We start from the raw sequence: 144,179 nt of genomic DNA, 5'->3' as shown, positions 1-144,179 counted from the left end.
CCCTAGTCACACATTTAAAGCTATAGAGGAGCTAGTCCATTTCCTGGTGCCAAGCCATGCTTGGGCACCAGACTTCTCTTGGCATGCTGTATCCTGCCTCACCCACAGCACCAAATTAAGGGGGTCCTGACTTTAATCTCTACTGAGAAGTTAACTCTCCTCCGTGTTTTTAGAGCAGTTATTTTGTACCTCACCTATAGCACTCATTTTTATATGTGCTGTTGTAAATTTCTTAAGGACAGGGATTGTGTCTTGGTGATTTTTGTATTTCCACATCAACCCCAACAGCTAGCCCAGTGTCTTGAATAAATTAGGTGCTTAATGTGTGTTGAACTAAATTGAGTAAAGGAGTACTACTAGAATAAGCATTTTTCATGCTTTGGGTAAACTGATTGTTTTGTTGACTCTGCCAATATTTATGATTATCACCTCATGCACACTAAATTATTTTTAAAAGTTTCTTTAGATACTACCCCATGGACATTTAGCTCTAGAAAATGTGATTGCTTCCAATGAAATGACTGTCCCAAACTCTCTGCTCCTGGATATACTTTGCCAAACTGAAATTTGAATTTTCTGAATAAATTATTCATGTCTGAAAGAGATGGTGTGCTGCATCTGCCTTTCCCACCTCTTCTTTTTTTTAAACTAGGGTGACATACATGCATATGTATGTTTACCATTTTAACCATTTGTAAGTGCACAATTCAGTGGCATTAAATACATTCACAATGTTGGACAACCGTCACCACCATGCTTTTGAAGAACCTGTTCATCATCACAAACACAAACTCTACCCATTGAGTCCTCCCCATTCCTCCGTTCACCTCAGCCCCTGGAGCTACTCTTTTCTATGAATGCATCTGCTTTTGAACTCCTAATTTTCTGAGATTCTCTCACCATGTATAGGAAAGGCATCTGTTTGAGAAGGGGTGTACAAGGCAAACGTAGTCGTAGCAAAATTACATCTTGCATTCTTAGATTTGTTTAAGATGGAGTTTAGAAAAAGAGCAAAAGAAGCTAAGATAAGGACAAATATATAGAAAGGTAGTAATAGAAACTGATTAGAACGATCTCCAAGGTGCTTGTTTTCCTCAAGTCTTAACAGATAATAAAAAGATGTCATCAGCCCCATGTTATGAATTTGATTATTTCATATCTTTGACTTCTGCATCAGCAGATGTATACTATTTGTTAATATAAATAAATAATAGAGAATTCTATTCTACATCCTAATAAAAAATTAGGATATAGGCCATTATTTTAAAAATTGTTTATAAAATCTGAGTATTTTGAAAGCACAAAAACTTTAATCTGAAGTATAGTTGACACAATATTAGTTTCAGGTGTACAATGCTGATTTACAATCCTATACATTGTGTTATGCTCTCCAGAAGGGTAGCTACCGTCTACTGTCATCATGTGCTAGTATCACACCAGTGATTACATTGTCTATGCTGTATCTTTTATCCTGGTGACTTATTCATCCCATAACTAGAAGCCTGTGCCTTCAACTCATCTTCCCTATTTTGCCCATTCTCCCACGCCCTTCCCTCTGGTAATTACCAATTTGTCTTCTATATTTATGGGATGGGTCTGTTTCTGCTTTTTGTTTGTTTTTTTCATTTGTTTTTTAGATTCCACATATAAGTAAAATCATATGTCTTTTGCTGTCTGACTTCTGTTAGCATAATATACTCTAGGTCCATTCATGTTGTCACAAATGGCAAGATATCAATCTTTTTTTAAGGTTGTGTAATATTCCATGGTATACATACCACATCTTCTTTCTCCATTCATCTATCAATGGACACTTGGTTTGCTTCCAAATCTTGGCTATTGTAAATAATCCTGCAATAAACAAAGGGCTTCATATATCTTTTTGAATTAGTGTGTCCTTTTTCTTTGGGTAAATACAAAGTAGTGGACTTACTGGCTTATGTATATTTCTAATTTAAAAAAAAAATTTTTAAGATTTTTACTTATTAGAGAGCGCACATGAGAGCACAGAAGGAGAGTGAGAGGGAGAAGCAGACTACCCACTAAGCGGAGAGCCCTATGCAGGACATGATCCCAGAACCCTGAGAGCATGACCTGAGCTGAAGGCAGACACTTAACCCACTGAGCCATCCAGGTGCCCTTGCAGTATTTCAATTTTTAAATTTCTGAGGAATCTTCACACCTTTTTCCACAATTGTTGAACCAATTTACATTTCCACCAACAATGCATAAGGGTTCCTTTTTCTCCATATTCTTATTAACAGCTGTTGCTTCTTGTCCTTTTGATATTAGCCATTCTGACAGGTATAAAGTGATATCTCATTGTTTTGATTTGCATTTCCTTGATCATTAGTGATGTTGAGCAGCTTTTCATGTGTCTGTTGGCCACCTGTATGTCTTCTTTGTAATGTTTTTTCAGTTCCTCTGCCCATTTTTTTTTAAGAAACACTGGATCCTTTTTTTAAATTTTAAATTCTGGCATAGTTAACATACAGTGTTATATTAGTTTCATGTGTACAATATAGGGATTCAACACTTCCATACATCACCCAGTGCTCATCACGTGTGCTCTACTTAATCCTCATCACCTATTTCACCCATCCACCACCCACCTCCCCTCTGGTAACCATCTGTTCTCTATAGTTAAGTGTCTGTTTTTTGGTTGGTGTCTTTTCTTTGTTCATTTGTCTTTTCTTAAATTCCACATATGAGTGAAATTACATGGTATTTGTCTTTCTCTGACTGACTTATTTTGCTTAGCATTATACTCTCTAGCTCCATGTCATTGCAGATGGCAAGACTTCTTTCTTTTTTATAGCTGAATAATATTCCATTTAAAATATATACCACTTCTTTATTCATTCATCTATTGATGAACACTTGGGCTGCTTCCATAATTTGGGTATTATAAATAATGCTGCTATAAACACAGTGGTGCATGTATCCCTTTGAATTAGTGTTTTTTGTGTTTTGGGGGTAAAAACCCAATTGTGTAATTATTGGATCTTAGGGTAGTTCTATTTTTAACTTTTTGAGGAAGTTCCATACCGTTTTCCACAATGGCTACTCCAGTTTTTGTTCCCAGTAACAGTGCTAAAAGAGTTCCTTTTTCTCCACATCCTTGCCAATACTTGTTTCTTGGGTCTTTTAATTTTGCTGTTCTGACAGGTGTGAGGTGATATCTCATTGTCATTTGGATTTGCATCTCCCTGATGAGAAGTGATGCTGAACATCTCATGTGTCTGTCGGCCAACTGGATGTCCTCTTCGGAGAAATATCTGTTCATGCCTTCTGCCCATTTTTAATCAGATTATGGGTTTTTTGTTTTTTTTTTTTGGCATTGAGTTGTATAATGTCATTATATATTTTGGATATTAACCTCTTACTGGATATGCCATTTGCAAATGTCTTCCTCCATTCAGCAGGTTGCTTTTTGTTTTGTTGGTTTCTTTCTTTGTGCAGAACTTTTTAGTTTGATGTAGCCTGAATAGTTTATTTGGCTTTTGTTTCCCTTGCCTGAGGCGACATATGTAGAAAAATGTTATTAAAGCCAAAGACTGAGAGATTACTGTCTTTATTTTCTTCTAGGAATTGTATGGTTTCAGGTCTCACATTTAGGTCTTTTGTCCATTCTGTTTGTTTTTGTGTATGGTGTAAGAAAGTAGTCCATTTTCATTCTTTTGCATGTGGCTGTCTAGTTTACCCAACACCTTTCATTGAAGACTGTTTTTTTCCCCATTGTGTATATACTCTTGTCTCTTTTGTTGTAGATTAATTGACCATATGGTGTGGATTTCTTTCTGGGCTCTCTATTCTGTTCCATTGACCTATGTGTTTTTGTGCCAGCACCATACTGTTTTGATTACTAAAGCTTTGTAGTATATCTTGAAATCTGAGATTAGCACAGAAACATTTTTAAATGTCTCAGCTCTTTAACAATTTCAAGGATTATTTTCTTCCACCCTTTTAACTCTTTAGGGTGGCTCTTTTTTTTTTTTTAAGACTTTATTTATTTGAGAGAGAGGGCACAAAAATGGGGGGAGGGGTAGAGGAAGAGGGAGAAGCAGACTCCCTGCTGAGCAGGGCTCTATCACTAGACCTCAGGATCATGACCTAAGCCAAAGGCAGACACTTAACCGAACCAGCCACCCAGGTGCCCCTTTGGGAGGGTCTTATCAGGAATATCATTTTAGAGTTTCCAAAGTACTTCAACCCGGGGAAGTTTTCCCAGAAGAGGGATGACCCTGAGAGTGCCAAGTATCACCTGATATTTCAGACATTATATATCTTTTTAAAATTTTTTTCAATTTCTGAGAATTTTAACTTGTCTTGTTCAGTTTGAAACTCAGATCATGGAGGGGAAAAAAAAGAAACAAACAAACAAAAAGATTCACAGTGAATTCACTGATGGAGTCAGCACCTCACATGGTCTCCATTTACCCTCTAGAACTTCTATCCCTTCCTCCCAGCCAGTGCTGTTTACCAGCCAATCGTGCTTTGGGGATTAATAGGAGAACATGAGGAAACAAAGGAGTCCATATTGTTGGACAGAGAGCAGAGTAGTTTCTTTCCCAAACAAGATTTCTGATCATGAAACAAGATTTCCACAGCTCTGGTGGGAGTTCCTCCCAGATAAGTACTGGGTCAGATCTTATTTCACAGTAGGAATGCAAACAGCCATTTGTGAAAGTTTTTCTTTCTGTTTTCAGAGAATTTAGTTCTCTAGTTGGATTAAGATCTTTGGTTACATCAAATCTCCAGTTGGCAGAAGACCAAGCCTAATTTTTCAAGGAGAACATTGTCATGGAAAATATTTTTAAAAGTGGATGTACTTTTTGCCTAAAGCAGCTGTTAGTAGGTAAGCAGCGGAGTGTCATGGGGCGGGAGGAAAACAATCTTGCTCAAATACACTTTTTATTCTCTGGAGAAGGGATAAAACATTCTTCGGTGTGTCAAACGGTTGTTTTGGACTGCAAGCCAAAGGTCCTGGAAACCTCAGTGGATTAAATATCTCAACAAAAGGAAACATTTAAAACTGTAAAGTATGTGAGACAACAAAATCATACTGCACTAACAGTAAGAGCTGAATTTCCAGTAGTGATAGGTCACCCGCAGCCCTGGACCCCTAGAAAGTGACAGCGCAGATCTGTAGATCTGTGAAACTTGTGGCCCATGGACAGGTGGGTTATCAAGCAGTGTGAGGGACAGGCGTTGGGAACCTCCAGCAAGGAGAGTGTTGAGTAGGCAAGTCACTGCCAGGACTCTGGTGCAGCAGCACCTGCATTTGAACACCCTTTTGTGTCTCTCCAGCTGTAAGGGTCCTGAGCAAGGCGCTCAGACATGAAGGGGCATAGCAGCAGTACCACCCACAGGGGTGCTGTGAGATGAAATGAGGTAAAATATGGAACGATCAGCGAACAGTTATATAAGCCCTGAAGGATGCACGCTGCCCCCTTCCACACACCAAGCAATACTACCCCCCCACCCGCCACTCCCCAGGCTTTTTTTGATTGTCCGATCTGAAGCCTTCTGCTCCAGGCTGTTTTTATTTGGCACGACTCTCTTGCTCTCTAGAAACAAAACTTAACTCAAATTAACCTAAGCAGAAAATGATTTATTGGGGTGCCTGGGTGGCTCAGTTGGTTGAGTGTCTGCTTTTAGCTCAGGTCATACCAGGGTCCTGGGATCCCACTCCACATCAGGCTCCCTGCTCAGAAGGGAGCCTGCTTCTCCCTCTCCCTCTGCCTGCTGCTCCCCGGCTTGTGCTCTCCCTCTTTGTCAAATAAATAAATCTGTCCTATAGACTGTCTTGCTCCACAAAATGGGGAACATGGCTGTCAGCGAGCCCAGATCCACATTATTCCAGCAGTCCCCACATGCATGCAATAGTCTTTTGTACTAACTTCACAGGAAAGTCTTGGAAAGGATGGTGGTGGGTTTGGTTGGGACACATACCCTTGCCCATCCTAAACTCTCTTTCCAAGACACAAGCCAAGGTCTGTTTAAAAAAAAAAAAAAAAAAGGGAAAAAAGCATAACAGAGGAAACAGTAGCAACCAAAATCTAATCAAGGATTTATCTGAGATGAGATGAAGGAACTCCACTCATCTCAGTGCCCATCTGTGAAGAGCAGCTCACAATTGTTGTCAGATTTCTCACTTGTTCCTTCCTGATTGGAGGCCCAGGTCTCAATGACACCCCAGCTCTGCAGCAGCAGGCTGTGTCCTCCAGTGCCTAAAGCCTTAAAGGCTAATTTCTTGGCCCCTCTTCTGTGAGGTATTGGGCTGGAGAGAGGCAGAAGATACACATATTGGCCTGCCCCCTTGTGTTTATGGTCAGAATTTATTTCCCTCTCAGGATCTCTGATCCTCCTTCTGTAAATTTCCAGGAGTCGAGGCAAAAAGTCATTACTACTATCTTGGTCTGAGTGATTGTGCCCTCTGCTGGCATGTAGAAACCCATGTGGAGATCAGTGGACAAGGCAGAAGGCAAATGGGAAACCGCGAACACAGCAGGTTTGAGTGTGTTGAATGCCGGGTGCTTGGAGGCCAGAGTGCCCATCCTTCTTGCTTATCCCTAGTGCTAGCATGAAAGGTTGGCCTCATTCTGGAAAGGAGAATGTGAGGTCCTAAGTCCTTTGTGGGTTTTCAATATGGTGGATGAACTCAGATGAAGTATTCGGAAAGATAAAGGTTGTAAAAAAATGAAATATTCCAGATTTGTCCAATCTAATAATTCTTAATCTAACAGGCCAAGCATGAAAACTTGGCCTTGTGAGGCTTGTAAGCATGAAAGAGCCTTGTGAAATGGCTAACAGATGAGGACAGGAATGCCCTGGAGTCAACATCAGCCCTCCTTTGGGAGGACTTGAGTCCATGGTGAAGCACTGTGGGAACAGAGATGATATTTCTGATAAGAGCCAACCATAGAGGTTAAGAGGGAACCAGAAAACAGTCCTTTATGGGTTAGTGCTTTCAAAGCACTAACATTTAGAAGTGATTTTGAAAGAATGGCCTACATCCTAAGAATTCTTTATTATAATGGAAAATAAAAAGGCATTTTAAAAACTTGGTTATAAATTTGTTCAATATTCTTGACTTCTGTGTTAGCAATTTCTAAGATTGTAAAAATTCCAGGGAGGTACTCTTTATCCTTAGAAATAAATATTTTGTTCAGTTCCATGAACTCAGTTGTTTTATGCCAGCCTGAACCCACAGCCCTGATTAGTTGGAGTCTTTGCCCTGACTCTTCTGGTTATAGGAAAAAAAAATTACACTTGCCTTAGTTTGCTTTGGATTGCCATGACGAAGTTCCATAGACTGGTGTCTTCAACAACAGAAATGTATTGTCAGGTGGTTCTAGTGGCCAGAAGTCCAAAATCAATGTGTCAGCGGGGTTGGTCCCTCCTGAGAGATGTGAAGGGAGATCTGTTTCTCAGCTCTTCCCTAGTGTCCGGTGTTTGCTGGCAATCTTTGGTGTTCCTTGGCTTGTAGAACATCACTCTAATCTTCACCTTCATCTTCACACAGCATTCTCCTTTCGTGTGCCCGAATTTCTCCCTTTTATAAGGACACCAGCCATATTGGATTATGGGTCCACCCTGCCACCTCATCATAACTAATTACATCTGCAAAGAACTTATTTCCAAATAAGGTCAACATTATGAGATAACGGGAATTTTGGTGGGGAGCCAATACATCATGTAATAATATACCTAGGAAGAACTAGGATAAGGGTAAAAATGAGATAGAGATTATATGTAAGAACTCCAAAACCATGGTAGTAACATTTCTAGTGGCAGAAAGAGTTTTCCGTGATCTTAATCCTTTATGAGTTTTTTGTTTGCTTTTTAAGGAATTAAAAGTATTTCAAAGCATCTGGCATTTTCGGCTTTTGAAAACTTTAAGCTTCAATTAGCGTTTAAACGCTTTGAGATACTCAATTTATTAAATTTATAGCCCTTGGTGTATTTTTTTATGTAAGTAGTCTGAGAATATTTAGATTAATATTTAAGATGAGAAACTGAATATTAGAAAAATAGTAGTGAACGTCCCTCTTTAGGAAAGATTCATGTTCATGAATCTGTTGGTGGGAAGCTGCAGCAGAGAATCTGATATGGAGTCTCCTGAAACTCACAGATGCCTCTGCCCATTTCCCAGCCTCTCAGAAAAGACAAGAGCCACGCTGCGGAGTGCTGTGTCCTAGGCTGAGCATGGCAGGAGCTGGGTCTGGGAGGTGGATTGTGTGAAGGACTTTGAATGCTTAGCTAAGGCCGATTTTCAAATATCTTTTAATTGCACAATCTTTGTATGAAAATAATATCTTACATGGAAAATTAGTCTGTAAAAGGGATTGCAGCCAATATTCTCCATTGTCATCAGAGCAGGTTTTCATTGAGTGTTGTCTTTGTGTCACTCGCCTCAGCATCACCTGGAGATACTTGAACTGGTAGATTCATGGGCCTGGGGTAGACTCCCTGATTCTGTGGTTTAGCTTTGGGGCCCAGGAATCTGCATTTGAACACATTCCAAGGATTTCTTATATACACACTAAAGTTTGAGAGTTGCTTCTTTCTTCAGTTTAATAGATGTTCTGGCAAAAATTTGGCTTAATCTGTGTTAAACTAAGAATCTGGGTTCAAATCCTACTTGGTCTACTTCATAGTTCCTTGATCTCGACACAGAACCGATGTGTACCTCAGTTTTGCTACATCAAATGTTGTTGCGAGGGTCCAGCTAAACTATACACGTTAAGCCCTCAGTACAGAGCTCAACAATGCCGAGTGTTCACTGGGTATTTATCATGGCTAATTCCACCCTCATCCTTATCACTACCACGCCTGTTCTTACAATGACTTCCACTGCGTTGAGTTGGGTGGGATAGCTCCGGGGAATTCATCCCCAGCACTAAGTAAACAAACTCCTGCTTCTAGTCCCCCTGGCAGTTTCCACACTGGCCTTGGGAGACAAATTGCAAACCACCCCCTGCAGCTTGGATGCCGGCCCTCAGAGATGGGGCTTGCATTCTAACCATGGATTTTTTTCTCCCACCATCCTCTTTCCCAGTGGGTGGGTCTTGGTTGTTTCAGTTGTTCCAGTCCAGTGGTCCTCACCCATTAAAGTCCATGCGAATCATCTCGGAATCTCGCTGAAGTGCAGACTCTGGGTTGGTAGGGTCTGGGGTGGGTGGAGAGGACACATTTCCAAAATGCTCTCAGAAGACCACAGTGCTGCCCATACAGGCAGGATACCCAAGAGATTAGAGGCTCAAGATAATGATGTATCTCTGTGGTTCTCTGTGGATCCACCAAGGTAGGTGCTGCTCCCGCCACAGAGCCCCGTATCTCCGTCACCCGAGAGAACTTACGGCCTGCCGTCTGCTTCAGGGGCTCCAGATAGAGATTCCCACAGTGGGTGGTACTTTCCCAATCCCCAGGACATCTTACACTTCCGTTATCTGCATGTCGTATATGTCATTTGTAGATGAATAGGAACTTGACTTTATTTATATAGTTATTATTATGGTTGTTATTTTACAAAGTAGAGGAGCTGGAGACATGTATGAACTTACCATTGGCTTCTCCCTGCGTGTGGCATGAGCTTAAAGAACACCCTCCATCTTTATAGTTAGAGAGGGCTACTGGCTGACTCAAAATTGAGAAGAAGAATAAGAAGAAAATTCCTCTAAAGAGATTATGAAATCGGTATTGGCTTCTTTTGTTCAAAAAAGGAACTTGTGATATGGGTCATTTAAAATAAAAATAAATAAACCTCCTGACAGCGCCCACTTCCTCCTTTTGTCTTGGCTGTAAATCTGGTTTCTAGAGAGTGAAGTATCAAACTTTGCCACACAGGGGAAGCAGAGCATCACTCTTTCCACACCGAGGAGGAGAAAAAGCCCCGTTTCGAGTTTGGGTCTGAATTTCAAAATCCTGAAGTCAGAACTGAAAACAACAGAAATTGTCTCACTAGTCATAACCCTCTTTGGCTGGTTGAACTTCCCAGGTATAACTTTCTAACTTAAGAGTTTACTTAAGAATCGTGTTTGAGGTAAACTCTGTTTTTAGGGGGAGCAGCTGGTGTATCTTTGTGACTGTGTCTGGCCCCACCTGTCTTGTGATGGGGCAGTTCCGAGGGGGCAGATGGTGCAGCAGGAGTGGGGCACTGATTAATTTCAGGAGATCAAGATGCCCACGGCTTCTAGCAAAATTCATCAGGCTATCTCAGTTGGGTGGGGGCGTAGACAAGATGCCTTTGGGAACACAAAAGGGATTTGGAAGACTGCTGTGTCTAAGGAACAAAAGCAGAAGGTAATCTTAAAGAATCACTTTAAACAGAAAAGGCACTTCACCTGGAAGAATCATTTTGGGAACATTTGGGTCACTCAACCTGCTGTCGACAGTGCCAGCTGTTTCAGAAGGGCATAGGGTTTATTTTTATTTTTTTTACTGGGTATTATGACTCAGGCCTTTGAAGGTAGACAGTTTTGGACGTACTTCTATTTTGTCTCTAGGCAAACTGACCAAATCTCATGGCTCTGTGTTCTCAGGTGGAAAATCAGGCAGAAGAACGATGCTTTGAGGCTCCATAAAACATGGACGCGAGCTTTGTGTTCTGTCATTCAGCTGTGGCCTTGGGTCATGCAAAAAAGACTACATGTTTCAGGAAAGCAGGAATTATCACTGTATCCCCTTCCTCTCCTTCCAGGCTGGAAGGTGGAACACAAAGGAAGGTTTATTTTGTTTTGTTTTAAAGATTTTTGATTTATTTATCTGACGGAGAGACACCGCGCGAGAGAGGGAATACAAGCTGGGGGAGTGGGAAAAGGGGAAGCAGGCTTCTGCCAAGCAGGGAGCCCAATGCAGGGCTCGAACCCAGGACTCGGATCAAACCTGAGCCAAAGGCAGACACTTAATGACTAAGCCACCCAAGCACCCCTCAAAGGAAGGCTTTTAAGGCAGATGCTGGAAGCTGAATGGCGTGATATGCCTGTTCCCTCAGGACTGAGTCGGCCGCTCAGCTGAGCTGCCCACAGGGCCAGGCAGGTGCGGCCAGGCAGGTGCTCTGCTGGGATCCCCTCGTCACGCGGGTGAAAATGTGGCTACAGTTCACCAGAGCCATCACAGAGACAAGGGTCCGAGGTGACCTGCAGCCAGCTGGAGTGTGGGGTTGCCTGCCAGTAAATCCAGTGAATTCCTCAACTCTGTGACATTTCATTTCTGCGCTGCAGACCCATAAACGCAGCTGCCTATCTGAGACACTCCCTGAAGGTGTTTCTTCCCGTTAACCCTGTGGCTGCCTGAAAGCTCCCTGCTCCAGCTCCATAGCCCGTCTGGATTCGTCCCTTTCCCCTCATTCTCTCCTGTAAGTGACTGGCAACTTTTCTTTCTATGTTCCACATGCACCTTGCACCTGTTCACCTCTCCATCTTTCTTATGACCGCCAAGTCTGGTAACAACCGAGTGCAGATCAAGGAAGATGTCCTCTCCGGCTGCCTCCTCCCCAATCCATCTTCCACCCAAAACTCTGAGGGGTTCTTGGAAATGTAAATCATAGCCTATGGACCTACTTAAAATGCTTTAATTTCAGCCCATTGCCCTTGTAATGCAAATGTCTTATAGTGGCCTCTGGTCAAAGCTCTAGGCCCTGTGCTGGTTTGCCTGGGGCTGTCTTAGTTTGAGGGAAGTCCTGTGCCCCAGGATACCTCTTATCTCTATAGACCTGGATGGTGGGTCACCCAAACTCTGATGACCTCATTTCCTCCCTTCTCCAGGCGCCTCCCACTTCACTTCACCAAGTACTCTCTGGCTTCGAGCCACACTGACCTCCTCATCGCCCCTTCAGTAGGCTGAGAGTTTCTTGGCCTCAGGCTTCTGTCTCCGCGCCTCCTTGTGTGACTCTTCTCTCCCAGCTGTCACATGCTGTCTTTGTCATCTCCGGGGTCCTTCACAGAACCCCTTCCCCATATGCTGATCTTACTCTCTACGTGCCTGCTTTAAGCAATACCCCCTTGGCGGGGACACTTCTTGAGATTTGAGCCTTTTTGTTCTTTATTCACTTCGCATAGTGCCCAAGACATAATCCTTGCTCAGTAAATATTTGCTGAAAGAATTTTTACAAACATGAGCACCTCAGGTATCTTTCCGTTAGGCCTAATTAAACCTCCTTCTAGTTCGTTTCACTCTGCATTCTCATCCTGGTCTTCTCAGCTTAGTTCAGGGACTGGAGAACTGAAATGAGTTGAAGCATAGAGAACAGGCCCATTCAGGAGCCCTGCCCACAGAGATCTGATTTGTAGGTGGGCAGCTGAGCTAACCATTTAGTGTTTCAGGCGGCCCTCCCCATGCCAACCATCCCCCAACCCCGCATGCCCAGCCTGCCCTTGGAGTCTTCCAACTCTCTCCATTCAACATTCAATTTAACAAATACCTCCTGGTTCTTGGGGCTACAAAGGGGAGAGACATATCCTTTTACTTCAATTATGTCTAGTATTTCTTTTCTTTTCTTTTTTTAACCTAAGAACCAGATTAAATAGCACCGTTTATGAAACCTTCCTTAAGTCCCCTCACAGAATTACTTGCTCTGTATTCTGTGCTACCAATAATATATTTCCCTATTTTAAGACAGGAACCAGGAATTTTGTCTGATCACTTGTCAACCTCTTCCAAGAGACTATATTGTCGCCGAAGGCCAGGATCCACTATATCCAAAACGTATGTTCCTACGTTTAACAAATGTTGGGTGCTCAACAAACATGTAGGATGGATAGATAAATGGGTGAACATTGCACTCACGGTCAAGCTTAGAGAGAAAAACACATAACCCAACAGCCACAGTACTATGGAGTATGTGTTATACAGAGAAGCAATTACTTGTGCTGGGCTTGGTAAAGGTTTTGGGGAATCCACAAAGAGAAGGTAACAGCTGAGTGAGTTTGGAGATGAAAGGGTTTGAGAACCAGGTGGGAAAGAGGACAGGATAAGCCAGAAGTGGGCACAGTGTGAGAGGAAGTTCCGTCAATGACAGGCCTGAGCAACAGGCAAATACACCTGTGGGGAAAGAGAGCTTTGGGAGCAGGGCCTGTGGAAGGAACTGGGGAAAGCTGGGCAGGGTCGCTAGAAGTCATGGGAGGCAGCCAGAGATGAAGGACAGTGGCTTAATGAAATCTGTGTTCCACAGAGATAACTGGATCTCTGTGGATAGAGGATTGAGGATAAGGAGCCTGAAGGCAGGGAAGCCAGTTAAAAAGCCTTTAGTAGAAGACAACAAATGAACGCTGAAATTCGGGCGGGGCAGTGAACAGGAAGATGAGGGGTGTGGCAGGCAGAATCATGACCCTCCAAAATGTCTGTGTCCAGAATCCCAGAACTTGTGAGTTACCTCCCATGCCAAAGGGGAACTGAGGTTGCAGATGGAATTAAGTTTGCTCACCAGCTGGTTTTGAGATGGGAGTTTCTCCTGGGCTATCGGGGAGGGGCACCCAATGCAATCCCAAGCATCCTTAAAAACAGAAAGTGGACCGCAGAAGAGAGAGACCCAGAGAAATGGCAGCAGGAGAAGGATTCAGCCAAATGTTCCTGCTGGCTTTGGAGATGGAGGAAAGGGGCCAGGAACCCAGGAGCGCAGGCGGCCTCCAGAAGCCTGACAAACCAAAGAAGCAGGTGCTCCCCTGAAGACTTCAGAAAGGAGCGCAGCCCTAATGTCACTCGAATTTTAGCCCAGTGAGGCTTGTCAGACTTCTGCACTCTGCAACCTGTGAGATAACACATATGGGTCGTTTAAATTATCAAGTTTGTGATAATTTGTTAGATCAGCAATATGTTAATGCATATAAGGAGTTTATGTGGGAGACACACAAAGGCAGGATTGAAGAGGAAACTAGTTTGTCGTTGTTCTCTAGCTACTCTTTCATCTTTGGTTGTGGGAATCCGTGAGTTCTTCTGTTAGAGCAGGGCTTAGCAGAAAGATGCAAATGGCGGGAAGAGATGTAGACGGCGCCTGCAGATGCCCAAGGAGACAGAGGCATGTGAATGGCTGCAAGACGGCCGGGCTGGCGCAGGTAACTGTGTAAGGAAGGTAGGAGGAAGAGCAGTGTGTGGGGCGGGAACAGGTTCCAGTTTGGACCGTGCAGTCAAGACTCCAGGGGCCATCCGACTAGAGCCAGCCATGCGGTAACTAGTTGCAGACATGGGTTAAGAGCTCAGGGCGGTCAAGGCTGTAGCCACACGACAGTGTTACAGGAGGCCCCTGCCACCATGTCATGGAGTCAGGGTGCTCCTGGAGGCACTTAACATGGGAGGAAGAGGGCGCAATCTTTGGGGCAAGCCAAATAGACTGATAACATAGGAAACTCTACTATTATTTAGCACAAGTTCAAAATAATTGACAGACTAAAGGAGAATGTATTTTCAACAGGAATAGCTTATATATGGGTCGTATTAATTTTTCTCTGGACCGTCACATGCTTACGGTGGCTGGTGTGTCTGTGACCTGCACATGCTGGGGAGTCCTTTGGGGGGCTGTACACTTTTTCACTTACTCAACAGATTTCACTTATCTTTCTACTGCCTAGTCTGCAAATTCTTTGCAGAGCAAAGTTTGGTAACCATCGATATGATAGGGTAAAAATTTTGACTTTAAAACACTAGGACGTTTTATTTAATTTCTTTAAAATACTTAAATACTGCAAATGCTGATGGTAGGAAAGAGAACCCCCTATGTAAGTAAATACTTTAAAAAACGGATAATTTATGAGTCTGTTCAGTGTTTTGGAACAAGATTTACATATAAAGTGGTTTTCTAAATTGCCCTAAAATATTTTTGAGCTTTTAGCATTTCCTTTGCTTACAGTTTTAGATTGCTTTGTAAGCTCTTACTCCACAGAAAGTACAAAGGTACATGTTAGGCCTGTTAACCAGAGTTCTTTCAAATTCTGATTTAGGGGAGTCTCAAAAACCAATGAAGTTTTCTGCCTGCTGCGCTTAGAAGAAACCAAGTTGCACTTTTATCTGTATTGGTACCTCACCAGACAATACAACAGTCTTTGTCACTCTTGACCACTCTCTCCCTCTTTTGGGAGCACTGAGAACATCTGTTTTTCTATTTAACCTTCATGTGCTCTAGCCTGCTTTCCCTTTAGCTAAGATTATGTATTTCTCAAGGAAATGAGATGTAAAGAAGAAAACTCCAAATATTCTGAGGGTCTCCAAGCACCTTATTGCCCACATACGGCAGTTAGTAAATGTTTGTTTGAGATATGAGAACAGGACAAATTTTCCACTAGCATTTTTAAAAATTTTTCAACCTTTCCATACACTGTGTTCCTAATTTGGGGGATCTTTTTCCTATTTTGTAGAAAACAGGAAGCCAAATCTTTGGAGTCTCAAAACCACTCAAAAACTAAGAAGTAGGTTGAAATGTCTTAAAGCTGAACACTAGAAAACACACACACACACACACACACACACACACACACAATAAAACCCATACAAAAAACACTGCATAATTATTCAGTATAAATTGTAATTAGCTAAACATGCCTTAAAAAGGTCATTTTCAGAAAAAAGCAAGGTCTATCTGCAAAAGACTCATGCCACAATCAGTGAAGGGCCAAGTAAACTGTGAAAGCATATTGAGAGAGGCATGTACTTGTTATAAAGGTGATGCCTCCACCCAGTACCAAGAATACCATATGGAGGGGCGCCTGGGGGGCTCAGTCATTAAAAGCGTCTGCCTTCTGCTCAGGTCATGATCCCAGGGTCCTGGAATCAAGCTCCGCATGGGGCTCCCTGCTCAGTAGGGTATCTGCCTCTAATTCTGCCCCTCCACCCACTTGTGCTTGCTCTCTCTCTCTCAAATAAATGAATAAAATCTTCAGAAAAAGAATAAAAGCACCCCAGATGGAGTGTGGAGTACCTGCCATGACCCACTTGCTTTGTGGTGCCTGATATTTGCTCTTGTTTTCGTCATTCCCCCGTTTAAGTCTGGGTCTTCCAAGTCTGGCTTATACATATGGTCTGGGCTGTGTTTATGGGTCCACCTTCTTACAGCTTTCCCCCTGGGCCACCTCAGAGTCCGCAGCCATGTCTTCTCTGCAGGCACCACACTTAGCCTTTGATTTCTGGGCTCTGTCCTGGGTCTCTCTCACCCACCTCCCACCCCCAGCCCAGCCTCCGCTTCTCCTTTGCCTGCCTCTCATTTCTTGTATGTGCCATTTTCTCTTTTTGGAATGAGTCCCCATTGCTCTTCAGTTTGGATGGCTAACCACTAACCCTTTCTTCCTTTTCTTCCTCCTCCTCTCCTTCTTCCCTCCTCTCTTCCCCTGCTTTCTTGCTTTCTTCTTCTTCTTCTTCTTCTTCTTCTTCTCCTTCTTTTTCTTCTCCTTCTTTTTCTTCTCCTCCTCCTCCTCCTTCCCAGCTTATGTGATGTCACATGTTTTCCGATGGCTTCCCTAAATAACACCTCTTCCCTTAGGGTTTAACTGTAATTTCCTTTGTGCTCAAATAGCACCCTGTTTTGGAAGACTTATCACAATACACTATTTATTCCTATGCTAATCTTATTTCACTAATCTTGATGACACAAACTATCATCCGTATTAGCTGCTCAATAAACATTTTTTGAAAAAAGAAATGAAAGAAATATTTGAGGCTTGCCATATGGTCTTGATGAGCTAGAAAGCTATAAAACATGTTTTGACTAAAGAAAGATCTTTCTTATTTGGTATGTTCTGTATGATTTCATAGACTTGTCAGGACTAATACCTAACATTTGTTATTTCTTTGTCACTGAAGTTAATTTACCTCAGAAGCTTCCATTTTCTTTCAAGGCGAAATTCTTCATCTTGCCACTTTCAGATAACTCAATCTATTTCCCATTTAAAGGTCTCTCTGGGGTAAATTATCAGTTAAATCCACAGGTTCTCTCTTACCTCTCTCCCCTACCCCTTTATGTGTGGCCCCAGGGTTGAGGGAGGAATCCCTGGCTTCCGGGTTAGTCTAGCTCCTGAAGGGAAAGTAAATCCTTGCCAATTCTCTCCATGTAGGCAACTACGGTGGGGGTGGGGGGTGCCTCTCCAGGGAGCTTGCTGGTCTCTCTCTGGACTCGGCCCTCTCTCAACATACAGTGTGTATTGATTTTCTAAGGCTCAGCCTTGTCCTCTCTTTGGAGACTGACTGGAACTCTCAACTCTGTAGCTTCTGCTTCAGGGATCTTGGGCTTCTATTTAAATATGCTTTTGGTGAGTTTTCTAGTTCTCAGTTCTTAGCCATCTTCCCTGCTGACCTAGGCTGTGGGTGTCATTTAAAGCATCCCTTCATCCCAGGAGAGCCTGGTTCTCTCTACCTCCCCTCCCCACCCTTCCCCTTTCAACTTAGATCCCTTCAAAAAGACTCCTTCGAAGTGATTAGAGAATGACCTGTTAGGAGGAGCCGAAGCCTTGGGAGTCTCTGGCCTTGGGTGAGCATATGAGTCCCCATACTTCAACTTTAGGCTTTCTGTGGGGCAGGCTCTTAAGCTCCTGATGTGAGCTCAGCCTGTCCCTCACTTAAATTTCAGAATTTATCCTTCAGGGCTTGGTTTCTCCGTGTCACTTCCAACGTATCTGGGTTCGAACAAAAGGCTTACACGGCTCCAAAAGGGTCTGGGAGAGGGTCTCGTCTCCTGGACAGAGAGTAAAAATTCTCCCCATGTACTGTACAATCTTCTGTTTGAGACTGATTTGTTGTCAAGACCAAAGAGGAATCCCTTCCTCTCTCCTTCTCTGCTCCCAAGAGCAGAATATGTGAAGCTTGGATCCTAAAGTTTTGGTGAGGATATTTATGTTGGAAGCATCTGGTACGCAGAGCTGTTCAGTTATGTTATTTTATTTCATCATAGTGACAGAAATGACAGGTATTAACAGTTGAGTAGTAACATTTTCTTTTTAAAACTGAAAAGCTATCTCCATCCCACTGAAAATAAGTCATATAGACTGACCCTATTCTTCTATGCTTTTTAAAAGAGTTTCAATTTTCATTGATAATATCTTTAGATGAGAATATTGCTAAAAAAAAGAAAAAAAAAAACAAACTGACCCTTACTCAATTTCTTCTGTTATATACTTATGGATTTATGTCATTTTAAGCTTTTCTATTCCTAAACTAATGATTACTTCTTCAAGCCTTTAAAGATCAGACCCGGGCAATTCTTAAAATATGATACACATAAAACAGAGTTCTTTTTAAAAAAATCACATTCAAATCACATTCACTCAGCAATTAACTCTGGAGAAAAAAAGAGAATATGCAAATATAATTCACCACTTAGGAAGATAAGAATGGCTCTTAATTGAAGATCAACAGATTTTAATGCTTATTTATTCAATAAGCAAATAGCATAATTGGGAAATAAGTATCAGTTATACAGAATGGACTAAGAGACCTACTCATATGGACTGAGACAACATTCCATGTTTGGGGACAATATTTATGTAGCATATTTTCTGTGAGCACACATGCTAAGATTAGATTTTCTAATATCTAAGTTTCTTGTTGGAGTAAATTAGCTATATAAAGCTAGCCTTAACTCCATGAAAGAACACCAAATATCCTTTTTATTTCATCCTGATTCACTGAAGCAACAGATGAAATTGCCAAAACATCTTATGTGACAAGAAGATCAGCCTGATCCTGATATAATGTGCTAAACCACAAATGGTCTCCTCAGAGAGATAAAAATGTTTCTAGCCTCACAGTGAATAAGGAAAGGGTTAAGGTATAAGCAGGGAGAGATAGGGGCCTCTGACTAAGCTCTGAGACTATTTCTGGAAGGCTGAAGCATTAGCCAGAGTGAACCAGAGATGATAGTCTAGACCAGACCACCTGGTGGGGGATGTTGGGGAGTATTTTTCTTTGACAGCTACAATGTAATCACAGAAAATGATCAAACCTCAAAGAAATAAGTCATGAGGGTGTTATCAATCATTCTTGCTCAAACCAAAAATGATACAAGAATCTCAAGGCCACAAGCTCCGTGGTCAAGTTTTCAATGAAAGACCTGCCCTAAAAACCAGCAGTGGCAATCCATTTGGGACCCCTCTCACTCTAGCTTTCTGCTCCCACCTTCAGTTAAACTATTACTCCATTTCTTTTTTTTTTTTTATATTTTTATTTATTTATTTGATAGAGAAATTACAAGCAGGCAGAGCAGTAGGCAGAGAGAGGGGGAAGCAGGCTCCCTGCTGAGCAGAGAGCCCGCCTAGGGGCTCGATCCCAGGACTCTGGGATCATGACCCGAGCTGAAAGCAGAGGCTTAATGCACTAAGCCACCCAAGCGCCCCAAACTTTTACTCCATTTCACACTTTTGTGTCTGGGAGATTCATTCCTCCACTCCGTGAGACTAGATTCCTGTGGTCCTGCAACAACAGGATTATTGCTGGGAGAAGGTGAGATAAGGCAAGTTAAATCATTTGGCACAGTCCTGGGAACAGAGAAAAACTGAATATGGAACTCTTTGAAATGAGTGGCTGGAAAAGGATGGGAACCTCTCCAAGGCAAGGTGCAAGCAAGCTCACCAGGTGCCCCCACACCTGGTTGGGTGAGATTTTTAGTAACAACACAAACCACCTGAAAATGAAAAAGTTGCCATGGCTGAATTTCAGCAACCAGTGCTAACCGGTGGATTTCAAGTAATTTAGTCAGGCAGGAGAATGTACCTTAATAATTCTTTGCAACTGGTTTAAAATTTTCTGGAAAGAAAGCAAGTATCTATCTGCAACACATATGAAAATTGGTGAAAACAAAGAAAGAAAGAAACAAAGAAACAAATAAATGAAACAATTCCATTCCCAATAGTTGGAAAAATATCAAATATGTATGGATGAATTTAACAAAGAACTTAAATGATATTTATGAAAAAACAACAAAGCTTTACTAATAATGGACATGAAGGAAGAAATTCGAATGAATAAAAAAGACATACTGCTTTCTTTAGTGTGAAAACTTAGTGCTACAGAAATGTAATTGGAATCTGTCTTGTCAATATACTTAATGCAGATTGGATTACATTTTAAATTTGGTTAAAATATAAATGATTTTAAGGTGAGTCTGAAAGAAAAGACCAAGTAATTCTAAAGAAAGAAGAAAATGGGGCAGGAAATCATTTTCCTTTCATTTAAAAACATTTTATAAAATACAAAATGATAAAGCAATGGGATAGATCTATGAATTCAAACAGATATAGAGTCAAACATAAATAAAATTTAGAAAAAATAAACTGGCTTTTCAGATTAGTGAAAAATTTAGTAATTAATGTTGGAAGACTGGCAGCATATTTAGAAAAAAGATTTGTTTGAGAGCTTCAGTTTCTAATGTAAACTAAAAATTAAAAAATCTCTAAGTATGCTAAATGTTTAAATTTTAAAAATAAACAAATAGTACAAGAGGATATATAAGTATTTTTAAGTGAATGAATATAAACAAAGAGATAAATTTAAAAACTCTTTTACATGAAAATGTACTTAAGTAAAATTGGTCCTTGAGAGACAATTTAGAAAAAAATATTTGTAACATGTAGGAGAGATAAAAAGGTAATATCCCAAATAAACTGCAAGAACTTCTAGCAAATATTATCAAGGAAAAGAGAAAAGATATAAATAAATAATATTTCAAATATTATCATATCAAATATATTGATGAATATAGCTATAGATGAAATAGAGACTTAATATTGTAGGTAAATTTTGTCAAAACTTCAAAGAACAAATAATCCATTTCTTAAACAACATACTTTATAGCAAAAAGGAGAGGGAACAGCCAACTTAATTATGAGGTTAATATAAGCTTAATACCAAAACCAGAAAATGAAACATAAGAAAAAATTGATATAAACCAATTTCATTTACAAATACGAACGTGGGGTGCCTGGGTGGCTCAGTGGGTTAAGCCTCTGCCTTTGGCTCAGGTCATGATTTCAGGGTCCTGGGATCAAGCCCCACTTTGGGCTCTTTGCTCAGCAGAGAGCAAGCTCTTTGCTTCCCCCTCTCTCTCTGCCTGCCTCTCTGCCTGCTTGTGATCTCTGTCTGTCAGATAAATAAATAAAATCTTTAAAAAAACAAAAACAAAACAAAACAAAAAAACAAATACGGATGCAAAACCTTAAACTCCACAACAGTGAGTTGAAATCACTAGTGATTATATATATTATCAGTCTAAACTTTGTAATTTATAAGTCTACAAATACAACTACAATAATATCAAAAGTGCACACAGGGAAACAAAGAAAGTAATGGGACTCCCTTCAGATGGGAAGAAGGTGATTGTCTCAGAGTGGAGGGTAACAAGGGCTGGCACTTTTTTTTTTTTTTTAAGATTTTATTTATTTATTTGACAGGCAGAGATTACAAGTAGGCAGAGAGGCAGGCAGAGAGAGAGGAGGAAGCAGGCTCCCTGCTGAGCAGAGAGCCTGATGTGGGGCTCTATCCCAGGACTCTGAGATCATGACCTGAGCTGAAGGCAGAGGCTTTAACCCACTGAGCCACCCAGGCCCCATGGGCTGGCACTTTAAAGGAAGTTTTTGTTTGTTTATTTTTTTAAAAGATCTTACTTATTTACTTGACAGAGAGATCGCAAGTAGGCAGAGAGGCAGGCAGAGAGAGAGAGGGAAGCAGGATCCCCGCTGAGCAGAGAGCCCGATGCAGGCCTCAATCCCAGGACCCTGAGATCATGACCTGAGCTGAAGGCAGAGGCTTTAATCCACTGAACGACCCAGGCACCCGGCATGGCACTTGATGCGTAATTTATTACAGCTTAAAAAAAAATGACTGAAATAAATATGGAAAATTCTTGAGACTTAATAAAGCTAGAGGTAGGTTTAAATGTGTTTTATATTAGTCTTTATACTTTATTTGAAATATTTCATAATAAAAAGAATATGAAGAGTCCTTCAAAAGAAAAATGTTTCCAGTTGACAAATGTTCAAATAATAGGTAAATAAGCTCAGAAAAGAAGAAATGCAAATGATGAATAAGCATATTAAATAACCCAGTCTTATCTGTAAAACATGTTACCATGTTACTATCATTGTGGATAAGATTTTGAGAAAGGGGTACCCGGGTGGCTCAAATCGTGATCCTGTGGTCCTGTCTGGCTCCCTGCTCCTTGGTGAGCCTGCTTCTCTCTTGCTCTCTGTCCCTCCCCCCATTGTGCTCTCTCTTTCTCAAACAAATAAATAAAATCCTTGAAAAACAAAAAGGCTGTGAGAATGCTGATGTTAATATAATTTGATATTTCAGGTCTATGAAGAGTGATTTTATTTAAAAGACTTAATATTTTGTATCTCTTGTCCTGCTATACCACACATAGGAATTTATCTTAAAGTGACACAGAGATAGTGTATACACAGAATAAAGTAGAAGATTCTTCTCAAAACACATTGTAAAAGACTGAAAAATTCTGAGAATAGCACAGTAATGAAATGGATTATTATTCAGTCATTAAAAATAATGTTACAGAAGAATATTTATTGGCATGGAATCTTGTCAAAAAATAAGGAAGTTAAAAAGATTATGTACATTATGTTCCAAATTCCGTTATACACACAGAAGAATATATGACCTTACACATGCATACACACACAGCACATGCACAACACACGCAAACACACATATACTCTGCATACACACACACACGTACACACATGTACACACAAAGGGCAAAACAAAACAATGACTAGAAATTTCTACGACAAAATATGAACAGTGATTTTCTCTGGGGAGTGGGATTATTATTATTCCCATTTTCTTAGTTGTACCTGCCTGTGCTATCCAAATTTTTCACAAAAAATCTCATTTTTGTTTTTTGATAAAATAAAAAATCTTCAGGTTTAACAAGAAGAGGAATATGTCCTACCTTTTATTATCAAGTTTATCACCAAATCCCTAGATAGTCGAATTATCATTTCACATTATCTGTGTTTCTTACACGAAAGCCCATTATTTCTCCTGTACCCTAACCTTTCCTTGTCTTTTATTAGAGGTATAATATAATTAGTTGCTTGTCTTATTAAGGCTAGTTTAGTGATTGAGGCATTTCTTGAGACAAGGCAGATGTTTCTGATTAATTTACTCAGGTTGATTAGATTAAAACTCTGAAATGGAAATATTCATCCATGTTGAAATTAGCTTTGCCTGAGTTTATCGTGCTAAATGGCTGTACAGTTTGGATTATACCAATACAGAATAATAATGATGTAAGTAGATTTACCTGCATTGACTTCTGCTGTTTGGTTGTTTCTTTACTATTTCTTAAAAAGTTAAAATTGTCATCTTTTGACATAAAATATGATACCATGGTAGAAACTAATGCTCTTTATGTTTATTTTCCTTTCTTTCATTTTAAGTTTAACTGAATAAACATCTACTAATTTCCTCCTCTGGACAAGCCCTCTGTTAGTACTAGGGAGGGACACGGAATTAAGATCTAACTGCTACCTGCTAGTGTTCTGTGCTTTCATGGAGCATTTGGATAGATGCACATACATTGGGGGAGCAGAGTACCATTTTGGGCGAAAAAATAGTTTGAAAAAAGAATGCAGAAAATTATAGTATCCATTTTTAGGAACTATGAAGTAGCATGGCATAACAGGACCATAGGGTCTGTTTGGTGGAAATAAGTTGGAGATAAGACACTGAGTATTGAATTATGGGATTTAGAATTCACTTTGTATGCAATGGGCATCAACCAAATATTTTAACCAAGATGATTTTCTAGGAAGAAGTGTGACTATTAGAACAGGGAAGGGAAAGACAAGAGACCCAGAGACTGGTTGGGAGGCCAGTGTGCTTGTACCAATAAGGCTTACTGCAGGTCTAGAGCAAAGACAGTGTCAATGTGAAGGTGAAGCAGATGTGCTTGAAATGTGCTTGAATTAGCAAAATCTGGGTACAAACTGGACCTCCTATAAAGTAGAAGGGGAATCTGAAGATAACTTCCATTGACCAGGCATGAGAAACTCAAAAGACAATGATGGCATTACCATTATGGAGGTGCCAGGAATAGGAATAATAATAACAATGATGATAATAGTAATAATAACACTAAGGAGAGCCAGAGAAGCTGGTGAGTTTGTTTTATGTATTTAGAGGATGGTACTGTGGAGTGAACCATGTGAAAATAGCCAGCAAAAATGTAAGCCTGGAACTCTCCAGAGAAATCAAGACCTAAATTTAAAGGAACATTGGAGGAAGAAGAGACAAACTGGAAGAGAAAGAAAAAAGACTGAATAAGAGTAGTCCCAGAAGTCAACAAAAGAAGCTCAAGAAGAAGGAGAAAATCACTCAAAGGATGAATGAGTTTGATCCATCTAATAAGTGTTTATTAAGACTACAATTTAAAATTTAAAAAAATTCTAAAAATTTTGAAAAAAGACTAAATCTACCAGACATTCTTCTAAGGGCAGTAACAGATTCCCTGACATCATGGCACTGACCACCTAGTACTTTCATTTATTTTGTAAGTCAGAAGAAAAACACAAACTTTAGGTCAAAGACAATATTTACTATATATTTATCTTTATACCAATGCAGTTGTAAAACATAATTTTTAAATATGTTTTTATGGAGGAAGGGGCCACAAAGCCCAATATGCCCAAGGCCAATGAAAGCCATGATACAAAGCCCTGGAGACAGAGCCGCGAGGCTGCTTAGGAGGGAAGGTCAAGGACGATCTCCTAAGGAGCTGAGTTGAGTCTGAGGAGACAGGAAGCTAAGGGACAATGTGTAGAAGAAGTCCAGTGTGAAACCTAACGAGCTTGTCCGAGAGAGGGCCTTCTACCTGGTGGTTTGCAAGTCTCTGGCATCCTTCAATAACAGATAACGGGAGTATGTTCAGAACTAGACTGCAGTGGATTTGAAGGGAATGGGAGGAAAGACTAGAAAAGTCTTTCTTAAAACTACAGTGCTGGGAAAAGGATGATAGGATCCTCAGTGGGGGAGGAAGGCAGATTGAATCAGTCTTTCATTCCTTTAAATTAACTTCTTCTGTGCACCTTGATTCCACATCATTACATGCTGTTCACATTGTCAGGGGAGAAATTTTGGAACTTAATAAATAATTGAATCCTGTCCAAATGGTACTACAATGTTCATTGGGCTCTATAGAGCCAAAGCTAATGCCTGCTAATGTTCAGGAGACAGTAAATGAATATGGTCTAATGCATTGAATTTGAAAACTGTTCCCTACTCTTCTGGACTTTTCCAGTCCTTAGAATGATAAATTAATATAACCCAATGTGATGGTTATTATCTCAAAAGTGACATTTATCTAAATATTTTCCCTCTTCTTCTCTTTCCTCTGATATTATTTAAATATAATGAAGGAGATTATTTAGACATCTAGCTCCTGACTCATTGTTACTGTAGTCAGCTTCACTAATCCTCAAGAACTTTTCACTTACTGAGAACTCTGTGACTCACCCGAACATACATGGCAATCAGAGGTAAATTGAATTGTGAGTCTGTCTCCTAGCACTTTGCCCTGCGTTTGTTCCAGTTGTATTGTTTAAAAACGTTGCTTAGACCAATAGTTTTGTGAACTAATACGGTAACTTACTTAGCTCAGATGTTATTGTTCTTGCCTGTGGAATACCCACGCCTCATCTTTCAAGAGAAGACTCCAAGATTGCGTATCTTGTGAAGGGTTTTCTCACTGCTTCTCAGCCCTTTGTTCAGGCTGGACTTAACTCTTTCCTTTTACATTTTGCCCTGATCTGAACATACTTAAGTCAGGATGATTGAAGTGTTTAAATTCTGAAGTGAGACCTGCATGGATTACCCCACTTCCTTTTGTCTCTTCCTTATTTATAAAATGAGTATTATTAACCTAGTGTCATCATTTTTGGATCATTCAAGAATAAAATGACATATTATAGGCAAAGCTCTTAGAACATATTAGATGTCAATAAATGTCTATTGTTTTTAACAAATGTCATATTTCTTCCTAGACTGTAAGCCACTAACTTCCTGTACTTGTTTGTTGCATTATATGCAGCCCTGGGCACGACTTACAGAAAACAAAACACATAACAAAAGCGTGATTCCCAAGGAGACTTGTCCACATCCCTTGTCTACCTACTCTACCTCCATCAATTCCATCTGCATACTTCATCCTGAAGTATCTGTAACTTTCTCCAGTCTCTTTAACAGACCATCACGTGAATAATTGTCATGACCTCCTGACCGATCTTTATCTTCTGACAAATGGCTATGCATGAAGCCAGAGTGATTATTTTTAGCAATCAAAATCAGAACATATTAGTCTAGGCTTAAAACCATTTTGTGGCTTCCATTATCTTTAGGGTAAAGGTGGTAAACTTTCCATGGTCTACCTGTTTTGACCCTATACATGTCAGACTCAGCCTGGCCCCCTCTCTTCCTCACTCTGCATTCTTATAGCAACATTGGCCTTTGTCCCCAATGCTCCTCCCTACCCATGGTCCTGGCATGCAGTGGAGAGAAGGCAGCTTTCCTCTGCGCTGTCTCACATCCATATGTGAAGGGCTGAGTCTGTACTATGCTTTGTATGCAATAGACACTCAATGAATGTTAGTTGGATAAAAGTGGTTGACAGCTGCATTTGTGCCATCACTGGTGTGGACTGATGACAAAGGACCAGATGAGTGACAAATGGGTCCCCAGAGGCTGATGTAGTCAAAAGACAAGGAGGAAGAGATAGACCACACTGCTGTCCAAACCCAACCTCAGTACTCTTGATGTCCCAGAAACTTAGACACAATCCCAAGAGAAGGGTAGAAGTGAGATCAGAATACTTAAAATAACTACAATTCAGTTTTTGTCACACCAGCAGATTCGGAGGTCAAAATAATAATTAGGTTGAATTATATCAAAATAAAATGTGTCTTTCTTGCATGCTTGAACAGCAGTCTGAGACTATTCTTGGGGCAACAGCCTGCAGCTATAGTTCAGGTGAGATCAAACTAGTAAAGAGAGGAATGAGTCATTCTCTCCTACCCTCTTGCTGGGGTCATGGAAGAGGATGGGTGACCTGCCTCCTGCTTTTTTATATTATCCTTCTGTCTGCCATGGCAAAGATAAAGGGCAAAACTACACATTTTGTTCTTGAAGCCACCATGGTGCCCCTGTTCCCAGCCATGGTTTTCCTAAAATAGTGTAGTATTTTAAGAGTCACCATACCTTTAATCACAATGGAAATATTCCCTTGCAGAACCAAGAGCTGGAGTTCATTCCAGTTTTGTTCACCTGCATAATCAAGCAAAGCTGGTTATGACACCTGAAAGTGCCCTAAAATAATGCTGGACATCTGACCAACCAGCCAGATGGAATGGATGGTACTAGAAGAAGAAATACAGCTTTGGTATTACTCAGATCTAATCCTGGTATGTTCTTTTACTTTTTTTACTTGATAGCTGTGTTGGCAGGAGTATGCCATTTAACCTGAGTCTCAATGTTTATACACATACACATACATTGTGTATAATTAATTTACTAATAGCTGTTTGGTAAGATTGTTGTAAAGATTAAGATTGATATTCACAGAACACTTAATGTAGTTTTGGGTGCATTGATGCTTCTCAATGATAATCTCCTATCAGTGGCTGCTCAAAAGCTCTTCAAATTAGAGTTTGAAGTTAGGGAGGAAAATGCCAACAAAATTCTCGTGTTATGTACTATGAAAAATAACAGAAAGAACTTATGAAAGAAATATTAGGTTATCTTCTGGAAAAACTGAAAGATGCTGAAGCCACTTAAAGTCTCAAATGTTCATATGTCTGTGCACAGTGTATTGGGGAGAGTCAGTTAAACTTGTAGTTTTTTTAAATTTATTTTTATTTTTTTATTTTTTTCATGGAAATGATTTATTGTTTGGACAATTAGTACTGTCAATTATTTATTTTATTTTATTTTTTAAAATTTATTTTCAGCGTAACAGTATTCATTGTTTTTGCACAACACCCAGTGTTCCATGCAATCCGTGCCCTCTCTAATACCAACCACCTGGTTCCCCCAACCTCCCACCCCCCGCCCCTTCAAAACCAAAACAAACATCAGGTCAGTTTAATGAATTCACGTTGGGTATGTTTTAGGTCAATTTTACACTCTGAAAATCCAAAGATGAATATCATATGATTTCTGACCTCAAGTAGTTTACAATCCAGAAATTAAGTATCTCCAACTATGGATGGCATGAAATTGATGACCAAAATAGGACTACTAACGGGTAAATTTTGCTCAAAAGAGATAGCTCCAATAGAAAGATGATCATGTTTCTCCAAAGATATACATAATTTACAAAATACCATAAGCTTAAGGAATGGTAGAAAACATTCAGGTGAGGACAAAAGGGAGAGAAGCAGACAACAATATTGTGATATGTAGGACAGACTTCCTGGCAGGTAGAAGATATAGGGGATAGATCTTGTTTGAAAATATAGATCATCTCAAAGGCAAAAAGTAGCAGTGAGAAGGGGATTCAACTCTGGAAACATTCTGTGGAAAGTAGAATATCTGACATTCTTTATTGACAATTTAATCTTGTAGCGGGTAGAGGAAGTAGCAAGGAAAATTGTTATTTTATATTTGATTCTAAGTAACAAGAAAGAGCTTACTGTTGGAGTAAAAGTTATATGAACCTTGGGAGAAATCAAGTCATCTTGGAATTTATAACAGCAAAGAAAGGAAACAGTGGGCATAGTCAGATGTGCATTCTAGACTTTAGGAAAACAGATTTTTCGGAAGTTCATAAAAAGACTGGCATGATTCCATGGCTAGAGACTGAAAGGAAATGTAAGAGCAAAAAGAGGTAGGAAAAACATTATTTAAAGGAATGTGGACATTAAAGTATGAATATTAAAGAGTTGAGAGAGAAAGGGACAGACGTAGAGACAGAGATGGACAGAGGAAGGCAAATAGAGGAATAGAGGAGAGACAGACAGACATGACACAAAAATGAAGAGATACGGGAGATTCAACAGAAGACTGACAAGGAGAATGATGTGTGGGTGAATGGGCTAGAGAAGTAGACAATGAGCACCAGGCCATCACAAGATTCTGGGAGAGTCATTCCTGCTTTCCAGCTTCCTGTGGTATGGAATCTTCTCTCGGCCAAAAATCCTGGGAAGCCCAGAGCAAGTAACACATATCCTCACAAATGACCCTCAGTTCTTAGCCTCTCATGTTATACCCAGAGGCCTCTTTCCCTAAGAAGGAAGACTTCTCTGCTAGGGAGTATAATATAGCGATGTCCAACTTGTGTCTGACTTGACTGGTTTCTCTTAAAGAGCACAGACAATAACAGGTCCCAAGTCCTTCTTAGGCATAGACTCAACAGAAAACATCATCTAAGAGGAATGTAAAGTTCTGAAAAGAAACTATACAATCATAAATGTTTCCAGTTGTGAAAAAAAGGTATAAGAAGCCAAAGAAATTCACATTCAGTTGCACAGGAAACTCTCAGATGACCTTAGATTTAAATTACATATACAAAAGTAGGGAGAAAAATCACATAACCAAAAGTGAAAAGAAAAAAATGAAACCCAAAATGTGGCATAAAAATGGACTTATAAAATAGACCGAAGTAGGCAATCCAGAATGAGTTGAAACCTTAGGAAAATGCTAAGAAAGATAAGAAATCCAAAATTTTAAATCAATTATCTTGATTTAGATAAGCAAACAAAATTCTAGAACATGGATTAATTTATTTCTTCAGTTGCTCCACAAGTGATATGCAGGACATGACTGAGGTATTAAAACAAATGGCAGTTTCTATTTCCATGACCTATGTTCTAATTTAGAGGTTGCAAAGAGTCCCTTATCCCAATATCCTTATCCCAAATAGGGATAGTGCACGGCAATGATAGGTATTGGGCAATGTGTAGATGCTGTGAAATGCTCTGGAAACACAGACTGGGAAGAATGTCATTGGGAAAGATTGCGAGTTAGGCTTCAGTATGGGTAGAATTATAACAAGAGGACAACAGAGCCTGAGAGGAGATTAATAAACTGATTTGTATTGTTGTATTACTGAAGGGTAGGCTAGGCTGTGGTAATAAAGTTACTGGGACATGTAAATAACTCATGACCATTTTTGAAAAGAATATGAAGTCTAGGAGACAGCATTCATGCCAGATTAACTATAGACATGCAAGACATTCAATATTTTAATATTGAAAGTTACTTATGAATAATAGCTGATACGTACCAGATATTTAGTAGGTCCCAAGTTGATACCACTGGGATGCCTGTCTCAGACATGAGGAAGATGAGGCTGGGGCTATTTAAGCCCCGTGGCCAGCATCTCGTAGCTGGTGAGACCTGGAATTTGAACCTGCCCTGTCTGACTCAAGAGCTTAAGTCCTTAAAAACGATTTCTTCATTTATCATATTTCTATGGGTAAGGTGGCTGAAAATAAAGTCAGGTTGGAACAGTAGTAAACGAACAACTTAAAATACTGACTGGTTATTCAGTGTTAACCTGTATTTGGTCCTGTGTCATTCAGTAGATAAGTCATTGGTATTTGGTCTTGCGTCCTTCAATAGATAAGTGAATAATTTAAGCAAAAGCGTAGACAACAGAAAAAGATCTATGGTGTTTTTTTTTTAAGGTGGCATATACACTTAATGTGTCAGTACACTACGTAGTTTTACAGTAATATTTTATAGCATTTATTGCCTTTTTTTTCTAACAGATAAGGAAACTAAGGCTCAAACACCACAGTTGACCAAAGTCACTCCACTATTAACAACAAAACCTGGCTTAGAACCTAGATTCTGTCTGACTTCGAAGCCTGTGTATTCCACACAGTAGAGAGACCACATCTGCAGTCCTGTGTTCCGTTCTGGCCGTCAAGGTTTGAGAGCATCATTAGTGAAGAATTGTGTTTAGAAGGAGAACAAGAAGTGTCCGTACATTGTCAACCTAAAATTCCATCAGGATCTTTCAGGTTCTCTGCTGAGACACATGCCTCTAAGCCGCAGAGCTACGTAGGCATAGCTTGGGATTATTATGAAACGTTCTGAAGGAACTGAATACTCAGAATATACAGTTTTACTTATTTGAATGTCTGTGCATCCCCCCCTTGCCTGTGCCATTCCCACAGTAGTGTAGACCCAGGGACAGAGTTCTAAAAGAAGGTAAGGTCCCACGGATAGTGACGCTTCTACACATTGCTCTATTCTATTACTTGCAGAGCTGAACCCTGGATTGTCATAACTAACGAGGAACTTCTTATCTTCTCTGAGAAAGGAAGGGAGAATTCTGAACAATGACAAGAAAAAGATGAACCTGATAATGACAAAGCATTAAGCATTCCCATCTTACCTCTCAACATTTTTATCTGCCAATTTGTTTACTGAATATTGAAATATCTCTTTGTGGTTTCTACAATAATAATGACTACCCCTGAGCTAGTCAAATTTAGAAATTCAAATTCTGAATTAGCTTCTACTAGCTGTTCTTTGCCTCTGCTAGTAATATTTCCTGATATTTTGTCTAAACTTAATGGCAGAAGTCTATTTTGATGAGTCTGAAGAAGCAAATTTTAGCTAATTTTGACTGTAACTTCAGTATAAAATAGCACTTGCTTTTCCCATTACTTTTTTGTGTGATTATGCACCAGTTGGTAAAACATCATTTGCTACAACTGTAATCACAGAAAATGTTTTGGAAGAAAATTCTACCTATCTGCCAATAGATTTGATATGTCATACCATTCAGGAATTCTGCTATTGTATTTAAGCTATGATGATGACGGCAATGATGATAATGACTTTGGGTAACACTATCTGAAGGGCAGGTTACCCTTGGTGAACCTCGAGACAGCCATAGAGCCCTGCACGGAGCCTGGCACATAGTAGGTGCATACTGAGTAATGAATGAATAACAGTGAATTGACTGCATGAAAAATGATGCCTCTTGCAGAAACCCATGTGAGGTGAGGTCTGGGATAGAGATGGAGGGAGTGAATCTCTAGTGAGAAAAGAGAGGAAGAGTCCAGGGCAAGATTCTAAGCCACAAGGGACACTCTTAGTTACTGAAACTAAGGTGGCAGTGATGATGGATGAAATTAATTATAGTTGTGAATATATGTATCCTGTGGGTGATAATAAGAGCTAACATTTATTAAAGGACTAATTGGTGTCAGGCATTCTGTTCTATGATTTACATTTAAAATTTGACTTGCTTTTTAAATTAATTGTGAACTAGAGGCTTTTTAGAGGTAATTTACTCCAAATCCAATATTGTTCACTGAAGTTAGCTATGATACAGTACTTTTCAGAGAACTTTTTTTTTTTTAAATTTACTAATCAAAAGACCAACTGAATGACTGAACAGTCGACTGACTGAATAAACAGCTAATTGTTTATGAACCTTTTTTTGCTATCGTGTGCCTTTTTACACAGGGCCCTCATTATACCTTTTCCACAGACCCAGTGGAACAGTGGGTAGTGAATTCTGTCCCTGAGCCCAGACCACAGGAAGAGGTGGTGTAGATACAGGAAATATTTGGGAGTTGGTATGTCTCTTAATGTGGAAATTACATTCATCACCCACATCCTTCAGGTACCAGTTCAAGCTACAGTTACTAAGAGAAAAAAATTACAGGCATTGGTCCAAAAACAGAACTCAACAAAGGAGAGGCACTCAAATATTTCCATCCTTTTCTAACTCCTCATAAATCTGTCTCCACTTTGGCCTTGACCTCATCATTGACAGTCTCTGGAATCTGGTGAACAAAGCTTGGAATCTTGCTCCTTAATTCTGTAGGCCTTTCATCTTTATCGGTTTGATAAAGCTTTGAGCACATTAGCAAGAAACGTTGGTAATCTAATTATTTAGGACATATTAGAAGGCATGAGTACCACTCATCTGTCCTTTAAATGTAGAACTTTCTAGAGGAATCTAGTTAAACTATAAGGAAGTAGAATTGGCAAAGTCGGAGCTGACACTCTAAACAGAATACTACTTAATAAGAATTAATTTATCACACAGATGAGGACTTTTAAAAAAATTTAAGATTTTATTTCTTTATTTGATGGAAAAAGAGAGAGAGAGAGCACAAGTAGGGGAAGAAGGAGAGGGAGAAGCAGACTCCCTGCTAAATGACCTGAGCTGAAGACAGATGCTTAACTGACTGAGCCACCCAGGGGCCCCAGAGAGGACATTTTTATAGGGAGGCAGTCTATTGTCCTAAGACTAAAATCTATAATCTGGATGTTTTTAATCCACTAGGTAAAAAAGTAATAAACATTTTAGATGAAGGGAAAAGAGTATTATGTCAAAATAAATTAATCTATAGTAATTTGTGGGTTATAAAAATGAAAATTATAAAACCAAAATTTAGAAAGCAATCAAAATCAAAACCAACAAATTACTAAAGTGATACATTCTAGTACAAAACTAGAACTTCCTCTTTACATCTTTACTCCCAGTTCTCCATCTAAGTTTAAGAGGAGCTGCCCCTGGAATCTGACAGAGAACCTAGCAGCTCTTGCATTGGACAGGGGTACCTAAGGTGCCTCTAGCTCCATCAGGACCACTAAGACAACTTCTAAGTGAGTGAGATCAACCTTGCCCAAAGTCTGGCCCCTAGCACTATAGGCTGAAAAATTTAGTACTGTCAATATTTCAGCAGCAAACTGACTCAGAGGTGCTAATTCGTATTAATAAAACTCGCCAGAATATAACGCATGATTTTGCAAAGAGGGATGTTATTATGAAGGGAAATGGATGTTTGTTCTGATCTGATGAGTATAGGAGAAGGCAAACTGCAAGTCCTGTTTTTGGTGGTTACCTGGTTCCAAGGTGTAATGGCCTCTGGTTTCCACAGCCTACTATGCTCCTAGAGATGATCAATTTAGGATATCCATGCTGACCAGAGAGAGCATCTTCTCCCCATGGAGTGCTTGAATGGAATTTTTGGGTTAGTTTATATCCAACTAGTTTCCTTCCATCTGTATGATCACTGCAGAAAAGGTGCAGTGTGATTAATTAAGTTCCTTTCTTCATAATTACATCTCAGTTCTGCCTCCCAGAAGTTAAACCCAGGATCCACTGAGGTCTGTGATGTTCCTGAACTTGTCAGAAATGCACTTGCAAACACAAGCCATTAATGACATTTGTTATGTGTGGAATTTTACAGTTTCAAGGTCAATGGCCAACCTAGTTCCCGAGTTCTTTGGGCTTCTCACATGTACAGACACTGAGAGGAAAACCGAACAGGAACCCAGTGTCCCTTCCTGTCATTAACTTAAGAAAAAAAAAAAAAAGATTTTATTTCTTTATTTGACAGAGAGAGATTGAGAGAGAGTACAAGCAGGGTGAGCAGCAGACAGAAGGAAAGGGAGAAGCAGACTCCTCACTGTGCAGGGAACCTGATGCGGGGCTCTATCCCAGGACCCTGGGATCATGACTGGAGCCGAAAACAGACACTTAACTGACTGGGCCATCAAGGTGCCCCCTTGTCATTAACTTTTTATTACTTTTCCCTCAATGGTGCATTTACTTATATAGGTAAATTTGTTACCTGAAGAGATGTGGACATGCAGCTGGTCAAGGAATAAATCAGGAGACTTCCATGTCGGCATTCTCTGAGGTGGGAACCTGAAACTTTTCTGACTTGCCTTATTCCAATGAAGGATGTGATGTGCACATTCAATTGGTAGTAACAAAAAATGGCCTCACTGTATTTCTAATTCTCTGTTCCATCGAATGGACATTTTACTCCACCACACTTTCTCACTTTTGCAATTGTCTGTGTACTTATCTCTTCTAATTATCTTTTCTATATACTGTTGTGACTGAAATCATGACTTAATTCCCTTAAGTCGCCAAAAATCAAATAGAAAAGTCTCTCAAAACATAGCTGTCAGCTAAGTTTTATTCTGTGTGAGGATAAAAGCTATTCTATTTTAATAATTTTCATTTGTTTCTGCCACAAAGATTCATTTGCAAGCGTTCCTTTTTAAATTTAAAAGATACTTTCAATGATGCCATTTAATATTTCTCTTCTGACTGATTCTGTTATCTGCTGACACAAAGATCCTGTCGCCTAGGGAACCTGAAGCCAGCCCCGACAATAGAAAGTGTCTGAGCTTTCTTCGTTACTCTGCCTCTGACTTATTTTATGAAAACTGGTAATTCGCTTCACCACTCTCTGCCTCCGCATCCGAAAAATAAGTTGGATAACTATTGTCAACAAACATAGCATGCTCTTTATCTGCTGTCCATCAGAGTGCTCTCCCCTCAGTGGGGGAGGCAAAAATCAAAAGACAGAGAAGGACTCAGCAGTTGATAATATCCTTGATGTAAATACATCGTCTGTAAGTCGTGTCTTGAGAACAATGGTGTAAATGCCGAAGGCGTTTACAATGCTGTTAAAATAGGGATTGACGTTATTGTTTTATTGTTTTTCAGGCAGGTGTTGGAGAAGGTTTTTTCCTTCCCAGTTTTCTTTTAGTCCCTACAGCTGGGCTTCCACTCCACCGGTGTGGGATCCCAAGACTGCCTGCCTTCCCAAAGCAATGTAGATCACTTGAGAGTGATTTCAGTGTGTGAACTCAACAGAAACCGGGGCAGTTCCATGGTTAACCCAGGCTGTCAGTTCAGGTATCATCTTGGCTTGCAATTAGCCAATCCTATGACCTGAAACAAATTCAATAGTCTTTTTGAGCCCTAGTTTCTTCATCCACAAAATGAAGGTTATTAACAGTATCAACCTCATGGAGTTGATGTAAATAAGAATCAAATGAGAATATGTGTGGTATTTAGCATAAGGCAGGCATGAAATAACTGGTAAGTATAAATGTGCAGAGATCAAAACCCTTTCCCATTTATTTCTACTACTGCCTTTTTTTTTTAAAGATTTTATTTATTTATTCATAAGAGATGGAGACAGAGAGGCAGAGGCAGAGGGAGAAGCAGACTCCCCAAGGAGCAGAGAGCCCAATACGGGACTTGATCCCAGGACCCCGGGATCATGACTGGAGCCAAAAGCAGACACTTAACCATCTGAGCCACGCAGTCACCCTCTACTACTGCCTTAAATGACAAACCCCTGCAGGGCTATTGGCCCTGGACTATGGATGGGCTGTTACCATGTGATATATCCCGTAAATTTCCCAGAGGCATGAGGTTGGAGGTTGGCAGTGAAGCAAACATCTTCATTGGCATCTCTTGAAAAAACCTCTCCTGGACTTCGTCCCCACCATCACTCCCTCCTATTTTCCCACATGCACAGCATCAGGGTTTTTGGTTTGAAAATGATTAAAAATTATTCTCTCTTCAATGCCTTTCTCTGCTTCACCTCCCCTGCCCTGTTTCTCTTGACCTGCTGAGAGTCTAGATCAACAGCATAAAATTAAATTTCATTTGTCATGTTAAGTCATCATTTGTGGTGATACATTTATATAGAAAAAAAAGCAAGAAGAAAAAATCTTTTACTGACTTTCTAAAAGTTGAAGATTGCAGATTAAACAGCTAGTTCACCATGTCCTTTCTCTTTTAACTGGAAATTAAACTGATGTAGATTCTTTTTGGCACGTAATAACAGTAATCTTCTGGGATAAGATGGGGCAAGGGAATCATTTTCAAAAGGCATTTCGAAAATAGGGAAGAATGCCATGTTTGATTCTTTCTGTATGACTCTTTATTGTGGCCTAAGTTCAGATGAGGATTCCGAGAGAACCAGGAAACTGGGCACGAAGACCATAAAAAGGATCTAGCATGGCAGCAATGTGGTCTTCTAGACTTGGAGCTAGAGACTTGAGGGTCCTGTCCATATGAATCCTTATAGGCTCCTCTGTGTTAATTAGAAATGATTTTTGTCTCTCTGGTGCACTGCCCCCATGTAAAAACTAGATCTTTGTCATAGAAAAATCACCACTTTATTCCATTAAGCTCCTACCTCTGGAAATAAATGAAGACTAACCAACTGAGAAACAAGAAAATTTATGTATTCAGAGCTTGTTATGACCGGGGAGTCAACGACTATCTTGTTTGTTTCACGGTGATCCAAAGGCAGGTAGAGGAGAGGGAAAGCCTTATAGAGGAACAAAAAAGAAGGCTTCACATATGCCCCATTTGGAGGATATTGGCTAGAGATGCGGTATACTGTATGATTGGTTTGCCATACATAATTTGGCTTTTTCTGGTTGATCCTAAGTTAAAAGTGGAGATAACAATTAAGGAAGCTATCAGTTGTTAATCAAGTCTTGACCATTTGGGGTCAATTGTTATAGGGGCTATTGTTTGGCTTCCTGGATTGTTACTAGAGAGAATGGTCAGATGTCCTATTTGTCTGAAATAAGGATAGCCAAATGGCTTCCTGGCTTGCTAGTGTAGTTGATATGCTGGCTTCCTAAACTTGTTGCTAAAGATTTGGGGTTAGAGCTCTATTTTTTATATATGGTCTGGCCATTGTTCATTTGTATATTCAGTCTCTCATAATTGTAGGTTGATGTTGCATCTTTGGGGAACAAGCCAGAAAAAAGTTATCCCTTGGGTTTTCTGTGTTCTGAACCCATTTGGAGTTCCGTGGATGACAGATGCCCATTAAACGTCCTTTCAGCATATGGTGTGGGGAGGCAGAGCTAGAAGTATAGGCCAAGATCCAGAGCTCAAGAAGAGCATCAAATTTATACTTATAGGTTCTGCTCATGGGCAGAGTAATAAGCAAAAAATTGAGAATGTGTGTCTGCAGCCACAGAAAACACAGTTATAACTGGTATTTCCAAATATCTAGAAGGCTCATGAGAAAGAGGCATCCAGTATACCGCACTGAGGCAAGGTAGCAGAAATAATGTGGAAGTAAATTTAGTGCAAATAGAGGGAAGGTCTTTCCAAATGTTAGAGCTCCCTGACAATGCCATGAAATGCTTTCTGAAAAAAGAGGAATTTTTCCATTGGCAGGCTCTGACAGAGATGGTCATCTACAAAGATTGCTGTCGAAAAGGTCATGCAGAGGACAAAGGGGGGCTGACCTTGATCCTGGGATGATTACATGAATCTAAAAGTTAAGGCAAGTATTACTATTCTCAATAAGTAATGAATAGAATTGAGGGAAGAGTGGCAATTAGGTTGGGATGTGGAATAAATGATTAATAAGTTCCTGAATCATAAATGGCAAGAGAGAAAATTGGGAAAATATACCTAATAAGAAACACGGTAAAAAGAGGAGGGAGGCAGGAAGGAGTGTAATAGAAAGAGATGACAGAGAGAGGAAGAATAAATGAATATGAATAAAGTGTGTGAAAGAGAAAAAGACACACCTGGAATTCAACATAAGAAAGGTCAATCAATAGCTGCATGGAGCAAAAACCATCAGGTGCTTGTCCCTGTGAGCCCCAGGTGCTTGGTTACCTCTCACATGTACAGGGCGGTGGAAATCTGAGTAGGAGGTTATGCATCCCTGATTCCTGAGTCCGGCATTCCTGTTGCATTTATGCGTATTTCCAGGGAGATGCAATTCAAGAACTCTAGAGACAATCATCATGGGGAATTTATAAGCCACAGAATTAAGTTTTGCATTGAATTACTGCCATTCTTCCAACCAACTGTCATCAAGAATTTTATTTATTCTGCTTTTACATTCCCTAATTACTCATTATTCTCTGTGATTAGTTAAAAGAAGAAATGCACATTGTAGGCATCCTATTTCGGGATGCAATCTGAACAGTGTAGAACAGTGTTGCCTGAGCAAGACGGAAGGCAAGAGGAGTCCTATTATTAACTGTGTGTTGGGTCAGGCACTGTGCCAGACATTTTATAAACAGACTTTGCTTCATTTAATCCTCTCAAAACCTCCTAGAAGAATATTACCATTCCAGTTGTTTAACTGAAGAAAATAAGTGTCAGCATGACCTAGTAACTCACAAAGATAACTGAGCTAGTAATGGGCAGTGCCAACATTTAAAGTCAGATTTATATGACTCTCAATCCATAAACAACAAACCACGAACAAATAAACAATATGTATTCACATACACCTTAATTAATAATTGAAAAAAGTTAAAGTATAATAAGTTAATGAAATCCAGAATATAAATTCCAGTTTTATATTTCATTGATAAGGAGATGAGAATTATTTTTTACTCAAAACTTTGTTGTATGCTCTGATACCTTAACAAATGGTAAACCTTCATAAAACATTTAACGATTTTTTGTAGCAATGTGTAGAAGGTTATTGAGAATCTCATATGGCAGGATATTCCATTGAGACACTATCTGTGTTTTCTAAATCACAAGTTAGTCATGAAAGAATGAAAGGAATCCCTCTCCCTGACAATACCCTCTCTCCAGGTGGAAAAGATGACCTGTTTGCTTATTGCCGAGGAGAATTGACATCTTTTGGTATGTGTCAGGGTGAAAAGAGGTTTCTAGGCAGAGTTGACTCTCTGAAAAAGTCGAAAATGACAACTTCTTTTGTAGAAAACAGGTCCAGGAAGAAATTAAGCTAGACTGTCTCAGAATGTTCCTCAAAACCTGATGAGGGAAATGATCCTACCACTATATGCCAGTTATTAGAGCTGGTCACCAAACATTTCCAGTTCCGCAAGCAGTCATATAGTAGGGCGACCCTTCCTGGCCCTGTGGAGTTGGGTGTGGTCATGTAACTTGTCTGACCAAGGAAATATGATGGAAGTACAAGTTTTACATGCCAGGGTGGGATCTGCATTACTGTCTTCCTTCCTTGATTCTGACATACATTTCAAGATGGTGGCTTGTGAAGTAACTTACATCCTAGAGAAGTCTGTGCAGAGCAGAGCTCTCATCTGGCCTGCAAACGACATAAGGGAAGAGTTAGAAATAAATATCGCTTGCTTTAAGCTACTGGGATTTGGAGGCTGATTACTACCCCAGCATCATCTAACAAACCATGGTTGATACACTATAGGAAGTTGGATACCCTAGTTAAGGACATGGACAGCCAAACTTGTCAGTGTGCATGTGTATGGTTTGGAGTGTGTTTATATCACTAAGACATGTCAGTCAAACAACAATCTACTGATGATGAATGCTTGTTTGATGAGGCTGGGGGGAACAAGAAGATTCTTAAGCAGGGAATATGCAGTCAAATAGAGTAGGAGAAAGAGGACACAAAATATCAATGGCAGTTAAGTAAACTAAAAATCAGTAACAGAATCCTGCCATTTGTTTGCCAAGTAAGTTGTGAAGTTCATAGGCAGTCATGACATTTTATAGATGTGAGAACCAATCAGGTTTCGATATAAAAAGAAACTATCCAAAGACCTAGTTGACATCCTGATTCCTAATCTGTTTTCTCCCTCTCTCCCTTCTTCTCCTCCCCCCACTTTTTAAAAAAAAAAATTCTCCTTAATTTCCTGGAACATTACCTTTCCACTTACTGTCTCTTGGATCCTGCTATTTGATATAAGTTGAAATGTCTCATTCTACTCTCCCTCCAATTTTTAAATTTCCATTCATTTTACTTCCATTTTTGTCATGGTCTCGGAGTCTCTATTCCATTCAATGGAGTCCCTTTCCACTTTGTCACTTTTATTGATTAACATGTCTACTTTTTATTAACTTTCTATTTCAATTACCATACATTTTCCCTTGTTCTTTACTTGGTTCATTATTATTTTATAACTTCCTATTTCTATTATATATAAATCATGTTTTCTCTTTAAATATTTGGCACATGCTTTAAGTCTTTTTCTGTTTGCCTATTTCTGTTTCTATGAATATCAAGTATCCCAGTTATAAGTCTCAGGATTTTCTTTTCATGTCCGTTGTAGTATTTGTAATATGGAGTCGTGACTTTATCTTCAACAGGAGTTATGTTTCACAGCAGTCTTGCAAGTGCTCTGCAGTCTGGAGTTTGCCCTATAATTTTGCCTTACAATGGGCCTGCAAGTGTGGTTTCATGATTATCTTTACCAAGGTCCTATAGGATTCTTGATCTCAAATCAGTTTTTTCATTGGTTTTTCTTGACAGTGTTTTACTCATGGTCTAGGGCCAGAATCTACTCATCTGGGTGCATTTTTAAGGTGCCCAGGTCCATGTAGTTTATTCACTCCTACTACTTGCTAGTTTGTACACTCCAGTTGGTAATGTTTCTATTTATTTCTGCTTGCCTGGAGGACTTCTCAGGTCCTACTGCAACAGACCCCATGTTGCAGACAGGAATCCCAGTGAACAGGATTGGCAGGGAAGAGAAACTCAGAAAAGAAGTCATGTTGTACAACAAAGAGCTAATATAATGGGACCAGGGCTTCAGGGAAATACCAGACTTAGAGCTAATTTGTCAAGCAACAACACTGGCATTTTTAAGTTAAAGAACACCCCAAGTGGTAAAAATTAGATATGCCAATTAGCATAGCAATGCTGACTATAGTTATTACACAATATTCTGACACTACAGTAAGAAGGAGAAAAAGGAGATGGTGGTAGTAGGCATTTGTTCAGATCATGACTTTGACCTAGGCCTGGGTATATCCCACCTCCACCATATATAAGGTATAATCAATGTTTAGATGGCTGTTACAACAATTAAATGTAATTAAATAAACTAATGCATGCACACTGTTAGAATGGAGTATTATAGGGAACTTTCAGTGGCAAAGGTGGGAAACCAAATCTGAGCTGGATTCGCTTAATTGAAAAAATGGAAAATTCTCTTAAATGAAAAATCGTTGACTCAACTTAACTGAAAAATCTAAGTGTAGGATGGCTTCAAGTGTGGTCTCATATCATTGGGAATTTCTCTTTCTATCTCTGAGATCATTTGGTTTTCTGTGTCTTTCTCAAGCAGACTTTTCGCAAAGGTGATGACGTACAGTTGCATGTTGGATATTATATCTGTCCAGCACAGGTATTTTTGTTGATAACATCCAGAAAAGCATGGGGGATGACTCCCGGTTGGTCTGATCTGGTTATGTAGCAACTCTGAAAACACCAGGAATGATGTTCTGTAGCGAGGTCTGCCTCATGAGCTCATGCCCCAGAGTTTTAGATAGGAGTTCAAGTAATGGATCTCACCTGGAGTAAATAGAGTCAGGAAAAGGGAGGGTTTCTGAGTTTCTGTTATCAGCAAAAAGGACAATAGATGTCAGTTGGGTGAAAACACTAAATGTTTGCTATCACCTATGGGTGGTACCTAATACATGTCCATCAAATTTGAGTTGTTATTATTGTTCTGTCATTAACACTACTATTAGTTGAATCACATATCCTTGACATATATGTGTCCACTTTCAAATCATTTCTCTTGAATTCTCCAGGATTTGTCTGCAGCTGGCTTTATTAACCCCAAATTCTGACCCATTTATGCTTGAGACATATTTGAACAATACAGTTTCATGAGGGGATTTAGCACTAATTTAGGATTTATAGGCCAGGAGTGAATCCTGAATCTCTCACATACAAGCTGGAGCAAGTTATTAAACCATATTTATCCTTTGTTTTCCCATTTGGAAAATGAGGCCAATGATAACTATCTTACAGGGTTGCTCAAAGTTTTAGAAATAATACATAATAAATTTCTAGCACTGTGTCTGGTCATATAATGCTGTAAACTAATGATGCTTTTAGACCATTTAGCCTAATTCTTGATACAAAACCGATGCCTAATAAATAGCAATTATTGTGGTTGGCATTCCATAATTGATGGTGATCACTATTCTTCTTTAACTTTAGACCATGACCTTGTAGGGCCCAGAGTTAAGAGTTGAGATCACAAGGCTATTATGTTGCTAGCAGTCATCTGGCTATTAATGGTCTGGCTGCTAATCATGAGTCTGGGTACTACTATGTAACCACATGGTTGGTTTTCATGTCCACGTGCCCAATCTATGCCTCATCAGGCCTATGAGAAGACTTCTTTCTTGGTCTCCATGCCAAAATTTGAACCAATTTCTTTATCAGAGTATTTATTACCCTTTATTGTAATGGCTTGTTTTCTCTCCCACAAGACTGAAATCTTCATAAGGCAGAATGTCTCCCCAGGACTGGCAAACAGCCAGGCTTCCAAATGACATTTGCTGAATGATTGAATGACTCAATCAATGAATTAATAAGTGATTCTTGAGTACTACCACGAGCAAGATTTTCTGCCATTTGTGCCATTTTGAATCTCCAAGGGCCTACAGTTTCCCAAATCACACCTGATTTCACAGCACCTTTTGGGTACCAGGTATCTTGTGGTTGCATCCTTTGGCTCTCCTCTGATCTGTCCCAGGGAGTTGACTTCAGGCAGGGTTCATGTCTTCCTCCCTGGACTGAGGGAGCTCAAGTTCCACATCAAATTAGAGCAGTACGTGCATGTCTGTTGTGTATAGGCTTTATTTGTTTTAGAAACCACTTTGGAAAAAACCTTTCCACTGTAATTTTCAATACCACAGGAATTTGACACTGTGCCAAAAATATTAAACATAATTAGAGTAGCTCTTACATGTTTAGTATTGTGCCAAGAACATTTTTTCCTCAAAGGTATTTTGACTAGAATGCCCTTCTGCGTAAAACTAACTGACATCAAAGTTATGTCTGATATACTCAAAACCATTTACATTATTAATTCCTAGTTAAGGCCTCCTTTGAGGGTGGGCTTAAGATCAATGATGCTGAATATAACTTATGAATAATTCATTTATAAATTAAGGAAGTTTTCAACAAGTTAAAAGATAAGATTAAATGATGTCTTAGAAAGGATAGTTGCTCCATTGAGGTCTAGAAATTTGAAGTATTTTCTTTGAAATGTCATTAATTATATCTATATATTCTATTTAGAGCTGGCTTCAACTATGATTATCCAAAGTCATTAAGTGTAGTTTTGAAAATTTTACAAATTCATCACAAATATGTTCTATATTTTCATGTGCTTTCATGATCTGATTTAAATTTTTTATTTATTGTTAATTATACTGTTACTCTATTTTATATTTATGTACTTAGTTTCTCCTCAATTCTTTGTAGAAAATGCTTAACCCCATACATGCAACTAAGACTAGGAATTGGAGACTGAGAAATATGGTCAAGGACCAGTGAAATATTATTGTGCCAAGACAGTAATATCTGTAAAATAATTAGTACTTTTTATTCAGTTTATACTTTTGTTTTTGTTTTTGTTTTTAATACCCCATCCATGGGTTTTACTGCTGCACATGTTTTGGAGGTGGTATAAGAATGCTTGCTCTCTGCCCCACAAAGAAATTACTTTGTCAAGGTGCCAGGCTAACATCTGATTTGGTTCATGTGGATTTATTGAAAGATAGGCAGCATCTTTAAACAGGACAGGGAAGGCTGTGGTACTGCAGATGGCCAGAAAAGGAAACAAGTTTGCACTTTCTGAGCAAACTCAGTCTTCCTGCTTCACTAACTGTGGACATCCTCCACTTCTGCGCTTTCCCCATATGAGAATGCTGACTTCATCTCAGCCTGCCGTGGGGTATCTATCTGTGATTTCCATAACTTCCTAATGCAAGTTCTGCACCTGGTACTTCACATTGAACTAGGAGATGCAAGTACCTGCTGTGGTTTTCATCTGTCTCCTTAAGGGATGAATATAGATATTGCTCCCAAAACATACATGACTCCCATGTTCCCAAAACATACATGGATGGCTCAGTTGGTTCAGTATCTGCCTTCAGCTCAGGTGATGATACCAGGGTCCTGGGATGGAACCTCACAATGGGCCCTGCTCAGTGGGAGTCTGCTTCTCCCTCTCCCTCTTCCCCTCCCACTGCTTGTGCGCATGCTTTCTCTCTCTCTCTCTCTCTCCCTCTCTCTGTCTCTTTCTCTCAGGCTCTCTCTCAAATATATAAATAAAATCTTAAAAAAAAGAACCATACCTAAAATAGATCTTTAAATCTAAAATTTCAGAAGGAAAATAGAGAATTACTGGGAACTAATCCAGTATTAGAGAACTGAATGCATACAGCTTTCCTTAACAATTAAATTGAAGACATATATGTGCTAAGGAGTTATACAGTTTCACATATGCGTGTGCTTGTGTGTCACAAATACTATATAGACAAACAAATTACTAGTATAGATGTGCCTTATAATAGTGATTCTTGGACTTCGGTAAAAAGACCTTTTTAAAAATCCCATGAATGATATGAACCTTCTGGGCAGGAAATGTTTTATTTACAGAAAATATGGGCATAGAGGATTCACGGAATCCTTGACACTGGGAAATGAAATAATCATTATATGCATATACATATCATCATATATTCAGTGTCCCCAGAGGAAGACATACTCACCAGATTAAACACCAAGTTATATGCTGAAAGTGTCCTCTCCTACTGTTTTCCTATTAATAGTCTCTGTTGTGATTGTATGAAGTGGATTGTTAGTGGTGAGGCACAAAGTAGGAGAGGGAATTTACATCTGTTGCATTGTGGAGAGACACTTGGATTATATAAAATCTTGAACAAGTTCACATGTGAGCTGAATTTGAGGTCTTTCATTCCTCCAAATGCATGCTGGCAGGCATCATGATGTCAAAAAATCCTGATTAGAAAAAATAATTCTGATTAGACTCTTCTATTCAAACAGGCCTCTTACTTTACCTCTTTAGCCTAGACCTCAGAGAGACCTCAGAGAGACCCCTGAGGGGACTCAAGTACCAGGAACATCTATGGACCAACAGCTTAGCTGGTGGGTAGAAAGATCCAGGGCCTGGGAGATGTAAAAAGGACTTTTCCAACGATTTCCTCATCCTTCTATTGGAAAGAATGTTTCAAAAAGCTCACATTCAAGTGCACACCAGGTTTATACAAGATTTTTGAGAAATTGGTTTCTCCACCTACCTGAATGGAAGATGTAAGATTTTCTCTGCTATGCAGATGGACCCAGCTCCTGGCTCCCTGCAGTGGACCAAGGGCATTGCAGACCCTCTGAAGGTCAGTGGGCAGCAGAGAAAACCTGATGATTTTCCAACACAGAAGACATATTTGTGCCTTAGTGGGAACAGCAGATCAAAAGATCAGCTCTTAAAATCCCAATTTCCTAGTCACCTCCCTGACTCTGAAGCAGCTTGGACACCGAAATGGCGAGAATGGAAGTTTTCTGACATACAGTCCCAGCTCCATGTTGAAAGCTCTTACCTCTTTTCTTCACAAAAATCAGCTGCATTTTAATTTTCAGTCAGATACAGTGTTATGTTTTTGGCCTATAGCTTTTGAGAGGATACTGATCAGTTGATGACAAAAAAAAAGTAGCTTGGAAGCCTAAAAGTTAACAGACATTTAAAAGGAGGTATCTGGTGAATGAAGAAAATTTCCTTAGCTGTGAGTTGTTTTTCATGGCAAAGTGAAATAAAGAATATTCCCATTCCCAAATATATATCAATGCTATGGGACTGTGAATGAGACCATTTTATGGTAGTTTCTTCTAAAGAAAACTTATAATGGAATTCAAAGTCTGTCCTTCCCTTTGCCCCTAGGAGTGTATTTGTATACCCATTCAATCATCATGAAAATGTGTGAATTACTGTTGCAGTGCATGATGGAAAACAAAGATAGTCATTTCCATTCTGAAAGAGGGCACCATGGTAGTCAAGTGCCAAATTATTCCAAATCTTGTTTCCTGACCTCTGCAATACTTATGAAAGATACATGCTCAACCTGATGATGTCCTTGCCTTGGAATGCCACCTAACTCAACAAGGGCTTGGGAGTTTCTGAATTTAGTCAGGGAGGGCTAATCTCACGTGGCTTATGCTATTCTGATTCCATTTTCTTTTCTCTTTTCATCTTAAATTCTATGTGAAATTGAGTTGATTTTTATTTTTCCTACGAAGGTTTATATCTTCTACTTTCATCGGGGCTGATGATTTCATTTGGTTAATCAATCCCCAACTTAAATGTTCTAAATCATCTGTTAGAAACTGATGTTCAGAATTTGAAATGATTTCCACAGAGAAATAGTGCAATGGAATGGTGCTTATTTTCTTCAACCTACACAGATTAGTCTGTTAATGTGTGAGAAAGCACAATGCTATGTTAAGGTGCCAAAAAAGCCAAGTTTCCAGTTGTTTCTGGAGAAAAAGTTTCTTCAACTCTGGTTACAGAATCACACCTTGTCCCTTAGCGCCTGTGGCAATAGGAGCTGGTGGCTCCCACCACCTCTAGGACGTTGGCGGCAGTTGTCAAGGGAGGAAGCTGGGAAAGTCTGCATGGGAGACACAGAGCTCCAGGTAATTAGAATCAAGGTGTTGGTGACAGTCAAGCTAGGAGGCTATGCTAAGACAGGCCTGGGATAGGGTAGGAGCACACCAGTTTGCCACACTCCTTTCTTCTTCTTCTTGCCACTTGAGTCCATTTTTGCCCTGTGAGGAGGGTCTCTGGGAAGGCAGGAGAGTCCTTGGTCTAGAACAGGTTAGCATTTTCTTAACATGCTCCCTTCCCCTCCTGACCCCTAGCCTTTGTCAATAGTGTTGCTGCCTTACTCAGAGAGCCATTCATAGCTAGAATATATTAAAATGCTTTAAGATCGCAAGTTCAATCTGCTCTTTGGGCTTGCCCTCCAGGCTCAGGCTGTGCATAGCTTAGCTGTCCCAAGATGATCAACAGCAAGCATTTTGACTTCAAAAGGCATATAAAGAATGAAAACTCTAGATACCAAAGGCCATACTGCAAAACTAAGTCAAGTGTGGGGAGGAGGAATCAAACTGTGAATTAGCTTATAGAATACACCAAGAAGTATACATCCCTATTGTATGTTAAAAAAAAAAAAAAGAAGTATACATCCCTAATAATCTACTCCTTTCCTAGGGAGTAAACGAGTAAACTTAGTTTTTTTTTTTTTTTTAATAACTTTTTATTTTGGAATAATTTTGAATTTGCAGAAAGGTTGTAAAAATAGCACAGAGCTTCTGTGTACCCCTCACCTGGGGTCCCCAACATCAACATCTAACATCTTCATGATGAATTTGTCAGACGTATGAGTCTGTTAAGGAAACCACAGGTTTTCCATGATCTGGTTCAGGGCACAGCATTGCATTTAGTCTTCCCATCTACTGAGTTTCCTCAGGTCTTTGACAGGGTCTCAGGCTCTCCTTGTCTTTCAGAACCTCCACAGTCTTGAGGAGGACTGGATAGGGATCCAGAGAATCTGGTCTGTCTGAGGTCTTGGAGACTGGGACTCTGGGTTCTGAATGAAGACCACAGAGGTGAAGTCCCATTCCTGTCACTTTGATCAGGGAGTACATGATATCCATGTGACATCCCTGGTGATGGGAACCTTCCCCTGGCTGAGCAAGTATTTCCCAGGTCTGCAAGGGTACCTGCAGAAGTACCCGCAAAGGTACCATTTCCCCCTTCCCTACTCTATTATTTGGAAACAAGTCACTATGTCTAGCCCATCCCTGAGGAGTGGGGGTCAGGGGGGATTAAGCTCTATCTCCTGGACTGAAGAGTAGTATTTGGATTCTTCTATAAGGAAGAGATGTGGCTTCTCTTCATTCTTTGTTTATTCAGTCATTTATTTCTATCGGTATGGATTCATGTTTATTTCATTTCATACTTGGGATTATAAATGAATGTAGCTTAAGGGTTTTCAGACACAACCCCCATCCTCTTGGACAGATGCCTTGAAGTCTGTGTGAGTGGGAACCTAAGCATGCCCATGGAAGGTCCCACTGTGAGGCACTGATGAAACAGTGATTAGTGGAGACTTAGTCACAGCCTTCCTCTCAGAAACCTTTACCTCCAGCCCACACAGCCACTGCTTTTATTACTTGGTGCTGTGCTGGCTGCTGGCCACCGCCTCAGTCAGCTAATGAACAGAGCTCGATTACTCACTGAGACACGCTCTGCTCTTATCTCTGTTTCATAAGGGATCCTGGGCGCACACCTAATAAAAAAATCAAGCGCCTTGCTTTCTTTCTTATTGAGAAACGAAGCACTGTATCCTGAGCTTTTATTCCACGGGCAGGAGGGAATTTGACAAATGTACTTCCCCCTGAGTCCAGAAATGCGTCTCTTCTCCAAAAAAAGCTCTAGTTTGTCGACTGATGGCTGAAGGGTCCAACTGAGCATCAGAAAATTTTAAATCAGTTTCAAAAAAAATTAAAAGCACATAGGTTTGTTTGTATTTCAGTTATCTTTGTTTTTTCCCCACCTAAAAGGTTTCATTTTATAACTTAAACATTAGAGCTTTAGAATGCTGACACATACTAGAATATTGTATTTAGTGCTGGCAGTAAGAAGCATCTATTAGCACTTAGAGTCTGCTTTGTTAGTGTCTATTGTGTCTGTCAGAACATACTGTTTTATAGGCAGAACCTGAGACAGGGCACGGAATGGATGTGCGTACGTGAAAAATTTTGCTGAGCAAAAAGCTTTTCTGTTTTTCTATGGAAATTTATCCAAAGACTCTCTAAGGACCTGGTAGGTCCAAGCACCTGGCAGGAAGAAATGGAGAGAGGACAGGCTGCCTGCACCTCCCCTCTGCCAAAGGAGAACAGCCAGAACAGCTTCCCGCTGCCCCTCCCACTTCCTCCCCTACTCTCCTGTCTCCAGGCAAGAGCTGGGGCTGCCCTGGGACTTGGAGTGAGATGGATCTGGTCTGAATCCTGCCCACCTCCTCTGACAGTAGAGCTTGGGCCAGCTACTGAAACCTTTGAAAGCCTCAGCTGCTCTATCTCTGTCCTGGGAACAATAGCACGCCTCTAATGGGAGCTTTTATCGTGATTTAGGGACATGATAGATGGTGTTTTGCTGAGTACCTGGGACATAGTAAGTGCTAACCAAATGGCAGCTCAGATTAGTTTGGAAGAAACCCCAGGTTTCAGGCAGCCCCAGAGTATCAGTAAAAAATGTTCTTGGGCATCTATGCCTTGTAAAGGAGGAGTAAGATGGAAAGCTGGTAAGATTTGGTGAAAGGGAAAGAGAGAGCAACACTTGGAACAAGGAAGAGAAAGTGCTTTGGGACTGCCTTATTTTCAGAGACTCATAGGATGCTCTAAGTTTAATTTCTGTTAAAATCAGAAGAAAAAAATGAATAATAATGAGTACAAAATAATGAACTCAGACTGATTTTATTAACCTTTATACCAAAACAGTATAAAACATAACTTTTAATATTTCTGCAAAGGGGAAAGTGCCCAGGGTCCACAGAAATCATAATGCAGCCCTGGAAAGAGCCAAAGATTTGTAGGCTGCCTTAAGGAAAGGTATTTTGGGAGAAACAGAGATAGTTAAAGAGGATGTTTAACACATAACATAACTGAACTGCTAAAAAATGTCTAATCTGAATCTAATTGTGAGAGAAGAATCAGCCAAAAACAAAGGGACATTCTGCAAAACACAGGACTAAGCTCTTCATAAATATGAGTAATGTGTACACCCATATTCATTGTAACATTATTAAAAATAACAATGATATGGAAACAATCTATGTGTCTGTTGATAGATGAATGGATAAAGGAGATATGATATATATACAATGGAATATTATTCAACCATGAGAAATAAGGGTATCCTTCCATTTGCAACAACATGGGTAGACTTTGAGGATATTCTCCTAAGTGAAAGAAATCAGAAAAAGACCAATACTGTATGATACCACTTATCTGTAGAAGCTAAGAAAGCAGAGTGCATAGAAACAGAGTACAGTGCTGCTTCCTGGGGGGTAGTGGGTTGGGTGAAATGGGGAGATAATGACCAAGGAATATAAACTTCCAGTTATAAGAGAAATAAGTTCTGGAGAGGTAATGTACAGTATGGTGAGTACAGTCAATAATACTATATTATATACTTGAAAGTTGCTAAGAAAGTAAATTTTAAATGTTCTTTTTCTTTAAAGATTTTATTTATTTATTTATTTGAGAGAGAGAGAATGAGAGAGAGAGAGATTGAACATGAGAGGGGAAGTTCAGAGGGAGAAGCAGAACTCCCTACTGAGCACGGAGCCTCGATCCCAAGACTCCGGTATCATGATCTGAGCCAAAGGCAGTTGCTTAACCAACTGAGCCACCCAGGCACCCAATTTTAAATGTTCTCATCACAAACAAGAAATGGTGATTGTGTGACATAATGTAGGTGTCGGCAACACTATGGTGGTAATCATTTCATAGTCTGTAAGTGTATGAAATCAACATCTTGAGCATGCAACTTACATGATGTTGTATTTCAATTACATCTAAGTTAAGCTGGAAAAATATCAACAATGGAAGCAACTTAATAGTTAGAGAAGACTAAAGAAATGACGTGGAAACTTCTTGGTTGGACAGAGAAAAAGTTTTAAAAATGGAGGAATTTAAATATAGTGCATATCATAGGTATTAGTATGTATGGATGTAATTTCCTGAAGGAGACAACTGTGTAGCCTGTAGTTATAGAGAAGGATATTCTTATTCTTAGGAGAAATATCCTGGCATATTGGGATATGAAATATTATAATGTCTGGAATTAACTAACCACCAATGGGACAGAGAGATATTAGTGAATCTACAAGATCGGTGTATGGGTTTTCATCATGTTAAACTTTCTTATAACTTCTTTCTAGGTTTGAATTCTAAAAATAAAAGGTTGGTGAAAGTAAAGTGAGAAGATTTTGACTAGAAAAAACAAATTATTTTAGAGTTGTCCAGAGTGACTTGAGAGGTAATATTGCTCAAGAAAGCTACAGTGACCATCGAATTTACTCTTCAATGATCTTGGAGTTGAATCCATGGAGCTTCTTTGTAGAGCATCCATTTGTTTTCAAGCAAGAGCGGGGTACCTTACAATGTCCCTTGTTCACTTGGGTTATAGCCACATTTAACTTTATGCCTAAAACAGGGTGGATACTAAGTGGGGCAACGGGACCATTTATTTTCCAGGAGAGAGAGGGCCTGGATGCTGTGTTGAGGGTGACATCTTTGTTGCTTGAAGAATTGCTTCAGGGGGATTCCTGGAATATGGAACTATAGGGTGAAGATGCTTCCTTGACCTGGAAGATAAAATGGAACCTTCAGGGAGTTTAGACACAGATGTGCTAGATGATAAATTTCCACATAATATGAAGAAAAGATTTGCTTTCTGAAAGGATCTAACTGATACTTCCTGAGATTCAAACTCAGGGGACCTTTTGGGTTTATCAGGAAGGTCCAGAATAGACACCAGGTGGCCGGAGGGCCACATGCTTTTTTTGTTGTTGTTTTGTTTGAGAGAGAGAGAGAGAGCTAGTGAGCCCACAAGAGCTGGGGAGAAGGGTAGAGGGAGAGGGAGAGAGAGAATCCTAAGCAGGCTCCACGCTCAGCACAGAGCCTGATGTGGGGCTTGATCTCACAACACTGAGTTGATGACTTGAGCCAATATCAAGAGTCTGATGCTTAACCAACTGAGCCAACCCGATGCCTCAGACCACATGCTTAAAATGGCAGAGGGCAACTGAGCTGAAGATCCTGGTTCAGGGTCAGGACCTTATGAATTTGACATGAGGGCTGGTTTCAGAATAGCACTGAGTCTCATGCTCCTGGAGGTCTAACTACCCCAACATGGTATTGTCATTTTGAAAACTGATGCTCGGCTCCTATGTAGACAAAGTTCCATGTGTGAGTCACCATTGACAAGTACATAAGAGCAACGGGGCCGGAGGACACACTTTTGCAAGACCACACAACATCCTGTGGCAATAAGAGCGTCTGCCTTTGGCTCAGGTCATGTCCTGGTGTCCTGGGATGAGTCCCGCATCGGGCTCCTTGCTCCATGGGGAGCCTGCTGCTGCCTCTGCCTCTGCCTGCCACTCTGCCTGTCTGTGCTCTCTCTCTCTCTCTCACTCTAACAAGTAAATAAATAAAAAATTTTTTAAAAGTTAGATTCTTTTTAGAGTCAGGTTAGGTAAGATAAAACAGCACCGACATCCTGTTTTGCAGCTTAGACAGGACCCCACTAACATTCTGCTTTGCAGCCTTTCCAGAAATGACTTCTGCAAAATGTCCTAAAATAAGACAATTAACCACAAAAATATCTGTCACTATCACAGGCAAGGGGTGGTTAGACCTTAGCCCCCAGATGTCAGCAAAAAAAGGATCATCAGCTCGTGGACATGAACCTAATAGGTAGACAGATATGTGACCAAAGCCCTGATTGGCATGACTCCGCACACCCTGATTGCTTAAGAAAGTTCTGCAAAAGAGCTCATAAAACCCCCTAAACTTAGAAACTCTGAGGGCAACCCACTAGGGTCCCCTCCCTCTCTGGGAGCTTTATACTCTTGTTCAGTCAACTTCATTTTGCTGCCCACCACTCTTTGTCTGGTCTATCTCTTCATTCTCCAAAGCAATGTGACCAAGAACCCTGGGCACTAAGGGGACACAAAATCCTGCAACAGTAAGAGTAAATGGCATCTTTGTACCCTGAGCTGGTGAAGTAGTTCATATACATTAGTTGTCATATTAACATTTGAAATGGCATGACTTTTGGAAATTACCATCCTTCTTTCCTCGAGGGCTACATTTGTTTTGTCTGACCTCTGCATCATCTGCCTTTTCAGCAGTTCCTAATCCACTTTCTCTAACGCTGTTGCTGGAGTTAGGCACGGTTCTGAATAAATCTTCAATATCGCTCCCAGATTGTGATCAGAAAACTTAGACATACAACAGAGAAATTGGAACAGAGAACCAAACTGTTATAAGCCAAGGATAAATATTTTCATAAAAAGGAGAAGAATTGATATTGTTTCCTGGAGCAAAGCAGATCAGCATCTTGGATCAAACTTAACTTATTTTCGCTAGCTCTGTTTAATTCATAGTACCTATGGTAATTTATGGGAATATGATGACAAACAAACAGAACTCTGCTTTTCTATGTCCTAGTCTCTGGGATAATTGATAGTAATTTTAAGGGTCTGGTTGAAAAATAGGAGCAGTAGGGCTGTCAGCCGGAATGAAAACATACTTGTTAGTGAGCTTGTCACCCCATTTTTCAGTTTTAGTTGAATAATTCGAATTTTTACAAAATTCTTTCTCATGATAAGCTAAAGTCTGCTCCCCTCAAGTGGGCAAAGGTTTTCTCAGGAGCGATGCAGAAGAAATCTCCTTACTATTTCAAATATTTGCAGCTCACTGTCATATATATGGTAATAATCTTACCAACCCCCTATGATTCTAAGGCTTCATTCCCTAAAGTTTGTTCCATTTTCCTTTCCATTAGCCTGGTCCTAGTTTTTTTGTTTGTTTGTTTGTTTTGTTTTAAGATTTTATTCATTTATTTTAGAGAGGGAGAGAGAAAGAGAGCATGTGCAGGGTCAGGGACAGAGGGAAAATGAGAGAGTCTCAGGCAGACTGCCCACAGAGCACAGAGCCCAATGTAAGGCTCAGTCTCAGAGTGCTGAGATCATGACCTGAGCTGAAATCAAGAGTCAGATGCTTAACCAACTGCACCATCCAGGCAGCCCTGGTCCTAGATTCTAAGACACACTACTAGAGAGACTTTAAGCAGTACTAGTTCAGGATGCTGTCAACTAGACAAATAGCTTATACGTTGACCTTGTGCAAGGTAAATACTTCCACAACGGTGATGAGAGCTCTCAAGATCACATGGACACAGGCAATGAATAAGAAGGAGGTCAAGTTCTTTTTTTATTTTTTTAAAGATTTTATTTATTTATTTGACACAGAGAGAGAGATCACAAGTAGACAGAGAGGCAGGCAGATGGGGAGGGGGAGCAGGCTCCCTTCTGATCAGAGAGCCCGATGCGGGGCTCTATCCCAGGACCCTGAGATCATGAGAAGGAGGTCAAGTTCTAAGGCAAAGTTCCATAAGCACACTTGAGACCTTCCAAAAAATATTCTTAGGTCATTAATTACCTTAGCAGCAGATATACCCAAGTGACAAGATTTTGCTCTATAATAAAATCAGTTAGTACTATACCTTTGGCACTTAAAATTTACTGTGAAATGTCATAAATAAAAAGCAGACTAGTGCAGAACACAATTTCTCTACATTCACAACTTTTGGCACTAATATGAGGGTTTCCATACCAAACAAGTCTCCAGTTCTCTATGGATATCACCTGGGTATCCTACAGTTCAGTTACAACAATGACTACCTGGAGGTGGCATATTTCTCTTGGGTTAAGAGGGTTCAAAATCACAAGACCGCCATTGACTTCAGATGCTAATTGCAAGTCCCAGGTTGTCATCTGTACTTCTGACCCCCAGCTATAAATCAGGGCTGTCCATGACCTCTTCTCGGGTTCAATTGTTTGCTAGAATGGTTCACAGAACACAGGTTAACAAGTTACTTACTATTCCTGACTTATTACAGAAAATATAAAGGATACAGATGAAAAGCCAGATGAAGAGATATATCTAGCAAGACCTGGAAGAGTCCCAAGTGAACACAGGAGCTTCTGTTCCAGAGGAGATTGGGGTGTGCCAACCTTCCAGCACAGAGATACATTCTTGTTCAGCCTCAGTAAGGTCTCCAAACTCCTTCAGTAGGGTTTTTATGAAGGTTCCATTACATAAATATGATTGTTTAAATCATTGGTCATTGATGACTGAACTCCATCTCCAGTCCCTTTCCCCTCCTGGAGGTTGTAAGTGGAGGGGGTAGGGCCACAAGTTCCAATCCTCTAATCAGGAGGTTGGTTCCCCTGGTAACCAGCCCCCACACTTAGGAGTTTTTTTAAAGGTCACTTCATTAACATAAACTCAAATGTGGATGTAAAGGGTTTGGTCTGAATAATGAAAGATGCTTCTTTCACCTTTATTGTTCAACTCCTGATCTGTATCAGGAACTGGGGACAAAACCAAATATTGCAACAAAAGTTGTTTCTATCTCTGTTAGCACTTAGGACATTACAAGGGCTTTGTGAGCTCTGGCCAGGATCCTGGGGTTGAAGACCAAAATATATATATTTCTTATTATATCACAATAGCACATGCAGCTAACATATAACTCTTTGAAAATAATAATAAACAGGCACTCGTATCTACCCTCAAGCTTAAGATACAAAGCAGAGCCCGTACTTTGATGTTCCCTCAGTACTGTTTCATAATTATTTCCCAGCTTCCCCAAGAGGCAATTGCTATCCCAAATGTAGTTTTTAATTAACTTTCCTTTTCTGACATTTTTACCACATATGTGTGTATGTATCCAGAAACAATAGTTGAATTTTTTTCAAAATGTATATAAATGGGATCTTAATACCCTATGCATTCTTACATGAGTTCCTCTTTTTTTCTTTAATGTAATATTTTTAGATCCATTCACATGGATGCTTGTGGCTGGCTACATCTGGTTCATTTTCAATACAATTTTTTTATATTAATTTATCTTTTTACTTGTATCCGGTTTTTTGCCATTATGCATGATGCTATGAGCACTCTTACATCTGTGTTCTGTTAGAAAAGTGCAAGAGTTTCTCTAAGGAGCAAAGCAGGGAGTGGAGTTTCTGGTTATTGTGTGTTTTCAAGTTCAAATTTACTAAGGAGTATCAAAAGGCTTTCCCAAAACAATTGCTTAATTTGCTGTCTAAAGTCAGCCCTTAAAAGTTCCTGGGAGCTGCAGGGCAGCGGCATCAGGTGGACACCTGGCCTTGAGGGGCAGTGAAAAGAATTCACCCCAGACAGAAAAAAAAGGAGATAGAAGTTTGCAGAATACTCTGCAGGGGAGTGGTGGGCAGGACAGTCAAGGAGAAGCAGTCTGTCTATGAGGTAGTAGTGGTGGGGGCTGGAGTTAAGGGGGTATGGCAATGTCTCGCATTTTCCTTTTTTGGTAGCTTAGCCTGGCCGTAAGTAAACCATTGGTCAGCTAGGGTTTATAGCTGTTTTGAGCTGGATCACGTAAGGGGTTGTTTGCTTTCTGCCCTGGGTCGCGCTGGGGCCTTCTCCCTTACTTGGGTGTCCACTGCTCAAGCTGGTTGCCTAAAAGCAGCCTCTCTACCTTAGCTAAAACCTAACCAAACTTCCTCATTTTAAATCTGGGACCCATGGTTGCTGTGAGATGGTTTGCTTGATGGTGTGGTTTCAGTTTGCTTGCTAATGAGTTCTAGCATCTCCTGATGGGCCTTTTGTGTTTTGTCCTCTGTGAAATGCCTGTTTGTGTGCAGTATTTTACTTGCTATTGGATTGTTGTTTTGCATTGATTTTTAGGGGTTCTTCATACATTCTGGATATTGATCTTTCGACAATCATGTCTTGAAAACACCTTTTTTGTTAGAGTCCCTGGCTTGTTTCTTCATTATTTTTGTCATGTCTTTTAATAAACAGGACTTAAATCAGAGATTCTTGAGTTTACTAATATTTTCCCTATGATGTGCATTGCCTTCTTCAAAAAAAAAAAAAAAAACCCAACAAAACAAAACTCTAAAATCTAGGTCATTGAGGAATTCTCTTCAATTTTTCTCTTTAATACGTAACCAACCGCCTAAGTACCATTTATTGAAAACTGTGTTCCTTCTTTATTGAACTGTCACCTCAGTCTTGCAGATGGTTTTTGGATCTAGTGGAGTCTGGAGCCCATGGACATGAAAGAATTCTTGAGATGTCTTTGGGGGCAAAAAGGTGATTTTCTGAAAGCACAGGGACAGGACCCATGGGGCAGAAAGAGCTGCTGCCCCAGGGTTCTGAGGAGTGACCAATTATAGACTTGGGAGTAGGGGGAGGTAAGGAAAAGGAAGGTTTGGAAAGAACTTTTGCATGCTAAAGAGGACCTACAGGATATTGGAGGTCTTGCCATTGTCAAGTTAAGGTTGTTTTTCCTTCTAGTAAAGCATTAACATTAGGAGAATTGGGAATTGGGAGTTTCCTTCTGGAAGTTAGGTTCTTTGGTAAGAATTTTTTTTTTTTTTTTTTTTTTGGTCTGGTAAATCACTAAAACATTGGTGATAGGTTTAAACTGGGCAGGAGCAGTAGTGTGGGGAGGCTGCGGAGGGAAGTTTGTTTACAGAAGCAGAAGTGGCTGGTTATCTCTAGCTTATTGTTAGTAACTTCCCATCTTTTGGAGCCTCCTGGCCTGGACCTGCTCTGGGTGGTTTTCCTCTTCACACGTATGTACCCATCTATTTTCCGGACTCTGTCGTTTTCTGTTGACCACTTTCCATAGCCCTGTGCCAGCATCATACTGTCTCAATTACCAGTTACCGATTTCTAGAAGCCCGAGTTCTCCCTCCACCCCAGCTACCACATGAGACTTATTAAAGAATATGTTGGTTATTTGGGGTTCTCTGCCTTTCCATAATTGAATCAATTTATCAAGTTCCATACAAAAGCCTATTGGGATTCTGCTTGGAATGTTCATTGATTCAATTAATCGGTTTGGGGAGAATTAATATTCTTTTTTTTTTTTTTTTTAAAGATTTTATTTATTTATTTAACAGGGAGAGATCACAAGTAGGCAGAGAGAGATGGGGGAGAAGTAGGCTCCCTGCTGAGCAGAGAGCCCGATGCGGGACTTGATCCCAGGGCCCTGAGATCATGACCTGGGCTGAAGGCAGAGGCTTAACCCACTGAGCCACCCAGGCACCGGAGAATTAATATCCTTAAGTACTGAATCTCCCTATCAATGAATATATCTTTCAAAGAAGTTACATACCTTTTTTTGCATAAAGGATTTACATATCTTTTGCTGGATAAATTCCAAGACATCAATCCTTTGATGTTGTTTAAAATGATATCTTTTTCACTGTTGCATTTTCTAGGTGCTCTTGATTGTGCTTTATGTGTCGAGTTGTTCCTAGTTGGAAATTTTGTATTCTGTTAGCACCTGAGTACACCAGGGAACTAAGGTGACTTTAAATTAGATTTTACAGTTTTGGGACTTTTGAGCCACATAAGTAGTTGGGGATTCCAACTACAAATCACGCACTTGCTGATTTATGATTAACGGACTTCTCCATCTCTCTCCAGAGCCCAAAGGTGGCCATATGACATATCTGATCAGACCTCTCTCTGTGCTTAGGTCCCAGTCTTCATCTGGGTACCCACCACACTTACTGCTCACAGACAGGCTCAGGCTGTGAAACGCAGGCTGATGTCCCCAGCCACGCATGGCTTTTCCACCACGAAGCCGTGTGTGATCTGCTTTCTGGCTTTCTTTGTTTGTCTTCCTCTACTCTCTACTCTCAACCTAGTTTAAAACGGATACTATTTACATTTGTTAAATTTAGGCCTTTTATCCTAGGAGAAGTTCTCTGTATATCCAGTCTGCCATATTGCCAGAAATAGAAATAAGTCATTCCCCTCCTCCACTCCTTTTTGTTTAGAAGAGAAAAAAGAAACTAAATTATGGGGTATCATTTTCTTCATGAACTCATGTTGATTCCACATTCTCTTTAAGTGCTCATAGATATTTTGTTTAATTATCATTTAAAAATTATATGCTAAAGCCAAAAATCTGTACTTTCAATTTCTATGCTTTGCTTTCCCCCTTAAAAATGGAGACATTTGTTTGATTCCAGACCTGGAGAGAGAGAGATGAATGAATGAATAAATCTGGGGAGGAAAGACTGTGCTAGCTACAGAGTCAGGGACATGCATAAACTATGCCACTTAAACTTCCCAGCACTTGGAAGGCAGGTGTTTCCTTCGTCCGGTGTGTGATCAGTCCAAGGGTGAGGTCAAGTAATTTACCTCAATTGTGTCACCAGTAACCCAGCAAAAAAATGGTTTCATTCTTTTCTATCCCATGCTTCCATTCCTAACTGTTGCTAACATTATAAGAGGGCACACTATAAACATTTTTTAAAAATGTTTTATTTATTTACTTTTGAGAGAGAGTGTGTGTGTGTGCACTTGGGCAGGAGTGGGGGGTGGGGCTGAGGGTGGAGGGGCAGAGGGAGAAGCAGACTCCCCCTGAGTAGGGAGCCCTGATGCAGGACTCAATCCCAGGATCCCTGGATCATGACCTGAGCCAAATGCAAACACTTAAAACCGACTGAGTCACCCAGGTGCCCCCCACTATAAACACTTTTGTGCTAATCAAACTGCATTTTGTTTTTCCAACTGAGGCTTATATGTCTTCTGTTATTATCAAAATATCTACCAGGTAGTGGAGATTCGTGCATCTAAAATACCTCTCTTCAGGCTTTTTCTTCTTTTCCCCTTTTTGGCAGAAATACTGAAGTAATGTTAGGAAAAATCATTATAAGTGGACATTTTCAAATGATGCTTGAAATAAATAGTGGCACCTCTGCCCAGCAAAGAAGTAGCACTCTGGGAGCTAATTGGAAGCTGCTTCCACCGCCATCCTTGATTCACCCTTAGCTGAAGCAGGCTTTGCCACCCAGCTGTAGTCTCAAGCAACTGAAAATAAGTTCTTCATCACTCACTCAGAGTATTTTTTGAAAGATGTATTTATTTATTTTAGAGAGCGAGAGCAGGAGGAGGAGCAGAGGGAGAGGGAGAGAATCCCCTCCCAGAGCAGAGCCCAACTTGGGGCTCAATCTCACGACCCTGAGATCATGACCTGAGCTGAAACCAAGAGTTGGATGCTCAACCATCTGAGCCACCTGGGTGCCCCCACTCAGAGTTTTAAAACATTCTTTTTGGAAGTTTTATAATGTCTGTATGAGAAAAATGAAACACCTGACAGCTTTTCATTGTTGCTCAGTTTGATTCACTTTTAAGCTTGTTTTGATTTTGATGTTTTCCTGGTAACATGCCAACGGATGCTACCATCTGAGATGAATGTAAATTACATTATCTAGGCCATGCTACACATAGAAAGCCAAGGAATCGAGGGAAAGGCTTATGTTTAAACCTCTGGCCATAGTGTCATTGTTTCTATTTTTTCCCAAGTGCCTTCCTCATCTTTTCCAGCAGCAATTCATATCCTTAGTTTGCAACACTACAGATTTCTTTCCATCAACATTTCCTTTCTCTAATTTAATAACAAACCACAAAGATTTAAAGCTACCTTAAGTTGTTAATGTTATTTTAAAACCTAAATGCATATCGTGGCACAAGCTGCGATGCTGCAATATTACACCCACGGATGTGGCAATTTCCTTCTCATTCAAACCACTCATGTTTTTGGGTTCCATCTCTAGTTAATGATAAGGGCTGATAAATATCTGGTAGTTCTTTCTTCTAGTAGGTAAACTGCCTCGTTGTGGGTCCGTTTTATATTGGTTTTAACATAATAGGTTTGATTGGGATTAAATAGATCAAGATTCATTGTATGTGTGTTTTAACCTTATGCCATCATTAATTTTATAACATAGATATTTTTCTTTCTTTCTCTTTCTTTCTCTTTTTGAAAATTAGCTATAGGGAATAATTATGCTATCTTTGTTAGTCTCTCAGTAAACTTACTTTATGCTTTTGCCATAGAGATACGACCTCTTTCTTTTTTCCATGCAGAATATCCAGAAAATAAGTGAAATCACCTCAGTTATACATTTTGGGAGGTAAAATTAACTCCTGTGTTTTCGTTTCTTTATTTATTTTTGAAGACTTATTTATTTTAAAGAGAGCATGAGTGGGGTGAGTCTGAGGGAGAGAGAGAATCCAAAAGCTGATTCCATGCTGAATGCAGAGCCTGATGTGGGGCTTGATCCCATGATCCATGAAATCATGACCTGAGCTGAAACCAAGCTTAACCAGCTGAGCCACCCAGGCACCTCTCCTGTGTTTTTACTTAAACCTTGGTTAACTTTAACTACCTAAAGACTCTAACTTGACTCCCGCTGGACCAGAATCTCAGGACAAAGTAGAATAAAAGAGAAGCTTAAAATTCCAAGTGGGCAGTCCATGATTTAAGAGGAAACTTACTAGCTTAATCCCTGCTCTCAATCCCCAATTTTTACCAAAGATTTCTTCAGCAGCATCCCCTCATCTGTGTAAGTTTCCCTAAGAATGCCAGACATCTAACCCCTTTTGGCATCTCTGGTGTCAGAGAAAGCCATTTCTGTCCTACCTTTTGGATGTTTAGAAAATGGCATCACGATGAAACTCCCACACAGCACCTCCTACGTTGTGTATCTGGCCTTCTTACCAGGCATATAACTTGTATATGTGATATATTACTCATTGCTGTGACAGTTGGAACTGAGTGTTCAACATCAGTGAAAATAAACTGAGGTATTTACAATGAGTAGAATTTGGCTTGTCAAATTATTTATAGATGCCTTGTAAAAAATAAAGGCTGAACTTAAGAATCAGTAGGACATATTTTAGAATACACTTATATACTCTATTTTTTTTTTTTTTTTTTTTGTGCCCTGGCCTAGTGGATAGTTCTGTTCAGTTATGTGATGATATGTCGGCTCCTCTCTTCCTCCCCTTTCCTTTTCTCTGACATTCTGGAAAGCGACCTCCATTCGCCACCGGTGCAGACACTGAGGTAGATGTTGTCTCTGAACCGAAGGAACAGCATGCTTCTTCAACCTCTGAATCACATTAGATTGGCTTTCCTACTGTTTCTTCCCTGACTTGGTAGCTCAGTTCCTGCAGTCTAGACCCTGGCCTGTAACTCAACAATGGTCCATACTTCGCTGTAGCAAATGAGTTTCTCCTGGACTTTTCCTCCCCTCTACAACCCACCCCAAAAGTTAGCCTTACTTCATCTCCATTTCTTCAAGTTTTGCATTCCTGATCCATTATGAGCAGCTGAATAGCCCAAATCAGGATTGTTATTTGCCTAAATATCCCCCAAGAACTGAAATCTCAATGTAATAAAATTATATAATAAAACAAATATTCTATAATACCAAGGACATGCACACCCACATTGGAACATAAAGAGTATGTACAATAAATGTCATGGATTTTATATTTAATGTTCTAAGAGTCAATGTGCTTCAAGTTCATGAATCTGTCTTGAGATTTAGTTTCTATTGAAACATAATTTACAAACTTGAACAAAAAAATGATTTGCTCTAAGCCAAGTTGTGGCATGGCTTCCCTTAAGTTGATTCCTTAGAGCCTTTCCATGGAGGACATGTTTAACTAATGAAGAAAGAATATCGCTGAAACATCTTGTATTCAAATTGATTGTTATAGCGTGTGACCTTTCCGGGTGCATGGGATGGCCATGGGGTTATGTCACTCAGATCACCCTCTAAAAGGACCTGCTGGAAAATGTGTCATTTGCTGTCACACCTTTGTATCTAGTATAGTGTTTGTGCCAAAGCCATGCTCTCCTGACCAATCCTGACAAACACCTGTGCATGATGGGGTGTTTGAGCCCCATCTTTCCTTTTGACACTGGATGTCTCTATCCAGCATTCTTTGCCCAGAGCTCCCCATTAACCTGGCTGAGACCTACCCAGAGAAGCACTGCCTATGATGCTTCTCTGACCCATTCCTAATTCCTTCTCTCCCTTTAGGGGTGTCAGACCCGCATCACTTCCCTTACCTGCTCCTTTCTTTCTCTCTGTCAAGGCATTCCCCAATAAATGTCTGGTTTGTCTCATTTTGTCTTAGCATCTTTTTCTCAGAGGATCTGAGCTTATGTATTACATTTAGCCTTCATCCACAGAAACACTTTTAAAACCAAGTCTAGCAAGAGTAAGAAGCAAAACATTAATGTCTACTTTTCATTCCCTACCATAAAGGAATCCTATGCACTTGGATGAAAATAATTTGAAAACAAACAAAAAGAAAGTAAAAAGCCATATTCATCATTGGGCCAGTTGTGCTTTGATAAGCCTACTCAGACTTGATCAGAAAATGAGTTGTTTCAAAATTTTGAAGTGTCATTAAAAGAAAGATCATTTTCTCTAGGATATAGATAAAGTTCTTGGTGTAAATCTACAAAAGCAGGGCATTGAGGGGAAAAAAACTAAAATTTTCTTTGTTTTTTTTTTATGATTTCTTTTTCTGGTGGACAGGTGAAAAAGTTTGGATTATATGTTGTGATATTAATTCTGAATGATCTTAGTCTTGGTAGGTATTTGAGACAATGCCATCTCCCACCTCACTAGTGTTGAAAGAGTAATCAGGGGGAAAACAGAAAATCAGGATGGTACTCTCCTCAGTAAATCATGACAATCGATTCAGAAAGGATAGCCCTGAGAGGGGCCAGAGGGTTAATAAACATTGTCATTTTCACTTAGCGTAACTGGCAAAAGGGCTGGGGGCAATGCTCCACTTCATTTTGTCCAGAAAATTGCTTTGAGAAATAAACATCCAGAAGAAGAAAAACACCCCAAGCCATCATTTTAGGGGGAAAAAAAAATTTTAAAGCAATTCCAGGATAGGATAAATTTCTTGGGTAGGGTCTCATAATGCAATTTATTTTTGTTGTCTACTAAGCATGTTTGTTTTTTAGAAAAACAAAAGTCCATTGTTTGGCAGTGAAAACTAATTGCTGCATTAAAAGCTCTCGTAATTTCTACTTGAAAAAAAAAAGTGCGAAGTTGTCCCAGTTAGGATTATAAAATTGGTGATCCGTCTTGAATTAGTGACTGTTATGAGAAATTATTTGGGTAAAGATGTGCTTAAGAGATATTAAATCATTACCATGATTTTCCTCAGAGAAAATGTTTCTGTGAAGGGCTCATGGGAAGACAGTTCATGGGAACTGTATCTAAAGCTCAAGACTAAACTGTAGCCTTGTTGAACTGCATATTGACTTTATGCATATTCTGTATTTTAAAAAAATCAGCAAACCCTGAAAGAGATGATCCTGATTCTTGGCAAATCTATCATATGAAAGGAATTAAGAACAACTCTTATTAGACTTAAGGAGATTGATTTTACAAAATGACTTAAAATAATGTTTGGACATTTTCCTGGGCAGTCAGAGTGGAGTCCAAGCAAGCTTCTAAGCAGGAAAAGGTCAAGAGGATGATGAATGTCAGGGTTCCAACAGGGGGATTTGAGGGCCATGGGGACATCAGCTGGGAAGCTCACGCTGCTGCAGTAGCTCACGTGTGTGGTCTTGGGGCCTACATCAGAGAGCAGGAAGTCAGAATTGGAAGGGAAAAGGAAGATGGAGCATTGCAAGTGGGGTTAATTGTTTGGACTCTACATGTCAAGGCTAAGGGATGGAGAGAAAAGTTACTTTGTTTTCCTCTTATCCTGCTTTTCCATTTACTGTTCAGATCTGCATTCTTGATGCCCATTATCATAGTGACAGCAATACCTGAACTTTGTATGGTGTTTGCTTATTTTGATAGACTTTCAAAAACATTTTGGGTACAGTTGGTTAAGCATCAGCTCTTGGTTTGGGCTCAGGCTATGATCTCAGAGTGGTGGGATAGAGTTCCACATCTGGCTCTGAGCTCAGTGCAAATCTGCTTGGTAGTCTCTCTCTTTCCCTCTCTGCTCCCCTGTCCCCTGCTCTCTTTCTCACTAAAAATAAATAAGTAAATCTTTAAAAAACAATGATGACAACAACAACTAAAAACAAAGAAATATTTTGAGGAAGCACAGAAATTATTATTTCCCTCAAGTTTTAATGATAAGTGAGACTCATAGAAATTTAGGGCCTCATCCCAAGAATTATAACAAGTCAGTAGCTGAGTTGGGCCAAGACACAAGTCTTATTCTTTGTTGCTGCTGTTGGAAGTCTAAGCATGACCCAACTACACATTGACCAAAGTCACAGGCTAATTATATAGAAGTACACCATGGGGGAAGCACAGCAGAGGATGACTGGATGACATGGGGCTCAATGTACAACCATAGGATATGAAATATGACTTTATTTAACCTTAATATATGTAATGTATATGACTTAATAAATGTAACTTTCTAATAAACTTATCTTCTGCTTTCCCAGGAGGAGCTGCAATTTCCCCCATCAAAATTGCTCAGCCTTAGCAAAACAACCCTGGAGACTTCCAGTCTAACAATGTCAGTATTCCAAAGTAGTTTCATGTGCCTTGTTTTTGTGAGTCGAACCATCTTCCTCCTTCTATTAAACTGAGAAATTTCCTTTCATCAATTATTGTTTGTCTACTCTTTGCATGATCATTGTCAGCCTCTACCTGTGGTTATAATCACAGCGTTCAATCTGTGCTTAAGTAGGAAATCACAGTGCTTAAGGTTACCGTGTCATTGCCGGCAGTCTAAAGGCGTACTCATTGGCGAGCTGGATGCGGGCCCTGGGAGGCGAGATGTTTCCACCTCATTATGTTGAACAGCAGGATTTCTAAATTCTGTCAAAAAATAGGTCAGTGTTGGGGGGCACAGGAGGGCCCTACAAATGAAACCATCTGGCTATTGATAAAGAAAAATGGCTCTACTCTCACTGAACTCACAGCACTATGTACAAAAAAGTGGGCAATTAATCATTTTTCACACACTGGCATTCCTGTATGATGAAATGTCTATCAATGATGAGTTTTAAAATTTTATTTTATGATTTACATCTAGTAAAATTTACTTTATCAGGGTATGAGTCTCTGAGTTCTAACAAATGCAAGTAACTCTCACCATAACCAACCAAAAGCAAGATAGAGAAAAGTTGTCTTTCCTCCTAATATTCCTCTGTGTTTCCCATTTGTGAACATCCCCAGTCCCTTACCCTCTAACAACCACTCATTTACTCTCCATCACTATGTTTTGGGCTTTCCCAGAATGGTGCTTAAATGGAATAATGCAATATGTAGCTGTTAAGTCTGGCTGCTTTCATTTAGGAAATTCGGCAATGATTTTTGAAGTTTTTCATTCAATGAAGCAATTCCTAGACTTTTGAGAACTAACTCTTCCCCCATTTGGCAACTTAGACAAGAGTGAATTGAGTGAGAAAGAGAGGTGGGGAGAACTTCTCCAGCCTTAGTCCCTTTGCCCCTGTTGTTCCCTCTTGGGGTTGAAGGTGAGTTTACCCCTTTATTATACCATCGAGGGAGTTGTGGCCCAGCACAGAGGGGTTGTGGCAAAATCAAGGCAAGAACTCAATATCCTGACTCTAAATGCAATTTTCCTTTGACTTTACTTCTAGCCACAGCAATGCAAATCTTCTCCTAAAATGAAAGCCAAATATAGGCCTGCTATATATATATATCTTCTGTAGGGTTACACTTAAATTTCAACTTCAAATGAAAATAAATCATTATCAAGGCAAAGTAAGCCAAACCCTAATATGATTCATCTCTAATATAGAGTATGCTTACTTTGTGTCTTTGTTCGTTTGAATTGCTATAACACAATATCATAGACTGGTAGCTTATAAACAATAGAAACTTACTTCTTACAGTTCTGGAGTCTGGAAAGTCCAAGATCAAGGTGTCAGCAGATTCAGAGCCTGGTGAGAGCTGGCTTTCTGGTTCATAGATGGCTGTGTCCTCACTTGGCAGAAGGGGTGAAGGAGCTCTCTGGAGTCTCTCTCTCTCTCTCTCTCTTTTTTTTTTTTTTTTTAGGAAGGATTTTTTTTTTTAAAGATTTTATTTATTTGACAGAGAGAGATCACAAGTAGGCAGGGAGGCAGGCACAGAGAGAGAGAGAGAGAGGAGGAAGCAGGCTCCCTGCCCAGCAGAGAGCCCGATGCAGGACTCGATCCCAGGACCCTGAGATCATGACCTGAGCTGAAGGCAGAGGCTTAACCCACTGAGATACCCAGGCGCCCTTGGAGTCTCTTTTATAAGGATGCTCATCGCATTCATGAGGACATGACCCTCCCAAAACCTGCCCCTCTTCACCACTTAATATCATTCCATTGGGAGTTAGGACTTAATATATGAAATTTATGGGGACACAAATATTCGGTCTATTGTATTTCATATTATGCATCACATAAAGAAGGGAACTATTACAGGATTTGAGCAATTTTTGTTTAAACATTTAAGAAAAAACAAAGATTGTGATTTGAGCAAAAAGCACAGTACCCTCTCTCTCTCTCTATCTCTCAGTATTTGTTGAGACATACACACCAATGTAGATAACAAGATATCAATCCTAGCTTTGATTTTGCATTTAAGCCTCAAAAGAGCTTGACTTTGAGATAGAGTGTGATTTTAAGGTGACATGTGTTTGAATGTGAATGAGCAGATTTGTGTGTGTGTATGTGTTTCCCATGGAACTCTTTGGCTTCTTAACTGAGCCAGATCTGGGAGTCAGTTTCACTTTTAGTTACTCTGAATTTCTGTCCCTGTGCCAAAGATGTCAATCATGACACTTCAGACTATATTCCAAATGAAATCATCTTTTCCAGCTCCCATGAAAGAGTGAGCCCTGCAAAGGCCATGGGACCCCCAGTCAAGTTGACTGTATGAGAAAGGGACTTCCGACACAAGGGTCAACGCTCCACAGGATGGATAGCAAACAAGATGGAGCCTGGTTCAAAATAATAAGCAAAGCCTGTCAAATACCTTCTCTCAATAATTCAAATTAAATTTTCAATTTGAAGTGAGCACTGGCTGTTGGAGCTGAAAGGTCACGAGAGAGACAGGGGCCAGAGAAGTTGTGGAATGGAAGTTGGAATTATGGGGAAAAAGAAACCATGAAAAACTATTGGAGGTCATGGGCAGGGGCAAAGGACTCCTTTGGTCCCCGTGGTGGTGGAGCAGTGGGATGGAGAGACAAGCCGTGCCCTTCTGAACACCTGGTTGTTTGAGGTTTTCCTGAGTCCTGTGCACGTGCAATTTTTTGTGAACCCTCCTCCTGCCCCTATTACTGGAGGCAACTTGATTAAGTCTCTCTAGCTTTGAATGAAAAGACCTTTAGATTATCCTAGTTCAACAAAAACTGGCAGAAGGCAAAGACTCCCTTCAATGGTAAAAGCAGGTAGTAAAGTTTCCCGAGAACAAGAGGAAACATTTCTCTCCTGGTAAAACCAACTTTGCCATCTATTTACTGCATATGTGAGAGAAAGCAATACGAGGTAATGAAAAGCCTAGATAAGAATGTGTAAATCAATAATGAGCTTTCTTTAAACTTCCAGTGAGACAATAGCTAACAGCCTGTTTCCCAGTAGAATTCCAGGTAGAAGTGCTTTAAATAAAAGAAAATGCACATTTGTGATGAGCACATTTATAGAAAATCTTTACTAAAGTATTTAAAGATAGTTCTCAATCCTTTTATTTTTTTTTTTATATTTGTTTTCTTCTCCTAGAATGCCTTATTTTATCAGGTTCCATTTCAACTCTCATTGAAAGGGAAAAAAAGGTTAAATAAAATTATTTTCTACACATTTCCCAAGCATCCTTGTTTTCATTTGTTTCCTATTTCAGTGTATAATTGAACTTCTTTTACAGCATCTATCACCTTCTACTTTTCGCATGTCATTTCCATGTTTGTATATTGTTTTTTCTAGTCTGTAGGCTTTTCCAGAGCAGAGGATTATTTTTCGTTTAGTATTGGAAGAAAGGAGCTAATATCTTGAAATACATTAAAATAGTTTGTGGTTCACAGTTTCTTGGCTGTGACACTTTCCTTTTTTAGCCATAAATATATAGTGGCTTATGAAGGAACAGAATTGTTATAGCAGAAATGCAAAATGAAAGGGTCAACATCCATATTAGAAACTACACACACACACACACACACACACACACACACACACACACACATGATATTTCTCTCCCTCTCTCTATATATGTATATTTCAAAGTGCAAAAGGGAGCCTCTTTTTCAAGAAAAGGAAGTATGTGTTAATCAAAAGATAGTATAACATATAGCTAAAAACAAATGACTGAAAGGAGAAGAAGTAGCTCTGTGATTCTGGAAGAGGGATCAGGGTTGGCCAGTTTGGAAGGGTTGGGATGTAAAAGAGATGAGTGAGGAGAAAGCAAGGGACTCATGGACATGAGGGACTTCAGGTAGGAAAGATTGCCCTGCTCTGCCCAAGTAATACAGTCTATGTCTAGTACCTGGAAGCAGCATGGACACTGGGCAACAACAAAATTGATCCATATCTTTCTTAGTCAGCTCAGGCTGCCAAAACAAACTACCATAGATTGGAGGTACTTAAACAATAGACATGTCTTTCTCACAGTTCTGGGGCTCGAATTCTAAGGTCAGGGTTCCAGACAATTTGATTCCTGGTGAGGACTCTCTTCCTGGTGTACAGATGGTGGCTTCCTCACTGTGTCCTCACATAGTACATGTAGGTTGGGGTTGGGGTGGGTGGGGAGAGTAAGTACTCTGATTTCTCATTTTACAAGGACACTGATCCTACTGGGTCAAGTCCTTCTATATAGTGAATCGTCTCCTCCCCCACTCAAATTCATATGTTGCAACCCTAACTCCCAATGAGACTGTATTTGGAAATAGGGCTTTAATCCAATTGGGTTGGAGCCCTCAGAAGAACAGTATGGGACACCAGAACACTCTCTCTCTCTCCGTCATATGAGGACACAAAGAAGAGGTAGCTGTGTATAAACCAGGAAGAGAGCTTCTCCAGAAACCATATCAATCAACACTTTGATCTTGGACCTGCCAGACTCCAGAACTATAAGAGATAAATTTCTGTTGCTTATGCCACCCGGTCCTGGTATTTTGTTCTAGCAGCCTGAGGAGACTAATACTGGGTCTCATTCTTATGACCTCATTTAACTTTACTTACCTCCTTTAGGCCCCATCTCCAAATATGGTTACAAAGAGAGTTAGAGCCTCAACATATGAATTTGGGGGGAGTCATAAATGTTCAGTCTATAACAATATCAATTTCAGCGTGTCCACACATTGCCTGCACTGAAAAGCTCTGTTAGGAACATGTTTCATAGCCATCTAGAGAGGAGGCATTGTCTACAGAGGCCTGTACCTTTCTCATTAACTGTGATGTCTGCCTCTGCCTTGAGTCTTGGTTCAGTCTATCCTAACCACTCTATGTGGATAGCTCCAACTTCAGTGGCAAAAAATATAAATGTTTCCTTTACATAGAAGGGGACCTCTGTACCTATCTATATCTATATAAAGATATAGGGGTTTTGTTTGTTTGTTTGTTTTAGAGAGAGAGAGAGAGTACAAGTGGGGAGCAATAGGGGTAGAGAGAGAATCTTAAGCAGACTTCACATCCAGTGCCGAGCCTGATGTGGGGCTTGATCTCACAAGCCTGAGATCATGATCTGAGCCGAAATCAAGAGTCGGGCTCTTATCCGATTGAGCCACCCAGGCACCCCAATAACTTTTAGATATTTCAATCCACAAAAGAGGGTTCACATTAAGGGAATAAATTTTCTTCTCAAGATAACAGGAAAACAGTGGGTGGAAAATGAATTACCCAGGGGCGACTGGGTGGCTCAGTGGGTTAAACCTCTGACTTCAGCTTGGGTCATGATTTCAGAGTCCTGGGATTGAGCCCTGCATTGGGCTCTCTGCTCAGCAGGGACCCTGCTCCCCCCACCCACCTCTGCCTGCCTCTATGCCTACTTGTGATCTCTCTTTCTGTTAAATAAATAAATAAAATCTTAAAAAAAAAAAAAGAAAATGAATTACCCAGAACCATACTGTTACTCAAGAAGGACCACCGGATTACTTCAATGCTATTCTATCACTTATTACTTTGAACCAATGTTTAATTACCAGTAATACTGGAGATTACTAATAAAGCATGAGTTATTGAAACTGAAGATTATTCCATGTTAATTTAGCAATATGCTTCCATATATATTTCCACTAATTCTTCAATTATTCATCACGTTACCTTTTCTGTCTTTTTGTGAGACATATACAGATAATGACATGGACAAAAGCAGGTTGAAAAACTGGCCTGAAAAAATCCACAAGGGGCGCCTGGGTGGCTCAGTGGGCTAAGCCTCAGCCTTTAGCTCAGGTCATAATCTCAGGGTCCTGGGATCGAGCCCCACATCGGGCTCTCTGCTCAGCGGCAAGCCTGCTTCCCCCTCTCTCTCTCTCTGCCTGCCTCTCTGTCTACTTGTGATCTCTCTGTCAAATAAATGAAATCTTAAAAAAAAAAAATCCACAAATACCATAATGAGACCTTAATGTCTGAGAAATCACCATAGGCATATTTCTTTCTAACTTTGGTAGCATCACATATTGTGAAGATGTAGAAAGAATTTTAATGAGAATATAGAGTTTGTCTCAACCTGAATTAGAATTAATCATATAGCATTGTTCTTTCTTCAGTCTTGTAAAGATATTTTAATGTTTTTTGTTGTCTCTAGTGATTTCAGCATGATTGTTTTAGCAGGATCTTTGTGTACTTCAAGTGTCTTAGTTTTTACTGGAACATTGCATCCTAGAGAGTGAGGAAGACACTAAGGACTAATAGGGGACAACTGAGGCCACTTCAACAGCTACACACTTACTCTTGAGCATATAAATAGAACGTCTGTTGTTTCATTATGGTTCAAAGGCCTGTCCTGTTTACATTCTCAAAATAGCCCTAAAGAAAGGAAACACTCTACACTTTTTCCCCACTCCCTACCCCTCATCCCTTCTGGCCCACCATGTAGGTGACATGAACAGGGGAGACACTGAGGTGCCATGAGGGGCTCAGAAGCAGCACGTGAACTTGAGAAGACCACAATGAGGGGTTGGGGTAGAGAGAGGAAGCCACCAGGAGCCTTGAAATTGAGGAGAGAGGGGGAAAAGCAGTTGGGGAAAGCTGTGGAGGAAATAGGACTCGGTGGCTGAATAATGAGCCAACGGGGAGAAAGAATTGAAGATAGTTCCAAGATTCCCACCTCAAAGGAGTTTCTGAAATGTTCAAAAATATCTCCAAGTTCTCAGATGCCATGGAAAGGCAGGGCAGATTTGAGTAGCAAATGATGTTGATTCAAGGTACCAGGCTGGTAAAACGAGATGGGTGACACACCCAATCCAGAAACTGGGAGGGCCATCCTTTTTCATTCTGGTGTCACAGATGACAGACTCCTCAGGAGTTCAGCCATGTAGGGGGAAGTCTACTGCTATAAATTCAAGTGCACATTGACGCAGGATCCCTTCCATTCCCTGCCCTTACCCTTATTACACAGTAAGCAAAAATAAATGTCTGCAAAGCCATTTTTGAAAAAAAAAATTCTCTGATAGAGAAAATGAATTAAGACTATTCCCATTTTCAAGAAAGTTTTATATCAGAGGAAACCAGGCACTGTGTATTATTGGCGACATGTTGCTTATATAATTTGATGCAAGCGAAAACTTAGAACTTCCATAAGCAAAAAAATCCTACATAATTATAACTGATTGTATTCATTACTGGGGAAAGGTTATGTCAATAAATTTAATGAAATAATAACCCAGGAAGCTCCCAAAATGATAAACAGGGTTTCGCAGACACAAATCATTAAATGTGGCAAAGGAAGACATGATTTGGCTAGAGTTCCAGAATAGAAAATCAAACTTAATTATATTACATGGTAAATTGCTATTAAGTTACTGGCCGTTCTCCTGAAGTCTGGCAACATGACTCTGCACTCTGATCCCTCACCATCGATTAAAATTGAAGCAACTGCTTAAGAAGATGAACAATCATAACATGAGTTAAGTTCATTTTGCCTATGGTTGAAGTATAATTTGCTGTTTTCCGTTACTGGAAATGTCATGAGACCACGGAAGACTATCATATTAAAAGATGTACACAGCAACACTTAGATGGTTATTGGCTCCTCTCCTGTAACTCTTTATACATAAGATGAAGTTGGTTTTGGGCCAACTCTGATCTTAGAAGTCATATACATATATATATATATATATATATATATATATATATATATATATATTTTTTTTTTACATCATGCCATTTTATTTTCCTTATAAATTCTTCCTGTTTGTGGTGTCCCTGCTTCTGTCTTTTCCACTAGAGAGTAAGCCTCTTGATATTCAGGAAGTGACTGTCTTATTTATTGCTGTATCCCCAGTGCCCAGAGCAATGCCTGCACATAATAGGAACCAAAGGAATATTGTCGGATAAAGAAATAAAACTGCAAAAGGAGATATAATCTGACAGGGTAAGAGCAGAATTACAGTTAAAGTTATATTGAAACTTCTATGTAATATAGTTGGCCCACATTTCTGAGTGATGAGTTAGAAGCCCAGTTCTGGATTCCAATATGATTGAAAGGATGACTCATTTAATGGAACTGGATGAAGCCCTGGTGTCCATTGCTGCTCCCTCATTGTCTGGTCTCCTGATTTCAGAGCTGCCCCTGACTCCACACTGCATTCATATTTATAAGTAAAATACACACATTCTCATGACAATTTCAAGATGGAATCTGGTTCCTTGGGCCCAACAGCCATATCACTGTGAAATAGTTCAAGGCATATAAAAGAATCCCAGATAATTAAGTTGCTGAACTTAAATCTACTAAAAGCTAACTCTTTTTCTCTTTAAGTTTTAGACATGCACATTTTCTAATATGAATTTTTTTCACATTTTTGAAAAATTATTAGCTATACTTCGTAAAGTTGAGATTACCCGGAACACCAGCTGAAGTATTTCCTATTCAAAATATAAGCCTTGGGGAGCCAGACTCCAGCAACTTTATATTATGAAAAAAAATTTACATTTTCAGTTTGACTTTTAAAAAAAATTCCCATACACCAAAACGCACAGGAAATTGACTGTAGAGTTGACTGATTCTTGGGATTTTTATTTGTGGCAAAAGAGCTCCTACCAGAGTTTTACCCAGGATGGGCCCAGAGGATGGGCATAATTAAGTCATCTATTCCACAAATATTTATTTAGTCCTATGTGAGCTTGAAAGGTGTTTGACCTTAAAGATTCAAGGGCAAATAGATGGGTCAGTTTCCCTCTCAGCCTTCCAGGAGACAGAAGGGAGGAGATATTGATAAGGGAACTTTGGTGATCTGTGAGAATTATGAAAGTGGAACAAATACAAGGTGGGCCAGCTCTGTAAAGTAGGTCAACATAAGACCCTCTTAAGGAAGATCTTACCCTGAGTGATTTAGTTAGGCAGGAAAAAGGCAGGCAGAAAGAAAATTGCTCTTATGGCCATCTGGTTTCCTTCAATATTTGAGTGAGGCTCTCAGTGCTCCCATTCAGACTGAGGGAAGGAAATATGATGGACCCAGCGTGGGTCAGGTGTACGCCCTCAGTCCAGAATGGCAGGACCCACTACCCAGCAGGCCCCCTGGGGACAGCCCGTTCCAGGGAAAACTCATTCTTTTAGAAGGGGAAGTGGATGAGGACCCAATGTCTGTCTGAAACACGAAATGCTCTTTCGTCAGCAGTGCTGTAGATAGTTTCATCTCATGTAAAATTTCAGTTCCCAAAAAGGCTACGTGCGAAAGTGGGTCAAGGGTCCCCGGGGCCACTTCCAGCTTTGTTTATTCACCAGGAGCCACGGCAGAATTCAGCTTCAAGTTGTACTCATGACTGAGATTGATTACAGTGGATGAAAACACGAGCAAAACCACCAAAGGGAAAAGTGCACAGGGCCAAGTCAGGGGGAAACAGGTGCAAGCTTCCAGACCCCTTTCCCAGCTGAGTCCCATAGGCTCCACGTAAATGCACTTCAATCGGAAATGAGATGTGACAGCTGGTGTGAAATGTCTCCAGCCGGGGAAGCTCCTGAGAGCCTCAGGCTCACGTTTTTACTGGGGACAGGTGTCGCAGGTACATCCTGCCAAGAATGTACCCAAATTCTAGACTCCTAAAAGGAAGGCAGTATTGCAGAATCAACCACATTGTTTATGTAAGCCGTTCAGGCACCTCGAGCCTCTCCTACTGTCATTTGGGAATGGTGGGAATGTTCGGATAGCCACATTCCCAGACACGCCGCAAGGGCCAGGCTTGCTAGCAGTTCTTTCAAAGGACGCCCTCAGGCCTGCTATCTTTTTGCTTTTCCGCCAAGTTTTTATTTAAATTCCAGTTAGTTGGCATACAGTGTAATATTAGTTTCAGGTATATTATACAATATGGTGATTGATCACTTACATACAACACCCAGTGCTCATCACAAGTGTCCTCCCTAATCCCCAACACCCATTTAACCCATTGCCTGCCCACTTGCCCTCTGGTAACCATCAGTTTGTTTTCTTTAATTAAGAGTCTGTTTCTTGGTTTGTCTCTCCCTGCTCCCCCCATGTTCATTTGTTTTGTTTCTTAAATTCCACATATAAGTGAAATCATATGGTATTTGACTTTCTCTCACTGACTTATTTTGTTTAGCATAATACACTCTAGCTCCATCCATGTCATTGCAAATGGCAAGATTTCATTCTTTTTTATGGCTGAGTAATATTCCATCATTCACATACATATACACATATATATGTACCCCATAAAAAAGAATACATCATATATACATATAATATACTATTTTATATATATATATATATATATATATATATATATGGCACATCTTCTTTATCTACTCATCAGTTGATGGACATTGGGCTCTTTCTAAAATATAATTATTGTAGATAATGCTGCTATACACATCAGGGTGTAGGTGTCCCTTTGAATTCATATTTCTGTAGCCTTTGAGTAAATACCTGATAGTGCACTTGATGGATCACACTATTTTCCAGACTAGGTCTACTATCTTAACACTACTGCACACACCATTTCTCAATAAATGCCCCAACCCTGTCCCCAGGAGGAAAGAGACAAAATTTATGTCAACGTTATGGGGTGGTTTATATTTATCTGATTCTAACTATGAGTAATGCTTTTGCCTTCTATTTTATGCAGTAGATTCTGTACCTTAAACACAGTTCTTTTTTTTTTTTTTTTGGAGTACCAAATATCTTTAATACAAACCATCACTATAGAGCTACCATTTTTCCAGATGGTTGTAATTTTTCCAGATGCTTTTTTAATACTTCCAAATTTTTCTACCACTCCTTTGAGAGTTAATATATTTTATTGAGAATTACCGAGAATTACTACATTTTATCATAGACAGGGATGCATTTTCCTTCTCATCAGTTTAAAGGTCAGACTGCAGCGAACATCATCTGTCTGTGGCATGATTGTAAAGGACAGACATTGTAAATGTATAGACATTTAACCCCTCCATAGTGCCTGGCCATGTCTGGAAAGATACACAGGCCAGGTCCACCCGTGAGAGAAAACCAGCTCCCTGCCTGGGGAGTTCAAGTCCAGAGAATGGGGTGAAGATTGCTTTCCTTATCTCAAGATTCCTTGATCTTGCTCCCTTGTCTCTCCATCTTCCTCCTTTTTCTCCAGCAACATCCTTCTCTCTTCTTGAGGGTCTCAGCTCCAGCCCAAGAGGGATCTGAAAGTTCTCAAGTCCTTTAGATTTTGGTGCCAGATCCACAAAGAAAGGGCAGCCACTGGTGTTCAGTGGGTCTTTACCTTCTTCAGCATGGCAGATCTAAAGGATAGACAAGGCTTTCTCCTGTTAATATGACACGCCTCTTATAGTATAACCTCAATGCATGATTTGCTAACAAAGTCGGTATTCTATACTACACAGAATGATGAAAAATTCCTTCCTGACAGTTGTCCCTCTTCCCATTCCCAGTTCACCCACCAAGTATACTCTGTCTTTGCTCTCTGGGTGTAACACCTACCAACTTTGTGAGGTCCATCCATGCAGGACTATGAGGAAGACAAACAAGACTTGAACACATGGAGGAGGGTTTCCAACCTTCATTGTCACTGATTTTATCTTGACCTTTCGCTCTGGTATTACAGGGATGGCCTCTCTTGAGTAACTTTGACAGGGATTTCATTTCAAAAAGTACTGATTAACTTTGAATGGTAGAGAGGCCTTCTTGAACGCTTGGGGAATTATTTTAATGAGTAACACTAATGTAACGTTTTTTGGACATCCTTGAGAAAAATGAAATCTCTGAGTTTTTCTTTAACTCACTAGGAGGTTGAATGTCACAGTGTCTGGAAAAATTAGCTAGCTACACTTGAGTAATCATTTTTAAAGTTATCTTGCAAATTCTTTTTTACAGCTATAAAGAGTAGTGTTCCACTTTCCCCCAAATTATGCCTAATCATATACTCTATGATGGATAGTGCTTATCTCCAGGAAAGGAACTGGAAGGAAAAAAATATATTACAATGAGCATATATACATATTGTGTATTACATACACACACATACACACACACATATGTATATGAAGTTTCTTAAAAATCGTTTTGGATAAAGTTAGAATTCAAGCTATATTCTCAAATTTTTTTTTAAAGATTTTATTTATTTATTTGACAGAGAGATCACAAGCAGGCAGAGAGGCAGGCAGAGAGAGAGAGGAGGAAGCAGGCTCCCCGCTGAGCAGAGAGCCCGACGCGGGGCTCGATCCCAGGACTCCGAGATCACGACCCGAGCCGAAGGCAGTGGCTTAACCCACCGAGCCACCCAGGCGCCCCTATTCTCAAATTTTTTAATGCAACTTTTCATTATAGTAACGCCACCTGCACAATCAATCACCCTCACTGCTTAACAATTATATTAGAACCTGGGTACTTGGGTACCATGCATGATTGTATCGATTTTCAAAATTTCCATTTTTTTCCCCAGTTTTTTTTTTTTTTGAACAGTGAAGGGCAACCTAGAAGAGTATTTCCTAAATTTGAGATGTAGTATAATAACAGCAATTATGATTGCTGCCTTTTATTGAATGCCTATTATGGACAGCCTCACTAATTAACTTTTATTGAGCACATGACAATATGTAAAGTGCTATGTTAAGTATTTTATGTACATGATTGCAGTTGACTTTCAATAACACATGAGATCAATTTTATCATGCTTCTCTGTTCACAGATAAGGACCCTGAGCTTCAGCTCGTTTATCTAGCTCACCCATGGCTATGCAGCAAATAAGAGCCCAGCCAGTTCGCCACATCAGCCTAGACCAGACCATGTGGGAGGGAGGCAGTGAGGCATAGTGAGCATGCGCATGGCATGCACACAGCATTCGGCCTCTAACGTGTTGAAGCTGTGTGCATGAGCTCCCTTATCTTTCTGTGCCTCTGTGCTCTTGTCTGCCTTACCTGTAAAACCAGAGTAATAATAGAAATGCCTCATGAATTTGGTCATGAAGTTTAATGAGATTATCTTGCAAGGTAGCTGATGAAATTTCCATTAAATACTAGCTACTCTTATGTCTCAGAGAAAGTGTAGAAAGAACTTTGTTTTATGTAGCTATCCATTTATGTATTCATTTATGCAAAGAACTATGTAATTTTACTTAAACTTCACAAAAATATGGAGAAGAGGTAATATTATATTTATTCTTAAAGACAACTGAAGCTCATAATTTATGTTACTTGCACAGGATCATCAAGTTTGAAAGTTATGACACAAAGATTTGAATTCAGATTTTTCTGATTTGCCTCTGTGCCACTGGAGAAGAGAAAAAAATGGGCAGAAATGTGCACTCGCCACTTCTGTGACCCCAGGTGAGTCTGGACTTCAGCATTGCAGCTGATTTCCTTCACTGCGGGGCCTGGTGACACTCCCTCCTTGGGGGGCTGCTTGGTCATGGAAACCCTGCACAGAAGTACTTCCTACAGGCTCACACGCACTAAGCATCAAGACCACCATTGCCTCAGCAGCATCCAGTGATGCTCAGGATCAGCACCCCACTGGGACACCAGGGTGGCTCAGTCAGTTGAGCGTCTGACTCTTGATTTTGGATCAGGTCATGATCTCAGGTTTGTGGGATTGAGCCCCGCCTCAGTCTCTGTACTGAGCATGGAGTCTGCTTACGATTCTCTCTCTCCTTTGGCCCCTCCTGCCCCCTGCTCCCCCTACTCTTTCTCCCTCTAAAAAAAGGAGAAAAAAGAACCTGCTCCTTGCTAGCTTCAGTGGATTTTCTTTGATTCTACACCAGATGGTGATAATAATTGTGTATTTCTTGTGGAAGTTAAGCTATCAAACATATAAAATATTCTTTACAAAATATCAAAAAGGTTTGTACTAAATACATTACATTACTATAGGAAGGTTCATTAGACACATTTTTCCGGTGAGGTTATGACAGTCTCCAGTAGCCTTGCATTGTTGTGACGCCACACACCAGCCCGGGCATCCATCACAGACTGAGCTTGCTTCAACTTCAGTCCCTTTAAACTCCATGACTACTGGGGGTCTTATATGCTAAAGTTGTGTTAGATGCTCCAGAATGCTAGATGTTCTTTTCCGCCAAAGTTTTTTTTTTAGTAAAATCCCTTGTTCCATGCCCTATTTCCTTCAATAGAACAGTTTCACATTTTAAAATTTTGTTACTTCATTTGGAAATTAAGGCAAATTTTATGCAAAACACATTCTCCCAAAAATCTTTTTTGAAAAAAGCAAACTACCTAATTTAAAGAATACTCAGAAGAAAAACCAGAGTCACTAGGGCCTATGTGAGTTTTCCTATTTCATGCAATTTGGGAAGATGGGCAAGAAACCATTTAGGGGTGGAGAATAGGTTTGTTTTGCTAGGATACCAGGTGGGAAAAGAAGATGCCCATTATCTCTGAGGCCAGGAAATGTTCTGGGAGAGGAAGGCAATAGATGCCAGAGTGCCCTCAGCACATTTGACATGGCAAAGAAGAGCCAGATGCAGTGACAATTTTAGAAACCCACAAGTAATATGAAAGCAAATAAACAATAAACAATTGTCATAATCTAATTTTTCCCAGTTCTCTATTTTTAATTTATTAATATTTTAAAAATTTTTATTTTTTAACTTATTTTAGAAAGCGTGAGAGAGAGCACGAGAGCAAGGTGGAGGACAGAGGGAGGAGCGGACTCCTCACTGAGCAAGGAGCCTGACATAGATAGGGCTCAAACCCAGGACTCTGGGATCATGACCTGAGCTGAAGGCAGATGCTTAACTGATTAGCCACCGAGGTGCCCCATGTTCTCTTTTTCTTTAAATGGGCACTATCTACTGCTGACAGAATACATCTTCAAGTTTATTTACAAAACAAAACAAAACCCTGGGGGGGAAAAAAGCTACTTCTGGGGCACATGAGTGGTTCAGTCGGTTAAGCGTCTACATTCAGCTCAGGTCACGATCCCAGGGTCCTGGGATTGAGCCCCATGTTGGGCTCCCTGCTCAGCTGGGAGTCTGTTTCTCCCTCTCCCTCCCACATCTCTGTTTGGTTGTGGTCTCTCTCTGTCTCTCAAACAAAAAATTAAACCTTAAGGAAAAAAAAAAGACTTCCACTCTAACATGTTGGGCTTGTTGTGAGAGACCAGGGCATCTAAGAAATGAGAATATAAAATTGCTTACATTTCTTTCTTAAACAACTTTTAACTTAAATTATAGAGAACATAACTTGGTCACTCCAATGATGTTCTTTGTTTAAAAGTTTCTCTCATTTACACATGAAATACCTTTTAATCTTCATATTTTGCCCTCCTCCCAGGTAAGCTGCTAATTTTGCAGTTTAAATTGTATATTGGATAATTATCAGAAAAATTCATTACAGTTAAACTTCTAACCTTTGTGTCATTATCTAAACCCTTACCTTACTCCATCTTTTTTTTTCTCTTAGGACAAAACCAACAACAAATAACAACTATGACTCAATCTTATCTGTAAGATAAAGTAGATAAATTATTGGGAAAAAGAACTATATTGTAATTAAATGATGGCCTCTTTATCTTGAACAATGACAGGCAGTTTTTTCACTTCAGTGAAGTTTAACAATTGTGTGTCGGACAAAGATCATGCAAGATATTAGTGTCTTTTTTTTTTTTGGTGGTAGTGGTATGTTTCATTAATCATTCTTTTTCATAACAGAAAAGTCTAGGGCTCTAGGCTTCATGGTTTGAGCCTTGATTGACATTCTTGGTATCTTTCCTTATTTCCTAGTCACAAATTATGATAAAATTTGAGAGGGTTAGTGAATTCTAGAGAGATGAAGGAAATTAAAACAGTTTAATAGTGTAATGTGAGTTTCTGGATGATAATCAACCTGAGTTTATAAAGACATAATGTTGTCAGGATAAGATAATATACCTTAATGATGTATAGTGAAGATTTACAAAATGAAGAGCATTGAAATACAACTTACTTTAATTTTCCTTAGCATTTGGAGTTTTTCCAAAATAGTACATAAAGTTTATTCTGCACAATGTAAAAAGGAAATTGAAAGTTTGAAGAACATTCATTGTAAAAAATAAAAGAAGGAAAGTATGGGCCAAATAAATTATGAAAATGTGCTAAACAAATTAGAATTTCTACCACCTTGGAGAAGTGACAAGAGGTGGTGGGGGGGTGGTGATGGTGGGGAATGTGTGTGTGTGTGTGTGTGTGTGTGTGTGTGTGTGTATTAGTCTGGCATCAATTCAGATATTTGGGATAGTTTGTCTTCTACCCAGTGGCTTAGTCCTAACATTGGCATTGAGGCCAGTTTTATTCTATGTGAGGGGGAATGTTAAAAATCCTTGAACTCACTGACTTCTAATTCTAGCAACTAGGCTTTTTTATTTTTTTCTCATGTTTTTGTTTATATACTCAAATGGCAGGTTTTATGCCTATACCCAGGAGTAATATGATATGTACAATAGATATCAACTGATATGGTAATATGAATTAACATATTAAATTATATGCATGCCAACACTATACATATTCACTGCCTGCTCTGATTATGATAAAGTAGCTTCTACTGGAAAGCTTTCCTAAAAACTATACAGAATACATAAAATTATGATTGTTGTTAAAAAACATTGAGAGCAATCAAGGCAGGCAGGACTCAAAATGGTATGGTCCCTGAGAGAAGACAAACATGATGAAGTGAGTTCTAGGCATCCTGGTTTCTTCTTGAGGATCCTTTTTAATTCACAGTGTGGTGGAAGAATGCCCGCAGCAATGTGCAATCCTCCAAGGTTTTAGAGAGAAAGGCTGGATCCAGGGTTGTCAAAGAAGCCAAATTGAGGAAGGGAGGGATCCTCATGAAAGTGAGCCCCAAGACCTGTGTGCAATCTCTCAAAGGTGTGTGCCAACTCCTCACCTGTTGAGTTTAAAAATTCAAGAAATCCCACAGAAGGTAAAAATAGAGACAATAAAGCATTGAGGAGATATTTTACCAGTTGCAAGGTGCTGGGAAAACAGAGGCACAATTTAAAGTCTATTAAGATGGAACAACCCTGGTAAACACCTATAATGTGCATTATAGGAGGAATAAAACACATTTCAGAACATTTACAAATTTTAATACATAATGTCCAGCATCTAATCAAAGATTACAAAGCATGCCACCAAGCAGAACCAAAGAATCAAACACTAATATATTTAAAGTTTAAGAGTATTGGTAAATCTCCCTGAAAGGGATGCACCTGAACTGATAGTTACAAAAAGATTGAGAAGTAGAGGGAAGGGCAGAGATCTAGGGAACAGCATGAACAAAGGCAAGAGGCACCAAACAGCACAGTATACACAGGGAAACATCACCTGTTTCTTGAGTGTTACCAGTGGGCATTGGTGAATGAGTCAGAAAGTGCCAGGATGGGGTGAAGACCTGAGCCACTGAAGGTAGGTACTTTAGCCTGTTAGCCAGGTTTTCAAAGTGTTATAACCCTTATAACCAATTATCTTAGTGAAATCTTAGATCAATATCACAAAACAAAAACAAAAGGAGGATTTTTTAAGTTAAAGGGGGAAAAGGGCCAAATGTCATGGAGACTCGGGACATCAGCAGCCCGCACTTGTCACCCTCAAACCCTGATTTTTCCCCTATCCCAAGAGGTTCCTGCACAGGATCCATGGAGGTTCCAAACAGTTAAAAAAAAAATTACTCTATGAGAGACAGGTAGACAGCTGAATGATGGTGGCCAGATTTCTGCTATAGACATTAATTCAGGGAACTGTGTGGGGATATATTTGGGAAGATCATAATGGGAAAAGGAAGATGGGTGAGAAGTCTATTGCAGTTGTTTGGGTGAGGAATTATGGCAGTGGCAGGAGGGAGGAAGTAGGTGTGGGGTTAAAGAAACATCCAGATGGCAAGTTGGGGCAACATGGTGATGGATAGCATGTAGGGAGTGACAATAACACTATCTTTTTTAAGAAAAGGCTCACCAAAATGAGTGACCTAGAGAAAGCACTCTGAAGAGAGAGACAGCATAACATCGTGTATTCGGAAGTGATTTTATTTTATTTTTATTAATTAATTAATTTATTTTTTAAAAGATTTTATTTATTTATTTGACAGAGATCACAACTAGGCAGAGAGGCAGGCAGAGAGAGATAGGAGGAAGCAGGCTTCCCGCTGAACGGAGAACCCGATTCAGGGAGAGCTTGATGCGGGGCTCGATCCCAGGACCCCGAGATCATGACCTGAGCCAAAAGCAGAGGCTTTAACCCACTGAGCAACCCAGGTGCCCCTTGGAAGTGATTTTAAAGGGACATGTGGCAAGAAAGTGCGTGAAAGGGAGTGGAAAGAGGCGGGTAATGAAGAGAAGAGGGAGAGCTTGTTCGGAGTGCCATTCAGAACACAAGCAATGCAACCAGAGAAGTTAAGAAGAAATTGCTTACTGGAGACATCCAAATATATTAGAGAACAGAATAATTCATGAAAAACATGTAATTGAGAATAAAGAAGTCTCAGCTGAAATGAATAAGCCCTTGCAAATGTTATTAAATGGTTTGGGTTCCAAAGCTATCAAGACCATGGTTGATCAACTACAAAAACAAATTGCTTCATAAGCAAATAATCACCTTAATTTTAAGGAAAGAAAAGATAAAACAAAATCACTAGAAAGATGTATTGTTTTCACTTACATTTAATAATTTGTTTTGCAACAAAGAAAATGGAATTGGCCCAAGAGAATTTTAATTAGGTACATTTCCACTGCTTTATACAGGTCTTGCCCAAGCTTAAAATTTTCCTTTTAATTATGAGAGAAATAAGAAAAAAAATGTGTTCATCAGAAGAATATCTACATTGTCCTTGAAAGTTGTTTTGGTTTGAGCAAATGTTTCAGATAATGTTCTTTCTCTTGTGGAAAGTTGTATTATCTGAAAATATTGGGAACTCTAATCTTGTAGGAACACTATAGAAATACTGAATATGAGAATTAGTCATTTAAATGGTATATGCTCTATCTTCAAAGTACTCGTGATCAAATAATGAGCATTGCAATAAATATACCCTTGGTTCCCTATTTAATGAGCTCATAGTCAGCTTTTAATCAGACAAGGCAGTTCTTCTGATCCTTCTTTTCTGGCTTTGCTTTTGACCTTAAGATGAGAAAATTATCCTGGGTTATCTATGTAGTGAGGTGCAGAGGGTTTGGGAGTCAGATGGCTGGGCAGGAAGCCAGCGCTGCATGCTCTAGGTCTTCTTTCCTCACTACTTGGCTAGTGTGAAGAGTAAATGTGAAGGTATGGACAAGGTGCTCCCTCAGGGTCTGACCCACGGTGGATTTCAGTAGGGTTTTTTTTTTGTTGTTGTTGTTGTTTTTTTTTTTTTTGGTTGTTTATTTATTTGTCAGAGAGAGAGAGAGCTCACAAGCAGGCAGAGTGGTAGGCAGAGGCAGAGAGAGAGAAGCAGGCTCCCTGCTGAGCAAGGAGCCCAATGTGGAACTCGATCACAGGACCCTGAGATCATGACCTGAGCTGAAGGCAGCGGCTTAACCGACTGAGCCACCCAGGCGTCTGGGTTTTTGCTTTTGTTTTTGTTTTTTATGATTTTTTATTTATTTGAGAGGGAAAGAGCACATGCACAGGCATGTGCATGAGTTGAGGGGAGGGGCGGAGGGAGAGGGAGACATAGATGTAGACTCCCTGCTGAGCAGGAGCCTGATATGGGGCTTGATCCCAAGACCCTGAGATCATGACGTGAACCTAAGGCAAATGCTTAACTGACTGAGCCACAAAGGCACCCTGGATTTTAGTAGGTTTTAATTCCCTTTCTCTTCCCTCTTTTTCCCTAGAACAGATATCAATGCCATAACTAGTTCAAAGCAAACTTGTAAAAAGAGAAGTTTGGACATTCCTAAGTATCTCTCCTGTCCTTTGGTGCCCCTGTTTTCGCTGGAGATCAGGGAACGATAATACCATCATTGGTAGAGAGCTTTGTAGTTTATCAAGCATGACACATATAACACCTTCCACATAACACATACCTCATACATGTCCATTCCTTATGATCTCATGTGCTTCATGCTAGAACTCTGCAGAGTAGGTGGCCCTTGATTACAAACAAACAAACAAAAAAAACCCCAGAGGTATAGAGAGGATGTGGCACAGGATGGAACCAGGGTTCTTACTCTGAACTTAACATTGCAGCCCTCTACTGTGCCTGTTTATTTGCTCCTGCCACAGGCTTCTGCCCAGACCTGCCCTTCCCAGGCCATGTCTCCTGGTGCTCCTTAATCAATGTCACATTCACCCGTTCTCCAATGCCTGACTTCTACTTTCAGCAGACTCCTACAGAGAAAAATGTTTTTTCCTCTATTTTATATACCACTTTAAAAACTTACATTCTTCATGGTAAGCAGAATAATGTCCCACCTCCACCTACAGAGACCCATGCCCTAATTCCCCACACCTCCACTTCTGTTACCTTAAGTGACAAAAGGGACTTTACAGATGGGATTAATTTAAGAGTCCTAAGGAGATTATCTTGTATTATCCAGATGGCCCAATGCAATGGCATGCATCTTTTAAAATTAGATTTCTTGGCTGTGGGCAGAGGGAGATGTGACTTTGGAAGAAGGGTCAGAAAGATGCAATGTCTCTGGCTTTGAACATGTAGGGAAGGGTACAAGCCAAGGAATGCAGACAGTCTCTAGAGCCAGGAAAGATAAATGTATTTGTTTTCTAGGGCTGCTGTAACATCCATGTAATCAGATGGCTTACAGGACAGAAATTTATTCTCTTACAGCTCTGGAGGCCAGAAGACTGAGATAAAGACAGAGGCAGGACCATGTTCCCTCTGAAGGCGTCAGGGGAGGGTCTGTTCCAGCTCTGTCTCAGCTTCTGAGAGCTGCCTGGTTGATGGCTGAGTACCTCCAATCCCCACATGGCCTTCTCCCTGTGTGCATCTGTGTCCACTTTTCTCCTTTTTATAAGGACACAGGCATATGGGATTAGGGTTGATCCAGCAACTTCATCTTAACTTGATCATCATCTGCGAAGATTTTATTCTAAAATAAGGTCATTCAGTGGTACTGGAGGTAGGACCTCACATACCATTTTTATTTACTAATTGTTTTGTGTCACGGAAGCAGACACAATTCAACCCATAACAAGGAGAAAATGGATTCTCCCCTAGAGGCTCCTTAAAGTAACGCAGCCCTGCTGAAGGCTTGGTGTTAGCCCAGGGAGACTCCATTCAGATTTCTGAACTACAGAATAAGACACAATAATGAGTGCACATTGTTTAAAACCACTAATTTTGTGCTAATTTGTTATGCCAATAATAGAAAACTAATACATCTTCTAAAAGGAATTTCCAGTAAAAAGAAAAGGAAGAAGAAAACCCCAGAATGTTAAATGAATGGATGAGGATGACAATGCACCACAAAAATCTTGGAAATATCTTTTAATGTCATTTATCAGCTACCACATTGGCACAAGGTTTCCAAAAGGTCACTGAGGCAGACATGGGAGTGTCTTTAAGAAAAAGATTAAAAATGACAAAACTTTAAAATAAGAAAGTAGACTAGAAGTTAAGAAGGGAAACTATTCACCAGACAGAGAAGTCAGTACTTTCTTCTATTCTTGAAATAGTTAAAGGCAGGGACTATGATGATAATTGCTTGCTACACAGGCTTCCTCCTTCCCCTCGCAGTTTCATCACATTAACCTCTTCTGCTCTCCCAGAGCCGGCCACCCAGTGTTAAGTTAATGGAAAATGTGATGTGTATGTTCATAACCTATCAATGAAATTAGGGGCTGACTTAACCCATGTTGTCTAGAAGTGAATGTGTAATTTTCAGTCAGTTAAACGTCTTAACTCTGGATTTCGGCTTAGGTCATGATCTCACAGTTGTGAGATCAAGCTCTGTGTTGGGCTCCACACTGGGCATGGAGCCTGCTTAAGATTCTCTCTCTCCTTCTCCCTCTGCCCCTGCTGTGTCCTCACTCTCGCCTGCATAGGTGTGATCTCTCTCTCACTAAAGAGAAAGAAAGAAAGAAAAGAAAGGAAGAAAGAAAAGCAGGGGGGAGGGGGGGAGGAAGGAAGGAAGAAAGGAAAGAAGGAGAGAAAGAAGGAAGAAAAAAAAGGGCTTACTTAACAACAACAACAACAACAACTGTAATTCTCAAAGAAGGAAGCAAAACAACAACAAAACAGGGTTAAAAAATCAACTACATTTAAAACTTGTTAAAATTACAACTCAGAGCACAGCAAGCTGACCAACAGATCATGCCTAGTGTTTCTGCAGGACCCTGCCCTGCTCAGTGTCATGAGATTGAGTGAGCACTTCTCCCCAATCTGATCCCCAGCAAGTGTTAAATACCCCTGGGATGGTGCTTGTAAACCTTGCTTCACATTCAAGCTGTTAATGCTCTTTCTCTGTAATATCCAAAAGCTGCTTTTCTAGATATATATTTTTTAAGATTTTATTTACTTATTTAACAGACAGAGATCACAAGTAGGCAGAAAGGCAGGCAGAGAGAGAGGGGGAAGCAGGCTCCGCTCCAAGCAGAGAACCCGATGTGGGGCTCGATCCCAAAATCCTGGGATCATGACCTGAGCTGAAGGCAGAGGCCCAGCCCACTGAGCCACCCAGGTGCCCCTTTTCTAGATATTTTAACCTCAGCAAAGTTTAGGTTAGTCCTTTAAAGGCCAAGGGTTTGGAGTTGGATTCAGTATCGCTACTGGAAGTCAAAAGTCGTCATGAAAATGTCCACGCACCTCCTGCCCACCCTGCTGAGACTCGCCCATCACAAGGGCATTGGTCTAACCCAGCCAGCCACTTGAGACAGAGACGCTTTGGTGGTGAGACAGGGGAAGACTATTTGATACAGAATTGCTGTCTATTCTGTTGCTCCCCCGATTGCCCAGTAAGCCTCTCAGATTTGTGTTCACATTCTATTTCCTGATTTCTGTCCTCTGCCCTCTCACTTCCCCCCAACCACCTGCCTCTCCTGCAACAGTTTGCATCTCAGTTAAGAGCGACTCATCTTGCTCAGGTCCACAAGTTCAGAATAACCTTTGACTTCTTCTTCCTCCCTTCCCATTCTGTATCCAATTTCCCTACAAATTCTGTCCCTTCTACCTTCACACCAGATCCAGAATCTAACCAATCCCAACACCTCCATTGCTCCCACCCTGCCACCACAGCAGCCTCTCATTAGATTATTCCAGAAACCTTGAGATGGGTTTTCCACTCTCCTTTGTAATCTTCAGTCGATTGTTAATACTGAAGTTCCAGTAAACCTATTAAAACGCAAATTAACTCTAGAGTGCTTAAAATTTTCCAGTAGCTCACTGTTTCATCTAAAAGAATAGCCAAGTCCCTGCCTTGTCCTAAAGGTTTGTGTAATCTGGCCTCCCACTACCAACTTCCTACCTCTTCTTTTACTCATCTCCCCATCCCGGATTCCTCTCCAGCCACTCTGGGCCCTCCTGCCATCCCACACATGTTCTAGGGGTGCTCTGTCTCAGGGCTTCTGCATTGCTTCTCCATCTTCCCAGATGCCCTAGTGGCTCCCTCCTTCAGCAACTCTAGGTTCTTACTGAGGTGTTAATTCCTCCTTAAGGCCTTCTCTGAATGCCATCCTGACTTCATTTTCTCCCATCCATAGTGGTATGGATGGGATACCATACCATAGTGATATAGTGGTTTAGCCAACCACTCTATTACATGCTTTGCCCATTTATTTTGTTTATTGTCTGTTTTTTGCTCACTAGAAGACAAATGCCATGAAGACAGAAGTTTCTTCTGTTTTGTTCCCTGCTGTATCTGAATTCCTAGAAAAATGTCTTCTCATAGTCACCTATGTGGCATCAGGAGACAATGAGTGAATGTATCATTGAATTTCAGAGGACAGTAAAGGAGAGGACAGTAAAGCAGTCATCTCACCGTGTAATTTGAGCTTTTCCTTTGCCACCTAAGCAGGCTGCCCTCTACAGGGGTAATAGTTGCAAAAACCTCCAGCATGCCTATGATTTAATAGTGGCTCGTTTTTTCTAAGGTTGGCACGTTCCCATTCCTGAAATTAGAGATGCTTTCGGAGGCTCAAGCCATAGAGCTCTAGCTGCCAGAAAATTCCTGACCCCTCCTAGAGCGAGATGTACTGTCTCAGATGGCACAAAGAGGCAGGAGTGAGAATTCTGTAAGGGAAACTAGCCCTTGCGTTATTAGGAGCAGCCTTTGGGCATGGAGTTGGTAACATTTTGTTTGAGGAGATGTTTTCTGGAAGTTTTTCCGCAGTGACGAAGAGTGAGGAGGTTTGTCCAAGAATGTTGGTGTCTGGCCGGAAGAGTGGGCAGGAGTGCGGTAGTGTGCTACTGCTTTCCTCCTTCATCTGTTCATCCATTTGGGGAATGGTGACAATAAGCCAGGCGGTGCTGGGCATTGCAATTCCCATGAGGAGGAATGAGATCTAGTCGCTATTCTCAAGATCTTCCAGGCTAGGTTAGAACTCATTAGAGATTGCATAGGAGAGATCCTTATGGGGTCACCTGCTCTGAGTTAGGGGTAGGGGAAGACGGAGGAAGGACGGCTGAGTTAGTCCTGAAACACGGGAATGACCGGCTGAGTGCAGAGGAAAGCGAGCTGGGGGGCTTCCAGGCCAAAAGCAATGGTGGGTAGGGCCCAGGGGGAACGACAGCCAGGCCTGCTTGGAGCCTGCAAATGGCCCCATGTGCTGAAGGCTGGAGACAAAAGAGACTGGCCAGGAGCAAAGGCCAGCTCACCTATAGCCTTATTGCTGACCTTTACCTGTGGTCCATAGGTCTGTAAAGGGGACATTGTTATTTCTGCTTGTATCTGGTAACAAAGGTAATCATCTTACAACTGTCTGATGGAGGCATAGGACGTTTGTTTTCATGATGTTTGGAACCAGCTCATTAGAACAGGAAGCAAGTGATCAAAGATCATCTCATTAGATATCCCTGGAAATTCAATGCCCAGAGAGGTTGAACAACTCTCCGGACCACACAGCGAGCTGGTAGCGATGCATGACTTGTTTATCAGGTTTCTTTTTTCTCTTTTATAAGGACAGAAATTTCATATTGAAATTTGCCAAGAGGAGTCAATTTATGAATGTCATGAATAATTAGTAAAACCAGCTGCAATGTCATTTCTGGATGAAAGCCAAGTGAACCTGAATTTTGAGGGGATGTTTACCGCAGTGAATAAAGGAAAGAAAACTACCATGGGTCAAACCTTAGAGTACGGGCTGCCAGCCTCTCTCTGGGCCCCATCCTGTTTGTCGAGTCCTGTAAAGCAGCACCTCGGGGCATCAGGGGAGGAACGAAATGAGATACAGCACATTGAATGTCCAGAGACGCTTGACACCAAGGAGGCCCCAGATAACTTGGAAATAATACTGAGTGCTGAGTACTGGAAAGGGCAGAAGTTCACAGACGTGGCCTTGGAGGTATGCATGGATCCAGAGGCCCTCAAATGAGAACTCGCCGAGGCCAGCTTGTCTCTGCCTTAAGGGGCAGGAGAGTTATTGCAAGGCAGTGAGAACAGCAAGAGAGGCTCCTTACATGTAGCTCCTTTCTCAAAAAGCCACATGCATAGGGAAAGTAGGGCACTTGCTGTTCTACTGTTACATGAAACCATGTCTGTTTGTAGGAACAATGGCTTTCATTTGCTCTCTCTTTCATATATGTATTTATTAAAAATCCCATACAGTATCACTTTTGCACTTTCTTTAGATAATTAATTTCCCTGTCAGTATGTTCCAACGACTCACAGTTCAAAGTCCGATAATAACTCACAGTATGCAGGCCCTTTTCTCAAGTCATGAACGTAGATACCTTCTTTAATAACAAGGCTCAGCCACAGAGGGGAAAAAAAAAAACCCTGACCTTTTCTAGGCGAGTTTTTTCTCAGATGTAATAAAAGATACAAGGGCTATATTAACTTGGGGCTTTTGAAAAGACATCTAAGAAGCTTCCAATACTCTTTTGGTTAAGTTGAAAAATGACATGAAATTGCATTTGATTTGTTATCTGACCAATAGCAATAAGGCAGGAGTGAAAAATAAATGAGGAGTTTTGCTGTGGTTGGAAACTGACAAAGCTGAAGCCATACAGGTCAAGGGCAACCTCAGTAATGAAAAGTGCCTTTGCCAGGAAAGGTAGGAATTTTAAAGTGGACTTCCTGTTTTCAGAAAAACACAGGCTCAAGACTTGCATACTTGTCTATAACTTGTTGTAAGTTGTCCCTAATTTGTTCCCAGTAGGAAAGTCCTACACTGAGAAATTCAGTTTCAGTGATGTCATGCGATATAAATGCCATTTTCTGCCAAAGGAGTGAAGGGTTCTGGCAAAATACTTAAATGTATGTATGTAAGAGACCTTTGCAAGCTAGTTTCTTGGGCTGAGCCGCGTGGCTTCCACTCTGTGTGAGGAGAGTCTGACCTCAATAGAGAGTATTGCTGTTGGCTTTTTAGAAGGTGTCCCAACTTTTTGAGTGGCTATGGCCTGGGTCGTGTTCCACCACTTGGAAAGCCTGTCCTCTGCTTTTTGCATCTCTGAATGTTTCCCATTGTTAAAAATCCTGCTTAAGAACCATCTCCTCCAGGAAGTTCTCCTGTTTTTGCCCACCTATCAGTGAATGCTGCCTCCTGGGAAACCTAGAAACCCTTCATCTCTGCCTCCCCTAAGCAATTACTTTCTGCCCCAGGGAAAAAGTTGTGGTTTAATGGCAGGGGCACAGGGCTCTATACCAAAAGCCTAAATCCAGTTATACCAGTTACCATCTCCTGAGCTTAAGAACATATATAACTCCCCAGTCTTTTTCTGTCTAAGGAATGTTAAAAAAATATCCATAATTCACCTGTTGCAAACATATAAGAATAATAATGGCAATATCTACTGGTTAGGTTCATCATTGATCAGTGCCCTAAATGAAGTATTTTATTTAATCCTCACCCAGAGTCCATAAGGTAGGTTCTGTTATTATCCCCCGTTTCCCAGTGAAGGCTACCATGTGACTTCCCTAAGGTAAGTAGGTTTATCCATATCTGTTAGGCTCTTCTATCAATGCCCCTTACCCCACTGGTTCTGGTTCTGGTGAGATCATTTGTATTACCAGCTACATAGGTACTCAGTAATTATCCTCATTGTACCTGGTTATGTAGGCAAGTTCCTTAGTAAGGGAAAGATGTATGTCTGATTCATTTTCCTTTGTCCAGGGCATCTATGTTATGTTAAACAATGATCCCCCTGCCCCCAAAAGAGATCCATGTCCTAATCCCCAGATCCTGGGCATGTTACCTTTATGGCCATAGAAGGGCTTTACCAAGGAGATTATGTTAAGGATCTGAGATGGAGAGATGATCCTGGATTATCTGAACATATAATCCTAAATGAGATATACCTTTATAATAAGAGGAAGGCAAAGGCAGATTTGACAAAGACAGAAGAGTTAAAGTCCACGTGACCATGAAACAGAGATCCAGGAGATGCGGCCACAAACCAAAGAAGGTTGGACAAGGCAAAGAATGGATTATCCCTTGGAGACTTGGTTTTGGCCTGGTGACGCTGATTTTGGACTTCTGGACTCCAGAATCATAAGAGAATAAGTACTGTTAGTAAGTTTGTGCTAGTTTGTGACAGCAAACACAGGAAACCAATGCAACATCTATGGGAATATTTGTAAAATTAAATAGTAGAGCTCTGCCAGGCTGCTCTTTTCTGTCAAACATGGCAGGGAAGAGCACTTATTCTGTCTACCTGTGATGATTCTATTTAATAAGAAACTAGGGACCTCAGACACAAATACAGCCCCAACATAACCACTGAACTAAAATGCTATAAACATCAGGTATGTTGATGTTCTCCTCCCTTCTACCCAGAACTCATCCAGGATTTGTCCACCTTCTATCTCCTCTGAAGACAGTTTTAGAACATTGCAATGGCCATCAGCAGAGATATCAGTGGCTCTTATTCATTCTACTCAGAAACTTTCTTTATGAACGAAAGGACAGGCAAAAACTGCAAATTCTTGACTTCTTTTAAAATGCCATTATGGGGAATCTTTCCCTTTCATTTTATTTTTTTTAAATTAACACAGTTAAAATGGCTCTTGTGTGCAACTTTATGAATTTTAACACAGTATGTGTAACCACTACTACAGTCAGGATCCAGGACTTCATCACCCCAAAGGACTCCTTGGTGCCATTTCTTTGTAGTCATACACTTCCCATAGTTAACCATATTCTCCCTGGGCCTGGCACAGAACTCCTAAAATCCTTGTAATATCCTAAGTGATAAGAGCACTAGGAAGATGTTTTGTTTTAATATTTGGCCTTTAGATCCAGCTTTTTTTTTTAAATTAATTTATTTATTTGAGAAATAGAGAGAGAAAGAGAGAGCAAGTGAGTGGGGAGAAGGGCAGAGGGAGAGAATTTTCAAGCAGACTTCCTGCTGAGCATGGAGCCATTTTGGGGCCGCAACCCACAAAATAATGACCTGTGCTGAAATCAAAAGTTGGACGCTCAACTGACTGAGATGCCCAGGGGCCCTTATGGCCCCAGTTCTTGACATCAAGTTCCTAAATCTCTTGTAATTTTCTGGGTGATAAAAGTGTTTTTTGTTCTAATGAGGTGACTCTGGGTGGGCCCCTGGATGAGTGCTGGTTACCAGAAAGGCCAAGCCATGATTAGAAGCTTGGGACTTTTAGCCTCATCCCCTAGTTCTCCAGAGAGGAGATGGAAATAAACTTAATAACTGATTATGCCTATGTGATAAATCTTCCATAAAAATCCCAATAGTATGGGGTTCAGGGAGCTTCTGGGCTCCCTGTTGACCATGTGGAGGTGCAGGGAGAGTGGTGTGCTGAGATGACATGGGGGCCCTGTGTCCCTGCCCACATATCTTCCTAGCCAGCTCATCTGGATGTTATCTGTATCTTTTATCATATCCTTTAATTAAAAAAAACCCTATAAACAGCAAGTGATGTCTTTTGTTGAATTCTGTGAGCCACTCTAGCAAATTAATAAAAGCCGAGGAAGAGGTTGTAGGAACCTCTAATGTCTAACCACTGGTTGGAAGCACGGATAACCAGGGTGTGTAATTGGCATCTGACATGGGGGATGGTCTTGTGGGACTGAGCCCTGAACATGTGCAATTGGATACTACCTTTCAGAAATGGGTTAAATTGCAAGACACTCCATTGATGTCTCAGAATTATTCAGTGGGGGAATACCCCCACACACGTTTGGTTACCAGAAGTATCTGAAGTGAAGTGTTCTGTGTGAGTAGTAGAAGAAAAACACGTGAGGAGGAGAAGTTTCCCTACACACCATATGACCCAGCAATCCCACAATCAGGTATTTCCCTCAGAGAAATGGAACTTATATTGACACAAAAACCTGCACATGAATAGTCCTGGCCGCCCTATTTATAATTGCTCAAACTGCAAACAATTTGAAACTCCTTCAATGAAGAATGGACAAACAAACTGTAGGGCATCAGTGCAATTGAATATGCTCAGTAATTAAAAAGAATGAACTATTGATACACACAACTAAGATGAATCTCGAAAGCATTAGCTATACAAGAAGCCAGTCTCAAATTCCTAGCTTTAGAAAACTTCTAAGATTTGATCCCTGGGGTGAAATCTCCCTTCAAAAGATTGTAACTCAAGGGAGCTTGCATAAGACAGAGAAGCAAAGGAGCCCCGCAGCTCTGGGGAGGCTGTGAATGGAAAAGGCTGAGCTGGTTCCTGCAGGGAACTCTAGGACAGCTCCTGAACACAGAGACCACTTCACACTGCTTCCTCTAGCACACAAACCCAGAAGCATCCCAGGAACTTGGTGTGTAGAACTAGGGTACCAAGCCTGCACTGCAGGAACAGCGTAGCACATAGCCCGACTCACTGGAGAACAGAAAATCAACCACCACACCCTCACTCTTCCTCTTGCTGAAACCTCTCTGCGTCGAGGGGGTTTGGGGCAGGGTGGGCTGTGAGTTTACTTTCGACGTGAAACATCTTGTTTCAGTGAACTTGGAACATTAAATGTCTGGAGAAATTTGGTCAACAGACTCAAATTTGCTGAGATCCAAAAGGAAGGATTAAATGACAGATTTGGACATGTAACTCCCTGAGCCGGAGCAAGAGCCTGAGTCCATGTGGATGAGGATCCCCATGGATTGGACTGTAGCTATGAAGATGAGCACGGAGGTCCATGGCTGCTTTGCATAACACTACTGGCTTTTGAGATGAACCAAACCAATCCCTTTGTATCAATTTTGTAGTGCTCCTTGAGACCATAGATGGGTGTCCTTAAAAGTCTTGGAGATAAGTGGGGCAACTGGGTGGTGCATTGGGTTAAGCTCCTGACTCTTGGTTTTGGCTCAGGTCCTGATCTTGGGGCCCTAGGCTCAGTATGGAATCTGCTTGCAATTCTTTTTCCCTCTGCCCCTCCCCCTTGTACATGCTCTCTCTCTCTGAAAAAGTCTAAAAGTCTCTAAAAAAAACAAAAAGCTTGAATATGAGTACAGGCAAAACTGAGGGGAGAGTAAAAAAGATCAGTATTGCCAGGACTTAGTAAGAAGGGAGGAAGGAATAAGTGCAGCCCAGAGGATTTTTGTGGTAGTGAAAATATTCTGTGTGATACAAATATGGCTGCTACATGTATAGATATATTGGTCCAGACTTGAAGAATGTACAATACTGAGAGTGAACCTAAATGTAAACTCTGGGCTTTGGATGATTATGATGTATCAAGTAGGTTCATCAATTGTACAAAATGTAGCACTCCTGTGGGGGCTGTTGATAATGGGGAAGGCTAAGCCTGTGTGAGAGTCAGGGGAGATACGGGAATCTCTGTGCCTTTTCCTTAATTTGACTGTGAACCTAAAACTGCTATAAAAAAGAAAATCTAATTTTTAAGAAAAGTCTTTGAGAATGCTCAGTTCTGCCAACATGGAAAAGACCCTTTTCCTCTCAGTTTTCCTGTTACAACTTAAAAACACTGAGAATAACACAACAACAAGCATAAGAAATATCTCATCTGCAGAGTGAAGAGGGAGGGATGCCTGGGGACTGCAGGACTTGAGGAAAAATGCAGTGGTAACTTCCCTGGGTTTCCTTACTGCCTCCCATATGTCCTCAACAGGATACTGCAGAAACCCCAAACAGGCACAAACAAAAAATAACCAAGGAAACCCGCTTCCCTGCTAGCTAGGGGACCAGGAAAGGCATGACTTAAGAACAGAAAACCTTTTGGACAATATCCACCCTACGCCAGCCAAATATCATTGTATAAAATAACACCTGGTGGTTTCAGTAGGTCCAAGCAAATGGGAAGTTTATCTGGCTCAGTTCTACCCACTCTACCCCCACATAGAGCCAGCAGTGGGCCAGTGCTCAGATTCCCTGCTTGGTCATGTCCACATGGAAACACACGGCTAACTTTCCATCACCTGTACAGAAGAAGCAGACAACACCCTGAATCCCCCACCAAGAACCAGCAGCAACTGAGCCTCTGCTTCCACCCAATACCAACCAGACTGAATTCCTGAACTTGGTGGTAAAGTCAGAGTTAGTCGGTGCCTCTCTGTGTCCCACCCCTGGTATGAGCAAGACATTGTGGTGAGCTAAAAGTCTACATCCACCCTTCATCAAGGAGACTGAAAAAGATAATGCCAAAAATGGTTAGTTGGAAGTCCCACAAAGAATTAACATCCAATGTACAAAATCTCTTACAGAAAATAAAGGAGAAAAAAACACTTTCCAGATAGTTTTAAAGGCTAGCATTTACTATCCTGATACCCAAATCAGAAAAAGACCACTCAAAAAAAAAAAAAAAAAAAAAAAGAAAGAAAACTAGAGACCAGTATTTCTCATGAACTTAGATGTAAAAATACTCAACAAATATTAGCAAAGAACAATCAGCAAAGCCTACAAGAATTATATACTGTTACGAAGTGGGATTTTATGTAAGACTGGTTCAACATTCAGAAATCAATCAATATAATCCACCATTAGAACAAGCTAAAGGAGAAAAATCATGTGATGATATCACTTGACTTGAAAAAATTTTGTCCAATTCCAACATTCACTAATGCTAAAAACTCTCAGTAATCTAGGGATAGAGAGGACACCATCAACTCGATAAAGAACACTTATAAAAATACCTATAACTAACATCACCTTTAATGATAACAGAATGAATACTTTCCCTATAGTATTGAGAAAAAAACAAGGATGTCTGTTTTCAACACTCTTATTAAACATAATACTGGAAGTTCTGGTCAGTGCAATAAGGCAAGAAGAAAAAAAAACTGAAGTCATGCAGATAGAAACAGAAGAAATAAAATTATCCCTATTTGTCAATGACATGACTGTCTATGTTGAAAATTCCAAGGAATCTAAAACAAAAAACCACTTCTAGGACTACTTGAATTTTCAAGTTTGCAAGATATAAGATCAACACAAAAAAGTCAATAGCGTTTCTGTGTACAAAAACAAACATGTGGAAATCAAAATTAAAACACAATACCATTCATAATCATGCCAAAGAAAATGAAATACTTAGTTGTAAACCAAATAAAACATGCTTAGGGCTCACAGTCTGAAAATGACGAAACTGATGAAAGAAATCAAAGACCATCTGAACAAATAAAAAGACACATGGTGTTCATGAATAGAAAGATACCTTGAAGTTTGTGTTTTATTTCCTTGTACATAATCAACATAACTACTTTGCAGTCTGGATCTTGTAATTCCAGTTCCTCAAGATTATCAAGTCCTTTTCTGTTGTCAGTTGTTTCCACTGGTTCTCAACTCACAGAATTTCCCCTTGTGCCTTATTTCTCCTCTTTAAGAGAAGATTTTAAATATAATTTATAGAAACAGTTTGAGGTTTAAAATGACAATGAATTTCTCCAGAAAATTTTTTTGTCTGCTTTTTTGCCTGGGGATTGGGTACATTAAAAACCAATTTGAAGTCTTGAGATTATTGATTAGATCTTGTCTGTGATTCCTATGGTCCATTCCACTTCTAGCTCACCTTCATCCTGGGAAATAATGGTTTAGGATTCTGGTTTATTTTAGGGAATGTCTTCTATTACCCTCTCCACTTTGTTTTCTGTCCGGTTCTCCCACAGACTGTCAGACAAATGTTCTACAAATCCCCACCCCCATTTGAAATGCCTTCAGGGCTTCTGTGCATTTTTATCTCTCTGTGCTCTATTTTTCCACTTTCTTTTGGCCTGGTAATACCTTCTTTTGTCATATGTTTGATGAGTCTAAGAAAATTTAAAAATATATTTTATCTTTATTTATCAATTGGTTTCAGGAGAGGACTGATTTGAATGATCTATTATCCCATTATCTGAAATAGAAAGTCAAAGATCTGTTTTATTTTTAATTAGGAATGAATGAATACTTTTATCAAGGCTCAAAAAGTTATGATGGTATCATTTCTAATTTGATGGAGACCTTGAGTAATTATGCTAATTAGTTTACATTCTGCAAACATCTATAAACATTATAAATTCAAGTCTAATTGGAAATTATGCAGGCTATTTACAGTGCCAAAAGATAACAAATTGCTCATTAAAAATTCCTTTTAAATTATACCAATGATATGTGAGGGATGCTTACTGATTTTTGAATATAAATTAGTAAATTAAAAAAAAAAGAAATTGAGTCAAAGTTACTATAAGTGAGAGGACATTTTTAATTTACTTTGATGATTTTAAATTTACTGGCCATGTCATTTAGCACACCTTTGAATACTAATGATATAAATGCTTGAGGGACAGTTCTCTTGGGTTCACTTAAAGAAGGTTGTGAGGAAGAGGCATTTCATTTGTTTCCAGCTTTTGGATTTTTTGTTCAGTAAAAATGAGCTAAAACAGCTAAATCTTGTTTTCTGTGCTGCTAGAGATCTTTTTGTGGCTTATTTCAGTGCTTACTAAGCTCCTGAGCTCCTAATTCTCCTGGTATTCCTGATGTCTAGTTTATTTTAGATGCTATGGGTAGAATCAGAGTTTTTAAATTTCTTGCACAATCTAAGGCAGATGTCAGGGTCACATTTAATAGGTGATCTATTACTTAAGTAGAAGCTAAGGTCTTAATCTATGCCTATAGGCCTCAAGTGCCACCTCTAAATGACCAAAGGAACCATTTTTATGTTTGGAGATGACACCATTTAAATCATTTTGGGAAAAGTAATAAAAGAAATCATACTACATATTTGAGCAATGCTTTAGAATTTATGAAATGTTCCCATGCACATTATATCAGTTGGTCATTATAACTGCTGAATAAATTGGGTTGAAAGAAGAAGGTAACACTGGTTACATGAAAGGGTACTTGGTTCCATGCTTAGACTTAGACTTTACCTGCTCTACCAGTTACAGGGAATGGAACTGAGGTTTGTCTTTCATTTAGTTAAAATGGTGATTCCAGCCAAGGGATTCCAACCAATTCCTTTCTTACGGATTTGCTTTTAGAAAATAGAGATTATATATTTTTTTCTAAGACTTTTTCCTCTGAGGATAACATATTTCTCTTTTCTTTCTCTTTATTTCCTTTCCCACCTTAATTCATAATGCCTCTCCTTTAATTTGAGTCTTTTTAATTTGAGATTTACTATAGCCAGATCCTACCCAGAATTTGAGGGGAAAAAACAAAAACAAAAACAAAAAAACAACCCAACAACTACTGAGTCAAATTAAAGTGAGGTTGATATTCAATTCTAGAAGAAAGATCACTGGTAGTACAAATGGACTTTAAAGTAAAACAGAGAACTCTAAAATCTACTGTCTTGTGTAGCCTTTTGATTTATAGAAAATGCCAAACAACGTGTGTTTGTTTTTGTTTTTGTTTCAAATCGCAGGTCTGCCCACAGAATTTTCAAGGCAAATGGTTTAGTTTAGTTTTTTTTTTTTTTTCTTGAACAATATCCAGATCCAAGCACCTCAGATGAGACAACTGAACTGTTGCAATGTTTACTGTCATTTAATAGAAGCTGAATCACTTCCCATGACAGATCTCTTCTTAGCTGTATTCATAGATAAGAAAGGTCAGGGCGAAATTAAATATATATTTTGTGGTTTAAATGAGGTAAAAAATGAGATTCTCTTGAGATGGTGCCTGATAAATAATGCAGCTTGTTGTTCCGTGCAGATAGACTGCACTTTCTAGAAGATCGTATAAGATAGTAAGAGGGGGAATACCTGAGACAGCACCAGCTTGAGAGAGTTTGATTTTTCCCAGCCCTGTGACACAGGGCTGAATGGGTGAGGCAGGTTTAGTAGCCAGTGAATTACATTTAAAATCTATGGAGAATATTATAAGATGGCAACTTCTCCCCATTTAGTTGGGGAAATGATCTTGATGTCTTGTCTTTGAGAGATCACTAGGGTGTGAAATAAAGAAACTATTGTAGATAAAAGAGACTTCTAACAGCCACAAAATATGTGTTAACTCAGCCAGCCTAATGGGCAGTGTATTGGGACTAGACAGTCATGTAGACAGTCATGGTCTAATTCTATATGCCATTTGCCACTTCTCAGTCCTTTTCACAATACCTCTTTCTGCACTAAGAGACTTAACCTACCTTCTGCCTGGCTATCAAATCCTTCTCTCTTCAGGTGATGAAATTTGATGCCTCTGCTTGAATTGTAATAGCAGGTGACAGTGATGGCGTGGGGTGGGGAGAGACCCTTCCTGTTCCCAGAGAATGTTTCATTCTCTTCTCTTTCTTTTGCCAAGGCCAGAACCACAGAGAAATGATAAAATATTAGAGCAGCCCAGACACTTCATAACCCCCCAGAGCAGTCTTTCCCAAAACATGACACATAAACTACTATTTTAAGCTTTTTTGGATCACAAGGTGAAAAAAAAAATTATTCCCTTTGCAATTCTGTTTCAATCCTTCTCATAAGAGAAGAAGAAGGTCATTTGTACTAGCCTGTCCTTAACACTTCTTCAACATTTGTCTTTTCTGTTTTTCATAAAGAGAAATCAGGTCTATGCCAGAGCCCTTGTCATAAGAAGAGAATCTAAGTAGAGTTTATTGGCACTGCTTTTTGAAAATATTTGTTTTGCAGTAACCATCTATTTATGAGATATTATATTGGTCATATGTTTGTAGAAACAAAATTTCACTCAAAATAGACTTTAGCAGAGTGAACCAACATAAAGAAAGTTTTTTTTTTTTTTTAAGCTTTATTTATTTTAGGGAGAGAGAGAGAGAGACAGCAAACACACAAGCAGGGGCAGAGGTAGAAGAAGAGGGAAAGAATCTCAAGAAGGTTCCAACTTCCCACTGAATATGGAGTCTGATGTAGGACTTGATCTCACCACTCTGAGATCATGACCTGAGCCCAAATCAAGAACTGGTTGTTTAACCAACTGAGTCCTCCAAGTGCCTCATTAACAAAGTTTTTAAGTAAATAACCCAACAGGTGGAATGTAGATAATTAAGAATAAGGCACCAAAGTATTTGGGAATTTCTTTAGCTAAGTGCCATTTGCAGAAAGCATTTGCCTAATTTGATACAATCAGGTAATTCACTGGTTCTCAAGCCTGACTTCCTATGGAATCACTAGATACCTGGATGACCACCTCTTAGAATCCAGATTTAATTGGCATAAGGTCAGCCTGGGCTTTGGGAGTCTTTAAAGTCCACCAGATGATTGCATTATGCTGCCTCATATGAGAACTACATCTCAATACAAACACAGGTATATGGCCCTGTCATGTGCAGATTGACTATTGCCACCAACTCACTTCAATGCCTTTGAGGATGGACCGTCACGAACTGGGAGAGGTGAAGGGGAAGCAGGGTGGCAATGCAGCAAATGTTGTACCGTGTGATTTTTCCCACATTGATGACTGAGGATCACTTCTTTGTGCCCTGAAGTTAGTATGGAAATATATGTTTACAAAGTGTGCTGTTTTAATTAATGTTGCTATGAACATTTATGCACAAATATCTATTTGAGTCTTTTCTTTCAATTCTTTTTGGCATATAGCCAGAAGTGGAACTTCTAGATGATATGGTAATTCTGTGTTGAAGTTTTTTAGGAACTACTCTATTATTCTATAGTAGCTGTACCATTTTACATTCTCATTAGCAACACACAAGGGTTCCCATCCTCACCAATACCTGTTATTTTCTGTTCTTCTTCTTCTTCTTTTTTATTTAGTAGTCATCCTAATGGGTGTGAAGTGGTATCTTCTTGTGGTTTTGATTTGCATTTTCCTAAAGGTGAATGATATTGAACATCTTTTCATTGGCTTATTGGCCATCTGTATCTTTTCTTTAGAGAAATGTCTATTCATATCCTTTGCCTATTTTTTATTTTGGTTCTTTGTTTTTTGTTGTTGAGTTATAGGAGCTCTTTATATATTCTTTATATTAATTCCATATCAGATATATGATTTGAAGATATTCTTCTATTTTGTGTCTCAAGCATCACCATTGGTCCACAGAGGGGCCTGGACAATGGCTAGTTTAGTTTCCTTAGTGATTCCATGTGTCACTGTCTCTAGCTGTCTCCTTTTCTGTCTACCATCTCCAGAAATAACGATCACACTATTTTTTATTATTATTGTCTCTTTGCCTTTTTAAAAATAATTTTGTCACATACTTGTGTTTGTATATATATATCCACATATCCACACATATGTAGTATATTCTGAAAAATATATTTATCCATTTTGCTGTTTGAGCTCCACAAAATAGTATCATTTTATGTGTAGACGCTTGTGAGTTACCTTTCTCTGAAAAATGTTTCTAAGGTTCATCTAGGATATACTGTATAATTTTTACTCATTAATTTAACTTATGTATAATATTTTTTGTCTAAACATGTTCTGTTCCTATGGTGATTGGGTTGTTTTTCTCTGTTCACTTGACCCAACAAGCAGTGCTGCTCTGAGCATCTCTAGAGTAGAAATAATAGATTGCATATACGGACTTTTCATGATAATGCAAACTGTTTTTCAAAGAGGCTCTATCAATATATACCCTATTTTACAGTGTTCTTCTTTCTCTACTTCCTAACCAACATTTGGTTATACAAGATATTTTTATTTTTGTCAATCTTTTGAATGTAAAATGCCTGTGATCTCATTTTGCATTTCTCTGATAATGATGAGGATGAGTATCTTCTTCTTTGCTTACTTGCCATTTGGGTTTCCAGTTCTGTGAAATTCTTGTTCATGTATATTGCCCTTTCTACTTTGGTTTGTCTTTAACTAATTTATTTAGAATTTTTTTCTGAAAGTTATTAATCTTTGTGTTCCTTGTCTAGGAAAGCCTCCCTTTTCCTGAAGTCAATAGTTTTAGTTTCTTTTTTCTTATTTTTAGAGAGGGAGGTGGGGTGCAGAGAGAGAATCTTAAGCAGTTTCCATGCCTAGTGCAGAGCCCCACTCAGAGCTGGAATTCACAACCCTGAGATCATGACCTGAGCCAAAATCAAGAGTTGGATGCTTAATGGACTGGAGCCATCCAGGCTCCCCAAGTTTTATTTTTTAAACTTAAGTCCTTAAACCATCTGGATTTAATTTTGGTAAACCATAAGGTAGAGACCCTCTCTAATATTTCCTATATGGAATAACCAATTGTTCTAGATCCATTTACCAGACCAAACACAATACCTGTTCTATCAAAAGAGCATTTTCCATACAATATAGGTCCTTGATTCAGTTCCCTTTTCTTTTCCATTGTTTATTTGTAACTATGTCAAAACCACATGGGCTAGGGGCACCTGGGTGGTTCAGTATGTTAAGTGTCTGCCTTTGGTTCAGGTCATGATCTCAGCATCCTACGATGGAGCCCCATGTCAGTCTTCCTCCTCAGCCAGGAGTCTGCCTCTCCCTCTCCCTCTGCCTCCCTCCACCCCATCACGCCTCCCCCATCATGTTCTCTCTCTATATCTCAAATAAATAAAATCTTACACACACACACACACACACGGGCTAACACCTCAAATGGAATGCTCTGTATAAGACATGATAGTTCATAATTGTCCTGCTCCTAATTTAAAGGGGAATGGTCCTAATTTGTCACCACTGAGAATGATATTTACTCTGGTAGGTAACTTTTATTTATTTTTATTTTGTTTTTTTTAAGATTTTATTTATTTATTTGACATACGGAGATCACAAGTAGGCAGAGAAGCAGGCAGAGACAGAGGAGGAAGCAGGCTCCCTGCTAAGCAGAGAGCCTGATGCGGGGCTTGATCCCAGAATCCTGGGATCATGACCTGAGCCACCCAGGTGTCCCGGTAACTTTTATTGAGTTAAGGAAATTTCCTTCTAAAAAAAAATAGGAAATTTCCTTCCATTTCCATTTTGCTAAGATTTTAAAATCATAAATAGATTTTGAATTTTATCAAACGTTTTCTTTGAGCACATTAAAATATTTTCTACCTTTAATCTGTAAATGTGCCAAAGGACAGAATTTTTCTAACATTAAACCATCTTTCCACTTCTAGAATAAACTGTTATCATTTATATCACAAGCTTGGAGAGTCTAACATGCAAGAAGAAAAGCAATTGACAGATCTTTATCTCTTTGAGATCTGTTCTTGGTCTAATCCTTTATGGTTATGATGAACAAATATGGCCAGTAGAACTCAGGATCTTCTAGTAGTGAGTGTGTGTGTGTATGTACACATATATACACATTTATGTGCGTGTGTATTTTTTTATGTTCAAAGACCCTGTTCTATTGAAGATCCAAGAGTTTTGTCATTGTCTCTCCCCATATCTATATTCAAATGAGAACAATTGTTAACTAAGGCTAGAAAACAAAATTGCAGATTGCAATCATCCCTCCCAGGCAAGGCAAATAGGTTTTGCAAACTTCTGAAATGCAATAAATTTAAGTTAGTTAACTAATTTATTCTTTCACAGAACTATAAAACTTGAACTAATGTATAAAGAAGACATAAAAATGCACTATGTTTTCAATATTTTATGTCTTTATGAAAGAAGAAATTTCACTCATAACCGTGTATTCAGTTACTTTAAAAATATTTGGGTGTCTAGAATCTCCCAGGGATTTTATTAGGTACCTGGCATAAACATCACTTAACTTTCTAACTAGAGTTAATCAGGGAGACTAAATGGGCATAGGATATTATGAAGTCAGGACTTTGTTGACAGTGAATTGACTTTTTTTTTTTTAAGATTTTATTTATTCATTTGACAGAGGGAGAGAGAGATCACAAGTAGGCAGAGCAGTAGGCAGAGAGAGAGAGGGGGAAGCAGGCCCCCTGCTAAGCAGAGAGCCTGATGTGGGGCTCAATCCCAGGACCCTGAGATCATGACCTGAGCCAAAGGCAGAGGCTTAACCCACTGAGCCACTCAGGTGCCACAGTGAATTGACTGCTTGAAATACAAGGCAAAGGGACATCTGGGTATCTCTGTCAGTTAAGTATCTGCCTTGAGCTCAGGTCATTCCAGGGTCCTGGGATCAAGTCCCACATTTGGCATCTTGCTTAGTGGAGAGACTGCTTCTCCTTCTTCCTGCTATTCTCCCAACTGTGCTTTCTCTCTTTCTTTCTCTCTCTCTGACAAATAAATAAATAAAATCTTAAAAAAAAAAAAAAAGAAATACAAGACAAAGTGATGACTTCCATTTTCACTTATATTTACAGGAGAAACAGTTCTTTTCACATGATTATTACTCTATTAAAGAAATAAAGGCAAAAAAATACTTAAAAGCATATTCAAAAGACACCTTGATTTTGCAATTTCCATATATTTTGCATGTTGGCATTAATATTTTTTAATTATAGCTTCTGCATCTCTCAGATTTTCCCATGGTGGATTTTTAAGATGTATTTTAATTATTTCTTTTTACTTTGTGCAATAATCATTTATAATTTAAAATAGCTTAGTTTTCACAGTTATTAAGTACTCTATATTTTATACAGTAATTATTTCCTCTGCATGCCCTTATACACTGTCTTATATTTAATTGTGTTTATTTTAAATGACTCCAGGAAGCTAAGCTTGTAAGCAAAAGAATTATACTTAAAAATAAACAAGGAAGTGTGATTTAAAGTCATAAAAATGAAATACTAATAAGTAACTTAAGCAAATAGTAAGAAAAATTAAATATTTAACGTCCTTTTCAGCAAAGACGGATTTCATTCTTTAAAAACGTTGTTAGAACATTAGTTAGGAAATGTTTCCAAATCAACCCTTAAAATTAAAAACAATGTATCTAGGTTTTCACATGTACAATTTGCACAAAGCTTTTCTTTTGCTAAACTTAACACACCAAAACATGAATTGTTTCTGACATAGGAGAAATTAGATAGCCTCATCTTGCTCAATGTCGAAAGGCCAGATTTCTAGTTAATGTGAAAAACAGCAGGGGTAGAACAACAGAACCATAAAACTGCTCTTGCAGCAAATGGGAGATAGTACTTGTGATCATAGCCAACTCAGCCTGATGCACATCTCAGGAGTATCTCTTTGCCTGCTACTGGAAGGATCCTAAGGGTTATTTCACTTATGCTTTCTTTTATATATGACTCAGATTTTCTTCTTTTTAAACTTTTTTTCTATCAGAAACCAGGGTTCTGGTTTGTATTTATTTATTTATAAAAGATTTTATTTATATATTTAAGAGAAAGAAAAAAGGAGAGTGAGAGGGAGAATCAGACTCCCTGATGAGCAGAGAGCCTGATGTGGGGCTTGATCCCAGGACCCTGAGATCATAACCTGAGCTGAAGGCAGACACTTAACCAACTAAGCCACCCAGGCACCTTGATTCTGTCCATCCTCAGTCTTTAGCTATGAAAGCATGGGGAAACAACAAATTCTGAACTCTGAGAGGAGTAGCCTTCAATTTCCTTGAAATTCCATTCATACTGAATTCTTCATTGCCTGATAAAGTTTGGTAAAGTAGGTGCTAGGATGCACTTCTAGAACCAATGATGATTAGCCCCTCTTCCTCCCTTCAGGGCCCACAGAGTCCTACTGTATACCAGACTGGGAGCACATCCCAATTGTGGGCATGGAAACACTTCTATGTTCAATATTTGAGAACTAACTGTCTCCTGGATTTTATAACCAAAAGACGGTTTCAAATTTCTCAGGTACAGTAGTGCAAAAGCAAAGGCTTTCCTTCTATAGAAAGAGCCTATTTTATTAACTTATTTTTTATTAACATATAATGTATTATTTGCCTCAGGGGTACAGGTCTGTGATTCATCAGTCTTACACATTTCACAGCACTCACCATAGCACATACCTTCCCCAACATCCATAACCCAGCCACCCTATCCCTAACCCCTCACCCCCCCAGCAACCCTCAGTTTGTTTTGTGAGATTGAGTCTCTTATGGTTTGTCTCTCTCCTATTTAAAAAGACAAACATGAACCACAGCTTTCTGGAGAGAGAAATTTGAGGCATGTAGAAAGAGGGAGTGAGTGACACTGAAGATTCTGGAGCCAGCATTTGAAGTCTTTGTATTACAATCTGTGATGCTGGAAAACTTTATTAACCTATTCCGTGGGGATGATGGACGTATCATCTTCATAGCTTTGTTGTCAGGATTTAAAATGTTGGTTTAGGAAAAGTTCCTGGCACATAATGATTGTTTAACACACACTAACTGCTATTATCTGCTCTAAGATTCAAATACAGTTTGAAACATGCAGAAAAAAACACAGAAGAACATGGTATCTGCTGCACTTTATTGTCTGTGACATAATAGACTTTCAATAAGCATTATTGAATTCATTTGGTGTTCTCTAGAAGGCTAAGAAAATAAAGTTAAATTCAATAATTAGGTTAACTGAAGTTTTTATAAAACAACTTTAATGAGATGTATTTGACATATAATAAATTACACATATTTAAAGTATATACAGTATGATACATGTGTATATATAAATATACACATACATACTGTGAAATTATTGCCACAATCAAGATAATATCCATCACCTTAGATTGTTTGCTTATACCTTGTGTAATCTCTCCCTATAATACCTCTCCCTACCTTTCCCATTGCATTCTTTGGTTTTTACCCCTAGCATAATGAATTTTTTTTTTCAGATTTATCTGTGTTGTTAAATGTATTCATAGTTTATTCCTTTTTATTATGGAATGATATTACCATACAGATATGCCACAATCTGGTTATCTATTCATCTGTAATGGTGATCTGGATAGGTTCAAGTCTGGGGTTATTACAAATAAGGCTGCTACGAAAATTCATGTACAAGTTTTTGTGTGGGCATATGTTTTCATTTCTGTTGGGTGAATTAGCTAGGGGTGGAGTGCCTGGATCATATGATAGGAATCTGTTTTACTACTTAATAAACTGCCAAACTGTTTTCCAAAGTATACCATCTGACATTCCTACCAGCATAGTATGAGTGCTCTAGTTCCGGGACTTTGTCACCCATAATCATTCCCTTTTAGTTACTCTAATAAAGGTGTGGTGTCTAATTGTGGTTTTAATTTGCTTTTTCTTGATGAATGATGCTGTTTAGCATCTTTTCACATGTTCATTCATACATCTTCTCTATTGAAGTATCCGTCAAATCTCTTGTCATTTTTTTTATTGGCCTGTTTGGTTTTAAATTATGCACTTTGGGAGTCCATTTTATACTGAATACAAATCATTTATCACATATATAATTTGGAAATGATTTCTCCCAGTTTGTGACTTGCTTATTTCATTATCTTATGTCTCTTTTTTTGAGGAGCAAAAGTTCTTAAATTTGATGAAGTCCAACCTATCAATTTATTCGCTTGTGGCATATGCTTCTGATGTTGTATCTATAAAATCTTTGCCAATTCAAAGTCACAAAGATCTTTCTTTGTTTTTCTCTATATAATTTTAGGTTTACATTTAGATTTAAGGCCCATTTTGTGTTAATTTATGCATATGGTGTGAGGTGAAATAAAATTTTTGTTTGGTTTTGTTTTTTGCTTTTTGCATAAGTATGTCCATTATCATTTTCCATTTATTAGTGTTAGCACCTTTATCAAAAGTCAGCTATCAATATGTGTGTAGATCTATTTCTGGGCTCTCTATGTTGTTCCACTGATCTCTTTGTCTATCTTGATGTCAATACCACATGGCCTTGATTTCTATAGCTTATAGTATGTCTTGAAATTAGGAAGTATTGATTTTCAACCTCATTTTTTTTTTCAAGGTTATTTTGTCCGTTAGGTCGTTCCATTAACATATGAATTTAAGATTCAGCCTATTATTTTCTATGGAAACATCTGCTGTATTCTAGTCAGGATTACATCAAGTCTACAATTTGGGGAGTATTGATATCTTAAAGCATTGAGTATTCTGGTGTATGAACACAGTATGCATCTCCATTTATTTAGGTTTTCTTTAGTTTCTCATAGCAATGTTTTGTAGTTTTACATGTATAGGTCTTATACATATTTTGTCATATTTATTACTAAACACTACATATTTCATGATACTGTGGTATTATTTTTTCTTCAATGTCTAAATATTCTTTACTAGTACATATAAATATAATTTATTTTATTTTGAAATATTGTCCTTGTATTCTGAACTTTACTAAACTTCCTTATGTTTTAGTAGATTCCATCATGTTTTCTGCATACAAAATTATGCCATCCTTAGATAAAGATAATTTTATTTCTTCTTTTCCAATGTGGACACCTTTCTTCTTTACTCCTTCTCATCCTTCCTTCCTTCTTACCTTCTTTCCTTTTTCTTCCTATTCTTTGTCTTCCTTTTCTCGCCCCCACCTCCTTCTCAGGTCCAATCTCTTTCCCTAACTGAACAGTCTAGAACTTCCAGTACAATGTAGGATAAAAGTGCTACAAAAAAGTATCTTTTTTTTCCCTGATCATAGGGAAATAGCATTCTATTGTTTACCATTAAGTATGTTGTTGGGTGTAGATTTTTTTGTAGATGTCCTTATCAAGTTGAGGAAGTTTTTTCTCTTCCTAGTTTGCCAAGAATCTTTATCATGAATGGATATTGGGTCTGTCAAAAGTTTTGCTGCATCAATTGAAATGTCCATAATGTTTGTAAATATGGTGAATTACATTAACTGACATTTTAAAATGTTAACCTCACCTAATTGTTCTACATATTTCTGGATTCAATTTACTAACATTTTACTTATAATTTTTGCATCTATGTTCATAAGATACATTGGGTCTGTAGTTTTCTTATAATATCTCTGTCAGAATTTGGTATAAGCATAATGCTGGCCACATAGAATAAGTTGGAAAATATTCCCTTCAGTTGTCTTGAAGAATTTATAAATTAGTCTTACTTATTTCTTTTTTAAATTAATTATTTTTATTGACATATAATGTATTATTTGCCCCAGGGGTATAGGTCTATGAATCGTCAGGCTTACACACTTCACAGCACTCACTATTTCACATACCTTCTCCAATGTCCATAAACCAACCACCCTCTCCACACCTGCCTCCCTCCAGCAATCCTCAGTTTGTTTTGTGAGATTTGTCTCCTCATCCCATCTCTGTTTCATTTTTCCAACCCTACCCACCACCCACCCACCCCCGCCTCTCAAATTCCTCATATCAGGGAGATCATATGATAATTGTCTTTCTCTGATTGATTTATTTCACTCAGCATAATACCCTCTAGTTCCATCCACATTGTTGCAAAAGGCAAGATTTCATTTCCTTTGATGGCTGCATAGTATTCCATTATATATATATATATATATATATATATATATACACACACACATATATACATATATACATATATACATATATATATATATGCCACTTCTTCTTTACCCATTCATCAGTTGATAGACATCTAGGTTCGGCTATTGTGGACATTGCTGCTATAAACATTCTGGTGCATGTGCCCCTTTGGATCATTACATCTGTATCTTTAGGGTAAATACCCAGTAGTGTGATTCCTGGGTCATAGGGTAGCTCTATTTTCAACTTTTTGAGGAACCTACATGCTGTTTTCCAGAGTGGTTGTACCAGCTTGCATTCCCACCAACAGTGTAGGAGGGTTCCCCTTTCTCTGCATCCTCTCCAACATCTGTCATTTCCTGACTTGTTAATTTTAGCCATTCTGACTGGTGTGAGGTAGTATCTCATTGTGGTTTTGATTCATATTTTCCTGATGCCAAGTGACGTTGAGCATTTTTTCATGTGTCTGTTGGCCATCTGGATGTCTTCTTTGCAGAAATGTCTGTTCATGTCCTCTGCCCATTTCTTGATTGGATTATTTGTTCTTTGGGTGTTGAGTTTGATAAGTTCTTTATAGATTTTGGATACTAGACCTTTATCTGATATGTCATTTGTGAATATCTTCTCCCATTCTGTCAGTTGTCTTTTGGTTTTGTTGACTGTTTCCTTTGCTGTGCAAAAGCTTTTGATCTTGATGAAGTCCCAATAGTTCGTTTTTACCCTTGCTTCCCTTGCAAGGGATGTTTCTAGGAAATATCTTAGATGTTTCTAGGTGATGTTTCTAGGAAGAAGTTGCTGCAGCTGAGGTAGAAGAGGTTGCTGCCTGTGTTCTCCTCAAGGGTTTTGATGGATTCCTTTCTCACATTGAGGTCTTTCATCCATTTTGAGTCTGTTTTTGTGTGTGGTGTGAGGAAATGATCCAGTTTCCTTCTTCTGCATGTGGCTGTCCAATTTTCCTAACACCATTTGTTGAAGAGACTGCCTTATTGGACATTCTTTCCTGCTTTGTCAAAGATTAGTTTTCCATAGAGTTGAAGGCCCATTTCTGGACTCTCTATTCTGTTCCATTGATCTATGTGTCTGTTTTGTGCCAGTAGCATACTGTCTTGATGATGGCAGCTTTGTAATAGAGCTTGAGGTCTGGAATTGTGATGCCCCCAACTTTGGCTTTCTTTTTCAACATTCCTCTGGCTATTCAGGGTCTTTTCTGGTTCCATATAAATTTTAGGATGATTTGTTCCATTTCTTTGAAAAAAATGGATGGGATTTTGATAGGGATTGCATTAAACGTGTAGATTGCTTTAGGTAACATAGACATTTTCACAATATTTGTTCTTCCAATCCATGACCATGGAACCTTTTTTCATTTCTTTCTGTCTTCCTCAATTTCTTTCATGAGTACTTTATAGTTTTCTGAATACAGATTCTTTGCCTCTTTGGTTAGGTTTATTCTTAGGTATCTTGTGGTTTTGGGTACATTTGTAAATGGGAGTGACTCCTTAATTTTTTTTCTTCTGTCTTGCTGTTGGTGTGTAGAAATGCACCTGATTTTTGTGCATTGATTTTATATCCTGACACTTTACTGAATTCCTGTACAAGTTGTAGCAGTTTGGAGTGGAGTCTTTTGGGTTTTTCACATAAAGTATCATATCATCTGCAAAGAGTGAGAGTTTGACTTCTTTTTTGCCAGTTCAGATGCCTTTTATTTCTTTTGTTGTCTGATTGCTGAGGCTAGGACTTCTAGCACTATGTTGAATAGCAGTGTTGATAATGGACATCCCTGCCATGTTCCTGACCTTAGCGGAAAAGCTTTCAGTTTTTCTCCATTGAGAATGATATTTGCGGTGGGTTTTTCATAGATGGCTTTGATGACTTTGAGGTATGTGCTTTCTATCCCTACACTTTGAAGAGTTTTGATCAAGAAAGGATACTGTACTTTGTCAAATGCTTTTTCAGCATCTATTGAGAGTATCATGTGGTTCTTGTTCTTTCTTTTATTAATGTATTGTATCACATTGATTGATTTATGGAAGATGAACCAACCTTGCAGCCCAGAAATAAATCCCACTTGGTCGTGGTGAATAATCCTTTTAATGTACTGTTGGATCCTATTGGCTAGTATTTTGGTGAGAATTTTCGCATCTGTGTTCATCAAGAATATTGCTCTGTAATCCTCTTTTTTGATGAGGTCTTTTTCTGGTTTGGGGATCAAGGCAATACTGGCCTCATAAAATGAGTTTGGCAGTTTTCCATCCATTTCTATTTTTTGGAACAGTGTTAATGGGTATTAATTCTTCTTTAAATGTTTGGTAGAATTCCCCCGGGAAGCCGTCTGGCCCTGGGCTATTGTTTGTTGGGAGATTTTAGATGACTTCTTCAATCTCCTTACTGGTTATGGGTCTGTTCAGTTTTTTTTTCTGGTTCAGTTTTCTTTCTGGTTCAGTTTTTGCAGTTTCTATGTCTTTAGGAATGCATCCATTTCTTTCAGATTGTCAGATTGCTGGCATATAGTCTAATAATATGTTCTTATAATTGTGTTTCTTTGGTGTCGGCTGTGATCTTTCCTCTATCATTCATGATTTTATTTATTTGGGTCCTTTCTTTTTTCTTTTTGATAAGTCTGGCCAGGGGTTTATCAATCTAATTAATTCTTTCAAAGAACCAGCTCCTAGTTTCATTGATTTGTTCTACTGTTCTTTTGGTTTCTACTTCATTGATTTCTGCTCTGATCTTTATTATTTCTCTTCTCCTGCTGGGTTTAGGCTTTCTTTGCTGTTCTTTCTCCATCTCCTTTAGGTGTAGGGTTAGGTTGTGCACTTGAGACCTTTCTTCTTTTTTGAGAAAGGCTTGTATGGCTATATACATTCCTCTCAGGACCGCCTTTGCTGTGTCCCAAAGATTTTGAACAGTTGTGTTTTCATTTTCATTTGTTTCCATGAATTTTTTCAATTCTTCTTTAATTTCATGGTTGACCCATTCATTCTTTATTAAGTTTTTTAATTTTTTTTTAAATTTTTATTTTTTATAAACATATATTTTTATCCCCAGGGGTACAGGTCTGTGAATCGCCAGGTTTACACACTTCACAGCACTCACCATAGCACATCCATTCATTCTTTAGTAAGGATGCTCTTTAGCCTCCATGTATTTGAGTTCTTTCCAAATTTCCTCTTGTGATTGAGTTCTAGCTTCAGAACATTATGGTCTGAAAATATGCAGGGAATGATTCCAATCTTTTGGTACCAGTTGAGACCTGATTTGTGACCCAGGATGTGATCTATTCTGGAGAATGTTCTATATGCACTAGAGAAGAATGTGTATTCTGATGCTTTGGGATGGAATGTTCTGAATATATCTGTGATGTCCATTTTGTCCAGTGTATCATTTAAGGCCTTTATTCCCTTATTGTTCTTTTGCTTGGATGATCTGTCCATTTCAGTGAGGGGGAGTGTTAAAGTCTCCTACTATTATTGTATTATTGTTGATGTGTTTCTTTGATTTTGTTATTAATTGGTTTATATGGTTGACTGCTCCCATGTTATGGGTACAGATATTTAAAATTGTTAGATCTTGTTGGACAGACCCTTTGAATATGATATAGTGTCCTTCCTCATCTCTTATTATAGTCTTTGGCTTAAAATCTAATTGATCTGGTATAAGAATCGCCACCCCAGCTTTCTTTTGATGTCTATTAGAATGGTAAATTATTTTCCACCCCCTCTCTCTCTAAATCTGGAGGTGTCTTCAGGTCTAAAATGAGTTTCTTGCAGACAGCATATTGATGGGTTTTGTTTTCTTATCCATTTTGATACCTTGTGTCTTTTGATTGGGGCATTTAGCCCAATTACATTCAGGGTAACTATTGAGAGATATGAATTTAGTGCCATTGTATTGCCTGTAAGGTGACTGTTACTGTATATTGTCTCTGTTCCTTTCCTTTCTACTACTTTTAGGCTCTCTCTTTGCTTAGAGGACCCCTTTCAATATTTCCTGTAGAGTTGTTTTGGTGTTTGCAAATTCTTTTAGGTTTTGTTAGTCCTGGAAGCTTTTTATCTCTCCTATTTTCAATGATAGCCTAGTTGGATATAGTATTCTTGGCTGTATGTTTTTCTCATTTAGTGCTCTGAATATACCATGCCAGTTCTTTCTGGCCTGCTAGATGTCTGTGGATAAGTCTGCTGCCAATCTAATATTTATACCATTGAATGTTATAGACTTCTTTTCCCAAGGTGCTTTCAAGATTTTCTCTTTGTCACTAAGACTAGTAAGTTTTACTACTAGATGATGTGGTGTGGACCTATTTTTATTGATTTTGAGGGGGAATTCTCTGTGTCCCCTGGATTTTGATGCTTGTTCCCTTTGCCATATTAGGGAAATTATTATAATTTGCTTTGTATAGCTTTTGCCCCCCCCCCTTCTTCTTCTTCTGGAATCCCAATTGTTCTAATGTTGTTTCGTCTTATGGTATCACTTATCTCTCAAATTCTCCCCATTTGGTCCAGTAGTTGTTTATCTCTCTTTTGCTCAGCTTCTTTATTCCCCATCATTTGGTCTTCTATATCACTTATTCTCTCTTTTGCCTCATTTATTCCAGCACTAAGAGCCTCCATGCTTGATTGCACCTCATTGATTCCTTTTTTGATTTCAACTTGGTTACATTTTAGTTCTTTTATTTCTTCAGAAAGGGATTTTATTTCTCCAGACAGGGTTTCTCTAATATCCTCTATTCCTTTTTCGAGCCCAGTTAGCACCTTGAGAATCGTCATTTGGAACTCTATATCTGACATATTGCCAATGTCTGTATTGATTAGATCCCTAACCATCAGTACTGCCTCTTGTTCTTTTTTTTGTGGTGAGTTTTTCTGCCTTATCATTTTATCCAGATAGGAATATATGAATGAGAGAATAAAATGCTAAGAAGGTGGTAAAGGCCCCAGGAAAATGTACACTAACCAAATCAGAGGAGATGCCAAGCTGAGGGGAGAAAAGGGGCATAAAAAGAAATTTTATATATATATATATAATTTTATATATTATATATATATATATATATATACATTCACCAGTCTAATATATACATATATTAGACTGGCAAATAGAACAGAGACACCCACTTGATTTTGGGTGTATTTTGGTCTCTTAGAAGAAACTACCTCCCAAAATTTTAAGAAAAGAAATACATATATATATACAAAAATAAGGGTAAACACAATGAAGGGATGGAATATGACTATAAAGATGAAAATTTAAAAAAAATTCTAAAAAAGGAATTGATAAGTTGGTTGGAAAAAGAAAGAAGAAGAGAAAAAAGGGGAAGAGAATGTCCTCAGGCTGGAAACTAGAACAAAGCCCTTTGCTAGATGTAGGGTATATTTTGTTCTATTAGAAGAAATTGTATCCCAAAATTTTCTATGGGAAAAAATAACCAAACCTATTTGTATACAAAAAATAAGGTTAAATGCAATGGAGGTTCAAATATGAGTATAATAATGAAGGTTTAAAAATATTTTTTTAAAGAAAGGTATTGTTAAGATTAACTAGTTAAAAAAACGTTAAAAGAGGAAAGAGGATAAGTTAAAAAATTAGAAAAAGAAAAAAATAATGTTAAAAAATTTAATTTAACTTTGCAAGACAAAAGGATCATAAGGAGAAAGCCATGAATTCCATGCATGGCTTTCTCCTATCTCTGGAGTTCTGCTGTTCTCCTTGATCAGTGAGCTTGGTCTTGGCTGGATGTTCTTGCTGATCTTCTGGGGGAGGGGCCTGTTGTAGTGATTCTCAAATGTCTTTGCAGGGGTTGGAATTGCACCGCCCTTGCCAGGGGTCAGGCTAAGAAATCTGCTTAAGTTCGATCTCAGGAGTTTTTGTTCCCTGAATGCTTTCTGTAGAGCTCTGGAGAATGGGAATGAAAATGGCAACCTCCCAATCTCCAGCCCTGAGGAGCTGAGAGCTCAGGGCCCCACTCCTCAGTATGCCCTCAGAGAAAAGTGGTCAATCACTCCCATCCCCTTGGTCTTCAGCCGCACTCTTGTCTCACCCAGCTTGTGACTGAGTGTTCCTATCTCTGATGCACAGCCCCATTTGGTGTCTCCAAACCCAGTAGATTCCTTCCTCCAGAGGAGGTAGGTGAGTCTCTCTGGATCTGCCACTTGTGGGGTCCCTGCTCAAAGAGCAGTGGCTCAATTGTGCCACAGAGCACTGTTTAAGGTAACCCAGAGCTGAGAGCTCATTCCTTAGCTCTGTCTCTGTAGCTGGCCCCTCTGCTCCAATACCTGGTAGGTCTGCCACACTCAGACAGCCCTGGTCTTTCTGTGACCTCACAGGTCCTGAGACCACACTGTCCCTGAGAGGGCTCCACCCCTGCTTAGCCTCTGGATCACTATCCCTCAGTGAAGCAGACTTCTAAAACTTCTGATTTTGTGCTTCACTACTCTGCCGCTTGCCAGGAGCCAGCCCCTCCCCTGTGGTCTATCTTCCTGTCACCTTGGATTCACTTCTCTGCACATCCTACCTTTCAGAAAGTGGTCGATTTTCTGTTCCTAGAATTGCTGCTTTGCTTCTCTTTGATCACCTGTTGAGTTTGTAGGTGTTCAGAATGATTTGGTAACTATCTAGCTGAACTCCTGCAACCTGATGTCATTTCAGTCTGCTACTCCTCCACCATCCTTCCTCTCTTGGTCTTATTTATTTCTTAACTGTTTGATAGAATTCATCACAGAAGCCATCTCTGCCCCAGATTTTCTTTTTGGGAGGGCTTTTACTATAAATTCAATTTCATTGGTAGTTGCAGAGTTGTTCTGATTATCTTAAGCTTGGTAGATTTATGCTTTTAAGAACATGTTTATTGCACCTGAGTTGTCTAAATTATTGTTGTAAAATTCTCCATGATAGTTATGCATCATTTTGATAATTGTAGAATATGTAGTGATATTAGCTCTCTTGTTGCATTGGTAATTTCTTTCCTCTTTTTTTTTTTTAATCTTTCTGGCAAAAGGTTTATCAATTTTATTGATCTCAAAGAACCAGCTTTTGATGTGATTGATTTTCTCTATTCTTTTTGTGTTTTTTTCTTCCATTAAGCTCCATTCTATTCTTTATTATATTCTCTATTTGATTACTTTGCATGTCATTTGTTCTTAATTTTTTAATTTCTAAATACAAAAACTGAGGTCATTGAATTGAAATATTTTTTCTCTTCTAACATAGGCTTTAACATTACAAACTCCTCACTCAGTACTCTTTAGCACTGCCCACATATTTTTATATCTCATATTTTCATTTTAATTCAGTTCAAAAACACTTAAATTTCTCTTTTGATTTCTTCTTCGAACTACCGGTTCTTTAGAAGCACGCTATTAGTTTCTAAGTACTTGGGAATTTTCCAGAAACCTTTCTGTTATTGATTTCTCACTTAATTCCATAGTGGTAAGACTACATAATTTGAATTCTTTTAAGTTTATTAGTATTTGTTTTGTAGCACAGATTATTAACTATATTAGAAAATGTGTGCAATTGAAAAGAATGTGTACACTGTTGTCGTTGGATGGAATATTCTATAAATACCAATTAGGTCCAACTAGTTGAGTGTATTGTTGAAGTATTTATATTATTACTGATTTTCTGTTTACTTGTTCTAACAAATTTTGAGAGAAAGGTGTTGAAAACTCAGACTATAATTGTGAAATTTTTCTATTTGTCCTGAATCTTCTGTCAGTTTTTTCTTTACTTATTTTGGAGCTCTTCCATTAGTTACATAAATATTTAAAATTATTATATCCTCCTAATGAGTTGACCTTGTTATATATACTTTGAAATCTTCCTTGTCTGATACTAATACAGTTACCTTAGACTTCCTTTGATAATGTTAGTGTGGTATATCTTATTAATTCTTTAAAATTTTTTGTATTTTTATATTTAAATTTCACTTCTTATAGGCAGCATATACTTGGGTCTTGCATTTTTCTCTTAACTGACAATCTCTATCCTTTAATTAGGGTTTTAAAACATTTACTTTCAATGTGATTATGGGTATGGTTAGGTTTAGAACTATCATCTTGCTGTTACACTTTAATTTTTCCCATTTCTTATTTTTTCCCTGTCTTCCTTCTTTTTTTAACTTATTTTATATTAATTGAATACATTTTCTGATTCCATTGTATCTCTTTTTTTGGTTTATTAGTTATAATCCCTCACATTATTTTCTCAGAGATTGCATTCGATTTTCTGATACACATAAGAAGGTGGCATTCTTTTGTAAAGGGCCAGATAATAAATATTTTAGACTTGTGCACCACATATGGTCTTTGTTACATATTCATATTTCTTCAACTTTTAAAAATGTGAAATCATTCTTAGCTTCTAGCTCATACAAAAACAGGCTGTGAGCCAGGTTGATCTGTGAGCTGTGGTTAGCCAACTGGTGGTATACATCTTACCAGTCTTCCTTCCAGTAATATTGCACCACTTCAGAGTATAAGACTCTTCTAAGAATACACTCCATTTCTTTCCTTCTGGATTTTGTGCTATATTTGTCACACATTTTACTTTTATGTATGTTATAAACTCTATAGTGCATTATTACTTTTGTTTAAACAATTATCTTTGAAATTGATTGAAATTATAGGAGAAAAAAATTGATACTCCACATAGTTGCCATTCCCTGGGCTATTCATTCTTTTGTGAATTTTGAGTATTGTTTTTCTTCTACCTGAAATATTTCCTCTGATATTTCTGTTAGTGCAGGGTTGTTGGTGGTGAATTCTTTCTTTCAGTGAAATTTTCCCAGTGATGATTTCTTTCAGATTTTGTATATCTGAAAAAATAAGCAAACAAACAAAAAACCCAACAACTCCATTTTTCCCTCTTGCTTTTTAAAGAGAATTCTGTTTGGTATAGAATCCCAGGTTGACAACTTTTAATTGCTATCTTGGTTTATGTTCTGTGGGTGCTTAAAAAGAATGTGTAGTCTGCTGTTGGATGGAATAGTCTATAAATGTTCATTAGATACTTTCGGTTGGCAGTTATTGAGTTCTCTATTCTTGTTGATTTTATGTCTGATTGTTCTTTTAATAGTTGAGAGAGGGCTGTTAAGGCGTCTGTAATTGTGATTTTTTAACCTCTTCTTTTCCTTTTTTTCATTTTGTGCTTCATATGCCTTGCAGCTCTTTTGTTTGGATGCATATATATTTAGGATTGCATTGTCTTTTGATGGGTTGACACTTTTGTCATTATAGAATGTCCCTCTTTGTCCCTAGTTATCTTTTTGCTCTGAAATCCTATGATATTAATATACCTCATTTGTTTTAAATTAATGTTTGCATGGTATACTTTTTTCTATCTTTTTACGTTCTACCTACCTATATTACTTTTGAAGTGACTCTTCTGTAGCAGCATCTCATTGGGTGATTTTTTTTATCAATTCTGCTGATTTCTCCCTCTCTCTCTTTTTTTTAAGATTTTATTTATTTGACAGAGAAAGATCACAAGTAGGCAGTGAGGCAGGCAGAGAGAGAGGGGAAACAGGCTCCCTGCTGAGCAGAGAGCCTGCTGTGGGGCTCAATCCCAGGACCCTGAGACCAGAACCTGAGCTGATGGCAGAGGATTAACCCACTGAGCCACCCAGGAACCCCTGCTGATATCTCTTTTAATTGGTGCATTTAGACCATTTACATTTCATGCAATAATCGAAAAGTTAAGGGTGAAGTCTGTCTTTTTTTTTTTTCATTTTCTGTTTTTTCTGTTTATCCTTTTTCTGTTTTATTTCTCTCTTTTACTGAGAGTTACATGAATGATTTTTGTTGTTGTTGTTATTCCATTTTATCTATTGTGTTTTGAATGTATCTTTTCATATAATGGGCTTTTTATACTGGTTTCTCTAGGTACTACTTTATATATCCATAACTTATCAGGCCTACTGATGTTGACATTATACCCATTTGAATGAAAAATAGAAACCTTATTTACATTTATGTCCCTTTCCCCACTTCTAAGCATTGCAATTACTACATATATTGAGAGCTACATTAAGTAGTGTTACAGTTTTTGCTTCAACTGTCGTAACTAATTTAGAAAACTCAGAGAAGAAAAGCTTATTGCGTTTATCCATGTTTTTGCTTTTTCCAAATTTTTTCTTCTTTCTTTCTTTTTTTTTTTTTTAAGATTTTGTTTATTTATTTGACAGACAGAGATCACGAGTAGGCAGAGAGGCAGACAGAGAGAGGGGGAAGCAAGCTCTCCATTGAGCAGAGAGCCGATGCGGGGCTTGATCCCAGGACCCTGAGATCATGACCCAAGCCGAAGGCAGAGGCTTAACCCACTGAGCCACCCAGGCGCCCCCAAATTCTTTCTTCCTGATACTTCAAGGTTCTGTCTTTTATCAATTTGTTTCTATTTAGAGAAGTTCTTCCAACCATTCTTTTCATGTGGCTCTACTAGCAACAAATTCCTTTGGCCTGAGAATGCCCTGAGTTCCCCCTAATTTTTGAAGGATAATTTTGCTGGATATAGAATTCTGGTTTGACAGTTCTCCACTTCCAGCACTTTCAAAATATTATGCTACTTCCTTCTGGGCTCCATGATTTTAATGTTCAGTTTGATTTTCCTTATATAATAGTCTTGTCTCTGTGGCTGTTTTGTTTTGTTTTGTTTCTTTAGTTTTTCAGAACTTTCAAATGACATTTCTTGGCATGGACTTTGGGGGATTTCTATATTTGGGAGTTCACTAATTTTCCTCAATCTATAACATTTATGCTTTTGCTAAATTTGGGAAAATTTCAGCCATTATTTTTTCAAATACATTTTTGGTCCCTCTTTCTTTCTCTTCTCATTCTAGAACTCTCATGACAGGCAATATGAAGATTTTTGTCATAGTCCCACGTGTCATGGAGGCTCAGTTCAATTTTTTTGAAATCTATTTTCTTCTTGTTGTTCAGATATGTCTGTTTGTATTATTTTCTCCAGTTCATTGATTTTTCCCCCTCTTCCCTCTCCCTTTTGTCCTCAAACTCATCCACCAAGTTTTTTACTTTAGTTGTAATAAAAGAATAGAATTTCTATTTGGTTTGTCTTCCTATCTTATACCTCTCTGACAGCACTCTGACAGGGTGGAAGCTGAGCTTTTCACTTAGCCTCTTTTGGGGGCAAGGGGTTGCTGTGACTGGTGCCAGAGTTTTCTCACTGAGTTTAGCTGAAGGGCAGTGTTTATTTTCTAAAAGTATTTTAGGTAGAACCAGAATAATATTTATTATAGGAATAATTATTCCAGACTTCAGGGTTGGGATTCTGTAAGCACTCTACCCAATGTGCTATGAACTGTGAGGCTTTCCAACCTTATTTCTGGAATAAGTACAATTCCTAATCCTGTGAGATGCTGCCTACTATTGCTTGCAACCTTTTCAGTTGCTTTTTCCTCATTCATGAGTGTTGATCAGTGCTCTGTTGCCTAATTGAGGGGACTTTGCAGATCTCTGGGGTTCTCTCTCTTTATACCTCCCTCCTCTTCCATATTCTGTCCAGTCAACCCTTATTGCCCTTTTCTTGCTTTCAGCTCCATTTTCTCAAGTCAGGGAATCCATCAGGCTCCACCCAACCTCCCTCTTCCCCCATCACATCCTGACAACTCCCCAAGGTTAATCATCAGGGCATGGTTAAGCTCATTTCACTCACTTCTCATTTCAGGGATTGCTGACTTTCAGTGCATGGTGTCCAGTATCTTGAAAAACTGTTGTTTCACATACTTTGTCTTGTTTTCCTATTTTTTTTTTTTTTTTTTTTTTTTTTTTTTAAGGCAAGATGGTCAAACTAGACCTCAATCCTCTATCTTGGCAAGAAGGCACAGCCCAAAGGAAAAGTTTTGAAAATGTATGTGGCTAGTTTCAAAGACAACTCCAATATTCCAGGCTTCAGACAGCAAACACAACCCAACCACCAAATAGCTGTCCCAGGAATGATGACAAGCAAGAACCTCTGTGTCCAACAGATGCTGAGTGAACAGTGAGAATATGTTCACTGTAGGGGTTACATGAAATAATATGTAATAATAATTTCCATCATCAGCCACTTGTTCTTTGATGTTTGGGCTGTTATCACTTATCAAATGTCTATATTAAGTTTCATATAAGTTCAAATATCATATTTAGGATGAATAAGGCCTTAGAAACTATCTAACATATCACCTTCCCTTTCTGTCACAACAATTCTACTGTTGAGAAAAGAGACCTAAAAATATTAATTATTCCATATTTACCATACTAATGGAAATTTTGAATCCATTTCTATTTCCAGTCTTATATGTATCTTGCCCAGAATCATAATAATAGAAACTCCCATTTATTTCATGACTAATCTGTGCCAGGTGCTTTATATGTGGTATCTTTATCCTTTCCAGAAACTTTTGAGGAAACATATAACTTGCCAAAGCTGAAACACTCCTAAGTGATGGCTATTATTGGGATTTAAACCTAGTTCTGTCTAGTTTCAAAGTCTGAATTCTTTCCACAATACAGTATCATTACTTTTGTCATATTTCAACTTGTGTTATTATTTTCTTTTATTTACCTTAGTATATGTTATCTATATTGAGGACACATGCAGTTCTATTTTAATTTAATTTTATTTCATTTTTCCTTCATGCTATGAGGATCATAGTTTGAGCTAGAAAAATTGTTTAAGAAATAATTTATCTAATTCTTAGTTTTGGAGAAGGCAATGTTATATTGCAGATCAATTAATTCAATCACAGTCACATGATATATTAATGATAGGACTTACCATTAAAGTCCCCAGATACCCAGGCTTAATGCTGCTTAAGCTGGGTTTTAGAGCCTGTTTTATATTCATTAACAAAAGAAATGAAATGGGGAACTTGGCACTTCTGTCTGACAAGGAGTTAATGTAAGAATTAGGTGAGAGCATGATAAACAAGGACAACAAACAGCTGTTAAAGAAAATAACTCTTGTTGGAGATGCACAACTGAAAATCAATTAACAAAAACAAACTGCTAATTGGAACAGCTCTGACCCTTCTTATAACCAAATTGTTATTGTGGTTTAATTTATGAGTCCTGTTACTACTCCAAATGAAATGGTCTTAATGGAGAATACCAGTTACTTCAGAAGAATTATTTCATTAAGGATGCATTCTTTTAAAATAGAACAATAACTGGAAATATTTGGAATAAATTCTTATTGAAGCAAGAGATCTTAATTTGCTTCAATATTATAAGTGGATATTTTTTCCAACTATGTTCCACATAAAGTAGAACTGACTTGACTTTAGTTTGTTATACCCTCATAGAGTCTCCAAACCGGTGGTGTGAAGGTAGGTAAATGGTTAGCAACTGGGTAGTGTCTGACAATTTTTATGGTGTAAAGAATCCCACTGTGGCCAATTTCAAGCTACCAACCTGACATCAACTGCCTTGCAAAACTCTTAAGAATTTAATAATTGGCTCTCACAGGCCAATGCGAGCCAGCTCACTTTTCTTATTCCAAAGGCAAGAGGAACTTCTCTGACCCATATAAATTCTCTTTAAAAATTTTCAGTGGTCACTTTTGAATGCATCATGAACATAAACTGGTATAAGACAGGAGATCTGCTCTATAAAACTTAAAATTTAACTGGGAAGAAAGACTGTCATAAAATATAAATAACATGAGCAATATGCCAATAATTGGTATTGGATTAAAAGCTAAGAGATTCCATATAACTCACATTTGTAGACTAAAATGTGCTTTTATTTTCTAGACCTTCGGTCTATCACCACCTTTGCTTGATTGTTTCAAGACCTTGAACATTTGATCAAAAACAAAATCTAAACATGGAATTAAGGAAATGAGTGATTCTGTGTTTTTTTATTTTTACTGGCATGGCTTCAAGTTAAAAAAACAAATTATACATACCTTTAGCTTCTCCTTTTCCATATTCAATAATAAATAAATTCATTTTAAGCTTTTTGTTACAAACATGCTACTAATGCTGAATATTTAAAGAGAAGTCAAAATACAGTCCAACATTCATTTTCTATTACTGTTGTAACAAATTACCACAAACTTAGTGTCTCAAAACAACAGAGATTTATTAACTTACAAGTCTTGAGGTGTCAACAGGACTGCATTCCTTCTGGAAGCTCTGAGAGATGAGGTTTTTGCTTTGCCAAAATTTTCCAGCTACTAGTTGCAACCTGCGTTTCTTGTCTCCTGGCTAGCTTCCTCCACCTTCAAAGGCAGCAACTGCAGGTCAAGACTTTCTCACATCACTCCTCTCTGCCCCTGGCTTTTCTACTTTCCTCGTTTACTTTTAAGAATGCTTGTGATTCTTAATCCAGATAATCTAGAATGATTTCTCAATTTTAAAGTCAGTGGATTATCAACCTTATTTCCCTCTGCAACTTTAGTTCCCCTTTGTCATGTAAACTATCATATCTTCCTGGAGATTAGAATGTGGACATATTTGGGGAGGCATTATTCTGTTTATCACAAGTCCTTATATTGAGGGAAGTCAAAGTCTGGCTACCTTTGAACCAGACACATAAACAACCACCTAATCCCTAAATGTTGGTGATCTCTTGGAATTCCATCCACCTATCCACTCACGAAGTGTCATGATTTCAACTACCACCTTTCTGTGGACAACTCATAATTTTATATAGTTGTTTGTTTGTTTTGTTGTTGTTGTTGTTTCTTTGTTGCTGACTCTGAACATGGACTCATATATCCAATTACTTCATATACATACCAACCTTATCATAAACACACTGGAAGCATTTTCCTCCCAACCCTGTTCTTTCTATATTCTCTGGTTTTGTCAACAACATCTCTAGGCAGATCGTGGAAACATGGGAGTCCCGCTCAATTCTTCCTCTCTTTGCCGCATCCAAAGTTAATCACCAACTCCAAGATCTTTTACCTTTACTATATCTGAAACTACTTTATTTCCCACAACCATCACAGTGCGATGTGCAGAGGATAACATCAACCTTGTTGGGATCCCCCCGACACCCAAGCCCCTTGCAGTTTTATGCCATTGATTCTTTGCTTGGGCCATCTATTCCATTAAGGGATGCCTTTCTCCTTTTGCCTTGGCTGGCTCCGACTCATTCCCCAAGCTGAGCTAGGTTTCTCCCTCAGAGCTCCCCAAATTCACTACAACTATAACATTGTAAGCATCTCCTTGTCCTATAATGACTTCATTGTTAGTCCTCTCTTATAGAACCTGAGAAACTCCTCACGAACAGAGTGGACTGAGCCATCACTTTTGTGTCTACTCTAGCACAAGCCTGGACCATAATTCGTTCTCAACAAACATCCTTTCTAAAAATATTGAATAGATTGATAACTGATGCCCAGGCATCTTAGAAGAACTTAGAAGTCTGGTATATTTAGATGTATAAAGATTTAACATTTCAAAAACACTTAAAGCGTTTTTGAGCTCACTGCAAATAGTAGAAAGATGTAAGGTGTTATTTATAATGACTACTAATAAGTTTATCCTGTAGGAAGCAATAAATTTGCTAGTAATAATCTAACTATGCATATCATTATTACATCACTTTACAATTGATTTTAAACTCACCTGTCTGATGACTTTGGTCTTTATGTGGTTGTGTGGGCAGCAAATACTTAAGCTTTAGTCTATATTATAGGCAGAGATTGGGGGCTGCAAATGAGACAGTGTGTACCAGATTTCCATTATACCCTCCTCTTACGTCCATCTTAGAGGATAGGCTGCCGTAGTGAAGGCATGCTGGACAGTGATCAGGAGAATGTCATCTATACTCAGCGATGGATATTAGAGTTAAAGACACTCTAAATAAGAAGAAATGATCTTGAAACCAGTTTGTCAAGACATCATAAAAGTTAAGATGTTAACTATAAATGTGATTAAGAACTAGAACAAGCTACCTCAGGAATTTGTCAGTTTTTTAAATCCTAGAACTCATAAATATGGACTATTAAGTACACTGGACAGATCCATCTGTCTTGTCTAATTCATTTGCCAGGTTGGAGGCAGATGAGTAGTTGGTAATAGAATGTTTTGTCAGACCAGAACATTTCTTGAATAAATTTAGATAGGAAATTTTTTTTAGATAGGAACATTTCTTAAACACTTAAAAGTTCTAACATTTTTCAATGCAGGACCAAAGAATTGACCCCAATAAATTAATACCCTGTAACCTTGATTAGGATGATAACTGAGAAGTAGAGGGCAGATACAGAGCGAGTTATATCAGGATAGGGAATAATCTCCAAGTACAAAATCTCTGTTTTCCTTACGGGAAATGAAATGACTGCCTTGTCCACTGGTGAGATGATGATGATGATGATTATTATTATTATTTTTTTTTGCCATTTTAGTGCAGATTGATCCTTGAAGCTCAGCATGACAGCTGCTTTTTTTTTTTTTAAGATTTTATTTATTTATTTGACAGACAGAAATCACAAGCAGGCAGAGAGGCAGGCAGAGAGAGAGGGGGAAGCAGGCTCCCTGCTGAGCAGAGAGCCTGATGTGGGACTCGATCCCAGGACCCTGAGATCATGACCTGAGCCAAAAGCAGAGGCTTTCACCCATTAAGCCACCCAGGCACCCAAGAGCTAACATTTATTGAATACAAATTATATTGGGTCATGTGCTAAGCATTCTACATTCACTATTTCATAACTGGTATTAGATAACACTGTTTTGCAAATTATGTTGCTGCTAACAGAAAACTTATAAAATGAAAAGTCTAATACATGCACTTACCAAAAAGAATTTCAGAAGTCAAAAAACTAGGAAACAGCCAAATTGAGATTCAAACCCAAATCTACTTGAATAGAAAGCAAATGCAGAGAAAGAAAAAGAGTACATGATAGAGAGACTAGAGAAAAAGACTTGATTTTGGAAAAAAATATTGAATATGAGCAAAGCCATCATTTTTGTCATATTTCTTATAATATGCTTATCATGCCATTAAGAGAAAGAAAATCTTGAGGGAGGAGTCAAGATGGCGGAGAAGTAGTAGACTGAGACAACTTCAGGTAGCAGATCAGCTAGATAGCTTATCTAAAGATTGCAAACACCTACAAATCCAACGGGAGATCAAAGAGAAGAAGAACAGCAAATCTAAAAACAGAAAATCAACCACTTTCTGAAAGGTAGGACTGGCAGAGAAGTGAATCCAAAGTGACGGGAAGATAGACCACGGGGGGAGGGGCCGGCTCCCGGCAAGCGGCAGAGCAACGGAGCACAAAATCAGGACTTTTAAAAGTGTGTTCGGCTGAGGGACATCGCTCCAGAGGCTTAACCGGGGTGAAGCCCACGCGGGGTGAGGGTGGCCTCAGGTCCTGCAGGGTCACAGAAGGATCGGGGGTGTCTGAGGGTCTCAGAGCTTACAGGTATTAGAATGGGGAAGCCGGCTACAGAGACAGAGACAGAGCTGAGGAGTGACTCTCAGCTCGGGGTTACCTTGAACCGGTCGCAGGCTCGGTCACCTCAGAGCGTGGCAGGAGGCAGGGTGACGGGAGTAATTGGGCGCTGTTCTCTGAGGGTGCACTGAGGAGTGGGGCCCCGGGCTCTCGGCTCCTCCGGGCCAGAGACTGGGAGGCCGCCATCTTCATTCCCATCCTCCGGAACTCTATGGAAAGCACTCAGGGAACAAAAGCTCCCGAAGGCAAACCTGAGCAGATTACTCAGCCCGGCCCCTGGTAAGGGCGGTGCAATTCTGCCTGGGGCAAAGACACTTGAGAATCACTACAACAGGCCCCTCCCCCAGAAGATCAACAAGAAATCCAGCCAGGACCAAGTTCACCTACCAAGGAGCACAGTTTCAATACCAAGGAGAGCAGCGGAATTCCAGGGGAGGAGAAAGCAAAGCACGGAACTCATGGCTTTTTCCCCATGATTCTTTAGACTTGCAGTTAATTTAATTTTTTTTTCAATTTTTTTTTCTCTTCATCTGCCAAATTTTTTTTTAACTTTCACCCTTTTCTTTTTTAACGTCTTTTAACTAGTTTATCTAATATATATATATATTTTTTTTTTCCTTTTTATATTTTTTCTTTATTGGTTTTCTTTTTTTAATTGTTTCTTTCTTTTTTTTTTCCTTTCTGAACCTTTTTATCCCCTCCCCTCCCCCCTCACGATTTGGGATCTCTTCTGATTTGGCTAAAGCATATTTTCCTGGGGTAGTTGCCACCCTTTTAGTATTTTACTTGCTCCTTCATATAATCTTATCTGGACAAAATGACAAGGCGGAAATATTCACCACAAAAAAAAGAACAAGAGGCAGTACCAAAAGCTAGGGACCTAATCAATACAGACATTGGTAATATGTCAGATCTAGAGTTCAGAATGACGATCCTCAAGGTTCTAGCTGGGCTCAAAAAAGGCATGGAAGATATTAGAGAAACCCTCTAGGGAGATATAAAAGCCCTTTCTGGAGAAATAAAAGAACGAAAATCTAACCAAGTTGAAATCAAAAAAGCTATTAATGAGGTGCAATCAAAAATGGAGGCTCTCACTGCTAGGATAAATGAGGCAGAAGAAAGAATTAGCGATATAGAAGACCAAATGACAGAGAATAAAGAAGCTGAGCAAAAGAGGGACAAAGAGCTACTGGACCACGAGGGGAGAATTCGAGAGGTAAGTGACACCATACGACGAAACAACATTAGAATAATTGGGATTCCAGAAGAAGAAGAAAGAGAGCGGGGAGCAGAAGGTATATTGGAGAGAATTATTGGAGAGAATTTCCCCAATATGGCAAAGGAAACAAGCATCAAAATCCAGGAGGTTCAGAGAACCCCCCTCAAAATCAATAAGAATAGGTCCACACCCCGTCATCTAATAGTAAAATTTACAAGTCTTAGCGACAAAGAGAAAATCCTGAAAGCAGCCTGGGAAAAGAAGTCTGTAACATACAATGGTAAGAATATTAGATTGGCAGCAGACTTATCCACAGAGACCTGGCAGGCCAGAAAGAGCTGGCATGATATTTTCAGAGCACTAAACGAGAAAAACATGCAGCCAAGAATACTATATCCAGCTAGGCTATCATTGAAAATAGAAGGAGAGATTAAAAGCTTCCAGGACAAACAAAAACTGAAAGAATTTGCAAACACCAAACCAGCTCTACAGGAAATATTGAAAGGGGTCCTCTAAGCAAAGAGAGAGCCTAAAACTAGTAGATCAGAAAGGAACAGAAACAATATACAGTAACAGTCACCTTACAGGCAATACAATGGCACTAAATTCATCTCTCTCAATAGTTACCCTGAATGTGAATGGGCTAAACGCCCCAATCAAAAGACACAGGGTATCAGAATGGATAAAAAAACAAAACCCATCTATATGTTGCCTACAAGAAACTCATTTTAAACCCGAAGACACCTCCAGATTTAAAGTGAGGGGGTGGAAAAGAATTTACCATGCTAATGGACATCAGAAGAAAGCAGGAGTGGCAATCCTTATATCAGACCAATTAGATTTTAAGACAAAGACTATAATAAGAGATGAGGAAGGACACTATATCATACTCAAAGGATCTGTCCAACAAGAAGATCTAACAATTGTAAATATCTATGCCCCTAACGTGGGAGCAGCCAACAATATAAACCAATTAATAACAAAATCCAAGAAACACATCGACGATAATACAATAATAGTAGGGGACTTTAACACTCCCCTCAATGAAATGGACAGATCATCCAAGCCAAAGATCAACAAGGAAATAAAGGCCTTAAATGACACACTGGACCAGATGGACATCACAGGTATATTCAGGACATTTCATCCCAAACCAACGGAATACACATTCTTCTCTAGTGCACATGGAACATTCTCCAGAATAGATCACATCCTCAGTCCTAAATCAGGTCTCAACCGGTATCAAAAGATTGGGATCATTCCCTGCATATTTTCAGACCACAATGCTCTGAAGCTAGAACTCAATCACAAGAGGAAATTTGGAAAGAACCCAAATACATGGAGACTAAACAGCATCCTTCTAAAGAATGAACGTGTCAACCAGGAAATTAAAGAAGAATTGAAAAAATTCATGGAAACAAATGATAATGAAAACAAAACGGTCAAAATCTGTGGGACACAACAAAGGCAGTCCTGAGAGGAAAATATATAGCGGTACAAGCCTTTCTCAAGAAACAAGAAAGGTCTCAGGTACACAACCTAACCCTACACCTAAAGGAGCTGGAGAAAGAACAAGAAAGAAACCCTAAACCCAGCAGGAGAAGAGAAATCATAAAGATCAGAGCAGAAATCAATGAAATAGAAACAAACAAACAAAAAAAAAACCCACAATAGAACAAATCAACGAAACTAGGAGCTGGTTCTTTGAAAGAATTAATAAGATTGATAAACCCCTGGCCAGACTTATCAAAAAGAAAAGAGAAAGGACCCAAATCAATAAAATCATGAATGAAAGAGGAGAGATCACAACTAACACCAAAGAAATACAGACAATTATGAGAACATACTATGAGCAACTCTACGCCAACAAATTTGACAATCTGGAAGAAATGGATGCATTCCTAGAGACATATAAACTACCACAACTGAACCAGGAAGAAATAGAAAGCCTGAACAGACCTATAACCAGTAAGGAGATTGAAACAGTCATCAAAAATCTCCAAACAAACAAAAGCCCAGGGCCAGACGGCTTCCCGGGGGAATTCTACCAAACATTTAAAGAAGAACTAATTCCTATTCTCCTGAAACTGTTCCAAAAAATAGAAATGGAAGGAAAACTTCCAAACTCATTTAATGAGGCCAGCATCACCTTGATCCCAAAACCAGACAAGGATCCCATCAAAAAAGAGAACTACAGACCAATATCCTTGATGAACACAGATGCAAAAATTCTCACCAAGATACTAGCCAATAGGATTCAACAGTACATTAAAAGGATTATTCACCACGACCAAGTGGGATTTATTCCAGGGCTGCAAGGTTGGTTCAACATCCGCAAATCAATCAATGTGATACAACACATTAATAAAAGAAAGAACAAGAACCATATGATACTCTGCATAGATGCTAAAAAAGCATTTGACAAAGTACAGCATCCCTTCCTGATCAAAACTCTTCAAAGTGTAGGGATAGAGGGCACATACCTCAATATTATCAAAGCCATCTATGAAAAACCCACTGCAAATATCATTCTCAATGGAGAAAAACTGAAAGCTTTTCCGCTAAGGTCAGGAACACGGCAGGGATGTCCGTTATCACCACTGCTATTCAACATAGTACTAGAAGTCCTAGCCTCAGCCATCAGAAAACAAAAGGAAATTAAAGGCATCCAAATCAGCAAAGAAGAAGTCAAACTATCACTCTTCGCAGATGATATGATACTATATGTGGAAAACCCAAAAGACTCCACTCCAAAACTGCTAGAACTTGTACAGGAATTCAGTAAAGTGTCAGGATATAAAATCAGTGCACAGAAATCAGTCGCATTTCTCTACACCAACAACAAGACAGAAGAAAGAGAAATTAAGGAGTCCATCCCATTTACAATTGCACCCAAAACTATAAGATACCTAGGAGTAAACCTAACCAAAGAGGCTAAGAATCTATACACAGAAAACTATAAAGTACTCATGAAAGAAATTGAGGAAGACACAAAGAAATGGAAAAATGTTCCATGCTCCTGGATTGGAAGAATAAATATTGTGAAAATGTCTATGCTACCTAAAGCAATCTACACATTTAATGCAATTCCTATCAAAGTACCGTCCATTTTTTTTCAAAGAAATGGAACAAATAATGCTAGAATTTATATGGAACCAGAAAAGACCTCGAATAGCCAAAGGAATATTGAAAAAGAAAGCCAAAGTTGGTGGCATCACAATTCCGGACTGCAAGCTCTATTCCAAAGCTGTCATCATCAAGACAGCATGGTACTGGCACAAAAACAGACACATAGATCAATGGAACAGAATAGAGAGGCCAGAAATAGACCCTCAACTCTATGGTCAACTAATCTTCGACAAAGCAGGAAAGAATGTCCAATGGAAAAAAGACAGCCTCTTCAATAAATGGTGTTGGGAAAATTGGACAGCCACATGCAGAAAAATGAAATTAGATCATTTCCTTACACCACACACGAAAATAGACTCCAAATGGATGAAGGACCTCAATGTGAGAAAGGAATCCATCAACATCCTTGAGGAGAACACAGGCAGCAACCTCTTCGACCTCAGCCGCATCAACATCCTCCTAGGAACATCGCCAAAGGCAAGGGAAGCAAGGGCAAAAATGAACTATTGGGATTTTATCAAGATCAAAAGCTTTTGCACAGCAAAGGAAACAGTTAACAAAACCAAAAGACAACTGACAGAATGGGAGAAGATATTTGCAAACGACATATCAGATAAAGGGCTAGTGTCCAGAATCTATAAAGAACTTAGCAAACTCAACACCCAAAGAACAAATAATCCAATCAAGAAATGGGCAGAAGACATGAACAGACATTTCTGCAAAGAAGACATCCAGATGGCCAACAGACACATGAAAAAGTGCTCCACATCACTTGGCATCAGGGAAATACAAATCAAAACCACAATGAGATATTACCTCATACCAGTCAGAATGGCTAAAATTAACAAGTCAGGAAATGACAGATGCTGGCGAGGATGCGAAGAAAGGGGAACCCTTCTACACTTTTGGTGGGAATGCAAGCTGGTGCAACCACTCTGGAAAACAGCATGGAGTTTCCTCAAAATGTTGAAAATAGAACTACCCTATGACCCAGCAATTGCACTACTGGGAATTTACCCTAAAGATACAAAGATAGTGATCTATAGGGTCACGTGCACCCGAATGTTTATAGCAGCAATGTCTACAATAGCCAAACTATGGAAAGAACCTAGATGTCCATCAACAGACGAATGGATAAAGACGATGTGGTATATATACACAATGGAATACTATGCAGCAATCAAAAGAAATGAAATCTTGTCATTTGCGACGATGTGGATGGAACTAGAGGATATCATGCTTAGCGAAATAAGTCAATCGGAGAAAGACAACTATCATATGATCTCCCTGATATGAGGGAGAGGAGATGCAACATGGGGGGTCAAGGGGGTAGGAGAAGATTAAGCAAACAAGATGGGATTGGGAGGGAGACAAACCATAAGTGACTCTTAATCTCACAAAACAAACTGAGGGTTGATGGGGGGAGGGGGGTCGGGGGGTGGGGTTATGGACATTGGGGAGGGTATGTGCTAAGGTGAGTGCTGTGAAGTGTGTAAACCTGGCGATTCACAGACCTGTACCCCTGGGGATAAAAATGTATTATATGTTTATAAAAAATAAAATAAAATAAAATTTTAAAAAGAGAGAAAGAAAATCTTTCCTCTGATTTTCTCGAGGTAATGATCAAAGCTCTTTATATCATTCTCTAGCACTTTGTTATATAAACCATCATAAATAATCTGGTTTTCTTCCTTCTTCTCCCTCTTTCTTTCCCTCTTTCTCTTTCCTCCCTCCCTTCTTTCCTCCCTTCCTTCCTTCCTTCCTTCCTTCCTTCCTCTTTCTATCTCTCTCTTTCCCTCTCTCTCTCCCTTCCTTCTTCCCTCCCTTTCTCTCTCCCTCCCTCTGTTCTTCCCTCCCTCCCTCTCTTCCTCCTTTCTTCCTTCCTTCTTTCCTTCTCTCTTTTGGTTTATTTATGCATTTCTTTGCAGTTTAAAATATTTATCTTCTCCAGCTTTATTGAGATATAATTGGCATATAACATTGTGTATGTTTATAAAGTACAAGGTGTTAACTTGATACACTTACATATAACAAAATAAGTATCGCCTTAATGTTAGGTAACACCTCCATCATATCACATAATTTGCATTTCTTTCTGTAGTCAGAACATTTAAGTTTTACTCTTTTAGTAACTTTCAAATATATAATACACTATTATTAACTATAATCACCATATTGCACATTAGATACTCAGAGCTCATTCATCTTAAAACTAGAGGTTTGTACCCTTTGACCTATATATCCTTATTTCTTCCCTCTCCAGCCTCTGGGAACCCCATTCTACTCTCCGTTTCTGTGATGTTAGCTCTTTTACATTCTATATGTAAGTGAGATCATATAGTATTTGTCTTTCTCTGTCTGATTTATTTTGCTTAGTGCAATACCCTGAAAATCCATCCATGTTGTTGCAAATGGCAGGACTTCCATCTTTCTCATGGCTGAACAATATTCCATTGTATGTGTCTACTCAAATGTAGTTTGGATTCTATAACAATTTTGAGCTCAGGAGGGGCTCCCCATGAATCCTCATGACAAGATAGATCAAAGAGAGGATCTCAGGAATTAGATGACTGGATAATCCTTAGAGATTTCTGGCTCTTAATGGAGGACCAGCCTATTTATGAGGCATTTGCACTCCCAAGACTTTGGTCTTTGTCCTACTGTCAGCTCTCTGCAATTATTTAACTTATTGTACCTAACCATAAAGTGAGGATTGTGGCATTTATTTAGTCACACACATTAAAGATTGATTGGATAAAGTATAAACTAGAGGAATATGACACATTAATTGATTTGGTATAATAATTTTCTCCACCTGTTCCACTAAAATGACCATAGGTTAATCGCCGGTAGAACTTTGTCCCTTTTCGGGTATAATAGATATTTTTGAAACACCACAAATAATCAGTTAATGGGAATCAAATCATCCATCTGATTTTGAGGCTCCTTGGCACGTCATCCTTTCTCCCTTTTGTATCTTTGAGGATAGACTCATTAGGCTCAATGCCACGGTCAGTACAGCTTATAATTGGTGTCTGACTAGCTTCAGAATGAGCACTTTAAGAATAACACTCAATACTGTCAAAATCAGAATATAAAAAAAGTTCTTAATCACAAAACTCAGTAGAACTGAAGTATTTGATTAAATAGTTAAGAATCAGAAAAGTTTGTTCATTAATTTCCATTTGTCATTTATGTATATGCCATGGAATGGGCTCAGAATATTGACCTGATTGGTCTCTTGGTGGAAGTGAGTTTATCTCCGATTACACATGTAACTTGGATATTTTGTGTGATGGATGATAACAACCTCTACATCCTTAATTTGGGAACAATGAACTCCAGATATGGAAGCAGGATCTTTATTTATTTTTTATTTAATTTAAATTCAATTCACCAGCATCATTAGTTTCAGATGTAGTGTTCAATGATTCATCAGTTGTGTTTAACACCCAGTGCTCATCACATCACATACCCTCCTTAATGCACATCACCCAGTTACCCCATCCTCCCACCCACTTCCCTGTCTGTAACCCTCAATTTATTTCAGAGTCAAGAGTCTCTCATAGTTTATGTCCCTCTCTGATTTCTTCCCATTCAGTTTTCCCTTCCATCCCTTGCAATCCTCTCCACTATTTCTTATACTCCACATGTGAGTGAAACCATATGATAATTGTCTTTCTCTGATTGACTTGTTTCACTTATCAGAATACTCTACACTTCCATTCACATCGAATGAAGTAAATGATAGGTATTTGTCCTTTCTGATGGCTAAGTAATATTCCACCACATATATGAACCATATCTTCTTTATTCGTTCATCTGCTGAAGTCTATCTCGACTCTTTCCACAGTTTAGCTATTGTGGACATTGCTGCTATGAACATTGGGGTGCAGGTGCCACTTCTTTTCACTACATCTTATCTTTGGGGTAAATACCCAGTAGTGCAATTGCTGGTTTGTAGGATAGTTTTATTTTTTAACTTCTTAAACTTTAAATTCCCAGCTTTAAGTTCTTTAATGGCTGAGCAGTGCTTTCTGACTAAAGTTGTAATTTTTTAGCATGGTGTTAGCCTTTCATCATCTAGTTCCTTGTTATCCCTCCAATATCATGTTTACCGTCCCACAGGCCAGGTCTCCATACCACACATATACACTGCTCACCTTCCCTAGACATTCCATGCTAGCTCTGGCTTTGTACTTATAGTTTCTTTTGTCTGCAACTCTCTAGCCACCCCTTCTCCCCCTAAGCCAGGGCGACTTCTGATCATTTGTAGGAATATACCCTGCTATCCTCTCCTAGAAGATGCCTTTTTGCTTTAACTCTTTTGCCCACCATTAGCTTTGTGTCTTATTATGTCTGTATACCTTAGTTTTCTCCTGGCAATCACTAGTATACTTCCTGTCTCTATTTATTTGCCTAATTTGAATATTTCATATAAATGAAATCATATTATGCGTGGTCTTTGGTGACTGGCTTCTTTCAGTCAGCATAGTATTTTGAAGGTTTATCCATGTTATGGATATTTCAGTACTTCATTCCTTTTTATGGACAAATAATATCCCATTGTATAGGCATATACATTTTGCTTCTTCATCAGTTGATAGAGATTTGAGTGCTTTTTACTTTTTAGAATTCAGGATAATGGCATTATAAATAACCACATGCACTGTTTTTGAGGACATATATTTTTATTTATTGGTATATACCTAGGAGTGGAATTATTGAGTCATATAGAAACCTTATATGTAACATTTTGAGGAGTGAGCAAATATTTTCCCAAACTGGTTACCACTTTGTAGTCCCAATGACATACATGAACATTCCAATTTCTCCTCATTCTTAATACTTGTTAATTTCCATTTTTTTAATTGCAACCAGCCTAGTGAGTATGAAATGCTGTCTTACTATGGTTTTGACTTGCATTTCCCAATAATTAATGATTAAGTGTCTTTTCATATGCTTATTGTGTCTGTATATCTTCACCAGAAAATTTTTAACATTTCTTTTGCTGGTTTTTAAATTGGGTTATTTGACTTGGCCAATTTTTAAATCAGGTCATTTGACTTTGACTTACTGAGTCATAGTGTTTCTTATGCATTCTGGATACAGGGCTTTTATCAGTATCTTATTTTCGAATATTTTCCACCATTTTATTGGGTGTATTTTCATTTTTTTTCATACTATTGTTTACAACATAAGTGTTTTTAATTTTGATGAAATCCATTTTATCTTTTATTTCTGTCATTGCTTGTACTTATGGTACCATATCTGAGAAGGTTTTCCTTAACTTGAGGTCATGAGGATTTACTTCTAAGTTTTTTTCCTAAGAGTTTTATAGTTTTAGCTCTTATATTTAGGTCTTTGATCCATTTTGAATTAATTCCTGTGTGTGGTATAAGAAGGAAGTCCAACTTCATTTTTTTTTTTTTTCATATGGATATTCCTCAGCACCATTTGTTGAGAGACTACTCTTTTCCCCATGGAATTGTCTTGGCACAGTCATGAAAAGTCAATTGTCCATAAATGCAAGACACTATTTATGCATTCCCAGAAGTAACTCCAGAACTCAGCCCCCAGAATCCCTGTAGATGCCCTCCTTGTGGGCATCATTATTCTCCCCCCTACCAATTGCCTAATTGGCTTAGTATAGTCGCAGTCACATTTTCTCACTAGACTCTTTTTGTATTATTGTTCTGCTTCTGTGCACACTAGTGGCCTCCACTAGCTGAAGCTGGCTTTACCTTTCCCTCACACAAAACATGGCATGTGTATGTTGTAGAGTATATTTGAGGTGACCAAAAATAAAGTTATTTGAAGTCTGTTCAGTGAGTCTTTCTGTGATCAGGACTCCAGATACTGCCTGGTAATATCCAAAGAAAGGGAGATTGTTGCTAAGTGACATAGCCTAAAGATAGGTGGTCAGACCTCCAGTGCAAACAACTGTAAAGACTTGCTGTCAGCATTTCACTGTGGGCCTATGCTGAGAGCTACAATCAGAGATCACATGAGGGATTGTTATAATGAATTACCCTTTTCTAGATTTTCTTATTACTTCCATGGCATTCTGTTTATTCTCCTAGTCAACCTATATTATCCTCTAATTTTCTATTGCAGTATCTAATGGGAGATAAATGGCTAAGTGAAAGTCGTAGTTGTCAGAATTGAGTTAAAATCCCATTTCCACCACTTACTAGCCATGATATCCTGGGGAAAGTATGTGGCCTCATTAAATCCTGGTCTCCTTATCTGAAAGTAAGGATCCTTGTTTCATAAGATGGCTGGAAGAATTAAATGAAGTCTCACCAATGTAGCAATTATGAATGGCACGCACATACACCAAACTGTATTAAAAATGTATAAAAATGATTAATATCTTCAGCTTCTTTCGTCATATGCATTTATAATTATGAGCTAAAAAAATAACTCAAACTTAATCTGTGGTTAGGATGGTTATTTCCCTCCCAATGTAAAGTACCATTTCAGACTCCTGAGAGAGGTCTGTACTTGTGGTATATAAGTAATGCATTGAAATTAATGAATAGAAAAATATGTTATATTATTCCAGTTATATTTGTAAATGTATATATGCATATTCCAGCTTTCAGAAAATTTTGTGATGAATCCTGAATTCGGTATCAAATGTTTCTGGAAATTGTATTATGATCAATAAACTGGTCCAGCCTAGTTAATAGAAATGGGGTCAGAGCAGGTGGGCAAGTTCATCCTGCTCCTGGGCCACCCTCATAGAATGGACTTTCCAGGCAGCATAAAAGTAGATTGTTTCCCATGTTAAAAAAGAAGAAGAAGAAAACAAAACAAAACAAATGTGGTCAGAGCTTTTGACCTTCCTCAAAAACTAAAAAAAGCACATGGAATACAGAGGGTACTAAAAATTGATAATCACATCCTTAATTCTTCTCTAGAGTGTGAGCTCCTTTAGGCAAAGCTCATATTTTTCATATGTGTATCTCCTTTACCTAACAGGGCTGCTTGTTAAATATATATTGATGAATGAAAGATGGAAGGAAGGAGAGATGGAAGGAAGGAAGAGAAAAATAAAAAGCTCACCTGGGTTGACTTCACCTGACGGCGTACGTTCCCCTTGATTTTGGTGCCCTCATCCCAACCCAAAAACAGCATCACAATTTTACTATCCTGTGCCTATTCTCTCAGTGTTTGGCTTTCTGTTAAATATTTTAATAACCGCAGTACTGATGATCATTAACAAGGTAATTCGATTACTTCATGAATAGCATTTATTTATGTAAAAGACAAACTTTAATGTCTTAACTCATAAAGGGCATTAATGTGAGGACTTCTCGTAGCCTAATAGGGCATCATGAACCTATTTTCTAAAGGAGGATTCCTTTCTGTCCACCTTCTTTTTCCTTCTGTGTGGCTATGGTGAGCTGCATACACTGAGGTAGAGCCCAATCAACAAGCATGATGCCAGGCTTTCTAGACAAAATACTAGGAAGGAAAGAATTAAACAAAATAAAGTTAGAAAAAGTGATCAAGTTTTTCATAGCAAATTATGTTCATTCCCATTTAGGTGAATCTTATTCTTTCTACTTTTTTCTCCCTTTTCCTTATCACATACTTTTCCACTCTGTGGTTGCTACTGTATTGATGTGCATCTCCGCTATAGTCTTCTAAATTAGTCATATCCTGGATATAAAATAGTCTTCTTTTGAGAAAATAGCTAAAATGAACAGTTACTATAAATCACCTGATGCTGGGTCAGATTTTTTAAATAATTCATGATTTTTCCAGGTTTACATGGAGTTCAGGAGAATAACTAAGTCTGGAAAGAGATGAGTAGCTCCTTAGAGTTGTATGTTGTATTTCACTACCACTTTTCCACAAGTTCAAAAAAGGAAAAAATTATATATATATATATATATTTTTACATATGTATATAATTTATTTTTTTATTTATTTATGGGAACTTGGAATCTAAACATGAAGAGTAATCTAAGATCAGGCTGGTAAAGTACGAGGTTGAGAAAATATTCCTCACTCTTTAAAAACTACTTCCAATTCAGTCACTTTTTGTTCAAGAATTATGGGACTAAGTTTCTTCTTTGACTAGTATAGCTTTGACCTTAATTGTCCTAAGTGTGAGTTATCTGTGATTTCCAAAATGAATTGGGATGCTGTTTTACTCCATTCTATTCAGATATGTTTGCCTTGTTGTACATGAAGGTGACATATTAAAGATCTTTTTTTAGATTAATGTTTTAGGTACAAGAAATGTTATTTAATTCACATAGAAAAAATGAGAAATTTTTTACTGTGACATAACAGAGAGACAAGATAATATTTAACTTGGATAAATAAAAGATAATTTAAATCAGAAGGATAATGTCTGGACTTTTCATACTCTATCCATATTAATACATCCTGAATCATTACTACAATAGTGGGTTGAAAATATATTGCTATCTTTGGGTTCTTTATTTGCCACAAACTCAGCATCATAAAATCATAGAAAAAAAAAGAGTTTATTTTTTTTTTTTTCAGAGCAAACTTTAAATCTTTATTGAGAGAATTTAAGCCAAATTATCAATATAACAAACTGTATGTGTGGCTTCAGCTTCTCTTCTTTTTAACTTATGACTGTCCATCACCATTTCTCATTGGTAGAGCTCGCAGTTTAAAAAAAATCAACAAACTAACCTGCTAAAAAAAAGAGTTTAAAGAAACATTAAATGTCTACTTATTAAATCCTTCATTTCAGCTTTAATGAAATTAAGTATTTACCCAAGAACAAATAGATAAATCCCTAGAATAATATTAATTACCATGTTATAAGACTAAATTTACTCAAAAAAAGGCAGAAAGAGGAAATAGAATAAAAATTAGAGAAAAACTGAGAAAAAGTAAAAACCAAAAAATCCTTCAAACTCTGAAATAGGCCATCTAGCTCAGAAACAGATAATTTCAGGTACTTTAAGTGTTTTCCAGAAGCAAATAAAAATAGAGAATTTTCTAACTCATTCCACAAGGCTGGTATAATCCTGGTACTAATAACAAACAAAAACAATAAAAATGAAAAATAAATCAATTTTGTTTATGGATGTGCATGTGAAAGTCCAAACAAAATGTTAAATGATATGCATAGCTATAGTTAAAAATAATGACACATTTGGCAAACCATAGTTTAAAGAATCCAAGGACAGATCAGCCATGTGAGATCTCTTAATACCATTTACCATATTATGAGACTTAATGAGATAAAATATGATCATCTTGGTAAATGTGAAAGAAATCATCACTGCTTTCTAATGGAAAAAGGAAAGTCTCTTAGGGAATAGAAAAAAACCTTTTTATAATTTAATAAAATATAGTTATTCAAAACATATAAAGAATAATAATTAAAGCATGAATATCAAAAGCATTAATATTATGTTTGAGGACAGACCAAGACAGTTTACTTGCATACCTAGTTTTTAACTTTGTTCTTAGGTGTCAGCCAACATATCAAGCCTTAAAAAGTGCATTTATACATCTTGGAAAAAAAGTCAGTGGGTATTATTATTATCTAGAATAATCTTAAAACTCAAGAAAACCAATACAAGATTTTAGTAAACTTGTTTTATTTAAGATAAATCAACAACATATTTCTATCCATCATTAATAACCAATATAAAAATGAATAAAAATTTTTTACTAATGGTAAAAATAATGTAAAACTATAAAGTGCTTAGGAAAAAAACTTATGAAGAAATATATAAAAAAATCTTTATAAAGAACAATATAAAGCTTTATGTAAAGAAGTGATATATAACCTAAAATAGATACAATTTGTTCAATTTGTAAAGATATCAGAATTTTTAAAGTAAGTCTTATTTAATTACAATCAAAGTCTTTCATAATGGGATTTAATGGGATTAATACAGTTGATTTTTTATAGGAAAGAAAATCAATGCATGTTGCCAATAATATTTTGAAAAAATAAGAATATAAAAATACTTAAAATTGTTAATTTAAAGTATATTATTTCTATTTTAAATGATCACAAATCACTTGGAAACATCATAAAATGAAGAAATAGATTCACAAAAATATGCAGTGTGAAAATTTAGTGAATTTGCTATTTTAAATCAGTGAGGAAAAGACCAACTATTCAAAAAAAAAAAAAAAAGAGTAACAACTGGCTATGCTTTAGTGGAAAATAAACTAGGATATCTACACACAAAAAATAAAGCTCAGATAAATTAATGAGTTAATATAAAATATGAGAGAATTTAAGAACTAGTTTAGGAGTAGGAAAAATTTCTTAAACAAAACAGAAACAAATATTCCCCAACTTGGAAACAACTGATAGTGTGGACTATATTTCAAAAGCCATCATGAACAAAATTAAAATCCCATGAACCTAAAGAACATTTTTCATATACATATATATATATATATATATGTGTGTGTGTGTATGTGTGTAGTAATTTACAGAAATAAAAAATAAAAATGTTCCATGAACATCTGAAAGTATCACCAATATCACTAGTAATCTCAAGTGCAGCTTAAAACACAAGCTATAGGATGCCTGGGTGGCTCAGTCAGTTAGGTGTCTGCTTTCTGCTCAGGTCCTGATTCTGGAGTCCCAGGATCCAGCCCTGCCTAGGGCTACCTGTTCAGTGAAGAGTTTGCTTCTCCCTCTGACCCTCCTCCCTCATGCTCTCTCTCACTCTATCTCAAATAAATAAATAAATAAATAAATAAAATCTTAAAAAAAAACAAAAAAAAACACAAGATATTTTTCCCTACTAGACTGACAATATTCAAAGGCTTAATAATATCCAGTGTTGACAAAGAAATGGGAAAAAATAATATGCAATTTGAAAAGAGCATAAATTAGGATGGTCTTTCGAAATGCAATTTGATTATGTCTACCAAAAACAAGAATGAAAATGTTCAGCAAAAGCACGTGTGCATGTGTATGAAGA

Source organism: Lontra canadensis, unplaced genomic scaffold (genome assembly GCF_010015895.1).
Source record: "Lontra canadensis isolate GAN:19392208 unplaced genomic scaffold, GSC_riverotter_1.0 scaffold83, whole genome shotgun sequence".
In the NCBI taxonomy this organism is placed as follows: domain Eukaryota; kingdom Metazoa; phylum Chordata; class Mammalia; order Carnivora; family Mustelidae; genus Lontra; species Lontra canadensis.
The sequence above is the reverse complement of the archived record's forward strand: the minus strand, read 5'-3'. Positions refer to the sequence as shown.